General features: G+C 42.1%; 1 protein-coding gene across 3 annotated transcripts; it reads left to right on the top strand.

The window, feature by feature from the left end:
* The first annotated feature begins 45394 nt into the window (after positions 1–45394).
* On the top strand, positions 45395–93185 carry EHF (ETS homologous factor). Of its 3 annotated transcripts, none has more exons than XM_035116463.2 (10): positions 45395–45599; positions 46293–46432; positions 72851–72950; positions 78027–78272; positions 79798–79857; positions 82336–82404; positions 82503–82571; positions 89960–90022; positions 91521–91716; positions 92463–93185. In XM_035116463.2, exons 3-10 carry the CDS (start codon positions 72854–72856, stop codon positions 92560–92562), a joined length of 900 nt encoding a protein of 299 aa, XP_034972354.1. In that variant the 5' UTR covers positions 45395–45599; positions 46293–46432; positions 72851–72853; the 3' UTR covers positions 92563–93185. The 3 variants fall into 3 exon arrangements, with proteins under 3 accessions (XP_034972354.1, XP_060130861.1, XP_034972363.1); XM_060274878.1 differs by lacking the exon at positions 45395–45599 and adding an exon at positions 45728–45744; XM_035116472.2 differs by lacking the exons at positions 45395–45599; positions 46293–46432 and adding an exon at positions 55104–57624.
* The last annotated feature ends 50994 nt before the right edge of the window (positions 93186–144179 follow it).

Here is a 144179-nt window from a genome sequence, read left to right as displayed (position 1 = left end):
GGGAAATGAGAATGTTAGCTGCTTTGAGACTCCTCCTCCTCCTCTTTGTCCTTAAATAGATTATTTGGCTTTACAACTGACACAGTTTGGTGTCTGCTTCAGGTGGACCATGATCATTGACCATGGCTGATGCAGACCTTGCTTCTGTCTCTGACACACAGAGTTTGGCTCTCAGACCTTGTTTCCCCAACTCACCGCAATGCCACTCCTTACTAGCCAGTGATTGAATCTTGATTATGCAACCACTCCCAGCAAAGAAAACTAAATCAGAAGCTGCCTAGACAGTGCTTTTTTCTGGGGGGTACGCAGGGGTACGCATACCCCTAAACATTTTGTGAATCTAAGTTTGGCCTCATTGAGGGGCAGTATTTCAATATGAGTAGGAAAATGAGAGTACCCCTAAACATTTTGTTTTTTAAAAAAAGAAAAAAGCACTTTGCCTAGGACTTAGCATATGATGGCATTTGTGTGCACCTCAGTTCACTGTGTGGAAAAATGTTGGTTAAAGAAAAACAGCATTCCCTCCCATTTCTACCCATTTCCAGACAGGATATCCAAGTCTGTCCAGTTTTCAAAGGTCTCCAGATCAATGGTAAGGGCAGGTCAAGCAGAAAACAAAATCTCTTTAAAAATCTGTCTTTAAACATTCAAGACATGCACCATGAATTAATAACTAATTGTTGGAGGCTGAGCTGTTCCCACCAGGTTTAATCTGTTCAGTTAATTCAAACTCAGCCGATGAGAATCAGCTGCAATGCTTTTCTAGACTGGTAGGTCAGGTGCTGGTGAGGAAATTTGGATGGCTGTACCTCTAGGATGAATGTGCAAACGTGAAGGTTTAATGAAAGTGATGAAGGACATTGTTCTTGAGCTCCATTGACAAACTTTTCCAAGGCAGAACATAGCACAAGAAGGGAGGGAAACTGTTACCCAAAAGTGGTACACAGTAAACAACCCTGATATGCTTGAATTTCTGTTAAATGTTTATTTACAACTGAAGAAACATTCCTAGCAGTTGATAACAAAGTTGTTTTTTTTTGTTCTCTGGGTGTGCCATCACACAGACTTCTGAGAAAAAACCACTCAACCTTTATATCTACTCCACTGAAATTTTACAAAGGGAATGAACTTACTGAAGTTGCTTACTGAAATGTGAGAAAGCTTATTCTATGATTGCTAGCTATTCTATTGGAATAACAGATGCAGCAAGATTGATGTCCCCCCCCTTTTTTTTTTAAAAAAAAACCCTCCAAGTTACACAGCAAGTGAAAAATTAAAAAAAGTTTTTTTTGTTACAGCAGAGATTTCCATTGCAGGGATGATAGTTAATATCAGCAAATATTCTCATTTGTAAGAAGCTGCACTTCTGGAATCTTGGCCTACTACAGGGCGAGTCTTTTAAAAGAGGCCCCGTGGAACATGTGTACTCTGTATCCATGGGGGTCTCTTTTAAAGGACCCACCCTGTACAAGCCCCTATGCTACTACTTCTAGAGTATTGTTTTGAGACTGTGGGAAGCAGCCTGAAAAACTGTAACCAGAACTTCAGTGTTCATAGATCAGGTGTCATGTACTCAACCTTGCCTTTTAATTGAAGGTCAATGTGATTGTCAGGTGAGAAACTCTAGAATGGAAGTATGAACAAAATGAGTGAGAAATGGTGCCAGGATTTGAAGGGATTAAAGGATTCGGTGAAAGATGAGAGTGAAAATGAGTTGGAGCTTCTATTTCTTAATCTCTAAATTTCAAAGGTGGGGAAGGGGGAGAGGAAAAGTAGCCTGTTCTATACTATGCAGCTGGGTACCTGGGTTCATCTTTTACAAACAGAGAAAAGGAAAGAGAAGGTACCCTAGGTTTCTGGACTTCGATTAATCTGCTTTCCCCACAACACCTTGTGAATTTTGATGAGCTGCAGTTTGCAATTCACAAAGCTACAATCCCAGCACTCTTCACAAACTGCAGCTCCCAGGATTATTTGTGAGGAGCTGCAAACACACATTTCTCCCAGGATTCTTTGCGGGGAGTTTAACACACATTTTGTGTGTTAACTCATAGCTGTCAAGTTTTCCCTTTTCTCGTGAGGAAGCCTATTCAGCATGACGGAATTTCCCTTAAAAAGAGGGAGAACTTGACAGCTTATGGTTAAATGTGCTTTCGATATATGGTGTGGATGCAACCTTGGCTGACTGTGCAGTGGAAAACTTTGATGCACTGTTTAAAGATGGATCCATTCCTTGATCCTAACCAGGATTCCAGAATTGTAAGGGAGTCCTTTCCAGGTTTTACATTGGACTAGCTGGGGAAAGGCTACTTTAGGACAAAGCACTAGGAGGCGGTGTGGCTGCATTCAAGTCTAGGACTACGGTAGAGTTTTGTTTTTTAAACCACATTCTCTTTTGCTTTTGAAACTTTTGAGTTTTTCTATGTGTTGTTTCTGACAGCCCCACTACACTACGACACAGCAGGGCTTTTTTTTCATCCAGAGCTCACCAGAGCTCCGTTCTGTCATGTGGGCGCCATTGCCATTATAAGAGCACAAGGGAGAAGTTCACAATGAGCTCCAGTGCCTCTTTTTCTAGAAAAATAGCACTGGTTATCAAGAAGAAATCCCCCCCTTCCCAAATTCAATAGCTGCTGGGTGCATTGTTTGAAGCATTGTTCTAGCTTCCCTTGATTTTACTCACCCTGAGTGTTTGAGAAATGGAAGATTGTGATGTAACTCAGACTCCACCAAGACTTTGCATGGAATCTAGTCCCCCACTTCAAAGCAGCACATCCATAAATGTGACAGTCTGGATAAATGAAGCACTGTTTACAATGCAGTTTAACAAGCACAAACTGGTAATTTCTCACTTCAGGTGCAGAAATAATGGACCAACTGGTTGAGACAAATAAAAAGTAGTATTAAAGCCAACACTTAGTATTCCTCTGTTCTTTTATAGCTTTTGGCTATTTTATTCCTACTTTCGGAAGGTTTGTTCCTAAAAATTAGTTTAAATAAATTGCCTGAGGGGCATACCTTGACTTATATTCTCATCTCCTCTAGAAACCTCCTGTTGCCAGCTGAACCTTAATATTGATTCAGACTTCACACACGAGTGCATTTCCCAAGTCTCTGTAAGGGTCTTACATGGCTTCCATGAGAAAATGTGGAGCCTTTTGCCTATAATCTTGTTTTCTTTAATCAAAAGCTCAATAAGAGACTTAATAAGAGACCTAAAAGACTTGACTTTAGCCCATTTAATTCCAGAATGCTTTAGATACACCACATAATACTAAAACAGAATCAATACACAACAGTGGTACCTCTACTTACGAATAACTCTACTTACGAATTTTTCTACTTACAAATGGAGCTCCGACCGCCATCTTGGATGCGGTTTAGATAGGATTTTTTCTACTCACGAATTTTTAGATAGGGTTGCTTCGACTTACGAATTTTTTTCTCCCAATGCATTCCTATGGGATTCGACTTACAATTTTTTTTGACTTACAAATGTGTGTTCGGAACGCATTAAATTCGTAAATAGAGGTACCACTGTATATAGCTTTCTGGCAAGGCTCTTAATGCAGGCTCTTTTAGTTTACTGTGCCTGAATACAGCAGAAACTCCACATGCAATCTGAGGTTGCAAAGTCCCTTGAGAGGACTAATTACAAATGAATGAAAAGAAAAGGCCACCAAGCCATTCATTGCCTCCCTTTTTCTATCTCTGTGATCAAGGACTCAAAGAATATTTTTCTTAATAGACAGGAAGCATTTAGAAGCAGTCTTTTAAAAAGTCACATGCTTTTTAACAATCCGTAAGCTTGCAGTCAATTGTATATTTTTCTCCATCGCAAGGTTAATTTGTTCCTTGAGTAAAGAGTGTAATGATTCCTTGAGAGGGATATTCTTCATTCAAGGAGCACAATGCGACCCATTCACATGCATTCATTTCTTCAGCAAATACTGAGAATCCACTAATGCCAGAAAGAGATGTGATGCAATTCCTTCTTAAGAATCTCCTAAAGCCGCAATGATGTAAAAAAACTCTTTGTTAAGAACAATATTCGCTTGGCACTTCGCTGATCTTTCCTTCCTATTACCATATTTTTTGGGAGGGGGGAGGAGTACCAGCTCTCACTCCCCCCCCCCTTGCAACACCAGATAAAAGATGAAAAACAGCGGCCAACACAGTTGCTGCTGTGTTGCCACCAGATAACCACCTAGAAATATATTCGGTGATGGTGGGATGCCCACTGGCTTTTTAAGAAAGCACAGTGACACATGTATCCAGATGTCATCTGAACAACCAAGCTGAAAGATGACAAGACTTATGTGGCCACATACAGTGTATTTCCTTTTCATTGCTTGCTCAGTGACTCTGTAGTCACATTTTATGGGGGGATCTGCATGTGAATGTAGTCAAACAACCTTGGCAATTTAACCAATTGGTGTGTGTGTGTGGGGAAATATTTGTGATTGCGAGGTGACTGTGGAATCCAATGGTTTCCACATGGATTACACGGTCTAGCGAAACTAAGGGCCGATTCACACAATGGCCTGCCATGTAGAAGAAGCATACCTGCCAAGTCTCCCGCTGAAAAATAAGGTATCAGCAGCGGCGCAGCACCGGAAGTCGCTTCTATGCAACTTCCGGGCATGTGTAGAAGCGACTTCCGGTGCCGCTCCGCCCCTGCCTGGGCACCGAAAATCGGGCAGAGTGGCACCAGAAGTCGCTTCTAAGCATGTCTGGAAGTTGCGTAGAAGTGACTTCTGGTGCCGCACTACCCTGGGCATTGGAAATCGGGCGGCGCCAGCACCCAAAATGGAGCCTCCCTGGCAGGTAGGAAATCCAGGGGATTTCTGGGATTTTTTCAATTTGGGAGACCAGCGGGAAATGGATTAAAATCTGAGGGTTTCCCGTGAAAAACGGGAGACTTGGCAGCTATGAGAAGAAGTGCTAGAAAACGGAGCATTGCAATGAGACTCTTAACTATCCCATTCACATGTGCATAGAACGTGTTCCTTCCCAAGCAACCTGCCATAAAAGGCACAGATGGATTATCTTGGCAAGGCTATAGGCATTCTCTTTTACATGGCATGCTCACGGTGGGGTGAAAAGTGAGCATGAACTCATGACTTGCTCCTATGCCCTAGCCCAGGGGTAGTCAACCTTTTCATCCCTACCGCCCACTTGATGGTAAAATTTCCTTACCACCCACCAGTGCTCGATGGAAGGAGGATTCAGCTTGCACCATAGAAGCTCCTACCACCCACCTAGAATCCTGAAACACCCACTAGTGGGCGGTAGGGACCAGGTTGACAACCTCTGCCCTAGCCTATGTACAATCTACCGTATATGTTGGATTGGTATGTTGTCTGGTCTTCACATGGAACCAATTTGGATTTATAAGAAAGAAAAGGAAGAAGAAAGCAGCCATCCCGCTCTCATTTTAAGCATCTCCATGGCTGTCACAATTCTCATGTGACCACAATGGTGGACAAAGGGAACACAAACTATTTTCATAAAGTCTAGCTTTCTAATAATAACTTGTCTGATCATGAAAATTTTGTGAGAGGTGGATGCTGACAGACTACCAAAAATGCACAGGAATGAAAGATTAAGAGCTGTTTTTAACACTGTTCCATAAGTCTCGAGAAAGCTGAACGTCTCTCTTGCATTATTTATCCTTTACTGCTCTGTGTTTCGTAGATATTAATATTCTAAAACCTATGCCCTTAGTTCATTTCTAAATCCTTGTCAAAAGTTGACAGGCATTAACATGCACATTCTGTTCCAGAGGCCAAGCCAGACAGCTATCAGTTGTCAAGGTTTAAGAACTCTTCTACTTATATTTATGGTTCTTTTTCATGTCTGAGAGGGTGTGGCACTCTCTTAATTTCAGTTGAAGTTCCCAGGACTGTTTTGCTCTTTTTTGGGTGGGACAGGACAGAAACAGAGGAAGCGGGCTGCCTTTGATTTGCACATTTGTAAAACATTTGCAAAATAAGATGTTCAATGCTTCTGTTTTCCTTTCCGCAAAGGAGGCAGTCCGCTGTAGGAAAAACGACGACGTCTTGTTGCACCTCAAAGATGAAGAAATACACGGTGACATGAACTTTTCATGGGCCAGAGCCAAGGATGCAGTCGCGCTGTGTCATGCACGTCCAGACATCAAAACCTCTGTGGAAAGATACAGTATGATGCTGGCAGCAGGAGTAGAAAAGGAAGGAGATTGGATACACATTTTGCTTAACCATTAGTGCATAAGAATATAGTATCTATGTCACCCTGTAATGTTGTGAATGAACTTACTGTAGGGCTTCAAACAAAATTTTGCAGTGTGAGGTGGTTCTGCTCAGAGTGCCTTTTTTAGGAAACAGCTGCATACACACCATCAATTTAAAGCAGTGATGGGCAACCTTTTGAGCTTGGTGTGTCAGAATTTGCCAAAAAACTGAGCATAACTCAGGTGGTGTGTCACTTCGAGAGAAAAAACCATAATTTCGCAATATTTATAGTTTAAATAACAAAAATGTATAATTGTAATATATAACTGTATTTAATAAACCAAAAACTAATTATTTAACCAAACCAAACCAAAAACCCCTTATTCATCAGAAAGTGCCCAGAGTTGTTGAGCTTTTTGAGGGGAGCTGCTGACCAAAGTTTTGGATTTTTGTGTGTGTGTGTGTGTGTGCAAAAGTTGCTTTGCTTTTTTGGGGGGGGGAGAGAACAGAAATAAATGACAAATAATACCTTCGCTGGAACTAACACGCAGCACCGACATAGTCTGCCAAAGCACCAAAAAACCCAGCACAGAACGGGTTAAAAAATGGACGCTGTTACAATTCGAATGGGTTAAAATCCGAACGTGAATGGGCCGATGGGGCGCGTGCCAGCAGTGAGGGCTCTGCGTGTCACGTCTGACACGCGTGTCATAGGTTCGCCATCACTGATTTAAAGCATGTTCCTTCCCCAAAGAATCCTGGGAAAGATAGCTCTGTGAGGAGTAAGCTACAGTTCCCAGGCTTCTCTAAAGGACTGGGGAATGTGCTTTATCTGTAGGGCATGCTTGCAGCCTCAGTCCCCCCCCCATTTTTCTGCTGTTGCCCTCCCTGCCCTCCAAAAATCAACTAGCATTCTGTGGCTACTGAGAATGCTGAGTCCTCATGGGGCTGTTTTGTCCTCTATTTTTATGTTGTCATCATCTCTCAGTTTTTTGTTTGTATGTTTATTTTCTTCTTCTGCATATCTTGCTGTTTTCCCTTAAGCAGAGGCTGAAAGACCATCTATCCACAGATGCTACAGTGGTGGAGTTCCTGCAGCAGGCAACACCTGTTATAACCTTTAAACGTTTTCTGAAAACTTTACTACACCACCAAGCTTATGCAGGGAATTAAGAAAAATATATCTCTGATTTTAATTTTTTACGTAGTTGTTGTAAGTGGCTTTTATATTTGTTTTGATGAATAGCACTATACAAACATGTCTTTGTAAATAAAAATAATAATTTTGCAGGGTCGTTGGATTAGATTTCATTTTATTTCGATTCTGTTTTCCAGGTCAAAAGATGTACCAAAGCAGCATCCGATACTAACATTAATACAACTACTAAAAAGGAAAGAGTAGAACAGAATGCAGCATTTAAAAATAAAAAGCAAATAAAACCAGGGGAGAGTTATCCATCAAATGCAGATAAAATAAAAATGTCTCTGCAGTCTGTCTAAAAGGGGAAGTCAGAGAGTCTATTTAATAATTCCTAGAATTACTACCTAACTGTGGTACTACCACTAAGAAGGCTCTATCCCTGGCTCACTTTCCCCCAACTTCTCATTTGCCTGCCAATTTCATGGTGGTCATTCTCCTTCTGCCCCACCCTAATGCCCCAGGAATAAAACTGCATTATGGGCTCTGGGTACCGAAAGTGGGGAAACTGAGGGAGGAATTCCACAGTGTGCTTTTCTGTTTGGTTTCATCAGTGCATGTGTATTTCAGCTTGCCATATGGAACTATTTTCTCTCTTCCAACCCCTGTATGCTGTTCTGGGGTTTCTCCCAACCCCATGAGCTACTTTTGGTGGGCATGCAGTGTGAGGAGAGGAGGGGAAGCCCCACTGTGCAAATACAGCACTTCTGTTGATGGGCCCTATTCACTGAATGCTCCTCACAGCTTGTTTTTAACCACTGTCAGATCCATCTGGAAACACTGTTATTACAGAGAACTAGTGTACAGTATCCCAGTTTCTGTATGACAAGTTCCATATGACTGCATGGATTTTTTCCTTTGCAGTTTCATCTGTTTTGCTCTGCAAACTCCATGCACTGTGCATAATATTATGCAAGATTTGAAATTACCTTTGCTACTGATTAGAGCCGGAACCCTTGACACACTTGCTTCACAAATAGCCTATGAAGCACTAAGCGAGTATCTGCTTATTGCACAAGAGGATGCCTGGCTTGAGTTGAGGGCTTCATTTCTTCTTTACGCTGATCTTTCAAGCTGTTGCTTTGTTTCCTTCAAAGAACAAGAGGAAAGTTGCGAATGCTAATGAATGGTTGATTGAGTGTGACAGTGTAAAACAGGCATGTCCAAAGTCCAAAGTTTCGGGGGCGTAATCCGGCCCGCTGGCTGGTTTAATCCGGCCCCTGTGGCAGTTTATTTCCTGGGGTGAAAATGCTATATATATAAAAACCCTCAACAACTTCAATCCTAAAAGAAGTTCAACAAATCTAACCCTAAAAAAAAAGCTCCAAAACGTTGGGGTAAAATAATAAAAAAACTCAACAACTTCAATTCTAAAAAAAGGTCAACAACTTTGGTTGGCCCTCTGGTCAGCCCCCAAGGCCCTTCACTTCATCAAATCTGGCCCTCTTTGAAAAAAGTTTGGACGCTACTGGTGTAAAACTAAGGGAGCTGGATGGGTTAGAAGCGAAACATCTACTTCAGGTTGTGTTTCTTACAAGATGTAGCAATTAAAGTGTGTGTGTGTGTTTTTTTTAAAACATTCATGGAGTTTATCAAGATAGTACTCCTTTGAATACCAGGACTGGATAACAGCAAATGTTACATCTGAGACACAGTTTCATTCAGCAAGCTTGAAACCAGGACTGTTTTTTAAAAAAATACGTGTTAGTTTTTCTTACACTACCAGAGGAAACACACTGTGTTCACTGCGTGACATGAAACCAGGAGCATATGTTGCCTCTGATTGGTGGAAGTGGCTTCGCCGTAGCTCAGGATGAGCTCAATCCAGGAGCCAATTGGTAGCTTGAGATGGCTCCTGGGGGAAGGGCTTAGGCACAGAGTCTATGTGTGGGCTATAAATGGGAGCTTGGACTGTGACTTTGACATTCCCATCACCAACTTCACTGCCCACCTTCCCTTGGTTTCAGGTTTCTTGCCAGGGATGATTGTTGGGCAATGGTTGACAGAGCCAGGAAGGAATTTTATTAAGGCTTAGAACCATTAGATTTTCCCCATTCCCACTGACTTGCATAATATTGTTTCTGTACGGGAGAGCATTCATAACTGGCACTCTTAACCATAATCCAATATGACCATATCATTTTCCTGCATATGTAGACTAGGCCTAAACTTTTGGTATCCCTGCAAAAAAAGGAGATGACAGGGCCAAGCTGTCCATAAACTGCAAATACTGAAATAGAGGGGAAGAAACCATTACAAAATGGTGGGTGGGGAAAGGGTTAACCATCATCTCACTGCTATGTGCTCTCAGTTGTCCCTCTCCCCATTTTTCCCCTTTTCATTTTTAAAAATATATATATTTATAAAGTAAGTGTGCAAAATGTGAAATAGTATAAAATAAAGCAAATGGTATTTGTTGCACTTTACCCAACAATACGGGTGGCTCTGTGGTTTAAGAGAGCCACTGATCAGAAGCTTGGCGGTTCAAATCCCCGTGACAGGGTGAGCTCTTGTTGCTTGGTCCCAGCTCCTGCCAACCTAGCAGTTTGAAAGCATGTTAAAGTGCAAGTAGATAAATAGGTACCGCTCCAGTGGGAAGGTAAGTGGCGTTTCTGTGCGCTGCTCTGGTTCGCCAGAAGCGGCTTAGTCATGCTGACCAAATGACCTGGAAGCTGTACGCCGGCTCCCTCGGCCAATAATGCGAGATGAGCGCCGTAACCCCAGAGTCGGTCACGACTGGACCTAATGGTCAGGGGTCCCTTTACCTTTACCTTACCCAACAATACACTAAGGCTGTGCATTATCCTGCATGTGGTTAATCCAGTACAAAACAAATAAGCTTCATTTCTGCATTAAAAGGTTGTTTTGTTGCCTGCCCTCTCTCCAAAATTATTTTTTTCAAATTTAAAAAAGAAGACTGTTTCAAGGGGCTGCTTCCAGTTCTACAATTCTATGATTCATACATTGATCCAAGGTAGGGTTGCCATATTTTGAAGAGCAAAACAAGGGACACATTTTCTCACTTCTACTTTTAACTATGACTGTAAGACGACTTTCATTTTAAATACCCATGAAAAGGAGAATGTGTCCTGGAAAAAGAGGTCATATGGCAACCCTAGCAATTGCACAATTAAGAGCTAAAGCTGTTGTTGGGATAAAGCAGTTGTCTACTACTAGTTGCCCAGCAGATGGTGCTATTTCCTGATCCTATGGATTTCTTTATTTCTGAGACAGTGCGTGCTCTGATATCTGTTTCCATGAATGATGGGCGATCATAAGGAGTGGGCTGGGACAAGCCAAGTAGTCGTCTATGCTCTCTGTGATATTTACACAATGAAGCTGTTGCAACTATTAAAACAAACCACACAACACTGTGTACTTTTCACACAGCCGAAACTAACCCCAAGTTGGCTCGGTGGAATGCTTCTGAGGCTGGTTTGGTGCCATCTGCATTGAGTAACCGTATGACAAGACACTGATCAGGAATGTGAGGTAAAGTGATCATTTCAGAGTTTTATTGTGAGAGCTCAGTGGTTCAAAAGTACACAGCTGTTTCTCAATCCGGGTGGGCCTTGCCATTAGCCAGAGTGAGGAAGGCTCCTCAGGTGGAAGACACTAGGTTGTAGAGGGGGAGCAAGAGAGCCTCGCCACAGACACCACAGCCCCCCAGTCTCTGTCCTCTTGTCCTGTTGGAGGACAGTTGCATTTGCCACCCAGCCTGCCCTGTGCTCCCTAAGCTAAGATAAAGGTTGTTGTTGTTGTTGTTGTCTAGTCGTTTAGTCGTGTCCGACTCTTCGTGACCCCATGGACCATAGCACGCCAGGCACTCCTGTCTTGCACTGCCTCCCGCAGTTTGGTCAAACTCATGTTTGTAGCTTCGAGAACACTGTCCAACCATCTCGTCCTCTGTCGTCCCCTTCTCCTAGTGCCCTCCATCTTTCCCAACATCAGGGTCTTTTCCAGGGAGTCTTCTCTTCTCATGAGGTGGCCAAAGTATTGGATCCTCAGCTTCAGGATCTGTCCTTCCAGTGACCACTCAGGGCTGAATTCCTTCAGAATGCATAGGTTTGATCTTCTTGCAGTCCATGGGACTCTCAAGAGTCTCTTCCAGCACCATAATTCAAAAGCATCAATGCTTTGGCGACCAGCCTTCTTTATGGTCCAGCTCTCACTTCCATACATCACTACTGGGAAAACCATAGCTTTAACTATACGGACCTTTGTCGGCAAGGTGATGTCTCTGCTTTTTAGGATGCTGTATATGTTTGTCATTGCTTTTCTCCCAAGAAGCAGGCGTCTTTTAATTTCGTGACTGCTGTCACCATCTGCAGTGATCAAGGAGCCCAAGAAAGTAAAATCTCTCACTGCCTCCATTTCTTCCCCTTCTATTTGCCAGGAGGTGATGGGACCAGTGGCCATGTTCTTGGGTTTTTTTTTTTGATGTAGGTAAAGGTTAAGTCCAGTCAAAGGTGACTATGGGGTGCGGGGTCATCTCGCTTCAGGCTGAGGGAGCCGCTGTTTGTCCACAGAGAGCTTTCTGGGTCTTGTGGCCAGCATGACTAAACCACTTTTGGCACAACGGTGCACTGTGACAGAAACCAGAGCACGCGGAAATGCCATTTACCTTCCCACCACAGTGGTATCTATTTATCTACTTGCACTGGCGTGCTTTCCAACTGCTAGGTTGGCAGAAACTGGACAGAGCAACGGGTGCTCACTCCGTCGAGGGGATTCGAACTGCCGACCTTCTGGTTGGCAAGCCCATGAGGCTCAGTGGTTTAGACCACAGTGTCACCGGCATCCTAAGCTAAGCCTGCTTCCCTCAGGGATGGTGAACGAAGTTGTCCCATGACCAGGGGTTAAGTAAGATTAAACTCTCAGTCCAGCCAGCTCCTGCATGTGAAAATGGCAGTAGGTAGCCACCGTTTGCCTCAGGTAACAAATTGTCTTTTTATAATTTTATTTAAAATTTCCATTTATACAATTATTCAACCAAAATTTTAACATTTCCGACTTCAACTCCCTTCCCCCTCTTTCTGCAGTTCTTTACATTTATTTTCTTCCTTTCCTGTATACTCCAAATTGTCTTAACTTATTCTTTTATTCATCTACTCTCATATATCTCTCATACATATTTTTGAAACTGCAGGTTTTTACAATAATCTTGCCAATGTCTTGATCTGTTTACAGTTTATTTGTAAAAACTCAATAAACCATTTCGATTCCTTTCTTAAAAGTTTGTTATCTTGACTTCTTATTCTTCCGGTAAGTTTCGCCATTTCTGCCTACTCCATTAGTTTCTGTAACCATTATTCTCTCATCGGGACCTCTTCTTCCTTCCATCTTTGGGCAAATAACATTCTTGCAGCTGTGGTCACATACATAAATAAATTTCTATACTGTTTAGGTAGTTCTGATCCCATAATTCCCAAGAAGAAAGCTTCTGGTTTTTTAAAAATATATTTTATATTAAACTTCTTTTTCAATTCATTATATATCATTTCCCAGTAAGCTTTAACCTTATTGCAAGACCACCACATATGGAAAATGGTACCTTCTTTTTCTTTACATTTCCAACACTTATTTGATTTTGGTTTCTACATTTTTGTCAACCTGTTAGTTGTTAGGTACCATCTATATATCATTTTCATATAATTTTCTCTTAAACCATAACATGCTGTAACTTTTATATCTGTATCTGTATTCCATGATCGTTCCCATGCTTCCATTTCCATGTTATGACCAATATCTATGGCCCAAAGTGTTGTTTTTATATTTATATTTATAAATTATTTATATTTATATATAAGTTTTTATAATTATCCCATATTCCATACAAATTTCTCCTAATTAAGATTTTCCTAATTAAGATATTGCAAACACAATATTCAGTGATGATAAACCAGGAAATAGAGTGGAATATTAAATATTTAAAACAGAAGCAATTTGAACAGGCCAACAAGCCAGGGAAACTATTAGCTTGGCAAATAAACAAGAAAAAAAACCTGTATTAATAAAATATAGAAGGAAGAGTTGTGGGAAAACTGAAAGAAATTGGAGACCGATTTGTTAGGTTTATACAGAACTATATTGAGCCCAATGGAGTGATTTAGAAGAAATTGAAAAATATTTAGAAGACAGTTTGGTCAAGACTTGCATGAATAATTTCTGCAAAATATGGAATAATGTTACGGAGTGGTTTGTGTGATTGCACAAACAGCTTCGGTGTTAAAGTTGCAAGTGCAATGAGTCAATTAAAAAACAAGCCTGATTCAACCAGTTGTTTGTTTTTGGTGTTACAAGAAACTACTCCATTTGCTGTGTCACAAGTTCACTGTAGAGTCTCTCTCCACCTGAAATTCTAGGCAAATGATTCAGGGAGCGGGGGAACTGATTGCTACAGCATTTTAAAGCACCTTAAATTTCTGCAGGGGGTATTGCCTCCTTCTGACAGCTGAGCCACACATGGTATTCTCTCCAACGAGACCCAGACTGGCCACTCCTGTTTGATCAATCTCCTCGGCACTTTAAACTGCTGTCATTGATGCTTTGTTATAGTCTCTAGATAGGGAAGTTGGAGAATTCAGTCAGAAACAGAGAAATGCCACAATTCGTGTGTATGCCTGAGGTCAGGAATGGAACTTTCAAGTAAATATGAGTAGTATTTGCTATCTTTTCTTTTTATTCCACAGACAAATAATCATAATAATTGCATTGTTGTTTTTGACATTTTCCTTCCATTGAAAGGCACTGAATGTTAGCCATCTTGCTATCTTCTGTAGATGAAACTAACACGGGTTTCAGAAGAAGCTGAACTGTAGCAGAGCGGAAACAACAGTGGTTGCAATGAATAGAGGACAGGGTGGAAACTGCTGCTTCCTTACATCCCTATCTGTAGACAAACCATTCAGGACAATTTACACAGTGAGGCAGTACCAGGCACCCCCAAACTCGGCCCTCCAGATGTTTTGGGACTACAATTCCCATCATCCCTGACCACTGGTCCTGTTAGCTAGGGATGGTAGGAGTTATAGTCCCAAAACATCTGGAGGGCCGAGTTTGGGGATGCCTAGGCCAGCGTTTCTCAACCGCTGTTCCGCGGCACACTAGTGTGCCACGAGACGCTGGCTGGTGTGCTGCGACGTGCGGCGACGAGAAGGGCGATTTGCATTGTCACGTGCCTGGCGGCCGCCAATAATCAACACTTACCCGCCGGAAAGCAATATTTCTCCTCCTCTTTCCCAAAGCTCAGTGCAAACGAGCCTGGCGGCCACTAATACACATCATTGACACGCCGGAAAGCAATATTTGGCAAGTGTTTCTTACAGTCATAATTAAAATATAGGGAGGCACAGAGTTAATTTTTTAAACTTTTTTAATGGTGGTGTGCCTCGTGATTTTTTTCACGGAACAAGTGTGCCGTGGCCCAAAAAAGGTTGAGAAACATTGGCCTAGGCAGTACATACACTACTGCTTGCCTCATGTCTGTAGTTTTCAAGTGGCCTTTGCGTGCCAGTAGTTCAAAGACTTAGTAAGGAAATATAACATACTTATCTTCTATTGTGTGGGAAGTGTCACCAATCAATAGACTATTGTATACATTGGTGCTGGTCAAGTGCCAAACATTGTTTACATTTTTTCCATGCTAAGCATAAATACGGCATATGCCAGAACTTTCAGGAAAACCTCTTGAATTTTTTTTCCTTTCCTTACTATGTGAGGTGCAGAGCACAGGAGAGGTTTTCTAGGATTTGGATCACCTAAAAGACTTCCTCTCTTCTCTCTACACCTCACTGCAGTGAGGAAAGGAAACTAGACAACTCAAAGTAGGACGTGCTGACTAGACTTGCAAGGTCTGAGTAAGACAGAATAAATATTCCCCTGTGACACCAATTCTACACATAGCTGCCAAGTCTCCCGTATTCCCTGGGAAACCCCCGTTTTTCCAGCTGTTCCCAGCCGAAAAAACGGATTTTTTTGTTTCCCCCCGGTTTATTCTGGCGCGGTGGCCATTTTGGAACTGGGCGGAGCATGCTCAGAAGCGACTTTTGATGCTGCTCTGCCCAGTTCCAAAATGGTTGCAGCGCGACTTCTGGTGTGGTGGCCATTTTGGAACTGGGCACAGCAGCATCAAAAGTCACTTCTGAGCATGCTCCGCCCAGTTCCAAAATGGTGGCAGCGCTACTTCCGGTCTGCTACTTCCGGTCTGGTCCCATATTTCTCGGGCTGGAACTTGGCAGGTATGATTCTACAGTGATGGGGAGTAAGACTCCATGGCAAAGCAAGTTATCACATACAAATCTCTGCAGTCTTGCTGCGGCCAGAGTGGAAAAGAATAGAGGTTGCTTCCCCCTGCTTTGTAATTTGCCCCTCCTTCCCCCCCTCCCATTGAACTCAAGGAATTAACGTCTCTGTGGATGGCAGAGTTTCAGGGTTTGTTTCGCAGCATATTCAAAGATAGGGCCACTCAGGATCCAAGTCTTCCCACCCTGAATTGAAAAGGCATTCTGCAGAAAAAGCATGAATTTAAGAAATTATAACTTTGATCCAATGAACCCTTTAGTTGAGGAAGAAGCATTACTGCACCCACATAGTCATGAAGGGGGGGGGGATAGCTTAATCCTGCCAGTTGTCTTGCCATCCCATATGGCATCTCCATTTATGGTTGGGAGTGACTCTTGTCTGCCAGTCAGTATAAGCCATATTGAGCTAGATGAATCAAGATGACTCAGCATATGGCAGCATTCTAGATTCATTCCAGAGGGACCTCTGATCTTTAGGAGAGTTTATTTTTAAGGAGGTAAGAGAGGCTGCAGTGGAAAGGAGGTAGGAAAGCCTTGTTGCACCTTCATAGCATCTATTGCTGTTCTTTGCATCCAAGCCAATATGATTAATTGAAGGCAGGATCTTGGAAGACCTATGTATTTTGATAAATGAGATTAGACTTGGAAATCTGGAAATAAGCTCCATATAATGAAACAGAAGAAGGCAATTGTTTGAAAACAAAAGAATACTTCTACCCAATATTTTATACGATAGTTACAGCAGGGACATGTTATGCAAAACACTGGATAATATCTGCCTACTTAGTTGCTGCATAGGAAAATAAGATGCAGATCTTGTCAAAATGGTTGTGTGAAAGGCAGGAGAAAACTCAGCTACAACATCGTTTGAAATTGCATTACTTCTGTTTCTAGCAAAATAAGGTGCAAGAATCTACATGGGTTTAATTTGTTGTAACAAGAAAAACAATAAATGTATTGTAAAGTACTCATTCATATATATAAAATTTATGGGTATAAGTCTTTCTGTCCTTTTTTTTAAAGGCAGGATCTGCTTTGCATTTGGTATGTGTTAAAACTTGCAATGGCTGTATGACTCTATGCTATCATGCACTGTATCACTATATCTGGCTGGAAGCATATCTTGCCCTGAGTTGCACATAGATAAAAATCTATTCCCTTTCTAGGGTTTGGCTTTTATTGGTAAGTTCAAACAACTGCCAAGAACAGAACAGACATAAGAATGAACAACATACCTCCCAGAAACCTAACTCAGAGCTGCATTTTGTGAGTGAAAGGTCTTGAAGGAAAAGTTTTGCTCGAGTAGTTTATGCTGAAAGAGGGTCTGCACTCCCAGAATGAATGGAACATTTATGGAATTTATTTGTTAGGTTCTTGTGGGAAAAGCTCATATGGGTTATTTCTAATCAGTGTTCTAGTCTTAATTCCACAAGGGTTGAAAAGTCCAATGCCAGCACTTCAGGGTTTACTTGCTGGGTCTTTTCAATATCTATTCATGAGTACATAAGAGGAGCATAGTGGAAGGAAAAAGACTGCTGGGAGCAGCAAAAACCCTGATCCTTCATCAGATACCCCAAAAGCAGTTGTTTCAGATCCCTGCAGCTAAAAAAACAACCTGAGTTCCATGCCTCTGATGATGTCTGTTCATCACCACAAACAGACACAACCACTAGGAGTGCTTTATGGCTGGAGACTTTCAATTCCTCCTTGTTTTCCTCTTCTGCTTTAAGCCACATGTTGAATTGCAAAGCCACTTCCGCGCTTGCGTCGGAGGTGGGGTTGTGGGCTGCCCGACTGTACCATCGCGTAGGGGCTGAGAGTTCAGCCCCTGCGCGATGGTGCGCTCCCGCTTGCGTCACACCCCGCCCGGCCAATGAGGCTGGGCGGGGCGGGGCCAGGCTGTTTAAAGGCCCCCGCAGGCGGGAAAAGCACCCTCTTCCTTCCTTGTTCGCCGGAGCGAACAATTCTCTAAGTCCTTTGGCATTTTGTTGTTGCTCTCTACCTTGTTGGAGTCCTTTTTCTCGGGCAGTGTGTTTGCAGGCTTTTGCGATCGTCGTCGGGGAGAGCTTACTTTCTTCGCCGGGGCAGTTTGCAGCTGTGGTGGGGACCCGCCAGTCAGCTGCTAGCGCCAGTCAGCTGCGCGACCAGCATTGCATCCAGGTTTTGTTTTCCCTCCGGTGCCCCCGGGAAGTACCACGACTGCGAGGATCGCCCGCCTGCTGTTGGCCCGCCGGTCAGCTGTTTCTCCGCGCGACGGTGCGCGGCGCCTACTCTTGTATTCCGGGTGCAGGCGGCTGCCTCCCCACAGCGCCTAGTCTTCCTGCCGCTCCAGGCAGATAGGCAGAGTCGGTTCCCGTTCCCTGTCGGCGGTGATTCCTGCAGGCTCGAGGCGGCTGCCTCACTGCAACAGATTTGCAACTCGAAACTCTCTGGTCTGGTGAGTTTGCTGCTTCGGTGGCAGCGTGCACGTTAATTTGGTCCTGTTGATTAGCTTGCCCACACCCCACCCCCACGTATTGTGGGGCACAGGGTCCGGGTCGGTTCTCTGGTAGCGATTTCCCTGCGTGAGTGGTAGCTCCTTATTGTGTGCGTGCAGGCTTAGCGGTGTGTGTGTTATAGCGGTGAGGGCGCTGGGGTTCCAGCAGCGCCATCTTGGTTGTGGGCGAGGAAGCCGCCATTTTGGAAATCCTTAAGCCTCACGTGGCCGGCGCCATTTTGAGTGTTGCAGTTGTTATTAGCGGGAGGCTGTGTTCCAGCGCCATTTTGAGGTTACGGTAGCCATTTTGAGTGTGGCTTGTTGCAAGCGACAGCCTCGCAGCCGACGCCATTTTGAGTGGGGAAGTTTGGTGGAAACAGCAAGTTGCAGTGGCCATCCAAGCCATAAAATAGGCCGGAATTTCGCGCAGTAGGAACAGTATTAGCGCGACTTTGAACCATACTAAAGATAAATAAATAATTAATACAGAAGGGAGTTAGAAGCGGAACTCTTGAGAAGCCTCAGGAGGTTCCTTTACCCGGCAGTCTTCTCGTGGGCGGTTTCTGTTACCCGATAGTATATAGTTGGCAGCGATTTATTTTATTTACATTGGCACAATTCCCTTGTGGAATAACGGAATAATTGATTAATTTGCTCTGTCTGAATTTCATAGCCTTGCCTAGGTATATTATTAGCTACAGTGGATGCATCGAATTAATTGTTGTCTGCCTACCCGTCCCAGGTTTTAATGTTCATAGGGTGAATTAATTACCTAACATAATTTTTTCTTATCTGCTGTGGCTAATTGTCTGCTTTATTCCCTGTACTGGTGTGCGCTCACATAATTAATTGCGCAGCTTTTACTGAATTAATTGCGTTAGTCAGATTACTTAGCAGCATTTGGATTGGAATATTATATTAAATACATATAATTTTAAATACACAATAATTAAAAAATAACGATATATATATATATATATATATAGATAGATAGATAGATAGATATATCAATACACGCACGCATACACACACACTCATAAACATATATACTTATTTATAAACAAATAATAATAATAATAATAACAACAATAATATAAAAAAAAAAAAAAAAATAAATAAAAAAAAAATAAATAAATAAAACACATACACACGCACACGCATACACGCACACGGACACACACGCACATTTAGGACAGAACAGGAAATTAGGCTCAGCACCTTCTGAGAATGGCTCCTAAACGTGCGCAGGGTAAGGCCCCTTCCAAGAGTCCTGCGGCCCAGGACAAGACTGAGGCCTTGGTACGTGTGGTCTCCACGCTGCAAAAAACTCAGCTGGACGTGTGCAAGCAGCTGGCGGCCATTGCAAAAACGCTTGCGCCCACGGCTGCCGCCACTCAGGAGGATCCCCGCGTGTTGCAGGAAGAGCCAGGTGTGTCTCAGGATTTCATCTTTGACACCGGTTTAACTGAAAGCGATTCTCCATGTACTTCTGCTTCTCTATTTTCCACCTCTAGTTCCGACCAGGGTAGCAATGTGTGCCAAGCCCCGCGGACACGAAGGCAGAAGGCGCGCGCTAATGCCTCCAACTCCCAAGGGCAGGGGGAGGGGTCTCATTCTGCAGGTTCGTCCACTCAGTCGTCGGCAGGTCACCGGGCGGACCAGCTTGGGCAAGCCCTGGTGCAGCAGGGGACCGGGGATTCCGATACGTCTGGGGACGAAGGTACTTCCAGACCTGGAGGAGGTACCGAGAACGAGCCAAGGACCGAGGGAGAGCGTCAAGGAGGAAAAGCCAAGAAGAAGACCAACAAGCGCAAGAGGAGCAAGGACGACTCGGACGATTCAGGTACGACCTCCGAATCGGATGGCGACATCCCGATGGAGGATTATTGGGGGATTGCGGAAGACCAGTCGGGCCTTCCTCTTTGGATACATAGGCGGAGATCGAGCGCCCATCGTAAGGGTTTTAAAGGGACTTTAGAATGGAGGGATGGCGCCTTAGTGCCAGATTCAAAATATGCCACCAACTCTGACACCGACATTTTCTTGGGTTCGCATTTGTCGAATAAAAAGAGGGAGAAGATTTTGAATGGGGATTTTGTTGACATTTTCACCCTTTTGCCTTTGTCGCAGACATTGGGAAAGGGCGAAAAGTTTAAGAACTACGGTAGGCGCAGATATAAGACCCCCCGCGCCGACCGTACGTTCGAAAACTGGCTAGATGGCATCCACATCTGGGCGGCGGTCATCTCAGCTGCATACCCCAAGAGGGCCTTGCACTTGTGGGCCTATGTAGCTGACGTTAGGTTGGCAAATAAGATGGCTGGGGAGGCGGCGGCTTTAAACTACGATGAAGATTTTCGTAGGAATGCGTCTCAGAATCCAAAGACCAGATGGGATCAGCGCAACCAGCATTTTTGGAGTAACCACGTGGTCCCATACGTGGAAAGGAAGCAGACGGATCCCCCTAAGTCTGGCAGGTTTGAACCCAGGAGGGACCCGCGCCGCAGGGTCTGCTGGGAATATAACAAGGGCATCTGTCAGCGGCCTAATTGTAAATATACGCACGAATGCGAAAAATGTCTAGGTCAGCACCCTGGAGTGTCATGTTTCAAAGGGAGGCAGTCCTTTCGAGGCGGGCGAGGCAACTCACACCAGGGCCCCAGACACGCAAGTGGCGCCCCCCAGGGAACAGGCAGTAATCGGTTCTAATACATCTCTCTCCCTGGCCTTCTCCCCTATAAAGCTCGGCCCCCTGAAACTCCTTTTAGATCACTATCCCAATAAAAAAGCGGCTAACTACCTCTGGGAAGGGTTCTCCTCCGGTTTTAGAATCCCAGTAAAAAGCCCACCCCTTTCGAGCAACCCCCCCAATCAGAAATCTGTTAGGGAAAGACCCGACATAGCGATTAGGAAAATTAACAAGGAGATTACTGCGGGTCGCGTGGCGGGTCCTTTTGCAGTGCCACCCATATCCGAACTCCACATTTCCCCTTTGGGAATAGTCCCTAAGAAAGCGCCGGGCGAATTCAGGCTCATTCATAATCTCTCTCATCCGAAGGGCAGATCTGTAAATGATGGCATACCTCAGGAGCTGTGCACGGTGAAATATGCCTCCTTCGACCAGGCAGTGAAGCTTGTAAGGCAATTTGGCAAGGGTGCCTTGTTGGCAAAGTGTGACATTGAATCAGCATTTCGCCTCTTGCCTGTCCACCCGCAGGACTTCAGATGGCTGGGCTTTCGGTTCGACGGGGCATATTTCATCGACAAAGCCATGCCTATGGGTTGTTCCGTGGCATGCTCTGCATTTGAGGCCTTCAGCACGTTCCTGGATTGGGCCTTGCGCTTTAAAACTGGCCTGTCTGGAGTCTCGCATTATTTGGATGACTTTCTCTTCGTGGCTAGGGCAAATAGTTCGGAGTGTGCAGGCCTTATGCAAGCATTTTCGGCCCTCGCTCACGAGCTGGGGGTGCCGTTGGCAGCAGATAAAACTGAAGGGCCCGTCTCCCGTTTAACTTATTTAGGCATTGAATTAGACACTGTAGAGCAAACGTCTCGTCTGCCTGCGGACAAAATTGAGGGCCTTAAGGAGACTATTAGGCAGCTCATCCCCTGTAAAAAACTTACCCTTAGACAGATCCAATCTCTCCTGGGCCACCTGAATTTCGCGTGCAAGGTAATATCACCGGGCCGCCCCTTCTGCCTGCGATTAGCCAGACTTACGGTAGGCTTAACAAAACCCTTCCACAGGAAGCGACTCCCTCGAGGCGTTAAGGCTGACTTGGAGTCCTGGCTTACATTTCTTGATAATTATAACGGGGTTTCCCTATGGCAGGACAGCTTGGCTCTGCATTCCGATTTTCAGGTACAGTCGGACGCGGCTGGTTCTCTGGGTTTCGGAGTCTATTTCAGAGGTAAATGGTGTGCGCAGCATTGGCCGGCCAGCTGGCAGGGCACAGATATTACACGCGATTTGACATTCTTAGAGTTTTTCCCTATAGTTGTAGCAGTGCACCTATGGTCCGCGGAATTCAGGGATCGGCGAGTCTGCTTCAGAACCGACAACCAAGCGGTGGTCAGCGTCCTCGCTCGCCAATCATCAAAATCTCCAAGGGTGTCATCTCTTTTACGCCATTTTGTCCTGCTAAGCTTGAAATTCAACATGCATTTCACAGCCAAATTTGTGCCTGGGCTTAATAATAATATCGCAGATGCTTTGTCTCGCTTCCAGATGGACCGCTTCCGCTCGTTGGCGCCAGAGGCACGCCTGTGGCCAGAGCCGTTCCCGGAACACCTATGGAACCTTGGGAGCGCGAAATTCTGAAGGGAGTATTTGCGTCGGTTGCCCCCTCTACCCTTAACTCGTATAAGCGGGCTTGGTCAGATTTCACTAAGTTTAGGCAGAAAGGAACCACGGGTCCTACTCCTGGTCCGCCTTCCCAAGAAGAGGTTATGCAATACATGGTGCATTTGAGGAATCTGGGGCGAGCTGCTAAGACCCTTCAAATTCACACAGCAGCCATAACATTCTTCTCTAAATCACTTTATTGCATAGACCCGTGCGATAACTTCCACTTACGCAGGGCTATGGTGGGCTGGCGTCGGCTCCAGCCTCCAGCCAGTGACAATAGGCGGCCTATCACTTTTGACATGTTGGTTCAGATACACAAGCAATTGAGAATCCTCTGCTGGTCGAAATTCGAGGCGCGCTTATTTTCAGCTGCGTTTTCGATCGCCTACTTTGGGGCGCTCAGGGTAGGGGAGGTGGTCTGCGAGGACCAATCGGATGGTGTCACACGGGGTATTTTAATAGGGGATGTGTCACTGTCTGACACCCAGGTTCTGGTAAACATCCGACGTTCAAAGACCGACCAGAAGGGAAAGGGTGCCGTTGTACGCCTCCCTGCGACAGGGGCCGCGGGTCCGTGTCCAGTAAAAGATACCAGGAGGTTCCTTCACCTGCGTCCGGCGGGCCCAGGTCCCTTCCTTATTCACCCGGACAAGGCCAGGCTTACCCGCCAGCAGTTCACCAGGGTCATGCGCAAAGCCATCGCCTCATGCGGGTATAACCCTTCCGAATTCTCGCCCCACTCCTTCAGGATTGGTGCGGCTACTTCGGCCATGCACCTGGGCCTTTCTTCCGAGCGGATTCAGGACCTGGGAAGGTGGAAATCAAACGCATACAAAAGGTACATTCGTACGTAGCAGACAGCTGATCCCAGGTTGTCACTCTTTGTTTTCCAGGTGGCCAGATAGTGCGCGTTTGGATAGCCGGGCACAGCGTGGTTCACTGGGCCCGCGAAAGGGCGATTGAGGTGGGCCTGGGGCACGGGCTGGGCCTCCCAGCATCCGTGAGAGTGTCTTGGATTGCAAAGAGAGGCATGAAGTGGAATGAGCTGCTGCCGACCCTCGAAAGCCGGGCTGCTTCACTCGGCTACCCTGACCTGCTTGTGCTGCAGCTAGGGGAAAACGACCTTGCCTACCGTAACGCAGTGGACTTGAAGTTGCAAATATTCCGTGATTTTGATACCCTATTGGATTCCTGCCCGGGGATGACGCTGCTTTGGTCATCCCTGCTAGAGAGGCGCATTTGGCGCGATGGACGTTGCCCGATCGCCATGAACAGAACTAGGCGGCGCTTGAATTCTTTTGTGATCCGCAGAGTGTTAGCCTTGAATGGCCGAGTGGTCGCGCACCCAAGCCTAAAACAGAGCGAAGCAGCCCTGTATCGTCATGACGGTGTGCATCTGTCGCCCATGGGGAATGATATCTGGCTCGGAAACATAATTACGGGAATCCATGATTGGCTACATGTTAGTGTACATAACTAGGCGAATAAGAGATTAGGACCACAGCCCCCCTTAATACCATTATAATATTAAATAATTAAATAAAGTTTATGTTATACCCACGAATTGGCAAGAGGATACTACATGTGAGCGGATTGGCGGCGAGCCAGGGTGGGCTCGAGTGGCGGTTAGGCGTTGGAAATTTGCATAACAATCAGTGGAGGAGGGGCCAGTACGTCATCAGCTGCCCTAGCTTGGAGAGGTAATTCCGTTAAAGGATTCCGGGGGCGAGGCTTGGTCCTGAGCCTGGAGTTGCCTGGGCCGTAAGGCACGCCCCATCGGTGGCCACAGGAGGAGCTCTAGTAGATCTACGTCGCGGGGCTCCTTTCTGGTGGTTAACTTCTCACAGACTTCAACACACGGGTTGGAGTCGGATATAGTCTGTTAGGTTCCAACGCCTAAGCCAATTCCGCTCTACATGCATATTCAATAAAGTTGTGGCCTTAACCACCCAATTAATTAAATTTTAAACCTGGTGTCATGAGTCTTTATTCCGGGGAAGGAGGGCATATAGCCACACAAAGCCACTTCCGCGCTTGCGTCGGAGGTGGGGTTGTGGGCTGCCCGACTGTACCATCGCGTAGGGGCTGAGAGTTCAGCCCCTGCGCGATGGTGCGCTCCCGCTTGCGTCACACCCCGCCCGGCCAATGAGGCTGGGCGGGGCGGGGCCAGGCTGTTTAAAGGCCCCCGCAGGCGGGAAAAGCACCCTCTTCCTTCCTTGTTCGCCGGAGCGAACAATTCACCCGCCCACCCACCCCTTAATAAGAGGCAAGGGGACGCTGCTATGGACGTCAGTTGGTTGCCCTGGCTGGCCAGGGGGCTGGGTAGGATTTTTCCCATACTGGGTTAGCCATGATGGGTTTTTCGCCTACCTCGTAGCATGTCGTCACAACTTAGGTTAGGCGGTTAGGCGTTGGAAATTTGCATAACAATCAGTGGAGGAGGGGCCAGTACGTCATCAGCTGCCCTAGCTTGGAGAGGTAATTCCGTTAAAGGATTCCGGGGGCGAGGCTTGGTCCTGAGCCTGGAGTTGCCTGGGCCGTAAGGCACGCCCCATCGGTGGCCACAGGAGGAGCTCTAGTAGATCTACGTCGCGGGGCTCCTTTCTGGTGGTTAACTTCTCACAGACTTCAACACACGGGTTGGAGTCGGATATAGTCTGTTAGGTTCCAACGCCTAAGCCAATTCCGCTCTACATGCATATTCAATAAAGTTGTGGCCTTAACCACCCAATTAATTAAATTTTAAACCTGGTGTCATGAGTCTTTATTCCGGGGAAGGAGGGCATATAGCCACACAAGTATAAAATACCCACCACTTTTGCACTTTGATCCCATTAAGCTCCACCCCCTCTTCAATATCCTAACCTATTTAGGACACTGATCTAGATGGCCCTTTGATGGATGTCACATTTCAAAGAGGAAAGATTCCCAGCCTTTAGGACCACCCAGCTCATTTTGGTATGCCTCTTGCCACCCATAAAGGCTGTTGCAGAGCAACAGGACAAACCTCATTAATGCTCATCCAGACCACCAAACTCCTATCAATACAAAATCTAGTTCATTGCTCACTTGCCACCCTGCAAACAGCCCCACTATTAGCCCCTTCTGCAGCTCTCCCTTCTTAGTGGACCATCCTCTCATCTCTCTGCCTTTTCTACTGCTTTTTATCTCTGATGCCCATCTTTTCCTCAGATCTGTTTCCCAATACTGCCTATCCTACTTTGCTCTGCTTCCTAAACCTTTTTCTTATGAAGCTTATCAGCACAGCCGGCCTGAATGATATCTCTGCCTCTTAATGTTCTCAGTCATGATGACTGAGATCATTAAGGGCTTGTTGTTGTTTAGCCGTTTAGTCATGTCCAACTCTTCGTGACCCCATGGACCAGAGCACGCCAGACACTCCCGTCTTCCACTGCCTCCCGCAGTTTGGTCAGACTCATGTTCGTAGCTTCGAGAACACTGTCCAACCATCTCGTCCTCTGTCGTCCCCTTCTCCTTGGGCCTCAATCTTTCCCAACATCAGGGTCTTTTCCAGGGAGTCTTTTCTTCTCATGAGGTGGCCAAAGTATTGGAGCCTCAGCTTCATGATCTGTCCTTCCAGTGAGCACTCAGGGCTGATTTCCTTCAGAATGGATAGGTTTGATCTTCGTGCAGTCCATGGGACTCTCAAGAGTCTCCTCCAACACCATAATTCAAAAGCATCAATTCTTCAGCGACCAGCCTTCTTTATGGTCCAGCTCTCACTCCATACATCACTACTGGGGAAACCATAGCTTTAACTATATGGACCTTTGTCAGCAAGGTGATGTCTCTGCTTTTTAAGATGCTGTCTAGGTTTGTCATTGTTTTTCTCCCAAGAAGCAGGTGTCTATTAATTTCATGACTGCTGTCACCATCTGCAGTGATCATGGAACCCAAGAAAGTAAAATCTCTCACTGCCTCCATTTCTTCCCCTTCTATTTGCCAGGAGGCAATGGGAGCAGTGGCCATGATCTTAGTTTTTTTGATGTTGAGCTACAGACCATATTTTGCGCTCTCCTCTTTCCCCCTCATTAAGAGGTTCTTTAATTCCTCTTCACTTTCTGCCATCAAGGTTATGTCATCTGAGGTTGTTGATATTTCTTCCGGCAATCTTAATTCCGGCTTGGGATTCATCCAGTCCAGCCTTTTGCATGATGAATTCTGCATATAAGTTAAATAAGCAGGGAGACAATATACAGCCTTGTCATACTCCTTTCCCAATTTTGCCAAAAATAAACAGAGAAGCCTTCTCTCTCTCATGCAACACTATAACTTGGGGCCTATGAAGCTGATTTGGGGAGAGATTTGAGACAGATAATAGAAAAGGCTTTTTCCACACAATACAGGGCTGATGGGCCTTTGTTCATTTTTTTTTTGGGAGGGTTACACAAATTCATTCCAATTGACAAGCCAATTGGCGCCTCTGTGAACTGCTTAGACACTGAGGCTCAAACAACAGGTTGTGGATATTTGATCATGCATTACCTTCACCCTCCATAATTACCTGCTTCTTTTTATTCTCAAAGGTTTGTCTACTTCACATACCATTCGGTCACAGTTATAAAAATTAAAATGATTTATGAAATCGAAATGTTCCACCCTGTTTTCACCATTGCCACATTTCATTTGGACCAAAACCAGGTGAGATGACAATTGTGTGGTTGCATTTCCATCTTTTAAAACCTTTTCTCAGCAGGGAAGCCCAATCAGGACCGGGACTATGGTGTGTGAGAAGAGGAAAGTGTTGAACATTGTTTACAACTGTAAATTACTTGCAGACATTTTATTTACTAAGAGATAAATACAGTAAATGCAATAAACAGCAACAATTTCCCTGCTTGCTGTTTTCCCAGCAAAAAGCCACCTTGAAATAATTTGGTCCTGATTGGGGGGGGGACCTTATAGTTCAGTTCCCATGTATGCTTCTATTCTGGAGTTGAACTTGCTGCAAATAAACAATAGAGTGTAGTTTGCTCCTCCTCCTCCTCCTCACTCATTACAGGTATGGTATGAAATACTTAGATAGTGTATTGATTCTGTTTTAGTATTATGTGGTGTATCTAAAGCATTCTGGAATTAAATGCGCAAAAGTCAAGTCTTTTAGGTCTCTTATTAAGTCTCTTATTGAGCTTTTGATTAAAGAAAACAAGATTATAGGAAAAAGGCTCCACATTTTCTCATGGAAGCCATGTAAGACCCTTACAGAGACTTGGGAAATGCAACGAGTGTTCACCTGCAGACATTATTTCAACAGCAACAACCCATATCTTATGAATCGGCACATAGTTAAAAGCTTAGTTCTGCTGGTCCAACAAGGCTTCCATTTCCTCTCCTCCCTCTGGGTGTCCCTCAAATATTCTCTTGAGGGTCCGCCAAACATTTGGAACAGATTTTGAGGGTGCACAGGGGGCATGAGGGTACAAGAGAGGAAGTTCCAACAGAAGTGTGTTCTATCAGCAGATACCACACAATGTCTGTTAATCTATCCAGAAAGCCCAGAGCTATGATGTAAGGCACAAGCCACCCTTGAAGCTAGAAACCAGCACTCCAATCTCTGAACCTCTGAGGCAGCTGACCAGAAGGTGATGCTGCAGCTTCTCGCTGCTGTTGGGCCAATGAGGCATCTGGCTAACTAGAGGTACTGTAATCTTCACTACTCAGGCTCATCTGTGTTCACAGACTGTCAGTTGACCCAGGAAGCGATTGTGTTCAGCCTTGTGCTAGAAAACACAGGTGTTTTTCTTATTCTTCCCACAGTGCAGTGTGCAAGTTGGGAACCAAACTCAAGTAGCTATGGGAAGCCCACAAGCAGGAGACGAGTACAATAACACCCTCTTGCTCTTTTCCACCAGCAATTTGTTTTCAAACTCAACTTATCTTGTCTCTGGTCCCTACAGACTGTTCACCTGGCTTGTTTTCTGACACACTTTTTAAAAAAACTATATCTCTGATTTACAGCATTAGGAATGTCTGTTTTTTCCGTTCTACCATCCTAATGCCACCTAGGTTCGGACTGTACTACCTTCTGATCCTTCTATTCAAATGTCAGACCTATTAAAATTTATTAGGGTAGTTTTGAGAGGTGTTTTTGAAAGATTCAAAGCCACTCATCTGAGGCTGAAGCTAGATTATGATGATGGTGGTGAGCCCAGTATACCTGAAGGAGCGTCTCCTCCCCCATCGTTCAGCCCAGACACTGAGGTCCAGCTCTGAGGGCCTTCTGGTGGTTCACTCCCTGCAAGAAGTGAAGCTACAGGGAAGCAGGCAGAGGTCCTTCTCGGTAGTGGTGCCCGCCCTGTGGAACACCCTCCCACCAGATGTCAAGGAAATAAACAACTATCTGTCTTTTAGAAGTCATCTGAAGGCAGCCCTGTTTAGGGAAGTTTTTAATATTTGATGTTTTGTTGCTTTTTTATATATTCTGCAGGGAGTTACCCAGAGTGGCTGGGGAAACCCAGCCAGATGGGCACTGTGTAAAGTATTACTACTACTGCTGCTGCTGCTACTAAAGGTAAAGGTAAAGGTAAAGGTAAAGGGACCCCTGACCATTAGGTCCAGTCGTGACCGACTCTGGGGTTGCGCGCTCATCTCGCATTATTGGCTGAGGGAGCGTATAGCTTCCAGGTCATGTGGCCAGCATGACAAAGCCACTTCTGGCGAACCAGAGCAGCACACGGAAACGCCGTTTACCTTCCCGCTGTAGCGGTTCCTATTTATCTACTTGCATTTTGATGTGCTTTCGAACGGCTAGGTTGGCAGGAGCTGGGACCGAGCAACGGGAGCTCACCCCGTCACAGGGATTTGAACTGCTGACCCTCTGATCAGCAAGCCCTAGGCTCAGTGGTTTAACCCACAGCGCTACCTGGGTCCTATACTGCTACTACTACTACTACTACTACTACTACTACTACTACACTAATCTAGGACCTGGGAGACCAGAGTTTAGATTCCCACTCAGTGTGGGAGAAAATTCCCTCTGTGGGTTCAGTACAGAGGTTTACACCAAATTCCCAATTAGTCATCCTTCATTCAGTAATGCGTTGCAGGACAGAGTCCAAAAGAGTCTGCAAGAGCATTTCTATTAGCACACACCCTAGATAGGAAATATATGTCATCTGAGCTGTTTATTATCCAGCCAACTAGTTTCAGCCAGCCCAGCACCTCACCATCTCTCATCCAACCACAGTCCTTGAGAGCGCTGATTCAACCCCAATTTTTTGGTGTACGTGCAGAGCCTTATTTGTATCCTTGTATGAATTAATTTAAAAATAATATTTACATACCACCTAATATACAAAATACACAAGCAGTTTACCTAAAACAAAGCAATATCATAAAAAAGAAAGATCTATACAACATTATAACAAAAATACCAAAAAAGAAAGGAGGCTCTGTCAATAAAACTTCCAATTAACTTCCAATTAACCCCCTCCCACATATATTAAGTAAAATAGAAACATCGTCACCCAACCCCAACCCCACCCATCTCTCCCCATCTACCTCTTTTACCCTTTCTTCCCAATGTCTCAACAAATGAAACTGATTCGTAAAAATGTTACGAGAGACATTGCATATATCTTTGTAAATCAAGAAAATCTTTAATAAAAAAATCAGAAAAAAATAAAACTTCTAATTAAATATAAAACAGAGTAACCTTTCTCTCTGTGTGTAAAGTCCAGGAATTTTCAGTGTATGAGGTGATGTTATCCCATTGCTTTATCCCTGGAAGCAGCAACTGGTGATGTGGGGAAACTTGCAGAGTGAAGTCAAATATCTCTTGATGTCACAAGGGAGAAAAGAGAATAAGATGGGGGTGCTAAGTTCAGTGAGAGTTCGATTTACACTTCACCTTCCATGGATAGAAAAGCTGTTTCCAAAGGATTTTGATCCAACAGAGGGATCCTGTTGGTAGAAGAGAAGGCAACTTTTGCGGGCCTAGTCCTCCTCCTGCTGCTTCCTATGGTGCCAAGGAGAATTCCCAAGTCCCACTGTGTGGGAGCTGATGCTGGAAGCTGCAGTGGGAGGAATTGGCAACAGTTTCCTCCCCTGCTTCACTGGCAGGACCAAAATATGGATCCAACCCAACCCAAACACTGCATCTGCTGTCCAACCTGTGTCACAGGGAAGATTCCCCCCCCCTCTTCATTAACCCAAACTGAAGTCCCAGGACTGAAGACAGTGTGCAGTTTTTCAGAGTTGAAGATGCTTATGTTCAAATCACATTGTTGCTTTTGCAACAGTCAGCTTTTCTGTTTGCAGGACCTGCAGGATTTTGTAGTACTTCAAAAACCTGCCAAACCTGTTTGGCCAGAGATGATGGGAAAAGGAGGGAAGTAAGGAGTATCTACACCACTAGCAATGTTGTCTCTATTACATCATCTTCGGTTCTATTAAAAAGCTGTTGTCTGTGGCTCTGCATCCCATACCAGGGAACAGATCCAGTGGCTCATACTGCCAGGGCTGCCGCGGCAATCTTGGATTTTCCATTACACAATCGTATGATATGATCTCTGAATACAAGGCACCCGGAATGTGGGAACTTGATGTAATCATGTAATTAATTAATGATGCTTGTATGTCCTGTGCTTCTGAACTCCTCGCACTTTGATTTCCTTATCTCTCGGCCCTTTACTTTGAAAGTGAGAGATTTATAAATAATAAAGCCAGGACTGGCTTTAAATCATGCAGTTTATATTGCTCCTTTGCTGTGGAAACCGTAATGTGAGCACAACAGCAGCATCACAGCAATGTTGTTGTCATCTAACACTGAACAGCCTAGTTTGCTAGCAGAAATACCATTAGATGCAATCAATGACGCTCAGATCGTTTAATTATGTTTCTAACTTCAATATATTCTTTTGCTATTAAATTAAGACAACAATGCTATCATGTCACTGACTTTATATAGAGTATGCAGGATAACTGATTATACAGAAGGAAGTTTTTTCATGTGTGGGCAGAAGTGTGTGCAGAATGTATTTTCCATAACACTGAAAATCTACAATTGTCTTGGATTTGGGGTAAGAGCTACCAATCTAGACCCATTGTGTTTTCTCAATACTCCTGGTATTTGCATGGACAGGCGGAGTTCCCCCAATCCCCCCGGCGACCCGCTGAGTGGAATAAAGGCGCATAACAACGTGCTATGGGGATTCAAATTGGCCACAACTTTATTAAGATTCAGATGTAGGGAGACCTTGGCTCAGGCATTGGGTGTTATCCTTCCCAGTCCCCAGCCGGGGTTCTGGGAAGCTTCAGGGTTATCTACCTGTATGTAGGTTGGGGCTGGCTCTGGAGAACATATGTTCAAGCAGAGAGAGCCCGCCCCCTGTTCGCCGCCACTGGAAGGGGGAAGTGATGTTGCCAACTGGCATGGTCAAGGCTTCCCCCAATACCCTGCTCTTGTTACCGCAAAGGGGGTGGGGTCTCCGCCTCATGCCCCTTCCTCTAGGAAAATCACCAAAGAATTCCGCCCAAAGCCTAACACCGCCAAAGTTGTGACGTATTGCTACGGGAAAGGCGAAACCTGCCAATGCAGGAAAATTCATTTCCGACCCTTCAACAGTGGCCTTGACATAGCAGCGCCTGTGAACCTGTAGAGAAAATGGTTAACCTGCAAAAGAACATGAATGAAGGGTGTGGAGGGAGGGAGAAGCTCTGGAACTGACTGGTGCTTGGAGGTAAGATTCAAATTCTCTTTGTGTGTGCCGGACAGTCCCTCCCCTTACCTGGCCATCCCCTGGCAAGACCTCCCCAGGCAGGATTGGACGCTGGGCTTGGGTAGGTGGAGACCCCTGGCATCGTACCTGGGAAGGCAATGCCAGCTCCAAACTGCCAGTGAGTCACCTCTGGGACCAGGGGGCTGCGCGCGTCCACGCAAAAGTCGCCCCCCATTGATGTGCAGAGCGCTCATTCTTGTTTAGGAGTGAAGGACTGGAGACACGCACATTTTCAAAGTATTTGTTAACAAACAAAAAACTGTACTATCTTGTTTTGTTGCCTTTACAGAACTCTCATCTGCACACATGTCTTATGACGTTTATAGAGCAGATTTAGGCCAATGCCTAAAATGGAGAGAGATGGCTGAGAATTGTTTTTAAAGATTCGACTTTCATTCTTCACAAAGAAATGAAATTTTGGAACTGGTAACTAATCAGCTACTGATTGAGATGGTTTACTACTTTTGACCAGAGGTCAAAGAAGCATGATAGCAACTGTCTGAAAATGGTGTCATCATTGTTTAAGAATGCACATGCATCCCAGTAGTTTGAGCACTAGCAAAAAAAAAAATTAAAAAAAATTGGTCAGAAGGAAGGAACTAATTTGGAGGCCCATCATTACTTAAAAGGAAGTTGGAAAGCAACTATCACAGTCATTAACTGGATAATACTTTTCTCACTATTTGACCTATATTTTGGTCCCATTGCAAGACTATAACATGTTTTCCTGCTGGTTTTAGGGCTTAACATTTTAGAATTGGAAGGTTCCCAATGAGAAAAACCACCCTCTGGCTGAAAAAAAAGTTCTTCAGTAATGCTTTAGACTTTCCAGAAACTTGTTAACAAAACTATTAGGAACACTCGTTGTAAATTGTGTGTGAGGCTCACAGATTGCACTGGTGTTTCAGTAAAACACACACATACTAAGTATTAAATGTGACTGTCTTGTTAGTCACAGAGACAAGCCAATTATGTATTTGCCATGGGAAAACAGGGCTGGTGCTGAGATTAAAGTCAAATTGTGAGTGCTTATCACACAGAGAGGACAAAACCACAAGCAGAACTGTAGATTTATCGTACAGCATCTCAGAGTTTCCTGTGCACCTTATGCAGTATCAGGAACGAAATCTATCCAAGCAGGGAGTAACAAGAGCATCATTGCCTTGAAGCTAGAGGTTGGGTATCGCTCTTATAGGTCTTTGATCTTCTGATTCATTGCTATACAAATTAAAAGCCTTTGGCTTCCAGCCCATGTCCAACTGTATTTGTCAGGCCACAAATGGCTCCCTATTTGAGCAGATGCTCTTTCATTTTCAAAATTCCTCTTGGCTCACCACGGCCAACATTTATTATGCTTGCTCACTTGCGATTACTTATCTCAGTGGTTCTCCTTCAAGGACACGGCTGTTGATAAAGCTGTCACCTAAAACAATGCAGATTGTCTTGCCATCAAGGAGACAATTCACCTTTTCCTCGGCAACATCTGTCCTATAAAATATTACGACTTGGTTTCTTTAAAAAATACGCTGCAATATTAACCCTGCTTACCTGGGAGTAAGCCCCACTGAATTCAATAAGTAGAAATAATTAGGAACAGGTTGTTACTCGCCATAGAGGACACTTCAAAGTATCACAGATCTGTTATTCCCCAGATAGTTAAATGCCATTGATTCTTCCAAGATGGGAGTGTACAAGTTGTGACCCCCTGAGCTGAGTCTGCTTCACCTACTACATGACAACCCATTTGGGCTTAATAAAACATGTTTTTGATGCCTGACTTACACTAGGGAGGGGAAGGAACCCAATGCACAGGCTGGAGGGGGGAAGTTATAAATTATGCCAGGGGTTCCCAAACTGTGGTTCATGGGTCACTAGTGGTCCAGGAGCTTAATTCAGGTGATCCGTGGCATCTTTACATTATATTCATATTGTTTTTTTATTGCTTCTTAATGCATTTTATTGGGACGTGGGTGGCGCTGTGGTCTAAAAACCACAGAGCCTAGGGCTTGCCAATCAGAAGGTCGGCGGTTTGAATCCCCGCAACGGGGTGAGCTCCCATTGTTCGGTCCCAGATCCTGCCAACCTAGCAGTTCAAAAGCATGTCAAAGTGGCGGGAAGGTAAAAGGCGTTTCCTCTGGTTTGCCAGAAGCGGCTTAGTCATGCTGGCGAGATGACCCGGAAGCTGTCTGCAGACAAACGCTGGCTCCCTCAGCATATAGAGCGAGATGAGCGCTGCATCCCCAGAGTCGTCTGCGACTGGACCTAATGGTCAGAGATACCTTTACCTTTAATGCATTTTATTGTACAGTATTAGAATTTGAATTCTGTGGAATGCAAATTGTAATACAATAAAATAGAATATAAAAACTAACCAAATACACAATTACAAATAACACAGCATCTAGCACATCACTTTATGATTGCTATGACAGGTAGAAAATCCATTAAGTGGTATGCCAAGACCATCAGGAATATGCAAGTGGTTGGTTGGAGGAAACATCTGGAAACCAGTGAACTATGCAAGTGTAGTAGTCTAGGTCATGGGATACTGGGCACTCAAAGTTCACATAACTAGTTAGCCTGCTAGAATGTTGGTGGTTGCCAGAATTAATGATAGATGGCCTCTGCAAGCTAGGGATATTTATTCATTTTTCTCTGAAAATGCATGTGCTGCTGTTCTTTAAAAAAGCAAGCTTTAAGAAATAATGCACATAAAATATGACAATAACAGTAAAAGCATAAGGCAGGGGACAATTAAAATGGAATAGTTATGCAGCACCAACCACAGAACTGAGAAATACTTTTAAATCTGTCAAACATTTCAAGAAGAGCAGGCTTTCCTTAAAAAAAAGAAGCAAACCCTGTCCTCGACTTAACCCAACTCTCTGCTGAAGATGTTTTCCTGCTGATCTTTATCTGGAATCTAAAGCTGCTCCCATTAAGAGGAATCTTTCTGAAGGAACATATATTTAAAGTGACTGACAGCAATGATCTCAAATATCTTTAATACTATGAGGAAGAGAGGTGGAACAACAACAATTGGAAACACACCAAGTTCTGAGGGAGCAGATGTTTGCAGGTATGTTATGAAGTGCTTGATCCCATTTGGATTTTCAGTTTGATATAAGGAGATGGAGGCATTGTATCATCTTGCCCTGTTGCTCATTATTTGTTTATTATTGATGGATAGCCATCTTGATGGAACCCTAAGGTGGTTTGCATAATAAATAAAATGGTTTGGCATAAACATGCACTGCTTTAATTTAATGGTTCCTCTACTTCATGTGTTCTTGAATTCATGTAATGCCGCCCCCTGTGGACAATACGAAAGCTTTTGTGCATTTCCTGAGAAAATTAGACAAGAAAACACTAGTATAGGTTTTCACTATGCAATCACACTTTCTATAAAGTGGTGTCATCATTGCAGGACTTTGGGACAGAAGTCCAGGCCTTCACCCAGCAGGATGGGGCCCCACATGCAGCAGGGTAAGCTTATCATATTTTAAAGCAAGTGAACTCTAGCTAGTGAGGATCCCCCATGAGACCATGAAGCCCCAATTTTCTGGAGGGAGGGAGGGAGGGAGGGAGGGAGAGAGAGAGAGAGAGAGAGAGAGATGCACTGAGCTTCCATTCCCAGTAGATGGACCAGTCTTCCATGTAGCAGAATCCCAAACTCTGATCTAGGAGCAAGTTTGTGCTCAGAGTTGAGCCATTCATCCTAATGCCTTAGATTCTTTCTAGAGTTGGAATGCTTAGATATAGCATCACTTGCTAAATGAGTCAACTGAGTAGTACTCATTGACCCTTTTCTTATTCACTGAATAACAAGGTGGAGCGATTTAGCTTTATCCTAGGCCAGGCGTCCCCAAACTCCGGCCCTCCAGATGTTTTGGCCTACAACTCCCATGATCCCTAGCTAACAGGACCAGTAGTCAGGGATGATGGGAATTGTAGTCCAAAACATCCGGAGGGCCAAAGTTTGGGGATGCCTGTTTTAGTATGAATGATAGGTAGAGCCAGACAAATTTTCCTCTTCCTAGCTACATACAATATGTCTGAAAGCTTTTTGCTCCCAAGTGTTTGCTTGACATTCATAATGTTTGCTTGGAATCAATCAATCAATCAGGGATGATGGGAATTGAAGTTTGGGGATGCCTGTCCTAGGCTATTATAATCTCCTAACTGGACTGGTGAATATGAATGACTCATAAATAAACCACCGAAATCATAAAATGACCACAGATAAAAAAATCTAATTTAAATAACAAAACCACAGCATATTGGGATGGATGGGAGTAGTGGTTTTTTATCTGACGAACCTGTGGTTGCTCTCAGTTTCTGCTGGGGATCATGTTTATGCAGCATCATGAAAAATATAGGCTTTAGAACGGAAACAAAACATAAATGAGATAAAATGACGATACAATGTTTTCTTGGAGAAGGAGAGTATGTAGGTTTGTGAGCCTAAATTTGCCCCATCAAAGCTTAATCCCCAGCCTGTTAGGAGAGGCAACCCCCACTCCAAAAAAATAAAAAATCATTCTACAGGTTCCTAGATGCTAGGGCAAGATCTAGATAAAATCCTGTTCATGTTTACTCAGGTTCAATTGGGTTTACCCTCTAACAGTGGATTTAGAGAGTGCAGCCTTTAAGTAATCAGACATATCCAACATATACTATGGCTAGCCCTGGACAAACAACTGACATATAAGGAAAAAGTAATGAGACAGCTTTAGCTAAGCTGAGTGTAGACCATCATAACAGTTTAAACATCTCTAAGGGGTTACTATAAAGAAGAATAAAACCACCATTTACCAGGGCGCTTGAGGAAGGAAATAAGGATTACTGTACATACATAGCACCACATGTTCAAACTTATTCCTATAGTCAGACATTTCTTGAATAACAAGGCATTATTCTTAACTGTTCAGTGTAATCCTGAGCAGCTGGCAAAATTAGAAATCTCTTGAGTTGCAGGTGCGAGACTAGCCGGGTTATCACCAACAACTGAATTCAAGTTGCCACAGAGCAGATTAAAGTCAGAGATCAGCCTCCGAAAAAAGATGGCTAATAGAAAAAATTGCCCAAGGAAGTTGTGGACTTCATGGATATCCTTAAGGATAATGTAAAGTCCTGCTGTCTTGACCACTTTAACACATTGCGGCTGTGGGAAATCTGGAAGTCAACCTGGACACTTTTTGCTGCAGTCACCTGCCCTGAATGTAGGTAATTCTACCATTGCAAGGATTATGTGAGCCAGCTCTATGATTAAGTTGTTGTTGTTATTTTTCAAATGAAGGCTAAGACTGCCGCTTTAAAAACAAAATGGGGCGAAAGCCTACAGCTCTGTAAACCTTTAGAAATATTTTGTGTCATTTACAGTAAATAATTTGGGCACTAAATTAGATGGTGGTTTAAAATGTTCGATGCAAATATAGCAAGGTTGATATGCTTGGTTTATGGGTTACATCAAAATCCTATACCTACTTACCTGGAAATAAGCCCCATAAAACTCAGTGGAACTTACTTCTGAATGGACATTGTTAGTTTCATTCTTATTTATTATATTTCTTAGTAAAGGTAAAGGGAAAAGGGGCCCCTGACCATCAGGTTCAGTTGTGTCCGACACTGGGGTTGCGGCGCTCATTTCGCTCTATAGGCTGAGGGAGCCAGTGTTTGTCTGCAGACAGCTTCTGGATCATGTGGCCAGCATGACAAAGCTGCTTCTGGTGAACCAGAGCAGCGCATGGAAACGCCGTTTACCTTCCCGCCGGAGCGGTCCCTATTTATCTACTTGCACTTTGATGTGCTTTCGAACTGCTAGGTGGGCAGGAGCTGGGACCGAGCAACGGGAGCTCACCCCATTGCAGGGGTTCGAACTGCCGACCTTCTGATCAGCAAGCCCTAGACTCTGTGGTTTAACCCACAGTGCCACCTGGGTCCCCCTAATATTTCTTAGTAGCTTTATACAAAAAAGCAACGTAATAATATAAAATGCAACCCAATAAAATAAGCTAAAACCTGCCACCATCATTTTATTTCAATCCTGCCCTGTTTTGTTTTCATCGTAAACCCTGTATCTTTCATGAGGCTGCATAAACATAATCCCTTATGCCAATAAAGGTATAAAAAAGCAAAAGGTGAATCTATATACGATCTGAAGAGAAACCAGAGTATATATTTCTGTGTAAAAGGGTAGAGAATATTGGATAAAAAAAGGTAATGTGAAATATAAAGGGTTAATGGTTAAAAAGAAGTTATAATTCGGAAGGAAGAAAGGGCGGTAAGAATTGGAAACTGCAATAATTAATGAATTTTAGAGAACTCAAGAAGGGGGTACGAGGAAGTCCGAAATGTTTAGAATTGAAGTTGAGAAGTATGATAATATTTTCTGTTTATTTTTATTTTATTTTATTTTTTCTTTACTTATCTTTTTGCTATTGAGATGGGATGAATTTTGGGGAATAAGATTTGTTGAAATTGTTTTGTATTTTTCTTTTTTTGTATCTTTTCCATGCTTTTTCTCCCCCCCCCCTCTGTTTATAAAATCCAATAAAAATTATTTTTTAAAAAAGCAAACGAAAAACACCATAATCCACAGCAGAAAGAGGGGACAGCCACAATTTTTTCAGAAAGAGTTGGACACCTGGTTGCTTCAGGTAAATTTAATCTTCAACATCCCTGCAACTTTTTGAGGTACAGTACTTTTATCCACATCAGTGTATTTGAGCCACAAAAGATCATATGCAGTAGTTAAAAAATATACAGAAGTCCAGAGACTGGATTCAAGTATCTGGTCCAACTAGCAGAAGCTCATGCAAGGACTTCCGCTAATGCAATGGGGATTTCTCCCCTTTCATCTTCCCATGTACCTCCCAGCACCCAATTGGCTCTGAAGGGGTTGGGAGAACCATAAAACAAATGTGGAGAGGAGAGACGGGTTGTTCTGTAAAGCAAGTGGAGGTGCTTCTCATAGCTGCCAAGTTTTCCCTTTTCTCGCGAGGAAGCCTATTCAGCATAAGGGAAAATCCCTTAAAAAAGGGATAACTTGGCAACTATGGTGCTTCTGCTGATGAAACATTTGTAACAACTCCTCAGGTCACCTAATTTTCCTGTCAGACAGCCATAGTTAAGTAACTGGTTCATTTATTATTAACTGAATTTATATAGCCGTCCCATAACACGAATTCTCTGGGTGGTTCAAAATAAATACAACAGTTGAAAAGCTATCACAATAAAAGCTGTTACAAACAAAAGGCACTTAAAAAAAAGATGAACATATTTTAAAATGGGCGGAACGATCCTAAACTCTGGATTCACTGACTGAAAGGGATTAGGACTGGAGAGAGGCATATCTCTGCCTGATGACAGGAACTCCACTGGTAGAAAGGCTGTATCTGGCACAGAGCACCCCTCTAAGCCCACAGAAAACTCTTGGGGCAAATATGGTCTGCTGTTGGAGTTCCCACTGGCTCCAGCTAGTGCTAGACACAAAAGGAGGTGTTGTAAGGACAGGTCAAAGGCAGGGATCCAGCGGCCTTGGATCCAGTGGAGAGTCCCTGGGATTGGACCCCCAATCCGCACCATCCTGGAGTTGGTGGGGGGAAATGCACTGGGACAAAAGTAAGGTAAGTCCCCAACCCCCTCAGCTACTGCAGAAGGCAGGATGACTTGGGAAGTGGGAACCAATCCGCTTGACACCCTGTAAATACCCCTTAGGATCCCACTGTAAGAGGATCAGGCCATATGGCATAAGGTAGTTAAAAGGTCTGGGTGGACCAAATGGCCTTCATCTGAAAATATTTTATTTATTAACTGAATTTATATAGACTATTGTTTAGAGATGTTTTGCAAACATAGTTGGGGGGGACGGACTATGATCTAAGGATTTTAATTCAGGATATAATAGTCAAGGTGATGTGATAATTTGTGGGTCAGCAACAAGATCCTTAGGGTTTAGGCACCTGGCGGAGTGCCGAAATTTCACCAATTTCCATTTCTAATGGGGATAATGAAACTATGGATAAAAACGGCGTTGGAAAGGTTTTTAAATGTGCATCCAGGAATGGGTGAATGTGCATGTATGTCGGAATTAGATGTAGACTCATTAAGAAGATGCAACTTTCTCTGGCCTGTATGTTCTTGGCATCCAGGAATATATGTTTGTTTGCGTTATCTCTGTGTGGTTGTAGAGACCGCACTGTTTCCTGAAATTCAAATGCAGCGAGCAAAGGGTGCACTCTCTAAACTCAGCTGCAAACGAGTAGTTTTGAAAGTGCTCCTGATTCATCGGAATTTTAAAGCCGTTAATCATAAACCTGATATTTGCATATTAATACCACTGTACTTTGTGTTGATATTAGAGATAGGATGAACTGGTTCCAAAGTATTTGCCTGTGGTAGCTGTAGACAAAGGTGTATTCACAAGCATGGAGAGGGCTGAACAATTCAGAGTCCAAAGGTACTGAGCGAAAAATGAAAGTGAGCGATATGTCTGCAATAAATACAAAGAAGGAGGTTATTGATTTGCAGGTGCTTGACTCGTCTGCATTTTAATTTTTTTTAACACATCCATTTGTATGTAAAGGTTAAAAAAAAACCCAACCCAAACCTCTTTTTACATTGTATGCAGCCGCACCGAAAATTGGCGATCTTAAGCAGACAGAAGGCAGGATGAAATTGTTTGTAGTCGGTGTCACTTTTGCCTGCAGACATCCATCACAAGTCAGGATCTTCTCTGTGGTGGTCTCTGGAATGGTCTCGTCCTAGAAGTAAGCCATGCACCAACCGTGATGCAGTTCCAGAGCATGCTGAAAACTTTTCCTTTTCTTTTTACCATGGCTTTTGCAAGCTACTGATTTTAAGGATATTTAAAATTCCTGCTTTTTTAACCCCCCCCCCATGTTTAGAGTTTTTGATTGTATTTGTATCATATTTTGTGCAATTGTCATACACCACCTTGAGATGTCCGCACAACAATCAGTGTTGTATATAAATATTTACACCAATAAAGTTGTGGCCCAAATTTGCCCAATAACCGTTCACCTAATATCTGTGTCCTTGTGTCTTAATGATCAACGAGAGGGTGGCTTCGGTGTCTCGACACGCAAATAAATATTTACACAAATAAATGTTTCTTTTCCTTTAATTCTATTCCCTTTCCACAAAATTTTGCAAATTCAAATACCTGCTGTGGCAGCGCTAGTGCAACTGCCCAGCCCCAACCTTGCTACCACCCAGTGCTGCCAGTGTCTGGAAGGTACCCCCTTACTGGGGTACCCTGAGATATCATACCTGATCAAGGGAGTGATGCACCATCACTCACCGCCCCGCCCCCCAATCTGGGAGTAAACAAAGCATTCAACCCAATACCTTATCTACCACACAAGCTGCCGCTACCTCACTAGCTCACCTCACTGGCTACCTACAGCTGCAACCAATTTCACAGACCCCAGTATACATCTAGCAACCAAGCCTCCTTGCCAGCAGATGATAAATGCACACCATCTGGTTGATATCAGGCCAAATATAATGCCAAATGTAATGCCTGCATGCTGCATGACCCTACCACCCAGATGTGCCACTGCATACCCCATTGCCTTGTCCACTTTCCATAGGACATGACTGATTCACACTGGCTCCCTTGCACCATACCAGTGCTGCTGCTACAGGAGCCCCCCCCCCCAACAAAATTATGGTTAAACACAGGTGCATTGCCTGCAAGGAGTCAAAGTCAGAAGCCGCTGCCAGGATAAGATCAGTGCAAGCACAGACTCCTCATACTGATGCTGAATGTCTGGTCACTGTGTCCGTGTGGCTGGCATGTATCTCTATCCAGGGGCATGGCTTGCAGGCGCAACCCCACTTTTCTTCACACTATTTATGAACGTCCTGGGGAGTTTTCTGTGAACAACCCCGCTGTTTGTGCCCTAATGCTGACCAATTTGGGAGGGGAACTGCAATAAATGGGACAACAGCATCTATGTGCTCGTTATGTACAAAATAAGTGAGCCATATTAAGTTAGAATCTCGTGGCATATTTCTCCTTCACCATTTGTGCCCCCTCCAATATTAAGTACAGGAAGAAGAGCGTAAACCGTTCCTCTCCATGTTCATATTTTTCTTCTTTCCATGATCATCAGTCTGTCAAAGGTAGCTGGATGCCGATATAGTGCCTGTGCAAGTTGTTTGTACTTACGGTAAGTGATCATATTTACTGGCACAGGTGAGTCACAATATTGTAACTATATGGCATGGTGTATGCATATGAAGAAATCTTGTGTATTTTTGACCTACTTCGGGAAGCAGAGCTGGTTTGAATTACATACCATCATGTGGTGAAACTCACAGGTGGAATCTATTGGCGCTGAGGTCAACGCTGGTCTTTCCTGCAGCAGTCACAACACTTACCTGAGCAACCCAGTAGAGGCTCAAAAGTAGAATCAGCCTACCTATGGGATACATCTGGCTTATTTGTTCTAACAGTTAGAACTGCACCTTGACCTCATGACAGCAGTCAAACATCTCTGCTGCTGTTGCTATTTCCAATTGCTCCAACTGTCCTTAATCTACCCACTGCACCTAGTCAATTTCCTTGCCTGCAATTCAGAATCAGGTAGGTAGCCGTGTTGGTCTGATGCAGTAGGGGAAAAAAACAAAAAACTTTCTAGTAGCACCTTAGAGACCAACTAAGTTTGTTCTGGGTATAAGCTTTTGTGTGCATGCATGAAATCTGAAGAAGTATCTGAAGAAGTGCGCATGCGCACAAAAACTTATACCCAGAACAAACTTAGTTGGTCTTTAAGGTGCTACTGGACAATTTTTTTAAAATTCATCTTGCCTGCAATGTTGCAACCAGAGAAGATCTGCTCCTCCATGGATCCTTCATAGCCACCTAGTTGGGATTGGAGGAATGGTCACTAAGGGAAAAGGAAGACAACAATACAGACCTGGACCCATGTCAAGAGCTACAGCTAGTCTTGCTTTAAAAAACACTAATGTTTAACAACAGTGATTTATGGCATTGTGTCACAAATTACAACCCTTTGTGAGAATTGGTGTATCTCAGTATAAGAAACAGAGCAGCAGTCCCGGATCAGATATTGCATCCACCTTGAATGGATATTGATCCACCTGGATCAGATATTGCATCCACTCCCAAGGTTGCCTTAAGCAAGTGAGTGCCTCTCAACCTCCTATAATCAGGACTGGTTTTGTTTGGCATAGTTTCCCCCTCTACAGCATGAACTCCTCCCCTTCCCTCAACAGCAATAGCTGGCAGGTGTGCGTGTGCAGCATGACAGTTTTCTTCCACCGTTGTAGCTGAAGTGATGGTAGCAGTAGAAGCAAAAATGCCACTCTAGCTGTCAAGGTATGATGGTAGCAGTGCTGGCTGGGGGAAATGGTGGCTGATCATCCCTGAGAGGAGTGTCAGGCCCAGATAACTGTAGCCACCATTTTGGGTTGACAACAGGGTCAGTGGTGGGCCCTCAGCAGTTGTTTGATAGGGCTGAGATCTGATGTAGAGTCTGCTGACAGGTATTGGTAAAGATACCATAAATGACAACATAATCTGCTCATGCCATATATGCTAGTGTTGTATTCTTGATGTGCAGGGCTGGAATTTTGGTCTGGCCAGGCACATGATCCCTTTGTTGGCTAGGCTGAGACAGCAACTTATCCGAGGTCACCCAGTGAGCTTTATGGCTGGTCAGTAGGGATGGGGAAGACATTTTATTGACGTTGCTTTCAAAGGTAAACTTAGAAATTCATATTTTCTGGAAAAATATGCTAACCAAAACACGTCGGGCCTTTGAAATTGCATTCTGTGGATTTTGCGGTGCAGTTCTCTGTTCAAGTAATCCAATCCAAGTAGTGTGCATAAAAGTGAATATAACAGTGAAAATTAATTTCATTAGGGAAAACTGATTTGCAAAGGTGCTCATGTTAGGGGAAATTGCTTGCAAATATGTGTATGCTGATGAATTTTCATAAGGACTTGAATTTTTTAAAAAATATCCAGGTTAATGTGGAAATATGGAGAACTGAACTTACAAATGGAAAAATTGGTAACTGAGAGTAACAAAAATTGACAGATTTGCCCATCCCTACTTGTCAGAGATGTGAACCCAAGACTTCCTTGCCAAAGTCCAACATCCTAACACTGTACCACCCTTTGTCAAATCACTGTTCTTTGACCAGCAGCTGATTAAAATAAAACAAATGTCATGCTTATTTTGGGAGTGTATAGCTGTACAGCGCTTTGCATTTTTGGACATATCTTGGGGATATGGGTATGGACTCTGGGTATGTGGCTATAGAGGCTGCACTGATTAGCTTCTGCACTTTAAATTTTACGGCAACACCACTGAGAAAACCAAACCAAAACATGCTCTTTGCGGATGTTGCATAGCAGCCTTGAACCACGACCAGCTGCACTCTTTTGCATGCAGTACTTGGAGCTCTATGTACGCTACTCCCGCCATGTTTTAGCTGAGACCACAAAGGCATGGAGAATAGATAACAAATCAATAACATTCCAGGGATTTTAAGTTCTGAAAGCAAATGTGAATTACATTCGTGAATAGAATTGAGGAGTCCAGATTTGTAGACTAGATCTCCCAACCAATGGAGTCCAGTATCCAGCCTCATGGGTAGATTATTGGTCAACAATGGAAAAGTTGTGTTTGGTGTCTCTGCAACAACTGAGCTACTCCTTCTAATAGGGAAGCTCTTAACTCTTTTTAACCTGTGATGAGGCTATTCATTTACACAGACCTGGCAACAGAATTTGGCATCTCTCTCTGCAGGCATGTGCAAAGGTGCAAAATTGTGCTACACCAGCCCTCTCCTTTTGACTAAATGCAAAACTAAGCCCCCCTCCAATACCCACCGTGGCTGTTCTCTCTTATTAGTTTATATTCAACCACCAGCCATTTTTCTGAATGTGTCAATGCCATCTATCTCTGGTACTCTGTTCCTTATCCTAGTCAGGTTAAAGAGGTGCAGGAATTAAGCTACAGTTTGCTCACACGTGGTTTCCGTCACCTGGAGCCAGTTGGCACGGCATTCTTCTGTACGAAGTCAAAAGCGCAGCTACTGCTCAATCCATTTGAAGGGTACCAATTGTGTGGAGCTTCTCATGGACCCAGTGCTACATGGCCAGGGCTTGGCAAAGCAATGTACAAACTGTCTCTCTTCTGAGCAGATAGCAGAGGCTGGGTAGAATCTGAAAAGCACCATGGACACCGGCACAAGTCTTACACTCTGGCTGCCCCTTTGTGCATTGATTGCCACATCCACAGTCACTCCTTGTGCAGGTATGCAGTTTTCAGTTTGTGCCAAGTTTTTTTTGTTTTTGTTCTGTTTTCTACTGTGCCTTTGTGGTGTGCGCACACAGAAATAATATGGGGGAAGGAAAGGCACAGAGACAAACTCTCTAATATATGACATAGTTCAATGAGGGTAAGTGAACACCAGGGAGGAGAAAGATAATCCTTCGGTGCTGGAACATTTGCTTGAGCTTGTAGTTAATGCAAATCTATTCCATACTCTTCGTTTTCTGGTTCTTTCCCCCACCCACCCCCAAGCCGGTTTCAGCTGTCAGAAATGATGGCCACGTTTCTGGAGTTTGCTTTTCCTTTTCTTTCTTCAAGTTATATTAACTGCCTGAAATAACTTGTCCTTAGCAAAAAATAAAATAAAATAAATGGGATCGTCTTAAACACACACACACACACACACACACACACACACACACGAAACCAATGCCTCATCCATTAACGGGGCTCTTTCTCTTTTGTTCTTGGGACAGAAGTGTAACCTGGTTAGACTTGTTTTGTTTGTGCGGGAAGGTGTGAGTTGGCTGGCTGTATGCAAATGTTTGCAATCCCTGTGGGGTTTTTTAAAGTTTTGTTTTAGACGATCCAATCAGAATAACAGGAAGTGACCTAAGGAATTCCACAATTGGCCAGCTAAACATTCTAAAATATGTTTTTAAATTAATATCACAGGCATCTGTCTTCACTGCTGCGAGGTTTTTTGAAGTGATAGCCTGCCACCTATGTGTACCTAACATCTGGCATAACACCTGATCAGTCTTTTCGCGGCTGCAGCTAAAGGATTTCCCCAACAGAACCAGCAGCTAAATGAGGTAAGGGCTTTGAACTCAGCGTGCTGCTCAGCTCATTTTAAACAAATAACTCTGCCACTAGGGATAAAATCTAGAGGTGCACAAGTATGAACTAATCTCTGGCATAACGATGATGTTCCAACCTTGCCTCGAAAATGCAACTAAAATGCTTTGATCAAAGGGTGTTGAAAAGCTCTCATTAAGAGATTTTGGCTACGTACGGGCAGCTCAAATCCCATTAAAATAAATGGGTTTAAAATATCCTAATTCTGTGCAGGATTCATTGGCTCAACCGGCAATACACTGGGCATTTTGTTTTTGTTTAAAGTTGTTCTACTAGTGCTGCTGCTATGACTACTACTAATATCTCCTACCTTTAGTTACAGTGATTATTGTGCTATTAGTCCTAATTTAGTAAGGTAAAGTAGGCTAATGTTCAGAGGGATAAAATGCAAACAATTCGATATGTTTTCAAGTCTATGTTAATTTAGTACCGGGCACCCCAATTGTGGGCATGCCAGCTTCTGTATACTGAGTTGCTCCTAATTTCTCAAGTGCTTCAAATTATATTTGTGGGTTAGCATTGAAGTATGGACTTTGTAATCAGGCCTGCTGAATATAATATTGTTGCTGATCGTCTGCAGATATATTGATTGCCTGTCTGGTGAAGGAGACGTTGCAATGTTCTCACAAAACCACTGGTCTGCTTCAGTTGGGCTTCTGGGTCCAACTTATCAATTGTTTCCTATCACCCAATTGTCATTATAACCTGGGCTACTAATAATTTCGTATCATGAAATTGTCTCAAGGGTTGATACTCCTGTGCTGTGTTGATCAACAACAAATTTACACAAGGTTTCACTATGATCTTGGTCAGTTACTATTCACTTCTTAAGACAAATTCCACTTCTTCAGTGGCAGGTCACCATGTTGAATCCATGCTCTTATAGGTTAACATTCTTTGTGTTTCTGAATATAAGAATAGCATATAAACAAAGTTATGACCTTCAGAATTTTAATCTGACTGTATTGGTGTGTTCCTTTCCTTTGGCTTTCATTGACATTTAGTTTGAATAACCATGAAACAACAACGGTAGGGCTATTTAAAAAATATTTTCTACTTGCAGTTCTATAATGGCAAACTGCGCAAATTGAAGTACATAGTATGTATGCTGAATAGGCACTTTAATTTGTTCAATAACTCCTCAGTCATATACGTGCAGTTTTTTAAAATGCTTGATTAATCTAGAATATACTGTTTGGTGCACCAAAGAGAAAACCTGAGTACATAAAATTCAGATATAACTAACTGGTCAATGTTTTAACCTAACCCCTTCTTTTTATTAACCACAGTTGCATTCTTATCAATGGGGCTGGTGGTTAAGAAGTGTTTTATGTCAAGTGGTAGAATGAAAGGCATGCAGGCTTCTTGTTATAGAAAATAAATGCAAAAGAGTAAAATAGCTTCAGCTGCCATATGCATTTCATTTGAATAACACAAAAACACAATGTGTGCAGATACAAAGTGGAAAACAAAACTGAAGTAGTTAGTCAACCTTTTTTATCCAGCAGAAGATGTTCTATTTCCCATTCTCTTTTTGTTCTTCTTTTGACCAGCAGCAAATGCAAATTCGGTTGTGATTGTGTGAACATTTTCTAGAAGTAAGTCTTATTTAATATAGTGAAGTTAATTACTGAGTTAATTAGTAGGACAGTGGAGTAAACATAAATAAGGTTGTAATCCTAAACATACTTACAAAGGCTTCACACCGAACACAGTTTTACTTCCAAATAAACATGCATGGAATTGCACCGTAAGGCACTGTTTACATGCTAAACCACAGGCTTCTTTCTTTCTTTCTTTCTTTCTTTCTTTCTTTCTTTCTTTCTTTCTTTTCACATCCTTCTTCCAATCTCAGGGTAGCATAACTGGTTCCTCCATTTTATTTTCATTTGGATAAACGGTCATTTTTTTTAAAAAAAGGAAAAAAGTGTTTTCACTGAAAATGGTCAATTCCAGAATTTCAACATAATTGCACAAAACCAACAACCTTCTCTATGAGACAGTTGACACATTTGTTAAGTAGTATTGCACAGACACACAGTTACTCCCCGCAAAGTCTTAAATTGATCACAAAGGAAGACTGACGGAGTACTGTGAAGAAAAAGCAAAGAAAGGGATTGCAAGGAAATAGGAGATCACATTATGTATGAGAAGTTGCTGTGACATATGGTCCATTAATCCTGGAAAACACAGTTCCCCAATATGCCCAATGATCATGCACTATCAGAGAAAACAAGCATAACATACCCTCCAACAGTCCTCAGAAAATAGGGACATTCTACTACAAAATATAATCATCAGAACACTGTGGACATTTCTAATAGTATTTGTTTAAAAGTCAGATTCTGAACAACTAGAGGTGGGAATCTAAGGAGACATCTATGAAATCTAACTTGTCTCTACCAAGGAAAAACACATTTCAATCAGCTGATTGTTATGGTATCCACCCCACTCACTCCCGGCAACCAGAATTGCTGGAGAAAGGGGCTTATGGGGTGGTAAAGGCCCACATGATTTGCCCTGCCTGCATAATTGCAATTTTCACTCAAGCACTGCGAATTCACACCATGGAGAAGCCGTTCGCAAGCCACTGGGGTGTGTTTGTGTGTGCAGAGGTTGTCAAGTGTGGGTATGCACAGAGGTCTTCTTGGCAACTGCTCCCCAGCTTTGGAATTTCCTTTTTCCTCAGAACAAAGGCCACAAATTAGCAAGCTTTTAGTCACCTCTGATATGTTTGGCACTATGTTATTGCAATTCTCCTCCCAGTATGTTTCCGAGCACAATTCAAAGTGTTGGTGCTGACCGTTAAAGCCCTAAACAGCCTCGGTCCAATATACCTGAAGGAGCGTCTCCTCCCCCATCATTCTGCCCGGACACCGAGGGCCTTCTGGCGGTTCCCTCGCTACGAGAAGCCAAGTTACAGGGAACCAGGCAGAGGGCCTTCTCGGTAGTGGCACCCACCCTGTGGAATGCCCTCCCACCAGAGGTCAAAGAGAACAACAATTACCAGACCTTTAGAAGGCATCTCAAGGCAGCCCTGTTTAGGGAAGCTTTTAATGTTTGATGGATTTCTGTATTTTAATATTTTGTTGGAAGCCGCCCAGAGTGGCTGGGGGAACCCGGCCAGATGGGCGGGGTATAAATAATAAATATTATTATTATTTCCCAAGTATTGCAGGTAGGGAGACTAAGTTATGTTGAGATAGTGACACTTGATACCACTTGGTCATCTTCATAGCTGAGCAAGAACGTGAATTTGGCTTTTCCATATCCAGATGCAACACTAGGCCTTGTGAACTCAACTTGTCTGTTTCTGAGGAGAGGGTGAATTAAAAGGGCTTTAGGCTGCAACATATAAAGTAAATCCAAGTGATCTCAGGGGGATTTTTTGGTATGCACTCTTAGGATTGCTCTTGCGTACAGCCATGATCTTAAGAAGACCTTTGGAAACAAATGTGACATAATTGTACAAAGCTGCATTAAAACCTAATGCTGCATGGGTAGAGGCCATTGAGGACCAAACTGCCTAAGCCCGGAACCATGGGGCATTTTAAAGGATCGATTTTCATGAAGGAAAGGAGGTGAATTCAAAAGGGCACTTTTATGTCTTGCAAAGAGGCACTTTTAACATACTTTTTTTAAAAAAAAACACACCACATTTTTCAATAAAGAAATGTTGCAATGCATGCATTATAATTCCAAATGATCAGAACTGTTTTTCTAGAAAAAGAGGTGCTGGAACTCACCCCTTGTTCTCTTATAATGGCAATGGCATCCAACTGAGAGGTGCTAGAACTGAGTTCCAGCTGGGAAAAAAGCCCTGCAAATGATGATATTGCAGGGAAATTAGCACTACTTTAAAATGTGTACAATTCTGAAATAATTTTTATCACAAAAAATAATACTGGCATAAATCTTGAATGGACTTATATACTTGTAAATTAAATATAGCTTATTTTCTGATCTATTTAGCAGCAGAAATGCATCCCACTCTTTCTGGGGGACATATCTCTGCTTGCTTCTGCTTGTTTTCTCTCCTGTATTCAGCTGACTACTCTGTTGACCTCTGCAAACGTGTGTGTGTACGCGCGCACACACATACACACACTGGTAGACAGGGGACAGTATTTGTAAAGTAGTGATAGCAATGAATTTGAAACATAACTATTTTAAGACCTCTCCCATGGTCTTAACTTGTATATTATATTGTATATTGTATATACAATATTGTATATTGTATATTATAAGCTGTCCCATGACTATTGTTGGAGATGTGGTGCAGATTATTTGTACAGGATATAGAGGATATAGAAAAAAAATCAAGGTTATTGGAGGCAAAGTTTGGGCTACATTACTGGATATGAAATACTGAGAAAACCAATAAATATTATTTTGAATTGTTTTGAAGGATATGTGGATGATGTGTGAATGGCCACCAACCTCCTGACTGTGAAGGGGTGGTGAAACTATCTGCTCCTCAACATTATAAAGTTTTGTAGTTGTTAAGAATATGCGGTACAGCAATAACACAGCATGTCTGAGCAAAAGATAATGTGATTGAGAACAGATTGGTTGAGAAATGAGCATTTTTCATCTCTTTTTGGTGGTGATGTTAAACCATATTCTTTGCTTTCCTTGGTTTGAAGGTGAATTGTATTAATTAATTGGGGAAAAAACTTTTTTAAAAGAAAGAAGAAAGAAAGAAAGAAAGAAAGAAAGAAAGAAAGAAAGAAAGAAAGAAAGAGAACGTCATCATGAACTAAGGAACTCTTTGAGATGTGTTGTGCTTAAGATACCATATCGGGAAGGAACACTACATTTAGTCTTTCAAGCAATAACGCCTAGAGTTTCAATAAAGAAATATTGTCATTTGATATAAAGTCCCTGAAGTACTGAAGAGCAACTGTGTCAAGGAAAACTCTTGGAAAGCTGGATTTCATTTTTTTAAAAAAAAGACTTTTAACTTATATTGTAGAAAAGTATTTCAAGAAATGGTTAAAAGTTAAAAGTTGCCAGCTAAAAAATTAGCTAGGACATATTTCAAAAAGCAATGTTTAAACTAGGGAATTAATTGGGTAATTTCCATGAGTGCTTTCATTTGTGATGTGATCTCTGATGGACATACAAAAACATGTCTAGGAGAGTTTCCCTATTAATTCCAATTGACTGGTCAGCTCCATGTGAAATTTTCTTTGCAAGCATTTAGCTGCCTTCTCTAAATGAACAAGGAAAGCCACACAGGTCCCTAGATCAAGGCACACATAAATAAAGGTTATTGTAAGATTAATTGTATTTCTAGTTCTCAGAAAGCATATATAACTCCAAGTAGTTGTGTTATTTGGTCAGCCTTTAAAGGCACAAAGTAAACACTATTAAGCAAATTAGATACATAGAAGTTGACATCATACAGTAAATGTCAACAGTGATAATAACAGCTTCATTGCTGAAGATAATACTTTTAAAAGTATAGCTCATTCCCTGCATATATGGATATAACCTAATTTAGACCTCTGTTGTACGGAATTCAATCATGTCTGGATATATTTGCTTGATTGCATGAATATTTCAAAAAAAATGTCAGTTGCACCCTCATTTTAGCTTGTGAAATCCCAAATACCCCATTCCAAATTAAGTGCCACACATTTCATTCCCTATGCAAATCTGTCTTGTTTGACTGCAACTATGAAATGGGCTCAGTCAGCACCCTCAAAGCATTAGTACAAATACTCCTTTGTGTCTGGGTGGGGTTAGAATTTTCCCTCTTTGATATCCTGCAGGCAAGAGGGTGGCATCTGAAGGACCACAATAATGTCCTCAAGGGGAAGAGTGTCATCTGTTAATGTTTCAGCCACAGGAAACGTATAATTGCAAGGTGCCTTCAAAGATGGGCGAAGGAAAAATAATGTGACGGCCTCTTCTAGACTGGATAGTTGTGAGCTGATGTGTCTTCTAGGTCGTGCTGTGTGAGTAGAAAAAATGCAGTCCTATGCAAAGTTGGTAACCTATTGATTTCAATGAACTCAAGTACAGACTAGGGCCCACCCAAGGCATTTTGGCACCCCAAGTGGACTCCAAAATGGCACCCCCTTTCCTGCCAGTGAAGAAGGAGGGGGTTAAGGAATATCTACAACAGGAGCAAGTGGGGAAGAAAGATTGACAACTGGATCTGCTGCCCTGGTGGATCTCTTGCTTTTGCCTCATGGGTGGGCTGGTCCTGAATAAAAACCTGCATGAAATCTGCTCATCTGTGGACTCTGTCTCCTGAAGCATTTGCTTCAACTTCAGTATCAAGAAGCTGGATATTTTATATATTGTGGGTAATGCTGCACTGAAATGAACAGCTCAACTCAAGTGCTCCAATTTAAAAGCCATAGTACACAACTATCTGAACCTGGTTAAGAAAACAATTTACCCAGAGCTCCTGTTAGTAAATTAATTTATATAGGGGATGGGTCACAACTCAGTATAGTAGTATAGCTCATGCAAAAAGTCTTAGATTCTGTCTAGTAGAGCTGGAAAAGACTCCTGTCTGAATCTCAAAGAGATTCTGCTGGTTGGTGTAGACAATATTAAGCTAGATTGACCAACTTAGTCTGACTTGGACCCTGTTCATGGAAGACAATCTTACTTGGCTATGAGTGATCGCTAAAGAAGAAGAAGAAAATAAATGATGTTCCTAGCTTCTTGTTATCTAACTTTATCATGTCGCTACAGTCCTATGCAGATAGATACATATTTTCCAGAACTTCTGATTGCCCAAATGTTTTGGAATAAGACACAAATGATTTGGATGTAGTCCTGCAAGGTAAAGGTAAAGGGACCCCTGACCATTAGGTCCAGTCGTGACCGACTCTGGGGTTGCGCGCTCATCTCGCATTATTGGCCGAGGGAGCCGGCGTATAGCTTCCAGGTCATGTGGCCAGCATGACAAAGCCGCTTCTGGCAAACCAGAGCAACACATGGAAACGCCGTTTACCTTCCCGATGTAGCGGTTCCTATTTATCTACTTGCATTTTGACGTGCTTTTGAACTGCTAGGTTGGCAGGAGCTGGGACCAAGCAACGGGAGCTCACCCCGTCACAGGGATTCGAACCACTGACCTTCTGATCAGCAAGCCCTAGGCTCAGTGGTTTAACCACAGCGCCACCTGGGTCCGTAGTCCTGCAAAGACATAGTTAAATAAAAATGAACAGCTATCAACAGAATCTAGGTAAAGGTGATGTAACTTGGACAAATATAATTCAGATTTCTTTAGTATTATAATAAATTACTACTGTATTGTTGTGACATTCTTTCATAATTAAACACCAAACTATATGTAGAATGCAGCATGCTTAGGTTACAGGTGCAGTAAACAGGAAGTGTAGTTGAAAACATGGCTTATCAACCAATGGAGTAATTAACTATCCTGTTTTATATAAAAAGAGCCATTTTCCATTGGATGCAACTACTGGATTCCCAATTTATAATAAATATGCATTTATTTCCTCATTTGGAACAGACGGCGAGTGATAATGATCTACTTTAATGTGATGGCAGGATTGCAATTCTAAATTCAAAGATCAAGAAGCTTTCAAAGTCTATCAACTATGTGTTTATAAAACTATCAGATATAGTCTCAAAAGGGATTATAAGGGATAAGAAGAAAATGGTGTGTGGTTTCTTCCAAGCTTCTTGGAGGAAAAGGGACGAAGGAGTGAAACGAGTGATACCGACTTCACATATACACAGTTATGGTGATGGCTGCTGCTGAAACACCTCAGATCTGCTCTTTGGGGTAAGATCTAGCAAGGCTTCTCTGTTCTTTTTTCTTCTGGAGTGTTGGAGGACTCTCTGCAGCTGGCCGTGAAGCCATGCAGGGTAGCCAGAAATCCCTTTGCATATATTGATTTCCATTGTGCAAGCAGGTGGACATCATTGGATGTCATCCATGGAGTCTCCAGCTTAAGCACTACATGGAGCTGTCTAGAGCTTCACTTGAAACTTTGTCTTGACTTTTCTGCATACTGCTGAGGCCATTGGTCAAAACAAATGCCTCATTCTGAAATCCTGAGCAAAGTGGCAGTGGGTGATGCTCCATATAGCATTGTTGTTGTTGTTGTTGTTGTTAGTCACCCATCTGACTAGCTTGCCCTAGCCACTATGGGTGGCTTCCAACAAATTAAAATAGAAAGAAGTTAGTAAGAATCCTAATGAAAATATTCAACTTTTGTCACTTGAGCAAGGTTCTAGCTAGTACTTTATCTGTATTGTAGCAATAAAAAAGATTAGAGCAAAGGAGTTTTATTAGCAAAAATCAATGTTAACATCATGATTCCTGAATCATGGAGCCAGAAGGCACTCTCAGATTCTATTATAGCTGCAGCACATGGAAATTCAAAAGAACATGGAACAGGAAAGATCACTCTCCAGAGGCTTTCTTCCTACAGACCAGCACGAATACTAGCAACTAACATTTTGGTCCTATTCTGAATAGGAAAATAAAAAAAATCCTTCAGTAGCACCTTAAAGACCAACTAAGTTTTTATTTTGGTATGAGCTTTCGTGTGCATGCACACTTCTTCAGATACCTGAAGAACATCTGAAGAAGTGTGCATGCACATGAAAGCTCATACCAAAATAAAAACTTAGTTGGTCTTTAAGGTGCTACTGAAGGAATTTTCTTATTTTACTTCGACCCAGACCAACACAGCTACCTACCAGTGAATAGGAAAAGATTGAATAAAATGCAAACCTTTTATTCCCTGAGAAGTGGGGCAGTAGAAGGTATCTGAGTCACAATGACTTGGGGAAATAAAGGAGAAAGGCCACAATATTTGCTGGTAACTGAATTAACCTGGTTTCTCAGCAGGAAGAGAACAAATCTTTTTACAACAGTCCTACATGCTCAGGTTCCTAGTTTTGTGTCCTTTGTTTTCTTATGTTCTTAGCCAAAGATACAGCCAGGAAAGATTACTATGATGATTCTTAAAGTGATTCATTTATATGTAAAACCTGCCTTTTTGTTGTTAGATGCAACCCTGAATTTGCATGAGTCCTAAATCAGCTTTGATATAAAACTGAGTTTGGGTGAGTGACTAATTTATAATACAGTATAATTGCTCTCTTATGCCATCTAAAGACCGTGTAAAAAATCAGCCAAGATGTTGTGGTTAGAAAATCCTATGTACCCAACATAATTGTCTCTTTTTTTTATAATGGGTTTGACCAAAACATGCAATTATTATTACACAACTGCATATAAAATGATTCAGAATTCTGTTGGTTCAAATTTGTGGTGCAACTTCAGAAAACTTTGAGAAATACAAGCATCTGACTGTATGGAGATAGGAAACATTAGCACAACCTCTGTGGCATTTGAATGCAAAGTTCAGATGTTTGAACCTTTCTTCACAGGAACGAACCTTTGTAATATTTATAATATTTAGTATTATTTGGTATAGCTATAGTGAAAACATCCCTCAAAGTATTTATGAAGGGGCAGGGTCTTTCTAAGTGTGGCAATAGTGTTCTGAAGTGCCCTCCCACAATAAACTAGGCTGACAGTTTTTCACTTAATTTGAAACACATTCTTTGGGTGAATTGTAAATATATTTTGGCTTTTGCTGCAAGCATATACAGTATTCTACTGACACATACACACTCTCTATTATTTTATATGTATCTATGTATCTTTTATTGCTTGTAAGTCAGCTTGAGGGCCAGCTTGACCCAATTCAAATTGATGAGGCATAATTTCTGAGATAATCGAATAAATAATTTGAGTATTTAAAAGTAAGTATAGTAGTTGGAGGATGAAATTGCACTGTGGATTTTAGAGTTGTCTGGTGTTGTCTGATGACATCCTCAGCATTCTGTTAGCAATCCCTAGTTTTCAGAGATAGGTTTCCTAAAATTCTGTACACCAGGTGAAGCCTGTAAAAAATAGATACACCAGTTTATTAGATTGTGTAGTGGGGAATGCAGGGGGCTTTGAGTCCAGTGGCCTCATCCAGCCCCCCTTTGCATATAAGGAATCTTGATGCAATGGTTCTTGATGGAACTTTGTTTTATGCAAAACCACTTCTGTTCATCAGTAACGTGACACAGCATAGTAACATGGAAAACTCTGTTTAGCTATGAGGCCCTCTGGGTGGCCTCAGACAAATCACTAAGGCTAGAATCCAGTACGTACATATTCAGTGGGGCTTAAGCAATCCAATCACTGTCTTACTACTTAATTTATCTTACAGGGTTACTGTTAAATACTTCTCTGAACTCTATTTGGGAAGCATAAAATATAAATATAACAAATATATATACTGTATCCCAGTAGTTGGGAGACATTGTTACATTGACCATTCATTGGAATGCAAAAATTCAGCACCAGTCTTAAGTAATTTCCTTCCAACAGTATGACCATCTTTTATTTATTTTTTGGCTGGATTTTGTTATAATTTACTTTCCCTCTTGGCCAAGAGAATCTTGCCAATAGTGCAAAGATGTGGCTCATGCCTTTGGGGCATTTAACACACGCAGAATGAATGCACCTCAGAAATGGGTTTATGGCCAGCAGCTCAAACCCCACGTCTACAGAAGCATATGCTAGAGACAGAGCTTGCCTAGAAGAATTTGTTCTATGTACTGAAAAGCTCCAGTCTCATGTGCATAGAGTACATTTTGGCAATCAGGCACCTGCTGAAGCCCAGACGGCAGCCCAGACAGAAGCGCTGCTATCTTCACTTCCACTTTGTACACGCGGTTGGTTATCTCCGACATAAACACACTTACAGTAAGAATCTGGGATATGATGTCTAGATCAGCTGCTGGCGTTTCCTGGCCTTTTTTTCTTTTTTGCTGCGTTGCCAGCCTGGGATTTGAATGTACTGTACGTAGAGTTGCCAGTAGCATTAGTACTTTAATATTTGGACAGGCAGGTGTTGGTGCTCATAGGGAGGGGGAAAGAATGACTCCATGCTTGCCATCTGGCGGTGGCTGTTTCCTCCTGGCTTGCCCCACCCTTTGGCCCTAGGAGCGTTCCTGAGAAGGCTGGTGTTTTTCTCTGGCCTGTTGTGTCTAGGTATAAATATTCTTTTTGTTGTCGGAGTTGGCGGGGCCTGCTTTGGATCTGCTTGGGACGTGAAGCTCCCTGTTGTCACTTGACCTGTTGGTAAGCTTTAGGCTCACTTTTTGTTGCATTTTAAATGAACTGCTAATTATTGAGTTGTTTTGTGTTATGCTGCAGTGATAACACAACTTCTGCCGTGCGTTATAATCATGTGCAATTATTGTAGACTGCTTATTTCCAGTAAATCGTTTTCTCCAGTAAATCACTTTGAGCACAAATGTGTTTGTGGAAAATGCAGGTATGTAGCGATGACTAATTGGCTGTAGACTTTGCCCTGGAAGCCAATTGTCCTGGCTGTGGTTACGTAATGTTAAAAGAAAACACGGTGTAGAATTTAACATAGAACCAAAGAGATCATTCTATCATTCTATGGAACAAACTCTCCTCTATCCCCCAAGGCACTTTTCTAGGGGAGTTCTCCCAACCCTCCAAAATGGACTTGGAGGGGAACACAGGGGCAGAAGACAGGGAGGGGCAGCATTGCAGTAGCAAGAGTTCTTGTGCTGGCTTCCACTAACAGCTGAATCCAGTCCACTCTCTATTTTCTTTTTTATTCATATGTTCTCAGGAGCCTTCTCAGCCTAACAGACTAAATCCAGAGCTCCCCAGCAGGCCATTTTTTACAGGTGGATGGCACCTCCCACCTGACAGATGCTGGGTGGGCATGGCTTGTGGAAAATGCCCCCCCCCCACTGCTGTTATAGGTGTGTGTGAAAAATTGCGCTTGAAGGGGCTCTTTGACAGTCTGTTGTCTCATCATCTTGAGCTTGTTCTGATTCTAGCTTCCTGACCACATGATTACAAACAGAGATGAGTAAATGTCGGATTTACCTTCCTATTTGGGGATGCATTTGGTTGTGTGTGTGTGTTTGTGCGGGCGCGCGTGCAGTTTTTTGAGTACCTGTATAATTAATTTAGCATTTTTTCAATGCAGTCTGCTCCTCTAAATTGTTTATTCTATTTTTAAAAAATATTTATTGGTTTTCAGACATTTTAACACAAAAAGAAAAACAAAAAAGCAAAAATAAAACATAGTCAAAAAAAGCAAAAACATATCTATTCATTACATTAACATTAACATTGCGGACTTCCTCGATTCCCCCCACATTGGGTCCATTTATTAAATCTAAATTAAGCAATTTTCTTTTATCATCTTAAATCATTCTGGCACAATTTTTCCATTATTTCCCAACCAATTATAATATACTAAAAAAAACCAAAAAAATCCCCCAAATACCCTCAACCTACCGTATAATTCATTAATTAATCCAAATCTAACTTTATTTTCCATCCATCTCTTATTCTTCCTTTAGCCTCACATTTATACCCCAAAAATTTCCATATATTCAAATGTTATTTCTTCTATCATACCTTTAACCACATTTGTCTAATTCTACCCCCCTTCCCCTGGACTCCGGATCTCCCAGATGTATCAACCAGCTCCATAAAATGTTCCAGTTTCTGACTATCCTAATAAGTCAGAAAATAGCCCATTGTTACTCCTCACCCTATTCCCATTCTATTGCCACTAAATGGTTTATTCTAACTTCAGACTTGTTCATCAGACTTGGCCCCTTCCCACCAACAACTCTCTGTTGAACGACTGGGAATATTGACTGAAATATCAATAGCAAGGGATGCTTATATATGGAATAAACAAACTGAAGCCATGTCACCCTGGCATCTGTGTCAATGGGAGGAAAAGACCTGCAGATAGACAGTTAGCAGCCTATCTGTGCTTCTTCTCGTGTTCCTGTGACTTTTTAAAATCTGTGGTATATAATTGTCTGAAAATCTATGCTCTTTGGGGTTTCATTTGGCAAGTTAGTTACATATCCTTTACCACGCTAAAATGGGTCTCACCATTCTCCTCTTCCCTGAGGGATTAATTCAGCCTAACCTACCTCACAGGGTTATTGTGAAGATAAAATGGGGTGGAGAGGAAATGTGCACACGACCTTGAATTCCTTGAAGGGAATGTGGGGTATAAATGCAGAAATAAATGCAAAAATAATACTAATAACAAATGCAAAGACGACTAGAGCAGTTTTGTCTTTGCATTTATTATTAGTATTATTTTTGCAATACCCACAATTTTGGGTAAGGCATAAGTGATAGTTCCAACCGTTGATCTCAACATGAAACAATTTTAGTTCCATGTTTTACATTGCTTTCTTTACCAGTACTTGCTGTTAGCTACATAAAGATCCATAGAAAAACCTTTTGATGACTGGCTGGCTGGACTGTTTTCTTTTCCTTAGCCATGATTTGCATATACCTATTGTGCCATGATCCTGAATTACAGAGAGCTTGAGAAGCCATTTGTTCAACAATGACTTCCCCTTTCATCACTTCCTTTGAATGCATTTGCTCATGGTATTGTCATTCAAGGGTGGTAGAGCAAAGGAAATGGGGTGAATGAGGGGAAAGCTTGCTCACACTTCCTTCACAATTTGCACACTTGCTTATAGCTGGGCATTTGAAAAAGACAAAGTCACATCTCATCTTGGGAGACTGCTCCTCCTCCAATTGGACTCTGCATGTTGGGAGCAATGGGATATTCACACATGACAGTAGAAAGTCATATACTTAGGAAAAGTGCTGTCATCAAACCAGCTCAGGTTGCCGAGGCCTTTTTTTGCTTTTGTTTTTCAAATAGCCCAGCAAATCAAAGCATAGTGTGAGCTGTTATCAGGGCTAAGCAGCAGGTGCAATAATATAGTATAATAAATAACCATGCTGCCAAAAGGTAGGGTTAATACCCTTTGGAAGGCACTGAGGAGATAACAGAGAGCCATGCCAACAACTGAATTAACGTCTCTGTTTACGGTGAATTTTACCTTGACAACCTGTTTCCAGTCTTTTTGACATATAAATGCTCCATTGTATTGAATCTAGCCTAATTCAAAGCAAGCACTGTGGGAGCTGTTTTCTGCAGCAGCGTTGGAGGAGAAGCATTGGGAGGGGGAGGGGAGAGGCTTCTTCCTTGGGCTGCTGAGCATATATACCTTTTCCTTTTGCTGTTGTTGTGACCACCACTGGTTTGACACATGTGCAGTTGGAGCCAGAGGAACTTCCTTTGTGTGCCTGCTCCATGAGAGGTCAGGAGGGTGGCAACACAAGAACGGACCTTTTCTGCAGTGGCTCCCCGTTTGTGAAATGCTCTCCCCAGGGAGATTTCCCTCGGGACAGGCGAAAACATTTCCTTATAACCAGGTCTTTGGCTTCAGCTGATTACCTTTCTATGCCCTTTCAATGTGTTTTGGGGAGGGTGTATTATTGTTTTTGGGACACGGGTGGCACTGTGTTCTAAACCACTGAGCCTCTTGGGCTTGCCAATCAGAAGTTCGGTGGTTCGAATCCCTGTGATGGGGTGAGCTCCTGTTGCTCAGTCCCAGCTCCTGCCAACCTAGCAGTTTGAAAGCATGCCAGAAAGTGCAAGTAGATAAATAGGTACCGCTCCGGCAGGAAGGTAAGCAGTGTTTCCATGCGTTGCTCTGGTTTCAGTGTTCAGTTGCACCAGAAGTGGCTTAGTCATGCTGGCCACATGTCCCGGAAAAACTGTCTGCGGACAAATGCCGGCTCCCTCGGCCTGTAAACCAAGATGAGCGCCGCAATCCCAGATTCGTCTGCGGCTGGACTTAACTGTCAGGGGTCCTTTACCTTTACCTTTATTGTTGGTTTTTTATTGTTTTTATTATGTATTTTGTATTCTCCCTTTGTATTTTTATGTTGTGAAGCACCCTGTAATCTTTGGATGAAGGGCAGTATACAAATTTAATAGGTAAAGGGTAAAGGGGCCCCTGACCATCAGGTCCAGTCGTGTCCGACTCTGGGGCTGCGGCGCTCATCTCGCTCTATAGGCCGAGGGAGCCAGCGTTTGTCCACAGACAGCTTCTGGGTCATGTGGCCAGCATGACAAAGCTGCTTCTGGTGAACCAGAGCAGCGCATGGAAACGCCGTTTACCTTCCCGCCGAGCAGTCCCTATTTATCTACTTGCACTTTTGACGTGCTTTCGAACTGCTAGGTTGGCAGGAGCTGGGACCGAGCAATGGGAGGTCATCCCGTTGCAGAGATTCGAACCGCCGACCTTCTGATCAGCAAGCCCTAGACTCTGTGGTTTACCCCACAGCGCCACCTGGGTCCCTACAAATTTAATAAGTAACAACAAAACTTTATTCACACTTTAATCCCGTTGAAATCAGTGGGACAAGCTGGCCATAACATAACTTAAGTCCCATTGATTTCAGTAGAACTCAGGCTTGGCCAATGTCTCTTGGGTCACCCAATCTATCATTCTAAGGTTTTGTTTCTTCAGGGTGGCATTCTGCTTACCACTCAGACAGGTGCATGTGCAAAAGGGCTGACCACAGTCATTTTTAACAGCACATTTCTTGGAAGGTGCTGGTTTGATTTCTACTTATATGGGATTTGGAGATGGATTGAGAAAGATAGCGAAGGCTGACGCCTTCATGTGTGCACTGACTTGACACTGCCCTAAACTGCACATGTCAAGCTGCCCTCGATTTCTTTTTATATGTTGTGTTGGAACCGCAGCAGCGAAATCTTATATTGCTTTCTTGATCTTAAATAATATTTATAGAAGATGAGCAAACATCTAGCCAGCACACTCTTTAAGTCAACACCGCTCTAGAATAAGGCATTGCATCGCAGTCTGCTTCTGGAATGCCAGACTCTTTGCTTTAAAAGGAGCATGCTGCATTTGCAAGCACAAGAACATAGCAAGATCCCTGCTGCATTAAACTGGACTTCTGTGCCCCAAAGTAGGGAACGAGTGCACCAGCACTCTCCCACGGTCGCTTCCCTGCCTCTGATCCTGCAGGTGATATATAGCCATCACAATTAGTACACTTCGGGTCGTATCCGGTATAGAGGAGGGGAAGAAACTGGATTCAGTTCCCATCTAAATGCGAACTTGCCAAATTTGCACTTTGTGAAACAATATGCAAACTGAAACGCAATCCTTCGAACTTTGCCATTGTCCCCCTTTTTCACTGCAATTCAAGAGATGCACACTGTATGCAAGTTTAAAGTGTGCATATAAATGTATATGTCAGTGAAAATAAAATTCAAAAATTGCATTAAAATTGTGTATGTTGGGAGAAATTTGCACTGAAACACTGATTACTTTTTTCCAAAAAATATTGCAAACCGATGTGTTGAAAACCGAAATTAAGACTGGGAAACTGAAAAAAACCAAAATGGACATCTTCACCCATCCCATAGCTCGTGGTGAATTTGTGCTTGTGGAAATGTTTAAGGCAAGGCACCCTATATTTGCCAAATATTCCATGCTGTTCCAGAGGGTTCTCCAACTCACAGGAGAAGCTCTTAAGGGCAGGACACACAGAAGCTGCCACTGGATAGGAGAGATCAATCAAAATCAGGTGCCTTTCTTTGCTCAGGAAAGCCACTATTAAATGCAACCTGTTCTCAATCTTATCCTCCTTGATTTTGTCTAATCTCCTTTTAAAGTCAACCGAGCCATTACCACAATTTGTGGCAGCAAATTTCATAATTCAACTAAGCATTGCATGAATTAATTCCTTTTGTCTGTCCTTAAGTTTTCCTCATTAAGTTTTGTTGGCTAACACGGGGTGCTAATAATATGAGAGAAGAAGTGTGCATAATTTTACGCACCTTTATCATGTCCCCTCTTGCAGCCTCCCCCCTCCCCATGAGCCAAAAAGCCTCAAATGCTGTAACCTTTCCTCCAGCCCTTGATCATTTGGGTTGCCCTTTTAAGCTATTAAGCTAGACAGTGCTCTCCTTCATCATGAGAATGCTTTCCAGAATATATAAAACTAGCATGAACATTCGTAACAAAGACAAAGAAGATATTCATTCTACCCAAATGCCAATATGTATAAATATTTACATGACTAGCAGCTGCTATTTAACCGCAATCAAACCGTCTACTCCCACTACTGGGATTTTTTCCCCAATGTGAGAGGGAAATTTGGACCAAAACTGTGACAAAGGATGAAAGCACTCCCACCAATGGTTTTTCAGAACGCACCCCCCTTTTTTTTTTACTTTTAGAAATCATTCATGCAATTGCACAGTGTCTAGTTTGGCCCTAAGATTTTTATGAGTATTGTTAGCTGGTGTTACCCTGCTCATTTGAGTAGATCACTTGCACAAGCAAGCATATGTGTTTTTGAGCTGGCACTTATAACAGCTAAGTGCTAAGCACATCTAAACTGAAGATAGCTGTGGACAGCTTCAGACTTACCCTACCACAGAATAAGCCCAATGGGAACACATGGGGAAACAATAGATTCTTTTGACGTTTTCCTACACCCCAAGAATTTTAATCAAAATGAACAACTGTGTACAATCCAGAACATGTGCAATCCAGTGTACTGAGCATGATGTCATCCAGATGTTGTTGGATGACAGGTCCCATCACCCCTGACCATTGGTCATGTTGGAACACTTACAGGAAATAGTAGCATTCTATATATTTTTAGACTAATCTACCCAGTCTAGAGGGATGTTTGCTCACCTGTGTTATGAGGTAGAGACAGCTTTGGGGTAGATTCATAGAAATGTAAGACTGATAGGAAGAGAAGCTTGCTTATTCAGGAAATAGCTACCTACAGCATCATTATCAATGAAGGTATTTACTTAGCAGGCCAAACTTAACGCAATTCATGATCAATCTCTCATCCATACATGCGCCATCCTTTTTAAAGGTAATCTAAGCTACTGGAAGACATGGACGTGGGTGGCGCTGTGGGTTAAACCACAGAGCCTAGGGCTTGCTGATCAGAAGATCGGCAGTTCAAATCCCCACAACGGGATGAGCTCCTGTTGCTCGGTCCCAGCTCCTGCCAACCTAGCAGTTCAAAAGCACGTCAAAGTGCAAGTAGATAAATAGGTATCACTACAGCGGGAAGGTAAACGGCGTTTCCGTGCACTGCTCTGGTTCGCCAGAAGTGGCTTTGTCATGCTGGCCACATGACCTGGAAGCTATACGCCGGCTCCCTTGGCAAATAATGCGAGATGAGCGCCGCAACCCCAGAGTTGGTCACGACTGGACCTAATGGTCAGGGGTCCCTTTACCTTTACCTAAGCTACTGGAAGACAGGAGTGCCTGGCATGCTTTGGTCCATGGGGTCACGAGTCGGACACGACTAAACGACTAAACAACAACAACAACAAAAGCTACTGGCCACCAGCTACTAGCCACTGGAATGAATGCCAGCCTTACCTGTGCTTTACCTGAAGAAATGCTTCTGATTGTTTGTCTCTTTTCTTATAAACTAAGGTGGCAGGTTAGGGTTACCCTGATTTTTTGCGGATTCCCTCTTTCCTCTACACCACTACACCATATCCCATGCCATTATGGAGGGTACACTAGCCATCAAGAATGGCTTTTGGGAAGGCATGGGTGACTGGAGTGGGGAGAGAGAGGTGGGAAGTCTGCTGACTGAAATCAGGATCCACGTCATTGGATTTTATATCCATTCCATTTAACTTTAAGGGCTTTTAAAAGGTTCTCGCAATAATAACAGCAGGTTAGTTACTGCTGCCATCAAAGATGCTAATCTTTTCATATGGAACAAAGTGTTATATTTTAGAACAGTGATGTGGATTGATAGGGACCTGCTCCTATTCTGTACCCCTTCTCTGGATTGCTACTGAAACTCATTCTCAGAGCATTCTGTGCTTCAAGCTCCCTCTTTTGTCCTACTGTTCTATAGTCAGCATTCATTTATTTCTCCACGCGTTCCTTCTCTGACCATCGCTAACCCTATCTGCTTTTTATTAATTCACTAGTGTCATTCAGCCCGTTTAATAAACGGGCGCTAGAACATTTGGCCTCTTTCTGTGGCGGCGGCACGTGGGGGGGTGGCTGGCCCCTCCCACAGCCGCCGCTTCGTCGGGGCGCTCCGCTGAGCCCAGCTGGCCAGCGGGCGCCCAGGAGAAGGCCACGATTCTTCTGAGGACTGTGAGGGAAACGGTAGGCAGAGGGGTGGGGAGAGTGTGTGTGTGTGTGTGTACGTCAAGTCTCTGCGTCCAATCCCTGTGTCCGTGGGGCACATGCGCAGTAGCGCGGACACAGGGACCGGACGCAGAGACACTTGCACTTTATTATATAGGATAACCTTCCTATCTCTTGCCAACCACAATCCATCTTCCATTTCTTCACCATGGGCAATAGAGCTGGCTGCCAATGACTTGTGCCCTCCTTGCAATGAGGTTGTTGTTGTTTTTTGTAGTTGTGTCTTGTGCTGTCACCACAATGCTTCACAGATGGGAGAAGAGAGGCTGCATGGGAAGGCAAAGTGCACACAGAGCTCCTACCTGCCACAATGGTCTTGTGCATCATTGCTTGCCCAAATGTGCCAAGAGTTGGTGGGTGGGGTTGCAGGACTCTGTGGTGCCCTATGACTAAGCCACATGCAGGTGCTGTGCCTCAGGGGAAGGATCATGTCCTTTGTGTTTTATATCTTGGTCCCATGTGAGTACGGGAGCGATCTAGTTACATTTTGTTCCGGAAGCAATTGTTGATGAATAAATATTCTAATATGATTATATTTATTAAGGCTGGATTACTTATGAAGTTTGGAGTGTATTTACTTTCTTTATTGTAATCCCGGCAGCATGTGGCTGAATCATACCTGCCAAGTTGCTGTCGGAGAAATAAGGGACCGGGCCGAAAGTAGCAGACTGGAAGTAGCGCTGCCGCCATTTTGGAACTGGGTGGAGCATGCTCAGAAGTGACTTTTGATGCTGCTTTGCCCAGTTCCAAAATGGCCACCGTGCCAGAAGTCGCACTGCAGCCATTTTGGAACTGGGCAGAGCAGCATCAAAAGTCGCTTCTGAGCATGCTCCACCCAGTTCCAAAATGGCCACCGTGCCAGAATAAACCGGGAAAAAACAAAAAAAAATCCGTTTTTTCAGCTAGGAACAGCTGGAAAAATGGGGGTTTCCCGGGGAATACGGGAGACTTGGCAGCTATGGGCTGAATAGGCTGGATTTGTCTGTTTTGAATAATGATGGGCCAGCAGAAAGTAACCTCTGTGGACTCTCTAGTTTGATGGAAAAAGTCACTCAATTTATTTCTCTGGAAAAGTGGGAAATTAGAGTTGAGTAAGCCGAGTTGAGTGGCATTCAGTGAACCCCAATAATGGTAGTTGTAAGCCTAACACAATCGTCATATTGCAGAACACATACAGTACTTTTCCCAAGCACAATTTATCATTTTATTTACTTGCTCAATTTTTTATGACATTAAGGCACCACCACTCCAATAGCATAAGAAAACATCTTCCTCAAGATCTCGCTCCTGGTAGCCAGTTCAAATCTCACAGGCATATATGTGAAATAAAGAGTTTTTGCTCCAACATGCATCGCTTTACGCTTGTTTGCATTATTAACAAGAGAAAAAAGTGCAAGTCCAAATACTCATCCTTGGGGGACTTCAGTTTCTACATCTCCCCATCAGGAGAACTTTCCATTATTGATCCACAAAAGGATCTCTTTTCTTAGTCCATGATTGTTAAGCTTACTCTGGAGTATCTGGTGAGGTACCTTATTAGAAGTTTTTTGAAAGTGCGCTATTTAAACTGATCACCTCTATCAATATGCTTGTTGACACTCTCAGAGAACTCAAATAGGCAGAAGACATGTTGGCTCTGCTTCAGCAAGGCTTGTCCTTCTATGTGCTTCATTATTTTATCTTTAGCAATAATTGCCAAATGTTCTAGGGCAGTCATTTAGAGAATCTAGAAATTTTACCTCTTTGTCATGACCAGTCGATGTGAGGATAATTGAGGTTACCCAACATTGCAACATTCCCTCTTTTGGATACTTCATTCTTCAGTCTAATAAAAAACAATCTTGTAATTGCCTCAAACTCCAGTTGGATAAAATGCATACAACCTGTAATCTCCCCCAAAAGCCTTGCCAATCCATCCTCAGCTCTCAGCAAAATATTAAAATTTAGGATCTGAATTCAGTGAGCTTCCTCATTAGCAATTGTTCATTTATGATGAAAAACATACATAAATAATTAAAATTACAGATCACCTTATGATGCATATATGTTGCTCAGTCAACATAATGCCACATATATGCATATCTTAATTAAGAAATGCATATTAAATCCTACAAAAACAAATGAGAGTTCACAAGCCATTCCAGATTTTCAGGCTGTGACGTAAAATAAAATGCTACCAAGGCGTCAAAAATATATATATATTTGCATAATTTTAACATACAGTTTATTAAAGGGAAACATTACAGACCACTTATTCCTTAGCATTTTCTAAAACTAATAGACTCAAGGCTGGGTTCATCTAAGAAGAGCTGAGCGCCGGGGCCAGGGCAGGCTATCATGAATGCTCCGGGAGCAAAGCTGAGGGAAGGCCGGCACCCTAGGGAAGCCCTGCATACAAGCCTGCCTACCATTGGCCAATCTGAAGGCAGGCTTGGATCCAATTCCTGGTCAGTGAGGTGAATGTTCAGCTGGCTGGGCAGCTCCAACGGCCAGAGGCCAGGCCAGACTATGGTGGGGGTGCCAGGCCTGCAATGCTGCCAAACCGTATAAGGCTAAGACATTTTTATTCACACAGGCCCTTATTAATTCAACTAACCCAACGTGCTTGTGGAAGCCAGTGCAAGAACTCCCACTAGTGCAACAGGGCTTCCCCTGTCCCCAACACACAAATTTGCTCTGGGAGTTTGGGAGAACCCCAGGACAGCATGGAGGAAGGAGAGGGGAGATTGCTCTGTCTGGCAAACAGAAACGCTTGTGGTGATGGAACATTGAATTTCTCCCTCTGCTGTATCTTCATCTGCCGGGGTTATTTTGGTAGCGTGATCTGTTGTTCAACATTGGACAAGAGGGAGATTAAAAATTACTACTGGGCATACCCAAGTCCCTAAAAGATATTCTGACCACCGTTTTCAAAGTGTGGCGTGTAAACCAGTAAATGGCTAAAATTCCTGCACAAGGGTGATATAATCTTGGTCCACACCTTTCAAAGTTGGAACATAAAGTAGAGCATTGGTAGCCCACAAACTTCTCTATTCTAAAACCAGGAATTGGTGGTGCAAGGACCCAAATCCGAACAGTTTGGCCATCACAGCTAAACTGCTATTGTTGAACGAGACAACCTTGTATACTCCCTGGACTGTGATAGTATTGTTCCCTACATAACATTCCCAATGTTTGGGTATTATACATGTCCTGATGTGGCAAGACAATCCAAATTGCCACCAATCAAAACAGGAGTAATTGATTTCAAATGTACCATCCATCATCATCATTGCCATCATTTGTTAACAGGGTAAATGAAACATATATAAACAATGAAAACCAGAAAATGGGAAACAACCTATAATACTAAGGGTGGAACTCAGCATGGCTGTAGCTGGACTGTTCTGTCAGTGCCAAACAGAATGAATTCCCCTCTCTCCCCCTGCATGCTGTTCTGGTGGTTGTCCTGTGGGAGTCACAGATAGCACACAGGGTGGAAGGAGAGGAGGAAAACCCCGTTGCACTAGTAGGAGTTTTTGCACTGATTTGCACTAGTGCATCGGGTTAGTTGAATCCAGCCCAAACTATCTAAAATGCTCCTCCAATAACATAATAATCACCCACTCTAATAAAAGATGAGAACCATCATCCTCATTACCTGAGTAAAGAAAAGGTCTTAGCCTTATGCCTAGAATGATGGTGGCCGTGCCAGGTGTGTTTCCTTGGGGAGAACATTCAGCAGATCGACATTTCTGGGTACCGGTAAGTGTAAATAGTCTTAAGCCTATGAATTCTGAAATTTCTGTTGGACGTGTGTGTGTCTGTGTGTTTCCTGAGAAATATATTCATATTTCTTATGGATTACTTATTCATTTCAATGCATTTCTAAACTGCTTCATAATCTTAAAATCTCTAAGTGTGTACACTATGTGAAATGCCCATGAAAAACAAAGATACTGCCTACAATCAGTAAACCAGTATAAAAACATAAATGCAAATAAGGCAGATTAAGGAAATTAATAGACAGAAATCAGGGTCCAATCTTATGAGGTCAGGGAAAGCCTGGACAAAAAGATAAGTCTTTACAAGACATCTAAAGCAACTGATTTTTGCTGCTTCGTGTATGGCAGAGGGAAGGCTATCCCCCAGAACAAGGGCAACAGCAGAAAATGCCTGTTTTCAGGTCCCCACCCTATAATATTCTGTAGGGTGCGGGACCACAAATACAGCTTCACCAGATGATCTAAGTGATTTCACAGGTCTGTACAGAGGAAAGTGCTCTTTCGGGTAACCTGGTTCTGAGTTGTTGATGTCTTCATATGTTAAAAATAAGGTATCGAATGTTGCCTGGTAATTGATTATTCATAGGAATATAGGATAGCACAATGCTAAGGGACATTGTTGTAGTCTAAGGCGCTGACTGAAATACTATGGCTACTGGAAATGCTTCAGAGGACTCTAAAAAGTAGAAAATTTCATGACAGGTCTTCATGGGATGTGGGCATCCATCTATCTCAGGACACAGTGAAGGAGTGTGCTTTGGGGGGGGGGGTGAGGTTAATCTGTTAGAGAGTTAAAGTGCCTGCTGTGCTGTAGAGACCAATTCGGGAGAGACATGTTTGGTTGCAGCTGGGTCAGATGAAGGCGTCCAGTTGTGCTGCTGCAGCTGGACCATAGCGTTTCTTTCTCTGCGCTCCACCCAGCAGCCATTCCTCCTCTGGTAACTCCTATGAACGCACAACCTGTATGTCTCCAGGCACTGTGGTCGCCTGCAAGGGATTCCTACACAGAGTGCCTGGTGCCTGAAGGCAGCTCCTTATAGAGCACACATCCTTGGGGATCCTGCCATTTTCCATTCAGAAATGACCAAGCCAGCTAGAAGCTGCCGAGACAGGAGTGCGAATGTGCTGGGAATGTGTCCTTGGGGGGAGCACATCTTTGTTTGAGACTCTGTCCTGCCATGCAATGCCCAAAATCTTCCTGATGCATGTGAATATATTAGTGATCAACAATTCTTATGCAACTTCTTGCTGGGCTTTGCCTTCTGTGTCTTTAGCTATTTCCAAGAACTTTCAAATGAAATGCAGCTAGCTGCCCCACCTGGCAGGATCAGAAGGGCTGTTGAGCCAGGGCTTGGACTGGAGCGCTAGTTACAATATACTGTCGTCCCATTGCTCTTCATGACTAACATTGGTTAGCTGTGAAACAAGTTAGTTGGTTATATTTCTAGTCCCGTTTTCAGGCAACTATTATTTCCCAGAAGTTCACATTAATAAAATAATAATGATAATGAGAGACAGGCCCTGGCTTCAGGCTTATGAGTTAAAAGCCAAGAAAGTAGGGAGGGAAAGATATAAAGAAGGAAGGTCACTGTGACAATGTCAAAACAATGTTGTGGGTTTCAAACTGGAATTTTCCTTTCAGTTTGGCCCTGGTCTGGTTTTGGAAGTAGTAAAACACAGCCTAGGGAGGGGGCCTTACAGAGGGTTGGGACTACCATCATATCTGCATCCTGGCCGTGCACCAGGGCAGAAGGCGGGGGACACAAATTGCTACACCAGATTCCTACACCAACCTGAAACTGGTGCAGTGTTTGGGACTGGATCAGGACCAGTATTGTCACGTGACAACAGCATGGCTGGTTCAGGATCCAATGGACCCTGAGTTTATACAGCCTGTCAACAGTGGCACACCCACCCACAGGTTTGGGCAGAAGGAGAAGCTGTATGCCAGGTTGGTGGCTGGTAGGTCATGAGTGGCGGCCACCAGGGCTCCAAATTCCCCTCCCCCTGTCCAACGCAAAAGGTGTTTGTTAGTAAAACTCCACAATACTCTTGACCAGTTGTTGTACAAATTTTAAGAAAGAGACCAGTAATTATATAAAGCATTGAAAGCTTGTTTAAAACCACCTCTAGATTCCCTGAAGGAAACTTGGGAAACAGATGCTGGTTTAATAGTTCATATGAATCAATGTTGAAAGCCTTATGATCTATTTCAATGTCATTTTGAAATACTGTATTGTTAGACTGATCCAGTGAATGATTGCATTTAGTATTCCCATGAGACTGGCAGAAGAATTTGGCAGTGGATAGTAAATGTTGGTTGGTGCTGTGTGGCTCCCTGTGCTTTTCTAATTCGTATGTTATGGAGCTGTTGTTAAGCCTGGAAGTTTTTCATAGATTATAGTATAATTCACAGGGTTGTATCCATGTATGCAAAGAATCTTTGAAGTATTTCCTAGAGTCTGGGATTAAGAAGATGCACACATATTATTATTAAATCAGGCTTTTCCGTTTTTAAAAAGTCTTGTAATACTTGACATCAAATGTCTCTCTAAATATACATTACATTTCTGTTTTGTGTGTGTTAGCAGTCTGAGAACAAATAGTGTTTATTAAGCATAGCAAGGTAAAACATTTTGATAACATTTAGAACACTTTCTTACGTTGTCTTTCTGCTTATCTTTGGTCCAACTTTCTGTCTAGTTGGCTATTTGTTAATCAAGGTTAATCTTTACCAATGAGTAGAAGCCTGTATTTTATGTTGATACAATATAAATGTTGTTTATTCCAGATGTCTGCATATATGACTGAAAATAAATTTTAAAACACATTTATAAAAGAGTGCACAGCTGTTCAGAACTTACTGTATTTTATGGCCCTTGGTTCCAATGTTTTAATGTTTAATGTTATCAAGAAATTATTGCACAAATTTAGGGAGCAATCCAAATTTAGGGAGCATGTGCTTATTTGAGGGAAAATATGGTTTTAGTATATAAACCTTTTAAACTCAGGTTTTGGGGAGTCAAATAGCACTAAGGACATTTTAGTACTCAAAGAAAGATTGGGGGAGAAAATTCAGCTTTCTTTCTTTCTTTCTTTCTTTCTTTCTTTCTTTCTTTCTTTCTTTCTTTCTTTCTTTCTTTCTTTCTTTCTTTCTCCCCCTTAATGTCTTTCAAATGGGAGTAGGTAAAGGTCGGTTGCTGTCTTGTTTTTTCATTTAATTCTGCTTCCTTCTTTATTACAGTTTATTCTTTTATGGATGGGTGGCTGTAGAAACTTGATTCATGCATATGAAAATTAGGCACAGCAATGTTTTGCCAGTAGGAAGTTTTATTTCAGCTAGAAAGGGGTTGTGGCAACTTGTTCCTAACCTGGGCTGTGGCATTTACCATTGTTTGCTTTTGATGGGATATTATTGGTATTTGTGCAGCAAGACGTTTGGGCTAAGTCAGCTGTTTGGTTCATTTGCAGACCATGATTTTAGAAGGAACTGGCAGAATGAGTCTTAATTCAGTCACAAGTCTTCTCCACGAGCAGCCGTCCTGGACAGATGGATACCCCACATGTCATGGTAGGAAGAATTCACCCTTGGTGATCTTTGAATCGACATGGGAGTTGTAAACCTTTATTTTGCCCTTATTCCGCTTGGGGATAAACTATCCAGTCTACTTTACTGCAATATTATTGTTTGCATTACAATTTTACTGTATTCCTTAATTTAAAAAAACTAGAAAATTCCACCCTACCAAAATGGAATGCAGTGTAACCAATGCAATTTATATTTCATGGTAATTTATTATACCCTGTTTATTCCTGCTATTTATTTGGAAGATGATGGTGATTATACGCTATATATCACAGCATTTGTGGGGAGGGGGAATTTCTAAGTGGCTTAGAAGTTAAAAACCAGAAAACAGTAAGTAAATGATAAAAATCCATTATAAACAACGGAGTAAATGAACAGAATTAATAATATAATATAATATAATAATATAATAATACAATACAATATAATATAATAATATAAATTTCCTGCAAAGGAGTGTGCCATCAACAGCAGCCATGATGCATACGGCTCCCCAATAAACACCACATTCTAATCTAGCCATGACATCAGGAGAGATAATTTCTACAACTTGAAATTCTCCATTCCAATTCTGACTGTTTTAGTTAACATTGAGGGGTGGTTGTTGGCACTGAAACTCAGGATGGCCAGAAGTTATTTGGAGTGAGATAAACCTCTTCATTTGGCACTTGACTGAAATATACACTAGACTTGCTTTCAAATAGGTCACGTATGTAGGACACGCTCATTAAAGCCTTTCTGTCATTAAATGCTAAGCAATTAGACTAAAAGCCCCTAATTTCTGTATGTAGAAATATATTCAGGTGTTTATTGGAAACAGCAGTTACCATTGCGTCTGCTGTTGATGGTATACACTTTTTAAGGAAGTTTATTTCTGTGAGATATACCCTAATTCCTGTATATAGAAATATATTCAGGCTGTGAATCCATGTAGATCTATTTTTAAAAACGTTTTCCTTAACTCTAAATAATCCATTTATTTATTGCATTATTTCTCAACCTTTTTCTCCAAGGAACTCAAGGTAACATACATGGTTCTCACTCTTTTTATTTAATCCCCACAACAACCCTGAGAGGTAGATTGGGATAAGAGGCAGTGACTGGCCCCAGGTCACACCCAGTGAATTTCATGGCAAAGTGGGCATTTGAACCATGGCCAACAGCACCTAGTCTGACACTCTAACCACTAGCTCACAACACTACCCTAAGTCCTGGTCACATAATGTAACTATTAGTCAGTTTTCTTCTGACGATTCACCATACAATTATATTTCTCATTATTATTATTATTATTATTATTATTATTATTAAAAATATCTCTAAAAGAAAAAAATTCCTTCCAGCAGCACCTTAAAGACCAACTTAGTTTTTACTTTGGTATGAGCTTTCGTGTGCATGCACACTTCTTCAGATAACTTCAGGTATCTGAAGAAGTGTTGCATGCACACGAAAGCTCATTCCAAAATAAAAACTTAGTTGGTCTTTAAGGTGGTGCTGGAAGGAATTTTTTTATTTTGTTTTGACTGCGTCAGACCAACACAGCTACCTACCTGTAACTATCTCTAAAATAATTCCTGGTTATTTTATTTTAAAATTCTCATAACAAACTCTTATTGCAAACTTTCCTTTTATCAGCAATGTTTCCTCTTGAAATTGATGCTTCACAGTTGTCCTAGTTTTTGAGTTGTCTTACAAATAAGCATACAGAATTTATCAGAAAGGATATCAGATTCTGAAACTTCTTAAGATTCACTTGTAGTTTTGAATACAAAGACACCTAGCTTCCCAAGTCAGATCTTCCTCCAAATATCACATGAAGTGTAGAAAAAAAGAGTAATTTGCTTGTCCAATTTTTTTACCAATTTGTATATGCACATGGGTGTTGCCAGATGGGTCAAACGGGATACATTTTGCCTACCTAGAAATATACTTTGCCCCTCTTCTGTCCTCCCACCCTGATCCCATGCTACTACCTATGCCTACCTATTATTTAGATTTAGAGAAGCTAGACTACTCCTTCTATAAAATGTGGTATGGGATAAAGCCCTTGCAAATGTGATTCTCCAGACACAATGTAAATAAGTTAAGAGAGAATACAAACCGTATATACAGAATATACATATATTCTGAGTGTATATGTCTCCATGCTCCTTTGTTGCTCCATGCTCCATGCTCCATGCTCCTTTGTTGAGTTCCTTTCAATTTTTGTTGAGTTCATTTCAATTTTTCCAACAACTGGGAACATATTGACTATCTTATTTTATTGCATAATAAAGAACTGAGGCTACCATCACAGTTTTTAAATAATTCAATCCTCTGGTAGTCTGTCCACTATTGCCGGCTTTAAATGATGACTTGCTGGGAGAGAGACTGCTTGCCTACATTTCAGAAATACAGACTAACTCCAAATTCACAGTGGGATGTTTAATATTTATTCTTTCAAGCCCTGTGTGCTTGCATGCCCAGATACATGTGCATACACAGATATGCTGTTGCACAGTATTGTTTACTTTTCATGTTGTTGGGTTTTTTTAAAAAAAAAATAACCAAAAATAACCAATATTTTAGATATTGGGGAGGGAAAACATTTCTGCAAATGTCAGGCCAGATCTAAAACATGCATAATACTGATTGGCTAGCCCAAAGATCTTGCCAAGAAATGACCCTTTGGAGCAGTCTTGCACTTCAGAAAAGTTCCTCTTTTTATTAATAAAAGCTGACAAATGAATGGATAAATCACATATATATTTTTAATGACATTATTGTAAATCTCCTTAAGATAGATGTAAAAACTGATTCAATCTATCAATAACAATAGCTATCAAAATGTGAACAATACACCAGAAGTATGCAGAGGGAGGGACAAGGATCATGCTGGCTCTGTGTTAACTTGCTGGTGTGCATGTCTGCCATTTCGGCTGTAAAGTCAAGAGGAAGTCAGTCAGTATGCCTTGATCGCTAATATGCTATCTGAGATCTCTGGCTTCACCGATAGAATGCTTGTATTTAGAGCAAGAGCAACAGGAACAACAAAAGTGTTTCCAAATTTCCAAAGCCTTTCATGTACCCTTGAGCTGATATCTAGACTAGCTTTTCTGTTCCTATGTGAGCTGCATTGGAACTGAAAGCAGAGGAGAAAATTGGGTTAGAGAGACTTGGAGAGTAGAGACTCTGTAATATCGAGCCATTGGGGACACGGGTGGCACTGTGGGTTAAACCACAGAGGTTAGGTCTTGACAATCGGACCCAGCTCCTGCCAACCTAGCAGTTCGAAAGCACGTCAAAGTGCAAGTAGATAAACAGGTACCGCTCCAGCAGGAAGGTAAACGGCGTTTCCGTGTGCTGCTCTGGTTCGCCAGAAGTGGCTTTGCCATGCTGGCCACATGACCTGGAAGCTGTACACCGGCTCCCTCGGCCAATAATGCGAGATGAGTGCCGCAACCCCAGAGTTGGTCACGACTGGACCTAATGGTCAGGGGTTCCTTTCCCTTTAATATCGAGCCATATATGAATTTAGGATTCTATATTGCTGGGGTATTGCCTTCTCAGGGTGAGGGTGGAGGGTATAGTGTTTTGCAGTTTCTTTCCTGTCATCCCTCAAGGATAGAGCATAAATAGTGATGCATGAGATGGCTTCTCCATCTCATGGCCTTTAGCCTGCAGGGTGGTTCAAGGGTCTGTATTGCTGCCCATTAATATCTACATGAAACCACTGGGTGGAGTTGCCTGGAGATACAGGGTGTGGTGTCATCAGTACACTGACAACACCCTACTCTTATCTCTCCTTCCCATCTAATCCTAGGAAGGCAGTAAAAGTTGTGAATGGGTGTCTGAGGTCTATGATGAACTGGATGACAGTAGAAAAACAAACAAACCCTAATCCAGAGAAGATGGATGCACTGTTGACTGGAAATATGGCTGGGCCTGGAATAGGTGCATAGTCTATTGTGAATGGTGTTCGACCCACCCTGAAACTCAGATTTGCAATAGGATGTCCTCTTGGATTTAGTGCTGCTCTGAGAGGGTGACAGCAGCCAAGAATGCTTTTTATCAGTTTAGGCTGATAATGCCAACTGCATACTTTCCTGGATACAAACAGCCTCGTCACAGTAATTCTTGCCTAATTGCTTTAGTGACATCCAGATTACTTTACTGGAATGTGGTCTACATGAGACTGCCTTTGAGAAGTCTTAGAGTCTAAAACTGCTTTGGAACAACAAGATCTTGCCTGGGGCAGTCCTTGGTAGACATGGAGTACCAATTGTGATTCAACAATGGCTTCCAGTTGGTTTCTGGGCCCAATTCAATGTTAGTTTTGACCTTGAAAGCCCTAAATGGTTTTGGTCCATGATACCTCAAGACTGGGGGCTTTCTTGCAAGTGTATTCTGCAAATTCTGTGTAGGTGCAAACAGTATTGAAAGTGGGATTGCATATAACTGCCCCAATACCACCATGAGCACAGTTTTTTTTAAAAAAAATACATCTGGCGGGGCTTCAAGGTTATCAACACCTGAAGTTTTCTCTCTCTCTCTCAGATGCCTTGTTCTCTCACCCTCTGTCATACAATGGGCAGTTGCCTAGGACAGGGCCTTTTCATCAGTGGCACTAAGATTATGGAGCTGCCTTCCTAGGACTCACTTCACCGTGATTTATAGTAACTAGATAGAAGCCATTCAGAGGGCCTTTGGGGAGTTCTGCTTTTATTGTATTTTTACCACCCAAAAGTACTTTTGGGGGTGCTTTTTTGGCTTTTGTTGCTACTTAATCATTTATAGTATTCTTTCTTCTGCTGTTTAATTATTTGCTGCTTAATGTTTGCAAACTAATTTTACTCAGAGCAGACCCATTGATATGAATGGAGCTAAGTAAGGCATGCCTTTTAATTTCAATGGGAGAAATGCATCTCAGCTTGCCAGATAAAATAGTGTCCCTTCTCCTCCCCTTGTGTGTGGGTGGGGGAGGCAGGAAATCTGCATATAAAATAATACTAATTCCATTTTACCTACATTATTTGTTGACAATCAGTGATCAGGCAAATGACCTGAGTTTTTTTCTTGCAGCATCCGGCAGTTTCTTTGGAACTCAGTGGCATGAGATACACCCTCAATACTGGACAAAGTATCAGGTCTGGGAATGGCTTCAGCACCTTTTGGACACCAACCAGCTCGATGCCACCTGCATTCCTTTCCAGGAGTTTGATATTGGTGGGGAACATCTGTGCAACATGAGTTTGCAAGATTTCACCCGAGCAGCTGGCACAGCTGGGCAGCTTCTTTACAGCAGCCTTCATCACCTGAAGTGGAATGGTAAATAAAGCACACTAAAGTATAAGGGATTCAAGACCAGATATATACAATTCTGTGAATTACTAGTTCCTGCATTGCACATCATTGTTCCCTGCAGAATTTGCTTCCAGGTCTGCTAAAGGAGCAGCTGTGTTTCTTGTGGCTGGATTATGATGGGGCTCTGGGTGTGAAAGACCGCTACCATGCAGATGTCAGGGCTTTTCACACACAACACGCTTCTCCACCTTCCCTCCATTCAGACAAGAGGCATAAGTAGAGTTCAAGAGCACAGTCCAGCCAGGCAAAACCACTCAAAGAAAACGAGGAACAGAGACAGTGAGGGGTGTGTCCTGTGTGTTTTGGGAGGGTGTGTGGCCTGGAAAGAGGCCCAGGGACCAGATAGAGAGGATTGGAGGGCCACATTTGACTTCTGGGACTGAGGCCATGGCAGAGGCGCTAGCTTCTCCAGAGGATCAGGCCACACAATGTGATGCTGCGCAACATTATCTAAATATTGAGGGGGCCCAACTCTGTAAATTAGGGGAGCCAAAAGTGCCTCAGTCCCTAGGAGTCGGCACCTTTATGCCCTACCATTTCCATTGCTTTCTACCTTTATGTGTTTCATTGACATCCCTCCTTAAAACTTATATGTGAACTTTAAATTCAGTGTTATGAGGATAACACTAGCTTACCACTCAGTTTCTGTACTGAGATCTAGTATGCTGATGATCTGCAGGTTAAAATATGCCCTTCATATTCCTTGAAACACCTTGGGATCATATCTGCATAACTGGAGCATGAATTGAGCCAGGCAAATTCATCCTATTCCAGGTTCTACAAACCTCCAGCATCTTTTTTATATGGTAATCAGGACAATATCAGGTCTTTAAAATAGCTGAATATCAAGACAAAGTTTGTACCAAGGCCTTCACATAGCAAACTGAGGAGTGCTGAGTATGAAATCTATGCCCCAGAGACCATGCTGGCGGTCTCAGAATGGCCCTTTTAACTGTACCAAGTAAATAGGGAGGTGCATGCCTGGAAATGTGCAAAGCCAAAGAAGAGAATGGGCAGGGAAAACACTGAATGTTTCAGGTAAATATAAACCTATAACTTTGCAAAGTTTTTATATAGGCTCCCAGCCCTTGTGAATCTGAGACTTACCCATCTGTGAAAATGTATTTTCGTGAATTCAAAGTGCTGCATTAGGAAATGCTTTGCTGAATTGCTGAGGGTTGTTTCCCGCACAAAACCCTCACACCCACAGGTGTGTTTGATACATGTGTTTGCTTGTGATTTTGATATGTGCATTCCAAGGAGCTTGGGGGGGGGGGAGAGAGAGAGAGAATCCTGTGGGAAGACACTCTCATGCAGAAGTTATAAAGCAAGTGACCGCTTTTCTTTCTCGCTCTGCTATAAACCAGTCACTAGTAGAGCTGCCTGATAGCATTGGTTCTTCTTGTCGAAACAGACCAATTGGTTTGGTGGTGTGTCTTTAAAATCCTGCCCTTATGTATATTGAGCTGCCCTTTGCATTCTCTTGCAGGCCAGTGTGGAAGTGAAATGTACCCTTCACACAATGTCATTGTTAAGACAGAACAAACAGGTGGGTGATGCCAGCAATATTGATGTCCCAATAAACTGCAAACAACTCCAAATAGATATGAATTAAGATGATGTGAAGAAATAAAGACAGGCACCTTTGTCTGGAAAAGGACAGGGAAGCACATTTTGATGTTACAATAATAATAATAATAATAATAATAATAATAATAATAATAATAATAAATAATGTGCTCTAAATATCAGGGAAATGATGTGGGTCAACATTAAGCATTTTAAAAGTTTCATTGATCGCAATAGATGAGAGTCGAGCATGTTCTCGTATTTCTTGTTGAAGTCAATGGGACCTCTTGTGGAGGGACCACATAAAGAAGGGCCTCAGATTATGATCACAGAGTCCAAGTCGGTTCATATGGCGAGAAGCATTTCTTGAGGTATTGTGGTCTTGAGCCATTGAAGGTTTTATAGGTCAATCCCAGCCATTTGAATTGGGCCTTGAAACTGATTGGCAGCCAGTAAAGTCAGGCTATAGTACAATGCTACTGACATAGTATATGTTCTTATCCAACTTAGCTTTTTTCCAGATATCCCTTTCTTTGGTAGAGATGCCATGGCAGTGCTGGAAGTGTAAGGGAACATTTTGGGCTTCACCTTTAGAACTGAAGGAATTTGATACTAGTATTGGCAATCTAGGCATGGCAAGTTCACCCGTCAAAGTCCAAGGTGAGGGAGGATACCACCCTCCACCAGACCTGAGGGCTATGGGCTAGGTTAGGGAATGCTGGAGACGTTGAATGGCTGACACAGCTCTGTCCTTCGGTGCACCTTGTGGCTTTCTCCTTACTGATAGATTTGTCATTGACTTCAGTTGGATGTAGACTGCTTGCCATATGTGGCATTCCTTGAGTTCAGCTGTATGTGATTACCAGTGGTGGCTGATGCCAATTGGGACTTAGTCCACACACACACCCCCAAAAAAAACCCCAATTTCAATTAAACTAAAGTGAAGAAATAAAAAAGAAACAAAAAGTACAAAAAAAACCCTGTAATTCCGTACATAATTGTCCAGCACAAAGGCATATGAGATGAAATTATCATTCTAATACAGATACATTTCTTTATAACTGACTATATTTTTTAATACATTCCATTCCCAGTGTCATTTTATTTGTTCATACACAATCTATGGCTATGAGCAATCTTCTTGCATGTTGCAAGAGTTGCCATATCTTCTATCCATTGATTAAAGGGGACTGGTTGAGTGGAATGCAAGCAGACCGATAGTTGGTGAAGACAAGACGAATGACCGACAGAGCCAAGTCATTCAAGTCTTGTCACCATCCTTTCTAGTCTTGTCCCCTGACAGGCGGTGCCATTCCTTGGACTAGCTCCATTCACTCTAATGGACAAACCTCCGCTGATGATGACTCTTTTTATTTAATTTTCTGCAAAGGAAACAAACCAAAGTAGAATGCTACTGGAGATATTCTTATACCGTGTAGAACTGCAAAAATAAAAATTCTTCCAAGCCCCTCTTGGGCGAGGCTTGTTTTTAGAGAAAACAATGGGTAGATCAGGTGTCTAAACAACAAGAGGGTGTGGGCTATTTGAAGGACAGAGGTTTGGGATGCCCAAACACGTAGCTGGTAAGCAGAAGATCAGCTAAATTCCTGTGTCATAATTCTTAACCTAGCCAAGAACAATGACTTAGTAAGTGATTCATTTTCAGCTGTAATCACATTCATTGCTTTAAAAGACAAACCGATCCCCAAAATCACCTTGTATTTTGAAATACAAACAGAAACAAACTTAACAGCTCCAAATAAGTAACATGTGTTTGTACAGATTGATGATACTTTTGTAACAATAGCCACACTAGTTTGTTTGTTACCTGTGTGCTATGGCTCAAAAGGAAATTTTGGAAGGTTTTCGAAACCTTTGTGTTTTTCTCTGTTGCAACAATACATTTTGCTTCTTGCAGTTCATTGTAAGGGTGCCAGGTCAAGATTTCAGAACTTCAGGGCAACTTCAGGCTCAGTTTCAGATGCAGAACATGTGCAGAATTCTGCAGCTACAATCTCTCTTTGGGCTATATAAAATGCACTGGGAATGAATTTAAGCAAGAAAGGTTTGGGCAGGGCCATTCCTACCCTCTTGCCAATGCAGCTGTTGTCACATTGGTGCAAAAAGAGAGAAAAGAATGCATCCTCATGGGACCAGATCTGGCTGAAGGAACAGCGACTTGGACCTGCATGTAAGCGTTATGTTGATTTGCCAAGGAGAGCTAAAGTTCCTCATCTGCAAAGGGTACCCAGCAAGAAAGATCAAGACACATGGAGGGCAGAATACCTCACTCTGAACATCTAGACCACTCAGTTTGCCCCACTATTTTTTTAAAACCAGTGAGACATTCAAATGTGTATGTTTGTCTGGATTTGTGCTGTGTGCTCTGAATATGGAGCATTTAAAAAGTTACTTTACCAACATTGACTCTTGTTTCTTTTTTGTTTGCTTGTTTAAGATCCGTCTTTAATGGCATCATGGAAAGAAGAGAACTATTTCTATGATAGTGGATATGGTGGCACAGTAGGTAACTAACCCAACAACCTATAAAGCATTTTCAAATGGTTCTGGGATACTCTTTAACAAGACATTACATCATGTCACTCTTTCTTTTTGAATCCTTAGAATTAGTGGACAGCAAAGCGTATTGTCGAGCACAGATTGCAATCAACACTGCTAGTCACCAGCCTACTGGTAAGCATATTTAACATCTTAAGATTTAGTTCAGATGCTTCAAAACCTGGGCAGAGTTGGATGGCCACCTCATGATATCTGATTTCTTGAAAACTGGAATGAATATAAACATTGCATTTCATGTGCATGGTTCATTGCCAGTTTTGTGCATGGTTCAGTACAGTATGTGTATAGACTTCAGAACAACATGGACTGGTCTGTGATCCAAGAATTAGAACGAGAGTGGCTGTCTCTGCCTTAATTCTTCTTCGTTACTACAGTACACTTTGAGTTTGTCAGAAATAGAAGACTATGAACTGAATCACACCTGCACATTCATCACAAGTGATTTATTTATTTACTGTTCCATCTGCCTCCTTCTTCCTGCAAGGAGTTTGAGGTGGCATACATGGTTTTACCCTTTTCCATGTTATCCTCAGCCAACCTTGTGAGGTAGGTTAGGCAGAGATATTGGTGACTGGCCAAGGTCAACTAGTGGATGACTTAGGATTTGAACTTGTCTTGCCCTTGTCAAAGCCCAGCACTTAACCACTACGGCACAGGGTGCCCATGCTGTGGAATTTGCAGTGCTTAATGGCTTCTTTTCTTGCAGCTGTACAGGAGCTCTGCCAGCAGAAAAAGATGGCCGTCCTATTTTTAAATAGGCTATTAACAATGACAGAAAAATGCATTTGAGTGTTTAATGTCGTTTGATCTACAGCAGCTGTGCAACCTGATTTATCTCGGTGCACACACTTCAAACAAGTGAGCTCAGCAATTGATGACTCTTTCCCTTTTGCTGTCCACCCATTCTCATTAAAAATGGCTGATAGCTCTTCAAATCTTTCCTGACAGTGATGAGGTTCAGTCAAGCTCCCTGTTGTGGTGTGTTTGTCCACTTATTTGTTAAGCCTAGAGAGGTAGGATGCCAAGCCAAGGGCACAGCGCTGTAAAAACCAAAGTTGCATATTCTGGGGAAAAAAACATGATGTGGCTTTCCCCCTGAATCATATGCAAATACTGTGAGTTTTTCACACTCCCAGGTTTTGCAAGACATCTTTCTTGAAACACCATCATTTAAAACAAACAAACAAACAAAAACTGTCAAGGGCTAGCCTTCAAAAATGCCCCATGCTTGAAATATCTCTCTCAATGTAAAAATGGTTATCTCCCGCTTGGACTACATCAATGCGCTCTACGTAGGGCTACCTTTGAAACTACAACTAATTCAGAATGCAGCAGCTAGACTGGTGACTGGGAGTGGCCACTGGAACCATATAACACCAGTCCTAAAGGATCTTCATTGGCTCCCAGTGCGTTTCCAAGCACAATTCAAAGTGTTGGTGCTGACCTTTAAAGTCTTAAATGGCCTTGGCCCAGTATACCTGAAGGAGTGTCTCCTCCCCCATCGTTCAGCCTGGACACTGAGGTCCTTCTCTGAGAGTCTTCTTCTGGTTCCCTCACTGTGAGAAGCGAGGTTACAGGGAACCGGGCAGAGTGTACTCCCCGTGGAACACCCTCCCTTCAGATGTCAAATAAATGAACAACTATCTGACTTTCAAAAGACATCTGAAGGCACAAGCGGAAAATATAAAAATAAGATAAATCAAAGAGAGGGACACCCGCAATATGTCTAGAAATAGGGTCAGTGCCAAGTAATCAGGGTATATGCTAGCAGTCCCGCCCACAAGCTGGTCATACACAGAGGCAGCCAATGACCTCTCAGTGATGGAGACACACCCCAACACACAACCCACACCCTCTCCCACACCAAGCAAGATGAAGCCACAACAACACCAGCCCACGAGGCCCAGTTGCACAACCAGTCCTCAGGCAGGGATGATAATATCTTTATTCTCCTATCAGCTACTCTTTTAGGAGCATAACACATGCTCAAGAGATGGAAGATGTGATGCAATGAAGTGCCCAATTGTGTCCTGGGAAACTCACATACCCCTCCCTGTGACAAGAGTTTCAGACCCACCCAGAAAGGAAAAGAGCCTTTTGCCAATTGGCCAAGGGGGAGGACCAGCAATAAGGGGAGTCACAAACATACGCTAACATCAGTACAGTGGTACCTCAGTTTACAAACACAATTGGTTTCGGAAGTCTGTACTTAACCTGAAGCGTACTTAACCTGAAGCGAATTTTTCCATTGAAAGTAATGGAAAGTGGATTAATCCGTTCCAGATGGGTCCGCGGAGTACTTAAACTGAAAGTACTCAAACCGAAGCGTACGTAAACCGAGGTATGACTGTACCTTCCAGTGTCTCGCTCTATAGGCTGGGAAGCAGGTGAGGAGAGTTTGAGGCCCATCAGAGGATGGGGAAATATGCCCCAATAACTGTTTGCATACCTGGGAAAACAAAGCGGTTGTGTTAGGAGTGAAGGATGGAGGGAACTTCTGATACTTCAACCCACACTGCAGACACCACTAAGCAGCAATCGGCAGCAATCAGACAAATCACAGAGCATTTGTTTTCCCTGCACCTGATTTCAACAGTCAATCCTAAGCGCCAGGAGCACAGAGGTTGCAAGAAGACTCTTAGGTAGGAAGAACACCTACTGTTTCCCATTCTTGAGTTCTTTGGCTCAAACCCAGAGTGCACTCTCGTAAAAGGCACATTGAGCCAACAAACTGCGGAGCAAATAGCCTGGTTCCTCCATGTTCCAAGCAACCCCTTGTATGAGTTATGATCTCCCCATGCTGGCGCGTAGCAAGGGAGGGGCGAAGGGGGCGATCCGCCCCTAGCTCCACTCTGGCGGGGGCAGCGCCCCTGGCCTGCCCCTCGCCTCCTCCGCCTGAGCAGAAAGAAGCAGAGCGTGCTACAAAGCAGATTGCCAGGCATGCGAGCCAAGCAGAGCAGCAGTGCCAACCCAAACGGACTACGCATGTGCGGACATGCGCAGTCCGTCCTGGCTCGTCCTGGTACGCGCGTCGTGCATCATGATGTCACGAAGCATGCGTCAGGACACATGCACGCTGTGGAGCGAGGTCCCGCCCCCAGGGGATGCTGCTCTGAGCAGCCAAGCGGCACTGTTCGTCACTGTCCCCATGGCAGTGTGCTATCATTAGGTATTGACTATTTTTGAATCCCTGCCCTTTTCAACTGAAGTCAATGGGAGGGTAATTTCCTGCCCCAGATCTGGAGCTAGTATAAAATTGTGCTGCAAAGGGATCCATGGGCATGGATTGAAGAGGTATAGGATCTGGATTTAACTGCATTACGGGCATCTCTTCAACCACAGAGCAGCTCTGCCAACCAGGATATTCTGCAGGAAGGAATCACAGGCATTCCACTGGTGCAGAGGTTTTCAATCTTTTTGGGTCTACAGCTCCCTTGACCAACTACATTCTTGGGGCTCTGGAGCCCAGTTATGTCACCCCTTGCCTACAGAGCCAACAGCCCCTCACCACTTTTTGAACAACCTCCCATGTGGAGTGTTCCCTCAGCCTCCTCTCCTTGGGATCCTCCGGGCTGCTACTGGTCTCTGAGCTGCCCACCCTGCCCCCAAAGAGGGCCTCACACACCCCCTGGCCAGCCCCAGAGGCATCATTCACCTGGGGAGCTTGTAGGCAGGGCTGTTGCAACAAACAGCTGTGCAAGTCTTTGGGAAGGAGAGACAGGAGAGGGCATCAGAGGAGGGAGGGAAGGAAAGAGGGTCAGAGGCCAGTGTTGCATGGCACCCTGACCATCATTCAAGGCACCCCAGGGTGCCATGGCACACTGGTTGTAAACCACTGCACTGGTGTATCTGTCATGGTGGCAACATTACTGGCATTCTGCTGGCACAGCAGGGCTTCTATCAGATCCAAAAACCCATTCAGCAAACAGAACTCCAGTATAGGATTGTGCCCTAATTTCACAAGAATAAAATAACTAGATATTCAAGAGCAGTGAGGATTTCTTTTCCCCAGGAGAGGAAATTTAAATTCCTCGGAGTCTCATTCTCAGGGCAAAATTCCCAATGGATTTCAGTTTTATGGCTTCCATAAAGGCAGGACTGTCAAGCCTTAATTAGATTTTGGGACTTTCTCACAAGCTCAGCAAATCGTACAAAAGGATGGTGTTCTCTGAACTTGACAATGCAGAAGGAAGCACAAATGTAATTAGCTGGTTTTCAGCTGTGGGTACAGATTTCCAGCAGAATCTAATGGAAGGCCATTTTCCTGGAGTGCTTATCAGTGTTGCAACAAAAAAACTGTTCCGACAAGTTTGTGCAGAAAGGCTGGCAGTTACTGTAAGTCATCTGCACATGCAAATAGCTAATTTCCATTGGTGACTGTTTATACATGTGTGTAGGTGGAAGAACACGTGTGGGCTTTAAGCTTCTCTGGCGCTGATCTCCTGCAAGGCAGACACAACACAGGTTCCTTGGCACTCGGTGATGTGCCACTGATAAATGGAGATTAGCACTCATTTCTGTGTTAATTCCTTCTGGGGAAAAATCTATTTGCAGCTCCATTAACCCAGGGGTAAAATGCTGAAATTTGGGGTGCTGTACTTGCATACAGTTCCTGCTGTCTTTTTTGGGGAAGGATGGGGAAACAGAAATGAACATGTTTGTAAAAGATGAGGGAGGAGCAATGCTGTCCAATGTCCACTAGTATGAACGAAATTTAGTTTAGCATGCCAGCATATCAGTCAAGAAGCCACAGTTCCATAATGCAACAGGTACCACAGTGTGAAAGGCACATTAAAAAAACAGAAGTGCTGACATTATAATTAGGAAAACTAACACAGTGTTTTCCATCCACCCCTGGTATTTCACCACTATCCACACTTTGCATTAGATCAGTCACCAGAAAATAACGAAGGAGGAAGTCTTCAATATACTTTATGGAGAATAATGGGCTTACAGAAGATACGGCAAAGGGTGTGGCAGGCCTAGCACTAGTGTGTCATTTAATTTCAGCTTTGTCTGAGGAAAGTTTTCCTCCCTCCCTCGCAATATTAGAACTTGGGGTTATCCCTCAATCAAGGTGACTGGCAGTAGGTTCAAGTGTGAGAAACAAAAGTATTGCTTCACCTAGTGTGTCCTCCACTTCTGGAGTTCACTGATGTGGTGATAACCATAAACTTAGAAAGGGACACACACACACACACACACACACACACACACACACACACACACTACTGAGGCTTGTTTGTTTTGTATGAAGGTCTGGAGAGGTTTACAGGATTCCACGGGTCAGGAACCAATAACGCTAGGCCTGGGAGTGGAAGACTTTGCATGAGCATGCCTGGCACCAGCAGTCAGTCAAGCATTTAGTCAAGGAACCCAGTGATCAATAGGTGGCCTGACCTGGTTGTGGCCTGACCTTCAGTGGCCTGACCTGGCTGTGCCATCTTATTGCCCTTATTGCTTGCCCCCCAGGGTATCTGTTTTTGCCTTGGGTAGGTAGCGCTATTGCTTTTGAACAGGAGCCAACCTTGGTTCTTATCTGTGGTAGCTGCCTGCCACTTTAATTTACCTCAGATGCACTGACCCTACCTTTAGATCCAGGGCCAATGTGTTTTGAGTCAATTAAAATGGTAGGCGGCTACTATGGACAGGAGCCAAATGAACCTACCCTATTCTTTTGATTGTATTAGTTTCAAACTGATTTTAATATTGTATTTATAAAATGTATGTAACCTGCTCTGGGGCATTGTGGTGAAGAGTAGGTAAGAAATCAAATTAACCTGCACCATTACGCTAAAATGCTGTCTGGAGACCCAGCAAGGAAAGCAGTAATTGCTGCTGCAGAAAAAAGTCAAGTTGCATAGTGTGTGTGTGTGTTGCCAAGCAGGGGAGGAGGCATCCATGGTGAGGACCCTCTGAAATATGCTGCTGTCCTAGAGTATGAGTCTACCTGTCCCCCTACCCACTTTAGCCCTTGTGTATCCAGGCTGAACAACTGAGGAGGTGAATATCCAACAAAGGAAGCCAATTATTATTATATATTTAAATTTAGAAGAGAACTGAAGGCAGCCCTGTTTAGGGAAGTTTTTAATGTTTGATGCTGTACTGTTTTTAATATTCGGTTGGAAGCCACCCAGAGTGGCTGGGGAAACCCAGCCAGATGGGCGGGGTATAAATAATAAATTATTATTATTATTATTATTATTATTATTATTATTATTATTAACATTGTCCGTATGTTTTTCCCTCGCTGTCTTGGCGCTAATCATTATCATTTCTGCACCCTTCCATCTCTGCTAATTCAGCTTTCAAAAGGCAAAGGGTTCAAATAAAGGGACTAAGAAGAGGGAGAGGAAGATTGTGCCTCTTTAATGAATTACTAGTTATTTTAATCTTCACCCAGTATGCTCCTTTCTGGAGTTCAAGCAAAGCACCTGGCTCCTGTTCCGAATGCTCCAGCTACTTCTTCACTTGACTACTAAAATACACTATCCATTGAACTGTTACAAAATGCAGTTTGGAAACCTCAAAATGCAGCCGTTCTGCTTTTAGCTGGAACCAAATAGCAAGCTCACATAGATCTTGTGTGACCTTTATTAGCTGCCAATTTGTTCCTGGGCTCAATCCAAGTTGTTGCTTTTGACCTTTAAAGCCCAAAATGGTCTGAGCCTGGGATAATCTGGGAGTTTCTCTCTCCATATATTAGTTAGGGAATCATATGTTAGATGGGGAACTGCGGCACTTTACATATTATTGAATTCCAGCTCTCGCCAGCCACTGTTAGCTGAGCCCGTGGCCAAGGATGATAAGAGCTGTAGTCCAGCAATATCTTCTGGAAGGCCACAGCTTCTGCATCCCTGACTTGGATCATCTGGATAATTTTTTTCCTTGTTGCGGCACCAATATGCGTTTTAATTTGCCCCCCTCCTCCCAGTGCGTAAAACATAACCAGTGACAAGGGCCACAGACTGGGGATTGTAACTGAAAGAAATGTAATAGTTTATTGATACACTATTGTGTTTATTGATAGGGAAAGGAATATTAAATAAATAATATTATGAACTTAAATAATTGTATAACAAACAAAAAAGGAAAAATAAATCAAGGCAGGACAATGTAATAGACAACACAAGGCAATGAAAATAAGCAATAATAAAGACAGATGATGGCTTGGGTTGTGAAAATTCCTATTGGTGATATTCATGGATGCATTTAAGCACTTTGGGAAAACATTTTTGTTCTTTGAGCCCTTTGTGATTTTGGAAAGTGAGGGTTTTATTAGGTTTCTGCTGCTTTATTTTCAAACAGATTTGAAGGTTTGGCACTGAATGAAAATGTACTTTTATGTCATGTTTCTTCATCTTGCAAGCTACTTTGAGAACAGGATATAAACAATCAATTTTTGTGTAGATAAGGCTTATCATGTGATTGTTTCTAGAACAGGGTCATGAATGTGTGTTCCAGAACAGGTGGAATAACTGACCCCCCCTTTTCTGTTACAGAAGATGCTTCAGGGCTGAAAAAAACACAAGACCACCTTCCAAAATCTCACAGCAAGAAACACAGTAAGTTAGCTACTACAGAACTATTGCCCTGTAAGGTGGGGCTGAGCAAATATTTCCTGACATAACAGATAGTGAAGAGAAGCAGAGCCAACAGAAAAGGAATTGGACACAAAATGCCCACTGTAAACTTCATTAGAATTTAAATGTCTGAGAAAAAAACTGAAGGTCCTACTCTATTACACCCTTTTAAGCATTATGTCCTAGGGATAAATGACACCATGATAGCCTTGGCTATGAACATCCCCTTCACCTTCACTGTCATGTGAAAGTAAGGAATGTACTTTAAGACATTTGTTTGAATGTTGTAGCTTGCCAGCTATGCAGCTTTAACCTTCTCCCACTGTATCTGGAGATGAGTTAGGAACCATGCAGAGGGCCTTCTTGGTAGTGGGAACCACCCTGTGGAACACCCTCCCACCAGATGTCAAAGAGAAGAACAACTACCAGACTTTTAGAAGACATCTGAAGGCAGCCCATTAAAAGGGACGCTTTTAATGTTTAACAGACCATTGTACAGTATTTTAATATTTTGTTGGGGAAACCCAGCCAGATGGGCAGGGTATAAATAATAAATTATTATTATTATTATTATTACTGGTGGTGGTTAGACAAGTACAATGCTCAAAAAAGCACACAACGGCCCTTTTAAACTGTTCCTATATTCCCATGAGGATGCCCATTCAGAGTCTGATACTAATTTGGGAGTTCTTCCCAGAATGTCCCATTTGAACTGGGATCAGTTGCATATTTTCCCTTCGTTCAAAGCAGACAAGAGTATGGGAAATGACATCGAACGTAACCAATTTGTAGAAAAGACTCTACGATCTGAGAGACAATATATGTACTTTTGTAACCCAGGAAAATCTTTCATAAAAATTATTTAAAAACAAAAATGAGTTAGGTATTTGTTTGTCCTCAATGAGAACCTCACTACTACAAATAAAGGAGACGGGCTCGTTAGCCAAGATGTCATTCTTTCAGAGAAATGTAAACCTTGTAGTGGTAGGCATGGATTGAATCTTTCATTGATTAAACATTTGCCATTGGTGGGGATGGAGGAGATAAACTGCATTTCAAACTGTCCTCAGCTAAACAGTTAGTGGGGGATGTTTCAGGGAAATGTGGCTGGAATGAGAAGGATCAAGCACTCTCTTTCCTCTTGTCAATTATCCACTGCAAATTGCTTCCCTCTAAGTATACTTTCAAAGGCAGAAGGAAGAGCCTTTGAGCTTCTTTATACACAGGTGCAGTGTAGCATGTCTTTTGCCTGACACCAAATGATGCTTCCAGTGGTCAAAAATTTTTCTAACTCTCCTAGATCGATATGCTTGACTAAGGACAATGTACCGTCTAATTTTTCACCTATTCAGAGAACTATTGGTTATTTTTATACACAGCATAAGGATGTCCTCCTATCAGGAATTGGGGGGAAAGGATTATGCCCATGTAGTAGTTCTTGCTGTGGATAACTTTTCATTGTAACACCATTTTATTTTAGCTCCTCGAGGGACTCACTTGTGGGAATTTATTCGAGACATTCTCCTGCATCCAGAGAAGAATCCAGGCTTGATAAAATGGGAGGACCGGTCTGAAGGCATCTTCAGATTCTTAAAATCTGAGGCAGTAGCTCAGCTGTGGGGAAAGAAGAAAAACAATAGCAGCATGACTTATGAGAAACTCAGCCGTGCCATGAGGTAGGTTAACAAGAAGGGAGAAAGTCTGGGCACAGAGCAACTATGCTTAGTTTGGAATTCTACGGTGCGATCAATGTATTTGATATAGAGCAGGAGGGTTGAGCACGTAGCCCTCCTAGATTTTGTCCAAGTCCCATTGGCCCAGCAAGACCAAGGGTCCTGGATTTTGATAGTTATAAGCCAACATTTAGAGGGCACTGCTTCCTCATCCTGGATAGAGGAGTTCCAATGAAATATAAGTAACCACACCGACTGATAATTGAAAAACTGTGATGCATGATATTGCAAAATGTTGCATGTAGCCTTTTAGGAATACTTAAATCTCCGTGAGTTAATTGGTTTTCATTGATTTAAAGTATGCCTAATTTTATACTCATTTCATATTGAGCTATGTTACTTTGAGCCTTTTGTTCAGTAAACTGATGAGTCAATACTTGTTGGGGCAGTGAGATTACACTTGCCTGTCCCTGCTCTGACCTTCACCAGAAAGTAGGTGGTGGGTCGGCCACAGTAGCTTGTGGATGGAGTTTGGGGTTTGCAGACCCTGTTGCACTCCTGATCACATCATGCAGTGGGTTCTGAATCCCCTCTGAATCGGCCTTCAAATAAGCTCACCTATTTTCTGTTTGGGGAAAAGGAATAACTTAATTTGCCAAACCCAATTTTAATTTGAGTTCAGGGGGGAATTCACCCACCATTCATTATACAGTTCTGATATATCCAACTTCATTGCTCCTTTTTAACAGATACTATTACAAAAGAGAAATTCTTGAACGTGTAGACGGTCGGAGACTAGTATATAAATTTGGAAAGAATGCCCGTGGCTGGAGAGAAAATGAGAACTAAGGATCCACTTTAAAAACAACTGTACAAATTTTCACCAACAGGAACTTGTCATGGATGTAAATATTTCAGAGACTATTTTCTTCTATTTATGTAAAAAAAAAAATTGAGGGAGGATGGGCAGAAATCTACTTCTAATGGGAAGAAGGAACACTATGGTTTATTGATGTTGAAATTATTTTATTTGACATATGTCCTTCTATCGGGAAAGATGTACACAGTTTTCTGTGACCTATGATATAATGCTGTATAATGGTTGTGTTTGGGGATGTGTTTTCCTTTCTTGTGAAGACTTTAAAAATGTATTCCAAGAGAAATGTGATTTATAACAATACTGTGAGAGAAGTATGTACTGAGATGAACTCACAGGGCATTACTTTTTACTTCAGAGCCTGAAAATTGCTTTCTGCTTTTAAAAGAAATTAGGATGCATCTATATATTGCCCTTCCCCAACCTGGAACCTTCCAGATATTGTGGCAAATGGTCAGTAACAAGGGGAGTTGTAGTCCAAAACATCTGGAAGGTGTGAGGTTGGGAAAGGTATCACAGTGTAAGGGTTGTATGAGAATATCTGGCCACTCAAATCTTGTGCCTGTTTTAGAGGTAGATGAGTAAAACTGTGGAATATGATGACTGTGGGATATTATTTCTGATGTCAATGTGCCCTTCCCCTGTCTTGGTCTCCGTTCTTGATCCTCAGTTTACGAGATGGATTCATGTTCCTGGATGAAAGACTATTTGTTCAAATAACAGTCCTGGAACATAAGAATCCATGATCTCAGTAAAAGGGTATTCTTTTGTTCTGTGAACCGCCCAGAGACCTCCAGGTATAGGGTGGTATATAAATTCAATTATCATTAATAATAATAATTTTGTATTTTTTTAATGGTGGAATTTGATTACCAGTTTTGTGGATGCTTGGCTAGCTTATGGGAAAAAAAATTCTCATGGTGGCAGCCTTCCCCAACTTGGTACAAGTTGTTGAACTGCAACTCCCATCACTCCTGACAATTGACTATGCTGGCAGGGGCTGATGGGAGTTGGAGTCCAACAATACCTGGACAGCACCACATTGAAGAAGTGGTTGGCTGTTAACTCGAGACACGTTTGAGTATTTTAGGCAATCACTGTGCCAAAATCTCTGTGAAAAAGTCAACTTTTTGGTCTTGTATAATCTTCATACAGAGAAGGGCTGTAGCTCTGTTGGGGGAGCACATTCTTTGCATGCAAACAATCTTAGGTTCCGTTCCCAGAATCTTCCAGTAGGACTAAGATGCTCCTGTCTGAAACCTTGGTGGTGCCAGTCATTGTAGACAATACTGAGCCAATGGTCTGACTCCGTATATAGTACCTTCTTATGTTTCGACTTAATATGGGTTTAATTCCTGCTCAGGTGTAAGAGTAAGAGCAGGATAGAGTAAGAACAGGACATAAATGTAACCATATACAATATATATATATCTCAAAATCTAACAATGGTCTGATACGGGGAGGGGGAGATTTGGAGCCTGCCAAATGTTTTTGAACTCTGACAGTCACGGCTAGCATGGCTAATTGCCAGAGATTGTGGAACTTGTGGTATGGCAGAATCTGGAAGGGGCAAGATTATCTACTCCTGGCCCAATGCAAACTGTTCATCAAGCACTCAAAAGTCCTGTTTCTAGCTGCTATGTATACATGTTGGCCTAGTTCTCACTCAGGTGAGATCTGGGCTGCACCACATTCCATAGTTGAACTCTCCTCCATACAAAGGCCACTCCTTCCATCTGACATCTCAAGGAGAAAACTGACATCTCAAGGAAAAGCCGATGGTAGAACCTTACATAGGGTTGCCAGATTCAAAGAGCGGACAGGACTTCTGTGCCTTTAATTGCCCTGCTCTCTTTTGAGTCTGGAAACCTTAAAGAGAAACCAGCAGACCCTTTGCTTGGAAATTAAACAAAGGGCCTGCTGGTTTCTCTTTAAGGTTTCCAGACTCAAAAGAGAGCAGGGCAATTAAAGGCACAGAAGTCCTGTCCTCTATTGAGTCTGGCAACCCTAACCTTACATCTAATTTCTTTTTGTAATGATTTCTTTGTTTTTCTTTTTTTTATGGAAGACCATTCCATCACATGAGCACTTACAGGCACTGTGAAATGATATGGTCTAGATACAGATTTACCCTATCAGGGGAAATTAGGTGATGGTTGCAAGTGCTAAACTTAAAAATGGTTGCTTTGGGCTCATTTATATTTGCCCACGTGATTTAAATCCAAACTGGAGTCTTAATTTTAAAGTTTCCTTTTAAAGTTATTAGATGGCAGGTGATAGCTCGTTTTCTAGGTATATAATGGAAGAATAAAGCAACAGAGCACAGCACAAAACTGTCAAGGCTACTGGGGGACATGGTCAGTTTTTTGCAGAAGCAATCAAGTCTTCTACAGCCTTAAAGGTCAATGAGTTGATTATGGCGTAAGCTTTTATGCCTCCCTCTTTGGTCTTTGCAGAAAAACACATATAGGCATGTCAGGGAGACAACACCTTTTCCTGCTCAGTTATTGCCAAAGCTGTCACCATCAGTTATAGTTATGTGACATTTTTTACTTTACATAAGGTGGGTGGAGGCAGGTTCATCTTATTTACAAATGAAATCATAGAGCTCCAGCCGTCAAAGCAAGCCTTTTCTTCTTGTGTCTTTTTCTTGACTTAACATTTGTTCTGTCTCTGAATCAGATTCCACCACCCCAGCTTGCTTCCTATTGCCATTGTTGACTTCATGGATCCCCGCATCTAACCAATTATCTGATCCTGCATAAATGTTAGGCAATGGGTTGGATTTGTCACTGTTGGGAATTACCAGTAGGGAGTGTTTCTGAGCCAAAAGGTTATACACATTTATAGCCAATCTATAGTTCTCATGAATGAAACACACTGAATGGATAATTTTGTACTTCTAATTTATCAGTGCTTGGGAATAAAAGAATAGTGCTTCACAATGGCCCAGATCACACATAAAGCTAAGCAAACTATGGCAAAGCGTTTGCCCTGCTTCCCGGAGCTAAGCCATGGTTTAACTTGGCATTACGTCTGGATCTGAGCTCATAGTTTGTTTTCCCCAACAAATCATGAATGCGGGGTCGAGAACAAACCTTGGCAACATTCATGGCTTATTTGAGGCTTGACAAACCATGAGCCTGGGATCAGACATAACACCAAATCCAAGCCATGCCTTAGCTTTCGGATAGCATAGCAACAGGAGGACTTGAAGAGGAGAAAGGGATCTGTACTCCCACTCATTTATAACTAGCCATGGCATGGATTAGCATTACATGCCAACTGTATGTGTCTTCTTCTGTTAATATGAGAAGGTAATTAAAAGAACTTCTGTACTACATACAAAATGGCTGACAGTTGTGTTAGTATTTAATTATTGTGTTGGCTCAAACTCAAGTCGTCAGCTGGTTAAATTAGCTGTAGTCCTTTCTGGTTTCTTATTTTGCCCCACACCTTTCTTGCTTTGGAATTCTTGGAAGTAATCCACATTGACTAATGCTGCTATTTCACTGTCACATAGATCTTGCGGTAACTACTTATAATTATGCCATCATGTAAAAATACTTCTTTGATGACAATTTTACAGGAGCTAGACTGTTCCCAGCAGCTCCTCAGTTTGCAGAGATATTGTAATTAGGTGTGAACCTTTAGGACATAAGACTACATATTTACGTCGGTAAGAGTTATTCTCTCTTCCCAGCAATCCCTTGGAACGAAAATTCTATGAGAGGGAGGGCCTAGTGATTTATCTCAGCACCCCCTTCCTGTACTACGCAACAGGGGTGGAGAAGCTGTGGCCTTCCAGATGTTGTTGGACTACAACTCCTATCATCCCTGATGATGTCCATGGTGCATAGGGCTGATGGAAATTGAAGTCCAGCTGCACCTGGAAAACATAGGTTCTCTATCCAGGCTATACAGGATTCTTTGGTAGAAACTAGCATAAAACTAACATAATCAGGGGTACCTTTCCTTTACCTTTTTAGAGAAGACTTTAATGAGCAGGAACTGCAGGAATAGTCTCTTTCTGAGTTCATAAACAACCTTCATAAGTTACAGGTAGGTAGCCGTGTTGGCCTGTCGTAGTCGAAACAAAATAAAAAAATTCCTTCCAGTAGCACCTTAGAGACCAACTAAGTTTGTTATTGATGAAAGCTCATACCGATAACAAACTTAGTTGGTCTCTAAGGTGCTACTGGAAGGAATTTTTAAAATTTTGTTTCAACCTTCATTAGATTATTTCTCAATTCTATAATATCAATCCAAAATACTGAATAATAGTATCAGATATTTCCCGCTATTGTTCAGGACTTCATTTGATTTCAGGACTCTATAGATTTGGAAAAAGAAGTAACATAAGATTTACTCTGCTATAAACAGAGACAATAGATTTATTAACTGCCACAGATCTTGCCAAGCACATGCAGTCCCAGCCAAAAATGAACTTTTTACCATCTCTAACCATCAGGATGTTTATATGAATGTTTATATCATAAAGGCATTTCTGAGATTGCTCTTCTAATATGTTGGCAAGCAATGGATTGGTGATTTAAAAACAAAACAAAAACAAAAGGTATATATATTACTCTGGTAAGATTTGTATATATTTTTTATTTTAGCATATTTTTCATATGCATAAAGTTCTATATAGGATAAAGGTGTTTCTATATTTATATTGGTTGCAAGCAAATCACATGGTCAAAGAATTTGTTGTGCGATCTGTCTGTGTTGTTTACTACCTAAACAATCTTTCTTAGAACATATTTCTTGTGTACAGTGCAGTCTGATTCTGTGCATATTTTTTCACAAATAAGTTTCACCTTGTTCAGTGGTCCTCAGTACATGCGCATAGGATCAAAGCCACAGTGAGCTTTTAAAAAGATACTTCTTGGGAGCTGCTGAATGTCAAGTTAAATGTTGGGGCATTTATATGCTTAGCACTCCAGCTTTCATGTTGCAGAATAATCTCAGTTTGTTGCTCCATCTTTTGCTGTCTAAATGTTTTCCAACAGCACAATATGTTGTTGTTGTTGTTGTTGTTGTTGTTGTTGTTTGTTGTTGTTGTTGTTGTTTTGCTTCAAATGTCAGATTAAATACTGTCACAGAAGTGCCATAAAATGCTTAACACTGATTTCTGTTTATGAATGCTAATTAAAACAATGCTTTTCCTTGCTTCCTGTGGGTTTTTTTAAAATAAATAATTTGAATTCCCCTCATGGCAGTTGCTTGAGAAAGAAATAATATAGTCTGGATAAGGCAAGATGTGAAGTAGGAAGTTAGAGCCATGGAAGTTTGAGGAATCTCTGTTTAGAGGGCTTCAGTTGGAATCTAACAGAGCAGAATTAATGAAGATGGGCATTTATTCATAAGTGGATCCAATGTTAGCATTTTGGAAGAGGAAATAAATTATCTTTTACTGTCACATATTCCTGACAGAAATGATTCCTATGTTTCAGTTAAGAAGTCTCTTTTATATTATGATTCATACTGATTTCTGTTCACAATCTCTCTGGGCACAGTTCAGAAAACAACATAAGCCAGGCATCCCCAAACTGCGGCCCTCCAGATGTTTTGGCCTACAACTCCCATGATCCCTAGCTAACAGGACCAGTGGTCAGGGATGATGGCAATTGTAGTCCAAAACATCTGGAGGGCCGAAGTTTGGGGATGCCTGACATAAGCCTTCACTGGTAAACATTGGTCCAGCAAAATTAATAACCACATTTCTATTGACATCAGTAGAGACAATGACATTCTCCCAGCTCTCAGTTCATCATATCTATTTCACATCATGTTCTCATCAGCATAACTAAATCTCATCTGTTTTAATTAGCAACACCTCTTTAATATCAGAGTCCTCTAGCATAACATATGCAATTATTAAGACTGGTAAGATCTCATCAGACCATCCTGCACTAGATGATTCACCTGCTATACTTGTCAGATTACTTTAATAGCTTTGCAATGAATATGTAAAATATTATGAAGCTTCCACGTTGAAATTACCTTCAGGCTAGAAAGTATCTAGGACTTATTTGTCTCATGCCCAGACAGACCTCTCAACAACAAGGCAAATTCTGCAAGACAAATGTATTTGTGATGATGATAGATAGATAGATAGATAGATAGATAGATAGATAGATAGATAAACAGACAGACCCATAGAACCTCCCTTATAATTTGTAAATATGAGCTAAGGAGAAATTGATTAACTACCTCCAGCTTCTTGATTTGAATAGGGAACAGCCATTCAGAAAAAATAGGCAAACATTTATGAGGATTTTGGTCAAAGCTGTTTGGGCTGCTGTGAACTATCCTAGCTTTCTAATGATCTATCTGACATCCAAAGCTTGCATAGTTTTTCAGAGTGGCATGTGCAGAGCTAATTGTTGAGATGGGAGGGCAAACAAGGAAGAACCAGGAGAGACCCTTCTGCAATTCCCACCCCATCTGAACTGCTTGCATTGGGGCAATTTTGACTACAGTCCCATGCAAGACACGAGAGAGCACAGAACTTCATTCTCAGCAAATATGCATTGCATCCCATGCTGTCCTAGAATCCCCAACACTGCTGACGCAGCCATCTCTGCTTCTTCCATATGGCTGTGCTGGCTGGGGCTTATGAAAGTTGTAGTCCAGAGCATCTGAGGGCAACAGGCTGGAGGAGGCTGGCTGAATGCTACAAATGTATTTCAAGTAAGAAACATCACTGCAAACTAGTTCTTCAGAAAGATACAGCAACACCACAGAAAACACTGCAATGCAACAGGTTAGCCACAGCATAATCTAAATCTCCCCCATTGAAGCTAAGGTTCGGGGAAATGGCAGGTATGGAAGTAACTGTGCTTCTGATCATACAGTTTAGCTCAATGTGCAGGAATAGTGACAATAATAATAATAATAATAATAATAATAATAATAATAAGTTATTATTTATACCCGGCCCATCTGGCCGGGTTCCCCCAGCCACTCTGGGCGGCTTCCAACAAAACATTAAAATACAGAAATCCAAAAAGAATACTACTATATTCCCTGTCTTTCACAGCAAGAGCAGGGAAACATCCTTGCAGTGCAAGGAGAAGAATGCATATTGTTGGTGAAGCAGCAGCAATTGTGTGATCACTCTCTTATGAGCTGTAACAGAGCAGACTGTGGATTGGCCTGTAATAGGTATCGAGTATTAAGACTTAATAGAGCTGTTGGTTTCATAATTATAAGGTATAAGGTTCATTATATGGTAGCGAAAGCCACTCAAGCTGCAACTTCCAAAGTCAAAGAGCAATTACAGCTATGCTGAGTTTTCAGATAGACATGATAGAGGCAAGTGCATTTTAACTAATATGGGTAGATGTGTTGTAATAGATTTTCACCTGTTAACTTCATCCTCTGTTGTTGTGTTGTTGTTGTTTTTAAATGGCATTGTGCTCATCCTGAATGGCACATCACCACATCAATCACTCAAAGAGCTTGGATGCCAATGAAAAGAAACCACAAGGAAAATGGATAATTGCAACGCTTGCAACATCTTGGCTATAGTAGTTCAAAACAACGACTCTGCTGGCATTCATCCTGTAGCTTAGGGATGAACTAAGGTAGATGGAAAACACTGGATTTCTGTAATAGCTCTTAACCACTTTGGCAATTAAAGTTAGAAGGATTTTCCCATAGCAGAGGCAATAAGTGACTTCAAGCTTCATAAACGCTATACTAAATTCATGAAAGCAGTTAGCATGAAAAAGGACTGCTTTTTCTGCTCTGTTGGTGTTGCCAAATCCACAGCCAATAGAGATAAAATGGGGCATCATAGCATCTAGAAACTGTATCATCATGAAGAGTCAGGCAGCAGACCCCAGCCTTACTGTAGTGAAGTTCTGCTGTGCTAGCCATTCTCCAAAATTAATGTGAAAAGAAATTATATTTGAAAACGATGGTGATGAAAAAACATAACACAGTAACAAACAGTAAGCTCCTACTACACATGCACACAGAATTTACAAGATATCTTTATTGATTTTTTTCCATAACAAGAAAAAAAAGAAAAGAAAAAAGACAACAACCAAGACACTGCAAACACCTACCAAACCTAAAAAAGAGAAGAAGAAAAAACATTAACAAAACATAAATATGAACATACAAGAGCCACATTTCTAAACCTTTCATCTTTTCTCACATTGTAGGTTGACTTCCTCAGAGCCCCCCTTCCTGCGTTTCGTCTTATATCATCTGTGGCAACTTCATAATCATATTTCATTATGTTTTTCCTTACAACCTTAAACATACTTATACACTTATAATCATGCACTCTAATTCTATACTATCCTTATCGGTTATTCTTAACAGATTTAATATTCTAGATAGATTTTTCTATCCATATTTAAAACAAAATAAGAAATACATATCCAATCATACTTCTTCATTGTAAAAAATCCTTTTCCTACTTTAACACAAAACTAAGCTAAAGAAGTTTCTTCCCTACTACCTCACGTCTCTTCTAAGAACTCCTATAACTTTTAACATCAAACTTCTTCTATTATCCCCTCCTCTGGTCATAAGGCCCCTATTTCAGTTCAGCAAGTCCATATAAACAGTCCTATTTCGACCCGGGTTATCCTATAACATATACATTTGCATATTTTTTTACCCCACCCCCTTCCTACTACCTCCACTTCTTTAACCTTCCCCTGCTGCCCTATATCTTTCATCAGTCCTCTAATTCTGGGTGCCCTTTTTCTCTTTTCTATGTCCTTTTTCATTCCCTGGTCCGATGTCAATTGTTGGTATTTCATCTGTAGAAAGGAAACATTTCTCAATATTTCTTGTTGATTTTTTTCCCTTCTTGTTCTTTCTGAACAGTTGGGCTCTCACTCCAGCTGTTCTTCTTATTTTCTTCTGTCTGGACTGCAAGGCTCTCACCTTCATCCAGTCCTCCCTCTTTTTCTTCTTCCTTTTCGGTCAGTTCTTCCCTATCATCGGTGCCATTAATAATTTTTACTCATTTTTTCAACCTTCTGATTTTATTGAACGCTTTTAAGTTCCGTTAGCCATGTCAACACCATCTGCTGGAAAGCGGACATATTTTGACTGTCTGCTTTCCCTTTCCAAGGACAGACAGGGTGTGAAAAACAGGAAATGGTATCCACAACAACTCCGGAATCGAAAGTCAAAAATTGTAATCCATTTTATATCAAAATTGCATTTTTACTTCAATTTCTCCCCCAAGATCCAGTTTGACACTGGACACATTTTGAGGCATCAATTTTAACAAATAGAATTTATTCCAACAATTCTTCCCAAGGAAACTACTTTGGACAAGGGATGTGGAAGAAAATCAATTCACTTTGCATTTATAGGTGAACTACTGTAATCTGGGCTTTCCAAAACAGCCCAAGAACCAAAATACAGCCATCCTTCAAAATTTACACATATCTGAATTTTGCAAGGCAGTTTGCCAGTCAAGGAACTCAAGGTGATCGACATGGTTCTCTCCCCTAATCACTTAAGCTCCACAACAATCCTGTTTGGTAGGTTAAACTGAGAGGCAATGACTGGACCAAGGACAGCCAGCAAGTTTCATGACCAAGCGGGGATTTTAATCCTGGTCTCCCAGGTCCTAATCCAACACTAACCACCACACCACTCTGGCCATTGTCAGATGCTCTCGTTGTGATTCCAGTTCTCTCAGCTCCCCCATATGATGTCCTCCTCCTTTCTTTCCTGATGTTTGTCTACAAATTAATACCTTGTAAAGATAACTAGCTTTATTAAAACAAAACAGAATGGCACCCAGCGGAATTCTAAGATGCCAATTTAAATGCTAAATGCAGAGTGTCTCAAAAAGATAGCCTTTTCTGCTGAAGAAGCATTTGTTTTTGAATTTTCAATTATGCTGTGGGAAGAGGGAAAGTAGTGTAGTTCAGCACTGCTCACAAGCACCAGAGCAAGGTGTTATGAAAGCTAATCAAAAGCCTCGCCTTGTGTGTTTTCACGCCTTCCCACACGCCTTCATGGGACGCTGCTTGTACATTTTAGAGTAACAGTTGTAGGACATGCTCTTATACCATGAAATATATTTTGCTAACTTGATGCCTTCCAGATGTTTTGAGTACATCATCCCCAGCCAGTTTGGAGGCACATCTGGAGGGCACAAGGTTGGCAAAGGCTATCATAGAACATGGAATAAGCTGCCTCATGACATGCCAGGCTATTGTTCATTTAGCCCAGTACTGTCTACCTGCACTGGCAGAGGATCTCCAGCAACTCAGGCAGAGCAGTCTTTCCCACTTGCCGGTTCCTGGTCCTTTTAACAGGAGACATGAGGGATTGGACTTGGGACCTTATGCCTAGAAAGCATGAGCTCTACCACTGATCTATGGGTCCCCTCTGGGGAAAAGGATAGAGGGTGATCGGTGGAACCCATAACACCTCCTTTTGTCCTCAATGTATATAGACATATTTGATTCAACAATCATTTCCCAAATGTCTCTCATTTTGTAGAATCTTGTTTCCTTCAAAGTCAATCCCTGTTCAATGGCAGTAAACAAAAAAGTGGGATGTGGGTATGTATACATTTTTGTGATAAACTTCCCAACCCTTGGAAGTCTCAAAATTCAGTTTTTACACACACACACACACACCTCAAGTCATGCTGATGAGAGCAGCAGGCAGTACAAAGCAGCTAAAACACCGTTTTATAAATCTGCCCACTGAAATAACCTAGAGGCCACTCAATCAGAATTATGAGTTAGTCCCTCAGAATCATAAGACTCATTTGAAGTGGTGATCAGAATTAAATTGAATTAATGTAACAGATGGGATGTGGGTGGTGCTGTGGGTTAAACCACAGAGCCTATGGCTTGCCGATCAGAAGGTCGGCAGTTCGAATCCCCACGACGGGGTGAACTCCTGTTGCTCGGTCCCAGCTCCTGCCAACCTAGCAGTTCGAAAGCACATCAAAGTGCAAGTAGATAAATAGGTACCACTCCGGCGGGAAGGTAAACGGTGTTTCCGTGTGCTGCTCTGGTTGCCAGAAGTGGCTTGGAAGCTGTATGCCTGCTCCCTCAGCCAATAAAGCGAGATGAGCGCCGCAACCCCAGAGTCAGTCACAACTGGACCTAATGGTCAGGGGTCCCTTTACCTTTAATGTAACAGATCCAATAAACAAACATCTGCATTGTGTATGAAATATTTATAATTTATCCTGTGTTTTTACTTGCTTTACGGTAAAGTACATACTGGTTCTTTTGTTTATCTCATAATATTATTTATATTTGATTTCTGTTCAGGTAGAATGATGCTGAACTTCACTGAAAGCAGAAACCATAAACAAAAGATTAGATGGTTTAAGGTTAATGAGCTCAGAAGCCATTTACCTCTAGGTCATTTGTTTTAGTCTGGAACAGCTTGATAATGAAAAATTTTGTGTTGCAACTTATATGGCCTCAACTCTTATTTGTTCATTGCAATGACGGGGGGGGGGGGGGAGCATCAATCTTACCCATAGAAAATAAATAGCATATTGAGTTCTACCTAAGTTCTACCTAGATTTACTGCTAATTTGAAGGATCCTGATTAAATAAAAAGGCAAGTTCATAGTATTCTGCTAGGAATAGTAAACATTTTCAGAGGTCGCTCACAAACAGGTCAACCTCTAAACCGAATCCTTTTTCAGTTTCTGTTTCCGATCATTGTTTTAAGTTACTGTTAATTGCAGTGAATACTAAAGCACTAATACATTTAGGCTGCAGGAGCTTTATATGGGAGTAAGCCCCGTTGAATTCAGCCGGACTTACTTCTAAGTAGACATGATTAGAATTGCACTGTAAGCTAAAGAGATAAATAAATCAGCTTACTTCACTTCCCAAATGCCATGCGGTTCTATTCCCTTCTTGGTTCATCATTCCTTGATTTATAGTTTCTGCATGCTAAAATGTGAATTGGGTGTGTCATGCTGATATATATTTGATTTCTTAAAACTGAACTGAATAATATCCTTCTGATAGTAAATTAGCAGTGCAATCCTATGAGTGCTTTTAGAATTGCTGCTGAATCTTCAAGAAAACTGTTGGGATAGAGTTCAAAGGCCTAGTTCACCAAGCAGATAATGACGGGATTATAGCCTTTTATCTGATGAGTTTCATTTTGTTGCAATGGTGGAATTTAAATCTAAAAGCCACCTTATACAATAGGAGTGGCTACCCTGTGGTCCCTGCAGATGTTGTTGGACCAACTCCCACCAGTCTCAGCCAGCATGGTCAATAGCTAGGGATGATGGGAGTTGTAGTCCAACAACTCCTTCAGAGCCACTGGTTCCCCACCCCTTTTATACAGGCTAATCTCAAGGTGCTTAATTCATAATTCCCCCCTTCCAAAAAAAAGAACACCCAACTGACACACAGTAAATTTCTCAGGATATAACCTACGCAGAATAAATTTTGAAGCTGTATTTGTAAAAAATAAAAAAGTCTTTAGAACAACCTTGTTGAAAGAATGAGAAAGAGTAAGGGGGAAGAGCAGGGAAACCCTTTCTTGAAACAGAGCTGAAGTTGCAGTTTATGTGCTAATAGGATTAGTTTTTGCTCTGCCAGAGATTTCAACTGAACTGTCAATTGGTGCAAAAATTCACTGGGAAAAAAGAAATTGGAACCACTCCTGCCCAACGCCCACCTCAAGTTCTCTTTTTCATCTCACAGGAGTATTGTGCTGAAATTGACAACGAAAGGCTCTCAATTATTCTTAGGTTTTATCGTAAGCTTTCCAATGAACTACGAGGGTGGAGTTAATCACCTCAGCCATTGCAAAGCATTTTGAACTCTAGAGGGGGGGGGGGAGAAGTTATAGGAAACAAAGGGGAACCCGGGGAGAGGAATAAACATCTTCTTTGATCATTATGGGATGGTTTACTTTGATATTTTGTTATACAGTGTTAAATTACAAGTGTACTTATATTATGGGAGTATTGAAAGTACCAGAACCAAGAGTATGTTTTCCCCTAATTTTTCCCCTATACCTGTATGTGGCACAGACTTTTTAAACCACAGGTCCCTGATCCCTGACATAATGCAAAATTAACTTTCTCCCATAGTGGTGATCAGCATTTCTGACTAGTGGACCAAGAATTTAGCTGAGAGGAAAAGTACAATTGCTAGGTGTATTTATTGGGAAAGGAAGACATATTGTACCCTATATTTCTGTTCTGTATTGTCTTTATCAGGTTGAAATCTGAAGGGTCTGATATGTGCATTGTTATGCTGCTTGGTTTTGATAAAATGTAGTATTGTAGTTTGTGTTCTTTAGCTACGTCAAACCTTGCTTCACAGCTAATACATGGCATTGGTCCATACCACAAGTTGTGCAACTTTTTCCAGCAAAAATATTGCTGCTTTTTGAGGATTAAGATCATTATTTCAATATGAACTTTGTGAAAAAGAGAAGGGCAGAGGTAAAAGGAGTTTCTCTCTCACACACTGGGGATTCAGAGTCGCAATGAGCACAATAATACAGAAGAAAAAATCCTCCATACCTCCAAAACTTTTTCTTTCTCTTTCTTCGTTGTTTAACCTTTTCTCCTTCATTCTTCCCTTCCCTTCTATACTGGATGCAAAATTGTAAAGAAAAAGTAAAGAGAAGCAAAATTATTATCCAATGCAGCTATTTTCAGTCTACTTTAAAACAACATCATTTTAAAACCTTGAGGTTTTGGCAGTTCAGATGAACTCAAACCTCTACAATTAGAAATATTAAATGACTGAAAGCAGTGGAATATTTTCTAGCTGTTGATAAAAAAAGAAAGAATCAAGTTTCTTGGCATCCCTGTATAGAGTCAGTTTCACCAGATTTCTTGTCCTGGCAACAATAATGTGTAAATCTGGCCTACTGCACATCCCAAAACTGATTTGGTCATATCCAGCCTATTAGTAACTGCTGGGACAGGCATAGTCCTAGAAACAACATGCCATCTGTATTGCAGAATCTGCAATAGGATGTTGAGCCTGTGTGAAAGTCCTGCCAAGTAAAACAATAACAATCCATTTTGAACTTGTGTGGATGGAACAGCATGAGAGATCAATGGGTCCACCAGCCAGTGGCTTAGCATAGGGTTCCCACAACCACTGAACAGTGTATTGCGTTTGTGAATCAAATAAATGCACTTAGTTAGATCTAACATGCCTACTGAGAGGGATATTCAGAGCTACTCTTTTATCATGTAAGCATATTGGTTAAGACTGCATGGCTTTAATATTCAGATGACTGCAGTAGCTACTGGGGGCCAGTATGGAGTTGTCTTTTGCCCTTACTGCTGAAATTATCAGTTAATTTTGCTATCCCACCCATGTCTACCTGAAAGCTAGGTCCATTGCAATCAGTGGGACTAGCTGCTGAGTAAATATGCATAGGCACAGGCTGTAAATCTTTATTCACAAAAAAGATTTTACTTTTGAACCATTGTTTATTCTGTAAAAGTTTGTTTGCTTCAGAATGAAACAAAACCCCGGGCATATTGACTTAATCTGAAAGTTGCAAAGTTTGCATTTGGTGTTTGGGTTTATACAATTCCTGACTCAACTGATCATTATTTGTACAAAGTGTGGCCGATGTTTATGTTACAGAGACTTTGTAAAATAAAATATATATTAAAAAAATCCACATGAAAATTAGCAACTACCAACTAAGAGATGAAAGGTGTTTTTTTTTTGGGGGGGGGGTGAACCACAGAACTGAAGTACACCTTCATTCTTTCCCACATTGTGGTGAGTGAGTGCAAAATAAAGAGGTGACAGTCACTACCAATTACAAGCTCAAAAGCAGAATTTTCATCTCATCTCACACAGCACAGCCCTTCTCAGGGAAGGCAGTTCACATCTTCAGATAAGACGAGTGATATGCATGCATGTGTGAACCAGTCTTGAGTAACTCTAGTTCTGAAAGGTAATTTGACATCCTAGCAGTCGTTCCTAGGATATCCTCAGGCAGATTGGGTTTATTCCATTTTCCCATCATAAAACTCAATGGGACAAAAGGGGCTATTGTCAAAGCGCTGGTTTGGGAACATCTGACAAGCCCAACAACGTGTTTATTTTAGCAGTATTAATAGGGTTGGCTCTCATAGCAAAAATAAAAGAAGTTATCACTCTGCCATGGAAAAAAAATGACAGAGAAATTGTTCGCTTGGCAACAAACTAGTCCCTCCGCATGAGCTGAGGGCTTGAGTCTTCCCTGCTCCATATGGCAAACCATGGGACACCCTTTCTGTACAGTTAAACTTGCAAATATGTATTTGCTTTCCATCTCTGAACTCTGGTCTATGGTTTTTATGATGTTCATTATAGCTCACACTGGTAATACACCTGAATTATTTTGGCCTACTGTTATTCAATTCCCTGGTCAATTTCTTTCCTTGATGTTTCTATCCAGATATTATAAGTGTAAAAATGGCAGAAGTTCAGGAAGATCACCCCCTTCCCCAAACACCTTTAATAATAATAGTAATAATAATAATAATAATAATGCTCCATTCATTCAATATGTGAAGGTATCTAAACAAACAATAAATACCTTCACATATTGAATGGATGGATGGATGAAGTATAATTATTAATTATTTCTTGCCTAACTTTCATCATAACGATCCTCAGGAGTCAAAGGTCAGGGCAAAGATGTCCATCTTCAGCATATGATGAAAGTGTGCCTCTGTGGTGAGAAAATTCCACAGCTCAGGGCCTGTCAAAGAGAGAGAGACTTTTAAGTTCTGTGATCTTCAGATTGCAGTAGTTTCCCTTTCAATTTCTATACTGATATCTAAAAATAAAAATAAAAATCTGATGATCCAGATTTTAAAACATATCCTATGGACCCCAAGGTGGTACTACTCACTTATCTCGAGAGTTTCACAGCTTAATGAATAAAGATTTAATCATGCATCTGCTAATTGCTGCAAAGCTAGCAATCGACAGACACTGGACATCCCTCAGCACAGATCTTTTTCGAAGCCTGGCTCTCAGAGATCTGGGACGTTATACCCATGGGCAAATTGACTGTCTTAAGATGTGTACTGGAAAAAGGAGTACCACCATGTGTACTGGAAAAAGGAGTACCACCATCTATGAAACTTGGTTTGATTTTATTCAATATGCGCAATCTATTCAACACAGTTTCGCCCACACATGGAACACGGTGGAATGACAATTTCAATTAATTACTTTATTGATGCTTGTGAAAACACAGAACCGGAAAGAAGCTACCTCTTACTTAGAAGCAAATCTGGAGATTTGTTGTCATTATGTAATTCTGTTTATGTTTTAAATCAATAAAATGTGTTTTTAAAAACTCGAAACAAAACCTATCCTTCATATTCCTTTGAAACAAGCCAGCAGCTGCAGTTCAAGCTACAGTGCAACATTAGTTCAGACAAATTCATTCTACTCCAAGTTCTACGAAGCTCTGTGCCTGCACTTGTATTCACTCAGCCCGTTCCCTTCAGTCGCTATTCAAAGTAATGTGAGTTCTGGCAGAGTCTACTTTGCTATGCTTTTCATCATGTACCTCGTGTGCACCAGCACTGGGTGTTGTCTCCAAAACAAATAACAGTGCTTCTTTTCTTTTCCTGGCATATTTGAGAAGATCTTTGTTTCCCTTTTAATCCTTTGAGCTAGAATTAACTCATCCTGCATATTTGCAAAGTTTTCCCAGCAAAACGTAATTTGCTCGTCATTCTTGTTTGGTTGTTATTCTGCTGCTGCACAAGAGGTTATTAAAATCAGTTTTTAGCACCAGGTGCAAACATCTGAGCAGGTCTTCTTGGTGAGATCGTTTGTTAAAATGCATGTCATTCAATTGTACTAATAGTGAAAGGTTAATTCATAGAATCATAGAATTTTAGAGTTGGGGTGGACTTTGAGGGTTATTTGTCCAACCTCCTGCGTTGCAGGAATCTCAGCTAAAGCATCCATGACAGATGGCCATCCAACCTCTGCTTAAAGACCTCCAATGAATGAGAGTCCACTGCCTCCTGAGAGACTTCGTTCCACTGTTGAACAGCTCTTACTGTCAGAAAGTTCTTCCTGATGTTTATTTGAACTCTCCTTGTAACATGAATCCACAGGTTTGGGTCCTAGCCTCCAGATAAGGAAAATTCATTTTCTTTTCTTATTAATTAAAAATACAAAATAACGAAAACCAGTATGCAATAAACAGAAAAGTTATCCATCCCTTCCAATATAGAGTCTTCAACAATCACACTTCATCACAAACATTCTATGTGGAAAATACTCCAGCTATTTGTACATCCATTTAAATTCCTATACATTAGCCCCAGAAATTAGCTATTGTTATGCCTGCAAAAAGCCAATGGTCCCAATTTAGGTGGATACTAAACACATGAGCAAGCATGTTTACATGTATGTATCCTAAAGGACATCATGAGCCCCCAAAAGTACTGTGTGTGTACAATTTCCCAGATCAACCCAAATGTCAAAGCCCTTTTCAAAAAGCTGAAATCTCACCAATCAGCTGCTCAAGAAAGGGAGGTGCATGTGGGCTTCCCAGAGGCCTCTGGTTGGTCACTGTGGCATGCAGAACCAGACAGGCCTTTTGTTCAACCCAGCAGGCACTTCTTAAGCTCCATGTGCCATTTGTTGGACTGGCTCCAATATAATTTAGCCTACCTTCCATGTATCAGCTTCTGCATTCTTAACATTGTCTAAGTTTTGGGTTACAGACTCCGCTAACCTGGAAGTAGTACCTAGGGTTGAGAACTTTACCTCAGGATGAGAACAGAAATTGCGCGCTGGTGGCGCGGCTGCAGTGGGAGGCCCCATTAGCTAAAGTGGTACCTCAGGTTAAGAACTGTTTCAGGTTAAGAACAGACCTTCAGAACAAATTAAGTTCTCATATATATAGAAGACCCTTGGTACCAAGGCGACAGAAATTAGTTTTGCATGGAAAAATACTTTCCTGTGGAACTGTGGGCTGCTCTGCATGTAACAATTTCCTCTAAAGGTATTAAGGTTCATGTAGGATAACATATGTGGATTGTAATGTATCAAGTGTGCTGTGAGTGATTTTCTTGCTACAATATTTGCTGCGGTTAAACCCATGCACCATACATATCAATGCACAGAGGCAGACACATCTCAAAGTAAGAATAGTGGGGGCAAATTCGATGTGCTTATTAAAAATACTATAATGAAGGAAGTGGTTGTTAGTGGTGGTGGGTTAGAGTCACAAATGCTAGCATAATTACCTGCTAACAGACAAAACATGAAAAAGGGATTGAAAAAGCAGAACTTGGGTTTTCAGTTTGACAAAATACATCTTTCCTTGATGAACAGCTATGTCTGGAAATCCCTTTGTGGTTAGTAGCCACAAAATCAGATTATGTTTCAAGTTGCAACTCACTTTCCATCTGTATTTCAAGCTTGATCTTGGATAAGTCACTGTGTCAGGGAATGATTCTATGCTATATCATCCAACCAAGAAAATAAAGCCAGCAAACTTTCATTGACAGAGTAATCAATTAATGCTTTACATCCTATACATGTTTATTCAGAAGGAGACTTCTCTGGGAGTAAGCCCTAGAAATTTTTTTAGAAGACAAATACGAGATTGTGCTGTTAGTTGGCTATTTGGTGGAAGCCAATTTTAATTAATAAAGAGAAGTTTTCTTTGGTGGTGGATTTGATTGTCAAGGTGGCGCTGTGGTTAAACCACTGAGCCTAGGGCTTGCTGATCAGAAGGTCGGCGGTTCGAATCCCTGTGACGGGGTGAGCTCCCGTTGCTTGGTCCCAGCTCCTGCCAACCTAGCAGTTCGAAAGCACGTCAAAATGCAAGTAGATAAATAGGAACCGCTACAGCGGAAAGGTAAACGGCGTTTCCATGTGCTGCTCTGGTTTGCCAGAAGCGGCTTTGTCATGCTGGCCACATGACCTGGAAGCTATACGCCGGCTCCCTCGGCCAATAATGCGAGATGAGCGTGCAACCCCAGAGTCGGTCACGACTGGACCTAATGGTCAGGGGTCCATTTACCTTTACCTTTTGATTGTCAAGACAAGAGGACACTTGAGATTATTTATTTTCTGGTGTGTAATTTTAATCCTTTTACTGTATATCAGCAGCTGTCCATGGAGGCGCAGGTCAATTCTGTGTCCAGGGCATTTGGTATGCAGGCTGAGACTCTACCTGCCCACAGACTGTCTCACCAGAGTGGTGCATGCTCTAGTTATCTCCCGCTTAGACTACTGCAATGCACTCTATATGGGGCTACCTTTGAAGGTGACCCAGAATCTGCAACTAATCCAGAATGAGGCAGCTAGACTGGTGACTGGGAGCGGCCACCGAGACCACATAACACCAGTCTTGAAAGACCTACATTGGCTCCCAGTATGTTTCTGAGCACAATTCAAAGTGTTGGTGCTGACCTTTAAAGCCCTAAACAGCCTTGGTCCAGTATACAGTACCTGAAGGAGCGTCTCCACCCCTATCATTCAACCCAAACACTGAGGTCCAGCTCCAAGGGCCTTCTGGCGGTTCCCTCACTGCGAGAAGCCAAGTTACAGGGAACCAGGCAGAGGGCCTTCTTGGTAGTGGCACCTGCCCTGTGGAACGCCCTCCCACCAGATGTCAAAGAGAACAACAACTACCAGACTTTTAGAAGACATCTGAAGGCAGCCCTGTTTAGGGAAGCTTTTAATGTTTGATGGACTACTGTATTTTAATATATTAATATATTGTTGGAAGCCACTAGATTATTATTATTATCATCAAATACAATTGCTGAAAAAATGTAAGCTATCTCAGCTTTCTGTATTACTATTGAAATTTCAATAATATACTCATGAACTGAACAGATGAATTGTTTAATCAATTTATAATACTTAAATTAACATGCTTATTACCAAAACCTCAATATAACTGCATTTTTTATTTAAAAAATCTTAGTATCATTGATTGCCATAAGAAAAGGGCAAGCAGAGCCATTTTTACAAACTTGGAGAGCAACAGTAGCTTCACTTTGCTCTGTGGCCCATTTAGCACAATGGTTCACCCAGCTCTGAGGGATGCTGAGACTTTGAGGACTTCAGATTCCTAGCGTGACTCATTTTGATGCAACTGCTCGTGCAAAGGGTGCTCTTGCTTTTTTCCTGGTCATGTTTATTGTAATATGTCACTCACCAATATTGCCGTCACCAAGAAGCAACGTCTCTCTGTTCTGTAACAACAAACAACAACATACTGATAACTCAACACGCCCTGTCTGCATGCCCAAATTCTGACTTGCAAGCAAGATTTGGTGGTTTGTTGCCACATATCATTGGGATGAGTTGGTGTGTGTGTTTGTGCCTTCAACAAAATGTTGCAATGGTGTGGTCCTGTTCAGAATTCTCCCACTCCCCTAATCCTAATCACTTTTGTTTTTATTCTTTGCCCTCAGTCAGCATTTCATGACAAGGGAGAATGCTCAGTCCCCACTGTCCATTTCCCCTAAATATCAATTGTAGTTCAGATAAACTTAGGCAATGAGCACATGGTGGTGGTTGCAGTTTGGGTCAGGAAGATGTATGGTTGATTCTTTGGCCCCTACCATTTTTCATATGAAAACCACCACCATACTTGTTTTAGAATGGAAAAATTACATATACTGTAAGCAACCACAGCAATTATATGATGGGCATTGCAGCTCTTCTAATTATCAGTCCCTAAAGGATTCTGTGTGAGTTTGTACTCACACAAGGAAACTCTTAAAACTTTTTTAAACTGTTTAATTGCCATGCTTATTAATTTTTTGTTTTAGTTTATGTAGTTTAGTTAAGGACATTTTGGTGCCCTAGTGGAATTGTTCTTGTATATTCTAATTATGTATTGTAAACTGCTTAGAAGCCATTTTGGCATGACAACGACATATACATTGATATCATTAATAAATAGTTACCAAAGAGAGCCAGTGTAATGTAGTGGTTAGGATGCTGGGCTAGGACCCGTGCGACCAGGGTCTAAATCTCCACTCGATATGAAGCTTGCTGGGCGAACTTGGACAAGTCATAGTCTCTCAGCCTAACCTGTAATAAATCTATAATAAATGTGCTGGCCACATGACCCGGAAGCTGTCTGTGGACAAACGCCAGCTCCCTCGGCCTATAGAGCGAGATGAGCGCCGCAACCCCAGTGTCGTCCGCGACTGGACCTAACAGTCAGGGGTACCTTTACCTTTACCTTTAAATGTGTAATAAATGTAATAAATGCAATAAATAAATAAATACTTGAGAGCCCCTCTAGTCCATGTAGCACTAAGCCAGGCAGATCAATGTTCTGACTCTGTATAAGGCTGTTTACTATTGGTATCTGAGATGAGCTGGCGAGGCAATGGAGTATGCAAGACAGGTTCACAACTGAATGGAATGGGGTTAGCAGGGACATAGGACAAGTGGGAAGAGCTAGGTGAGAAAGCAAGCAAAAGGGATGTCTATTCAGGCACTCCATGATGCTGTGTGATCAAGATTGGTGAGGATGCAGAGGGTAACAACTGCCAAAAGACACAGCCCAAAATAAGCACTGTGGGTGATGGAGAAATAAATTAAAGTTTAGGGCTTTCAGGCACATTATCATTTCTGTCTCTAACTCAGGATCATACCAAACGGGTGGAGGATTTCCATATAACTGTCAATTAACATCTGTCAGGCAATTATATCTCCCTTCCCAATCTTTTGCTTGTTTGTCAGGATGTCTGACCTATTTAGTTCAAGGAGCAGCTATTGCAACAAAATGAGATAGATAGGAGAACAGCTTGACCGACAGACTGATGGAAATATATATACTGTATATACGGCCACAGTTTCAGTTATCAAAAACAGAAAGACCATGCAGCCATGGTTCTTGTTATTACAGAATCAGAAATGAAGTTTAGAAACAGTCCTTATAAACGGAAGTCCTTTAAAAATGCTGGTCCAGGAGACCTTCGGGAAACCAGAATTAATGGCTCCAAATGAGACAGATCAGAAGAAGGTGAAAATCAGAAGGAGTTTGATTTTAACTATTAAGAAGTGTCAAATTCTCAGAAGATTTGTTGAGAAAGTGTGCAAAAGAAGCAACCTCCCTAGGTTTAAAATGCAGTTTGTGAAATCTGTTATGTGATTACTCTGTTATAACACCTTCAGCTGTGTTCCATAATGTCAGAGATGGGTGGGAAATAATGACTGCTTTTGAAGCATTTGACTGCAAAATCACACAATTAACATTGCATGGAGGGGAATAACAGCACTCTGCCCCCTGGCTCCAACTGATGTGCCACATCCCTTCTGTCCATGCAGTGGGGGGCAGTGGGGTCTGTTCCTGGTCACTTGGAGCCCCTACACACAAGCAGCTGCTCCAACATTGCATTTTCTCTACAGACAACCATGTGCAACATAAGGTTGTTGCAGGAAGAAGCCCCAACAGTGGGGGTGAGGCACAACCCTGCTCTACTGCCAACCTGGATATGTCCTACCTACAAGTAACACATGAATAGGGGTTATGAATTCACAACTTGTATGTGCATCACAACTGCCCAGTCAGACTTTGGGGGAGTCACTTTTGGTGGCTCGAATGGACAGCTCGTATCAACTGGGCGCTATGAGTTCCATTTTGTGGGCCCAATTTTATGCAACTCCCAGTTTAGGCCAGATAAGCCCCCTTCCTACTGAATTTCTAGCACCTACTGGAGACACTCCCCCCATCCTCCCTCTGCAGCAGACAACATCAAATTATAAAACCATACAATAATATATTAAATGTATATGGCTGCCCATTAATAAATATTCCCAGGGCACTTCACAAATCAAAACAAAATTAAGAATACAGGACACAGTAATTAAAATTATATAATAATCTAGCTCATCATGAAGCTGCAGCTCTGTGTTCACAGAAGTCCACAGCCCAAATCATAAGCGCCAACTCCCTGAGTTCCTGGGTGCCCCAGCACCCATGAAATTCCCCATGAAGGGGCCGCCCGCCCACAAATATTGCTGCCAGGGCCAAGCACGACGCTGCATGTTCCTGGTTAGTCACAGGAGTGCCTGAGAGTACTTATTCTTTCAACACAATGGGATTCCCCCATTTGCTGGGACACAAGGAACTGAAAAACTAGGTATTGATACATAATATTTCCAGTTGCTGGTTTATAATTACAAAAGAAGCAAACAGGAGAATGTTTTGTAGACATTTTTAACTTTCAGCTGATATCGAATACAGCTGCTTGAATGCTGGTGGGGGCCAACTGATTGGACCATATGACACCTATAGTGTACCAGTTGTACTGATAAACTAATCAATTCTTGGCCAAAGAAAGCTTGATAGCTTTCATGTCTGGATTTTTGAAATATGGCAACCCTATTTAAAAGCCTGCATGTGGGAGATTGGCCTCAGAGGCTGATATTGGGCCCACCACTGAGATCTGAGATCTATTAGGTTATGGAAATCACAAGTGGGTAGAGTGCTGTTGTACTCAGCTCAGGGCTGGCCCTAAGGCAAGGCTGGGTGGCGCAATGCACCAGGGCGCTGGGCCGCCAGGGGCGCGCCGCGCTGCGCCCGCCAGACAGCCGTGCTGGGAAACGGGCTTGGGGGGGGGGCGCCAGAGGGATCTTCACACCATGGCGCCAGGGCACCAGATATGCTTAAGACGGCCCTTACTCAGCTCCTGCTTCTGGCTTCCTGTGGGCATCTTGTTGGTCACTCTGAGAACAGGCATATGTTCTGGACTGTCATTTTGTTTCTTTTTGCCAGGATTGAGCCATCCCAGATACAATTAGACAGGTGGCTGGCCTTGAGACTTCCATCAAGGGCTAGAGTTAAATAAGAGGCTCCCAGCACATACTGTTTTAGACAGATGCATACATAGCTGGCTCAGGAAAAAGGATAGGAAAAGCAACAGAAGAAGTATGACTGACTACTAAGAGATTCAAGTAAACTGGGTACAGATGAAGGAAGTGAATCACATCACACTTACTCCTTGATATCACAATGGTCTTCTGAGTATTTGCAGGTTCTAAAAGGCACAGGGCACCTTTATGTCCCTCCCTCCAATTCAAGGATGGCAATGGAAACAGTGAGTTGGGGTTCAGGCTAGCAGTGCTTGTCTCCACAGTCCATCATATATGTTATGCTAACGCAATAGGACTTCTGTTGTCTTTCAGATATGAATTCCTTTTTCTTTGTTTGCCATTTCCCTGGTTTTAAATTGCTTCTAGGTGCTGCGTTTTACCTTGTCAAGTTGCTTTGAGACTTTTTTATTGTGTCAAGTGAGTGACTAATAAATGTAGAAGTAAATGTGAATATTACTAACAATATCAACAGCTATTAACAATGATGACTGTGGAGAAACTTCAGCTGCATCAGTGATGCCTTCATGCCTTTCTTGTGATGTTGGAAGCATCTGGTTAAACATTGCAAGAATCAGGATGCTGAATGTTTATTCTTATGTAGGAAGCATGTTTATACCCATGCAGGGTTACTAACCAAAACCACCTCCTTGAAAGCCAAATGTCCAAAACTTTCATAAACAAGGGCTCTGCTAATTGGGCAAAAAGATACAATATTTTCCTTTAAATTGAAATATAAATGTTCATACTGTTTGGTTGTTAGATCCTAAATAATTTGAGAAATAAATACCTTACAGAGCTCATGTAGTTTGGCAACATTCAATAGGAGTGTAAGTTAACACATACAAGTGTAATGAGATATAAAACAGTGTTTTCTGGATTATACCAGCTATATCTGCTAATCCCTAGCCTAATGCTAAATCCAAAATAATATCCCATTCAGCACAATCAGATGCATCTTGACTTATTTAATTAGACGTTACTCAACCACTTAGACTTACAGTGTGTGAGATTGAAGTCTTATTGTATCATTTGAAATGGTTAGCTTCAAAAAATCAGATATTTTTGTACAATTGTTTTTATTTAAATAGAAAGGTAAAGGGACCCCTGACCGTTAAGTCCAGTCACGGACGAGTCTGGGGTTGTGACACTCATCTCGCAGAAAAGCAGCCTTTAATTCAATCTGGGTCTTAAATTATTATGATTCAGTTACAGTATGTGATTAAAAGTGGCATGTGATTAAATGTAACCCTACAGGTAGTGTAGTAAGAGTGTGAAATTGGGGGAAGAGACAGAATGTTGGTCTTTCTATCAACATATGGGGGAGATTTCCAATCACAGACTCCCTGATTTGCATTTCCTTCACATCTGATGGGAGGGTGTTCCACGGGGGGGGGGGGGGCACCACTACCGAGAAGGCCCTCTGCCTGGGGAGTTGCACTGGATGTGGAGGATTCCAGTGTGTTTACATGTGTGCTCCCTAGCCTAGATCTTTACATGTGTGTCCCTACCCTAGATCTTGCAATTCATTCACCTGAACCAGAGTTTGTTGCTCCCTGCTGAATACTGGACTTACCACCAATTTGCTTGCACTGGGTGCAGAGCCTGCAACTATTATGTAGAATGGAAGGCAAGAAGCGCAGGGGGTGCCAAATTTAGGCGCTGCACAGGGTGCCATTGAAATTTGAGACCCCAAGGGTTTCTGGGAAATCATTTTCTAGTTAGTGTTCTGACATACATTTTGCAATTTATAAGGGACTGCCTTGCTATCATTTCATGTAGTGTAGTGCACTTTGGCCCTCAGCTGCTATATACTAGTATTCTAAGTAGTTCCTAATACTTGTTTGCCAGCTGCTTCCAGGATTGTGCATACATGCATGATGAACCTTTTGTTTAATGAGTCCTAACAATTAAGCAATTAGAAATTAATGAGCTCTGATACTAAGAGTTATGCTTTAGAAAGGTACTGTTTAGCCACAACTCAAAGGTCAGTTCCGAGTCATAATTAAGGTCAGACTGACTTCCTGCTGTTTATGTAGCATTGTATGACTAGCCTTTCGCGCAGTAGCTAGTTAAAAGCAAGGCTGGTTTAGTATTGCATTGGCAGCGTCTTATTACTACCGGTATATATGTGAGCACTTGTTCACTTGTGGGCAAAAATTAAAGTATCATTAAACTGTACAGTGCTGTATTAATCAGAAGCCCTGTTTAGCCCCATAGGATCTGGTCCCAAGTAATCACTTGCTGTACAGGATCGCTTCCCTAATGACATTCTTTATGCACACATGGTGTTTAACTCATAGAAAAAGCTAACATAGCTTCATTGATATAGAGACTGTATAATGGGTTGTTCCATGTTGGCAGGTAGATAAACTTGAAGGTAGACAAGAGTACGTCAGAGGCAGAACTAGCTGCTCTGGCACCCGGAGTGGCACACATTCCTGCAGGGGTGGGGCTAGCCGCCTGCGGGGCCGAGCATCCCAGGGGGATGTTGCCCATGGCAAGCGTCCCAGGGGGGTGGGGGCGATGTCACTCCCTCAGGAATGACACCTGGGGTGGGCCGTACCTACCGCACCCCCCTTCTCCACCAGTGGGGTAAGTCCCTCCCCCCCCAGGATTGAGCCCTGCCACAACGCACACCAGCTGATGTCACCCAGTAATGCTGATTGACAGGTGGGCATAGTTTGCAGGGCAAATTGGGGCCACCTGGCGGATGAAAATGGCTCCCATACCAGAGGTTCCCACATAACCTAGTTTCTAGGACTTTTTCAGTCCCGCCTGTCAATCCTGGGATCCTGGGAAGGACTATCTGGATTCAAAGCCTCTTCTCTCCTCCTCCTCCTCCTCCTCCTCCTCCTCCTCCTCCTCCTCCTCCTCCTCCTCCTCTCTAATGGCCAAACCCTTTCATCAGGCTAGCATTCCATTTCAAATGAAACCAGTTCTTTTCTTTCTGTTAGAGACCAAGCTGAAAAAGCCGTGGTGGCGGCTGTAATGCTGATTAGTTGCAGACAATGCACATGTCACCTGTCACAGACCTTAATCAAATCAAATCAAAATTGCAAAGAAGCAATGCATTTTTAACAAAGCTAAAATCAGTGGCCCATTCATATTTTAAAATGTACCTTCAAACAACAACTGAGCCAATTAAATCAGATTGCAGAAAGATTTCCCCCTTTGCACATATTGAGGGGTGCAATTATGTAAATTTATTCTCAACGTTCAGTTATATTTCCTGGATCACAACCTCTGTGAGGCAAGTAGAATTTCAATATAGAAGATACTATTTCATCATATGTCCGCAGACAGGCGATGAAAAGTGTTATCCTGTCATATGTGCAGATTAAACAGTCCTTTGGTATCACAATCAGTTTTTAAAAAGATTCTGTAGCAATTTAAGCTGGTTCTCTATCCTGATTCTTAGGTATTGTAATTTGATCATTCATAAATGGAATATTTACACACAGGAAAAATAGGGAACATGTGTTGACCTCCCCCAGCTGTATAAAACTACATGATCATTGCTGAATTTCTCTAATCGATTCTATTCCTTCCCCCACCCCTCTAATTCAATTTTTCATTATGTCAGCAAGTGGATCTACACTGATTTGATTCCCCAGTCTCTTTCAGCAACACAACTGAATCCTTGGGTAGCTGAAGCTGAACATCATTCAGCTAGAGAAAAGGTTCATCTGTACAAATGGGCAATGAAATCTGCTACTGGGAAATCTGTTGACTCACAGTGGAAACAGCATGACAATATAATTTCCTGGATTGCTGCAGGTTTCTAGCCAGTGGAGACTGGTGCATGTAAGTCAGAGAGAAAAATTGCCAATTTATGACTCATGTGACAGTTTTTGTGAGGTTTTTCATTTTTAACATGGGGGAGCATTCAGTCATATAACATCTGACTCAATACTATTGATGTATTCCCTGGTGGTCTGCATTGGTTAAACCAGGCATCCCCAAACTTCAGCCCTCCAGATGTTTTGGACTACAATTTCCATAATCCCCGACCACTGGTCCTCTTAGCTAGGGATCATGGGAGTTGTAGGCCAAAACATCTGGAGGGCCATGGTTTGGGGATGCCTGGGTTAAACCATGTCTTTCACCAACCATGTCAATCATGTCCTATAATGGAATGTTAACTCGAACAACGTGCCTAAGCCATGTGCGTATAACATCAGTCTTCTTTCATTTATCCTTTTTTTTAAAAAAGCCAATCTGTGACATATTATGTCAACCTGGGGCATGGTCAGATATGAAAGCGTGATTCAGCCACCATTCTGCCGCATCCCCTTTCCTCAGCTTTACTAACCGCTTTGACAAAACCCTAAAAGAAAACATTGTATGGGGTGATGAGAACAGTGTGTCTCTTAGGAGCTGTGTGCAACTTGTCAACTGGTTGTACCAGTTTTGAGCCGAGGACATTCTGTTAGGAGCATAACAAGAGACAGGCAATGCTCCACCATCTCGTCATAATAAATGACACTTTGAGTTAATTATTACTTTGCAATTCTTTATTTAAACTTTGTACCAAAATTCATTTGCAATATAGCCTTTCATGCACAACATGAAAGGCATTATTGTGTGCGCTCTGGGTGTGGCAGGATCCCAGGTCAAGTACGGAATAATTTTGTTTACATGCTTGAGTGGTGCAGTGCATAGTGTACACGTTGCACAGATAGCCACTTGATTTATAAGACTAATTATTTACATTGGGTTGTTTGCACAAAGAAACTTTTAATATACCTGGATTCCCTAGGCCAACTCTGTTCTCAAGGGATTGTTCTGCCCTGTGCTTAAGTAATTGCAGTTAAGATACCAGATAGGGCCTTCTGGTCAGAAAGCTGTGGTCAGAACATTTGCGCTGGTATCTCTGCTAAACTGGAGTAATACTCTCCACATTCAGAAGGTTCCAGGTTGAGTCTTAAGCATCCAAATGCACCTCCAACAAAAGGGGTGAGTCTTAAGACAAATCCAGTCTAAAATTACCTGAATGTACCACTGGTAGTCAGATGTCTTTAGGAAGCCTAGGCCCAACCATAATCTGTTATTTTTCCTCAGCGTGGAATATGGAAGTTTGGTTTAGTTATCCTGGCTAATAGCTGTAGACATATTTTCATGAATTTTTTTCCATGGCCTTCTAAAGCTATCTAAACCAGTACATAAAGTGGCAGTGAATTCATAAGAGTCTTTTCATTATGGTTTACATTTACATTATTGTTTACAACTGGAACAAAAATGCCTCAAAGCTACCTATCACTCATTGTAAAACAAGATACATACAAGAAAACAAAATGTTTCTTAAGGAGTCCATTCGACAACAAGAATTAATTTATGAATTATACACTTCTATGAGTAATGTATTTTCATTTGTCTGTCCTAAATCTTCTGCCAATCAAAATAATTGAGAACCCTCCCTCCTGGTTTTAGTATTATGAAGGTACTTTTCTGGCAGGGTTGTGAGCAAAGTGCCCTCTAGCGGCCCCCATCCTTTGTCAGTGGGCCCTGATGAACTCCAAGAGTTGCCAGATTGTTAGGTGTAGCTGTCATTGTAATTTGCCCTCAGTGCCTCAGATGTAGCACCATTCCATTCAAAAGCAGCGGTAGCCAACATGGTTCCCCTGGATACTGTCAAATTCCAAGCCCCATCAACCCCAGCCAAAATCGCCACTGGCCAGGACTTGTAGTTGAACTTTGAAGTTGAACAATATCTGGCTGCTCCTGGTCTAGGGCATTGTGGGAAATTGAAATGGCAGATAGAATAGGACTGTTTTTTTCCCCCATTTTGTTTCGTTTGCATGCCTCCAAGGCAGTCCCAGCCAAGATGCTGGGCTCTGGCTGCAACCCAGTAATGTCAAGTACTGAAGCTGGTCCTATCAATCTATCATTGATTGATCTATTGATCTATCTATATCTCCATCTGTCTATCTATTTCTATTCTAATGTGTATATTTGGAAATGTATACACATTCTTATGCATTTGTTCACCACTTAAAATATCATAACCAAATTTTGCATAAGTTTCCTGAAATACAGGAGCAGATTTTCATCTATGTTTAGATAAAATTGGACACCACTGCGAATCAAGATGATGGACTGCACCTTTGAAAGCTGCATTGATTTCAAACAAATTTTGGGTGAAAGGTTCTGAGATCAAGGAGAAGGTTTTCATCTGTGTTTGGATACAAATGGACACTATTTCGAATCAAGATGGCAGACTGAACCTTTCAAAACCTCACTGATTTTGTTGGTTTCTTAGAATTCCCAAGCTACACTGAGTAGTAGGCTACTAGTAATTTTATAAATCTCTGTCAGTACTCTCTCCCTGCCCCCATTCCCAAAAAACATTAATGTCAGGCATGTTTTAGACACCTTCTGAAAATGACAAACGTAATTTAATTACATATAGGTAAAGGTAAAGGGACCCCTGACCATTAGGTCCAGTCATGACCGACTCTGGGGTTGCGCGCTCATCTCGCATTATTGGCCGAGGGAGCCAGCGTATAGCTTCCAGGTCATGTGGCCAGCATGTATGCGTGTTTTTAAATTCTGTTGCTTCTACCTGTAGTTCTTATTAATTAAGCAGTTCCTAGATTTTGTTAAACAAATAAAAAATGAAACAGCTGCTTAAATATATGATTGCCAGCCTGCCAAAGGTAACAGGGTTCATTAATTGGTTGCTTTCATGTTAATGTACAAACCGTGAATGGTTTTCTGGAATGTTCATTGTTTTTTAAAATGTATTATCTTCAAAGTAGACTCACCCCTTATTTTGAAAATAGCAACAAACTCAGTGTCAGCACAGAAGAGCCAGTGAGCAGCCTCTCCATCATAATTCTCTCATTCAGCTGCAACCTGCTGAGTTGATCAGGATCAGTGGTGAAAAACAAGAACCGAGTAAGTACCAAGAAGGTACAAAGGTTTACTCTGACCCTGCATAGTGGTCCTCATACACTATTTTTTTATCCTACTGATTGTACAGGAAATTACTTCTAAATGCCTCAGGCAGGCCTATTTAATATCTGTTTTGGCAGCTTGCAAAAAAAATGGGCACCAACTCATTTGAACTGGTATCTTTGAAATGGAAAATACTACGGGAAGAAAGGGGTAAAAAGAAGGTATTATAGATAGCCTTCCCAAAGAACTGTTATAGAGGGAAACGTTTTGTGGTTTTGCCTATATCTCTCATAGCTTCCTTTAGAATCCATTTCTTATATAATTATATAATTATTTGAACACACTTCTATTACCTTTATCGGACCAATGTAATACTGTAGAAAGAAATGTGTGCATTGACAGGCGCTGTGGGTTATCTCCCAGACCTAAAATGCTCGATCCATATACAATTATGTAGGGAATATTATATTTTCTGTTAAATTTGTCAAGTACACCGAAAAAAGTATGTGAAACCTCTAAGCTATTCAGTGGCTCTTCTGTGCATGCAAATTACCACTAGCTGCTGCAGTCAGAAGTCATGAAGAAATACAGTCATACCTCATGTTATGTCCGCTGCGGGTTACATCTTTTCAAGTTACGGACGCACCAAACCCGGAAGTCCTGGAACGGGTTACTTCCAGGTTTGGCGCGCGTGCAGGTGCAGAATCACTAAATCGCCCTTTGTGCATGCGCGCCGAATTGCGTCACGCGCATGTGCAGACGCGGCACTTCAGGATGCGGCCTTTTCATGTTGCAAACGGGCCTCCGGAACAGATCCCGTTCGCAACCAGAAGTACCACTGTACTGTAAAAAGGACCTTATAATCTTAAAGTGGAGTAGATGTATGTACTTTCTGTAATCCAAGAAAACCTTGTTAAAAACTCTTTTTTTGAAAGAAAAAAAAGAAGAAATACATGTGAATATGGCCATAGTCTTCTCAGGAAATACATTTTCTTACTTCTTTTTCATAATAGTACAGTGGTACCTCGGTTTTTGAATCACAGTGGTACCTCGAGTTACAAACGCCTCAGATTACAAACACTTCAGGATACAACTCCACTAACCTGTAAGAGTTGAGAACTTTGCCCCAGATGAGAACGGAAATCGTGTGCTGGCAGTGCAGTGGCAGCAAGAGGCCCCATTAGCGAAAGCACACCTCTAGTTAAGAACAGTTTCAGGTTAAGAACGGACCTCCGGAATGAACTAAGTTCGTAACTAGAGGTACCACTGTAATCCATTCCGGAAGACCGTTCAACTTCCAAGACATTCAAAAACCGAGGCGCAAAGGGCTGGCTGCAAGTTCAATTGAGAAAACTGAAAAACATACAGCGGAAGCCGTTCACCTTCCGAGGTGCATTCAAAAACCGAAACATTTGGCTTCCGAGACGCTTGAAAACTGAGGTACTACTGTACCCAGCACAAGAATGAATGCATCAGACAGTCATGTCCCATTGAAAGTCCTTTTCTCTCCCTCCTTTATCGAAGCTGCCCACCTCTTTTGCCCAGCTCGTCCATAGGTTGTCTTGTAAGTCTAAGATTCTAAAGGACCCCATTCATACCAGCAAGTGACCCTTATTTTCTCCGTATCTTATGTAGTTGTATACTTGACCAAACCCACACAACTCATGGACCACTAAGACAGACACAGTGCTTTAGACATGTCTTGTGGCCTATCAGGTTTCTCGTTGCTTTTGTAATCTTAGCAAGCAACGAAAACAGGACGGTCACTGAACCCCTGATGAATCACCAAACACTGCTAATAAACTCCAATTCAGTGCAGACCTGCTTTAGGCAACTTCTTCATAGCAAACTTTGAACATTCTTGTTCCTTTCACTATATCAGACCCTCCAAGTGTCCCTATTTTCCAGGGACATCCCTAATTTAGAGAAGCCATCCTGGTTTCTGTGTTGGGTTTTCTTAATACTGATGTGGTCAATGGTGCTACTCAGAGATGTGTGTTTGTAATTATAACCTGCATGGCAGCACATCTGTGAGCTCTTGACAATTCAACACACCTGTGGCATCTCAACAATTTAACTAATTAGCGGGGGGGGGGGGGGGGTTACCTGCTGCACTGAATGCAGCGATGTGATAGGGTAATTGATTATTTTGAAAACTGTATTTAAGTTGACCAAATGCTTTGTATGGTACCGGCTGGTGTAGAGTGGTGAGTTGCAGCTGTTTGGTTATTATTTAAAAATAAAGATAAGCAAAGTATTGTGGGCAAGTTTTATTCCATCGCCCCAGTTGCTGAAGAAAGTCCAACATTCTGATTTGATTCCAGAATGTCCCACTTTTCATTAGGATGTCCCTATTTTCACTGGAGAAATGTTGGAGGGTATGGAGTTATCCAACCCTCGAGCTGTCTGAAGGCAATCCTGTATAGGGAAGGCTTTTAAAAAATATTTAATGTTTTATTATGTTTTTTATATATGTTGGAAGCTGCCCATAGTGACTGGGGCAACCCAGTAAGACCTTAGGGTATAAATAGTAAAATTATCATTATGGAATGGGACATCCCTATTTTCATCAGAGAAATGGAGGGTATGCTATATTTTCCCCTCTTTGAAGCACGGTCAGAAACTGCACATAATCAGTGCTGACTTTTTTATTTAGATAGGTTGCTTCTGTAATGTAACTTTCAAAGTGTTGGATAGGACACTTCTGTTTATTTGCTTAAATTGCTCTGATGTGTTTATCTGAATGTCTGTCTAAAATTCCCATGCAGCACAATGCTGTACTCCTTTCCTTAGAAGCAAGCCACACTATATCCAATGAGACTGAGCCCTAGATAAGCATGCCATCCAATTACAGCCCTACACTTCTCAGGAATGCTGCTTATTAGCTTGCGATCCCTTTGCTTCTACTTGTGCATGATGACAAGTCATGTTTGGGTGCATCATATATCCTCGCCTAACACTTTCGATTTTTCACTGCACATATAAATTGGGCACCAGTTTATGAGTCCATTCCATCAAATGCATTTTCAATGGTAAAAGCATTTGGGGCATAGCCTAAGGAGTTCTGTATGAATGGAGCCTTGCTGGAGGCTGTGATCTGTTGTTCATCATCAGCTACGTATTCAGGGTGTTAACCAGTGTAGTATTATGCAGGATAGAACCAATGAAATACCAAAATCAGTTTAAAACCACAACATCACATTTACAGCTACTGTTGAATAGATTAAAGGGAATACAATAAAACAACTGTCTGCTTTCCAAACATCTTCTTTTAAAGGTTGTTGGGTTGTTGTTTTCCTGCTAGCTTCTGGAAGGTTGTGCAAGAACAGGTGTGGGTGCCTCCTTTAGAAGGGATTTTTGGAGCATTAGCATAGCAACAGAACAAACCTTTCTCCTGGTGACAAGCAAGGATATTTCAGAGGACAGAGAGGAGGAGCTTTGAATATTATCTCAATGACTTTGGTAATCTTCCGTAATATGGCACCCTGTGCAAGTCCAATGGATCTTTTCATTTATGAATCTTCAGTTTTGTGTGCCTTCATCTTTGTATCCTGGGTGGGGAAGGCGGCCACACTGCCCTAAAGCTGGAACTGATCTCAGTACCTGGGCAGGTTTGGGAGAAGAAGGTAGTCCTTTAGATAACCTGGTCCAGAGTCCAGAATGATTTGGGGGTTTGAAGATAAGCACAACCAATTTGAATTGTGCCTGGAAGCAAATGGGAAGTTAATGCAGCTGCTATAGTAAGGAATCCCCGTGTTCCCTATATGTGGACTGTTAATATTCTGGCTGCGGCAGCCTTTGTATCAATGGTAGCTTCTGAGTATTCTTCAAAGGCAGTTCTATATAGAGCATGTGGCAGTGATCCAGGTATGATGTAACTAAGGAATGCATCACCATGTCCAGATCCGCATTCTCTGGGAATGGGTGTAGTTGGAGAACCACTCTAAGCTGGGCAAAGAAACTGCTGGCCACAACGGCTGTCTGGGCATCTAGGATCAAGGCCGGGTCCAGGAAACAAGTCTCTCTTAGGTACAGGAGAGATGTGATGTTAATTGCATGAATGCAAACTAACGTGCACATTTTCAAAAAATGTAAACAGCAGCTGAAGGGGGTGGAAGTTAGTATTTGTCTGGGAGCACGGGAGATAAGGAGGGAGAAGTTTAACTCTTTACCCTTTACCATAGTCCCAATGAAAACTTTTTTCAAATAATATTTATTAATTTTCAAACATTTTAACACAAAAACAAAAGCAAAAAAAGCAAAAATAAAACATAATCAAAAAAAAAGAAAAAAGAAAAGAAAGAAAAAACATATCAATTCATTACATTAACTTGACATTGTGGACTTCCTCAATTCCCCCCACACTGGGTCCATTTATTAAATCTAAATTAAGCAATTTTCCTTTATCATCTTAAATCATTCTGACACAATTTTTCCATTATTTCCCAACCGATTCTAATCTACTCAAAGAAAAAGAAAAAGACATTGACTATTCTCAACCTGTAAATCATTAATTAATTAATCCAAATCTAACTTTATTTTCCCATCCATCTCTAATTCTTCCTTTAGCCTCACAATTTATACCCCAAAAAATTTCCATACATTCAAATGTTATTTCTTCTATCATAATAACCTTTAACCACATTTATCTAATTCTACCCCCCTCCCCCTGGGCTCCGGATCTCCCAGATGTATCAACCAGCTCCATAAAACATTCCAGTTTTGGACCATCTTAATCAATCAGAAAATAACCCATTGTTGCCCTAGTCCCACTCTTTTGCCACCTGTCCACCACTCTCCCTTCTTTGTCCCCTGCTGCCCCCCCCCAAAATTTTCTAACTATAGCGCAGTACCATCCAGCTATATTTCCACTTTCTAGCCCTATCTCATTTTTTTCCAGTTAATCTCAGGCCCCAGCATGGATCCTGCCCTCCCTCTCTCACAGGGAGGACATTATTCCATGCTGGTTCTTCTTTGAGGACTCCTTGAATCAAACATGAGTCTTGTTCCCCCTCTCCTACTGGGGGAACAGTATTCCATAAATCTTCCTCTTCTTTTTAAAGTTAAGTTATACCGTGTTTCTCCTAAAATAAGACATGCCTATAAAATGTGCGCGTCTCTTTCTCTTCCCCTGTGCGCGTCTCTTTCTCTCCCCCTGTGCGCGTCTCTTTCTCTCCCCCTGTGCGCGTCTCTTTCTCTCCCCCTGTGCGCGTCTCTTTTTCTCCCCCTGTGCGCGTCTCTTTCTCTCCCCCTGTGCGCGCCTCTTTCTCTCCCCCTGTGTGCGCCTCTTTTTCTCCCCCTGTGCGCGTCTCTTTCTCTCCCCCTGTGCGCGCCTCTTTCTCTCCCCCTGTGTGCGCCTCTTTTTCTCCCCCTGTGCGCGTCTCTTTCTCTCCCCCTGTGCGCGTCTCTTTCTCTCCCCCTGTGCGCGTCTCTTTCTCTCCCCCTGTGCGCGCCTCTTTCTCTCCCCCTGTGCGCGCCTCTTTCTCTCCCCCTGTGCGCGCCTCTTTTTCTCCCCCTGCGCCTCTCTCTCTCTCTCTCACACACACACACACACACACAGCCCACCTCTCGCTTCCCCCCACCTTTTCCCCCTTCCATTCTACCCAGCCATGAGTTGCCTGTTGATTTCCTCTTGATGGCCGAGACAGAGAGCAAGGCAGGCAAACTGCAGCTATGGTAGGAAAGTGGCGAGCTCTCGCAGACACGCGAGTGGTTTTTTAAAAACTGACATCCCCTCCCGTCTCGTTTTGCCGAGAGACCCAGACAGCATTCCTAGGCTTCAAAGGTTATGCATATGAAAGAGGAGATTAAGGAGATAGATAAAGACAACTTCCTATTATCACCTTGCCTTTGTCCTGAAAGGTAGAAACCTTATTGTAGCCATGAGATCTGGGCATCAAAGGAAAGTACTTAACAGCTATTTGGTAAAGCCAATTGTGATCTCAGGCAGCATCTGGCTAATCAGTCCTGAGAGAGAGAAACGTGATTTCTGTTGTACAGCATCTGTAAAATTCATATAAAAAATCATTTCCCTGTTATGATCCAGCCCCCAAATAAGACATCCCTTGAAAATAAGCCATGGTGTGGGTTTTTTGAGGAAAAAATAAATATAAGACGTGTCTTATTTTAGGAGAAACACGGTATTGTCCAGGACTGATGGGTCTTCCTCCTCTTCTGCAAAGTCATTTACAATGCCCCTGGATGATTCTTGTTCATCTTGTTTCGGGTGTCTTATTTTGCGAATCTCTATATTGTTCTGCCGCAATTCATCTCTCACGTCCAAAATCAGTTCCAGGAGTTTTTGATAATCCACAAAGTCTAAAAAGCCAGATGATGTTGTGTCTACTGACATCCTGTTTGTCTCAAATTCCATGGGAGCTGCAGAGATTACAATGCAGGAAGTGGCGCTGTTCGTATTTCCAAACCTCAAAAACAAAGTTTACGTCCTATCTGGTTCTCAACTCTCATTTTTAATTCTTATTCATATTTTAAAAATATTGTGTCCATTTCTGAAAATAGCATTATCAAACTTCTTGTACACAGCCTTATATTTGCTCTCTCTTCAAAGTTAACAGTTCTCAGCCTCAAAGAGGTAAACAAATTCCTTCCTATTGTGATGTCATAATGGCGGCTGGCTGATCCCTCCAGGGACCCGACTCCAGTTCCAGGGGGGCTTCCCCCAGTCCAAATTTAAAAAATTACAGGGATTTTAATGTTGTCAATCCTTCTCCCCTTTACCCTGCCCTCAGGGGGAAGGTTTTAAGTCCAATCCTTGGAAGTTGTTAAAGTCCTGTCAAACTCTCTGGCTGCAGGCAAGTTAACTGCATTGCCGTTCTCTCAATGGGGGAGACCAACTTCCTGTTTGAATCTCCTCCCGTGGCCAATTCTTTTCAATTGATTTTTTTTTAAAAAAATCTTTCTATTACTCATGGTGTCCAATGTCTTCCAAATCATTTTTTTTAAAAAAATCCACTGTCCTCTGCTGCCGCTCGGAGCTTTGCTCTGTGAGAGTAGCAGTAGTCTCGAAAATTGCGCCCACGACTGCAACTCTGCTCTAACTCGGAGCTATCAAAGAGAGCTTGCCAGTGAGCCGAGGAGTCACCTTTGGGCGTAGCCGAGCTCTCATGCCCCCAGAAAACTCAAGCTGGGGTTCTTTGGGGGGGGCCGCAGTGCTCTCGCAGCTCTCCCTCTCCCTCACAGCGCCAGGAACCTCGGAGCTTGAGGATTCATCGCCGATCAGTGCTGGAGGTAGACCAGAAGTCCATAGTCCCAATGAAAACTGATCCTCTGAAGCTGCTATTTGCATCAGAACAGCTTCCCTCCCTGGTGGGTGGGTTAAACTTTCCTTCCCCACCAATTTCAGTTCTGATGCTGCTTAGGGCCCCAGAGGCTATTTATATTACTGTATTTCTTTTGTTAATTTCCTGTACTGCTTTACTTTTCTTTTAGGGTAGGGGGAGATCTCTAAGCAGTGTACAACCTATCTTAAAACAAATAAAGCTTGAAAATGAAAATGAAATACAAAAGTTAATAAAAATACATTTTTAAAATGCATGTATTTTTTTATATAAAAAGGTGTGTTAATTGCATTCACTAAAGCTGAGTCTACACAATCCATTTAAAACACACCCATCCCCCAAAAGGGAAAAAATAATCTTGGGAACTAGAGTTTGTTAAGGGTGCTAGGAACTGTAACTCTGTGAGGGATAAATCACAGTTCCTAGTATTCCCATGGACTGCAAGAAGATCAAACCTATCCATTCTGAAGGAAATCAGCCCTGAGTGCTCCCTGGAAGGACAGATTGTGAAGCTGAGGCTCCAATACTTTGGCCACCTCATGAGAAGAGAAGAATCCTTGGAAAAGACCCTGATGCTGGGAAAGATTGAGGGCACTAGGAGAAGGGGACGACAGAGGACGAGATGGTTGGACAGTGTTCTCGAAGCTACGAACATGAGTTTGACCAAACTGTGGGAGGCAGTGGAAGACAGGAGTGCCTGGCGTGCTATGGTCCATGGAGTCCCGAAGAGTCGGACACGACTAAACGACTGAACAACAACAAAGTATTCTTGTAGTGGATGGATATGCCTTAGGTGTGCTTTAAACGAATGGTGTGTATGCAGACTCAAAGTTACATCTAGTTTAGCTCTCACGGTGGCTCTGTGTTAACTTAGAGGAATTATTGATCATTTGCTCATTAGAAAAGCAGCAACTGAACTGCCTTGCTGTGCGATTCCTCTGCTAGCTAGCAGCTTTTTGGGGGTTTCCAGAAGAAAGGAAGCATTTGCTAATGGATAGCTCCTACACACTTGACGTGCTCCAAAGTCATGCGTAGATTCTTTGCTCCCCATTTGCCTTTTTGTGTGCCAGTAATTTATTTTCCATGCCAATTGTTCTCTTTTGCTGAGACAGCTAAGTGGAGCGTCTCTCTGTCTGCATGAATGTTTGCGATCCTCCTGAGATATACCGTGCCATATACAGCACTAGCATTATGTAACACAGTGAGGAGTGCAGCACACAGCACACCCACACTTTTAAAATACCACAAGGTGAATCTTAATTGCATATTTATTGAGAAATAATACAAAGTGTTGCTGTCTGGTCTTTGACCATAATAAAGATTGATTGACTGAACGAAAATTGTTTTTCAGCAGTCATATTCCACACATTCATGAGAATTTTTTGCAGCATTATTTTGTTGTGTCTCATAACCGTATGAAACATTGTTTTGACACATGTGCTTTTAAAAAAAGCGCACCTTGAAGACATTTATTTATTTAGAGGATTTCTTACGTGTCCTTTTCCGTAAAAAATTGGGGTTTGCCTGCACACACGTTCCAATGCTCTGACCCATTGGAGTGTTCAGGTAAATGCCTGAACACATCTTTGATGTTACACTCATCAAGTGATGAACATGATTTGCTTTTTTATTATTTATTGTTTTCATGCATGAGGATAGCAATAACAGTAAACAGAAACGAAAAGCTAAATGTCTGGAAATGAAATACAAAATCTATCTATAGCCACAAAACCATTATGGGGTTGATTCAAATAATATGGTATCTCTCACATATACTGTACATCTTATCTAGATCTTACATTGTGGTTCATATTGTCCATATCTGAATAAATCACCCAGCCACAACTTTTTCACCACTTCTGGTAGTGTCTCGTATTCTCCAGTGCCCATTGTATATTGAATAATGTCCCACCACACAACACTAAAATGCTGTGGCTGTGCTTTTAGTAGTAACATATGTGTGGAGAAAGTATTTTTTCTGATATTGCTATATACCATATGTTTCCTTACCAAGTCTTCAAAGACACATTATCTGGGTTTTTAGATGATAAACGTGTGTGTGTGTGTACAAATTAGTATTTAGAACATGCCTAATACAGTCACAACTTGGTTGGTGCATCCCAAAACGCTCCTTATAGCCATAAAGGCATAGTTAACTTACAGTCAAATCCAGCTGAATAAAATAGAGCTCATGACAAAAGCAAAATTTGTTCTGGCTTTCAGTGCGAGGAAAGAGAATCCCCCCCCCCCTAGAAACATTAATAAAATATATGATGAAATGAATACACCCTTTGCCATAACCAGTATTTTAGCACTGTGGCTTGCTGGTCATTGCCATGGAACTTACCATATAAATACTATGTAGCAGAAGAGCATCCTTATAGACATGTTTCTGCAGCAACTTTTGTTATTCCAGAAAGGGATTATAAATGCAAATTTTAGGGTGTGTGACTGGCATGAAAAAAATGAGGGATCTGCCAAAGTAAATGACTGAGGAATTCATCTATCAGCGTTCTCAGAAAAGGAGCCAGAAGTAGACCACTTCTAACTATAGTGAAAATGTGTAAATTTGGAAAGCTAAACATTTCTTAAATTACTTTTATATCTCCTTTTCGAGGATCCATTCACTGTTTTCACCAAACGCGCACTTGCAGAATACAGGCAGTTTATACACTCAGAAAACAGTACTCACATGTTTCCCGCCCCCATCACACATAAAGCTTTCCCTCTTGAGGTCCCAATCCTGAAGAATATGCTTCAGTTATAGCTGGATTGCCACGAAAGCTTCCCACATATTCAGCATATGCTTTGCAGCAAGATAGTCCATTTTTGTCATGGTGGTGAAAGCTTCACCAGCTGAATTTCCACATGTTGTGAAGCTATTGAAGAGACAGGAGCCATGAAGGGGTGCAGAGAGTGGGCAATGTTTTCTCTATTAGCTGTGCACCTCTTACCCTAGAATAAATTGTGTAGGCTTGATTGGAGTTGGCCTTAGGGACAGTGTTTAAAAGGTACTCCTTACTCCACAATTTCATCAGATCCAGGATTTCTGGGCCTGGCAGTTCTCGTCATGGTTTTGGAGGAAATCAGTGTTGAACTTAGTCTGGGGGATCTGGGTTAAAATTTATGTCCTTCGATTTACAGATTGGGTGAGTTTGGGCCAGTCACTATATTTCACAGTGCAGTTACCTCACAGTGCAGATAAAGGAGGGAGCCATGCAGATTATCTTGACCTCCACAGTACGAATTGTCTAACTCAGCTCAACTCAACAGAACTTTTTTCAGCAACACACAAACCTCCCATAGCTGTTTTAAATAAGCACCCTGTGTTTCGTTCCCCTGCAACTCACATGTGTGAAGTAAGATCAGTGAGAATGCTCATTTGATTGCAAATTTCTCTTTTCTGATTTGTGTTTCACTTGACAATGTATGAAAGACTCGAGATGAACGTCTGTGAAAATGCCCCATGCCTCTCTGCAAGCACTAGCCCTCTGTGTGCCAGTAGAAAGCATCTGCTTGCCATCCTGGGGCTCACACTGGACCCAGTGGAAACATCTTCCGCCATGATCAATGCTGAATAGCTGCTTCTTGGACCTTCTGTGTCTTCAGACACCAGGAACATAGCAAGCTACCTATAGCAAGCCAGACTGCTAGTTCATCTAGCAAAGTATTACCATCTTTGTTTGCAGTGGTTCTCCAGAATTTCAGTCTTTCACTCACCTACTACCCCAGGCATCCCCAAACTTCGGCCCTCCGGATGTTTTGGACTACAATTCCCATCATCCCTGACTACTGGTCCTGTTAGCTAGGGATCATGGGAGTTGTAGGCCAAAACAACTGGAGGGCCGCAGTTTGGGAATGCCTGTACTACCCCATCCTTTTAATTGAAGAAAAACAGTGTTTTTGTCCCTAATGGGCAGATTATGAAGTGGAAGTCATCATGACAGCCCTCCATAGCCATGCCTCCAAGGAGAGTACAAACATGCAGGCAGCTGTCTTAACTGATTATATCCATAAACTCAGTGGCCCTTACTTCTGACTTCTATAGGTTCAAGTTGCGAAACAAAATCAGCATTAGCGAAAGATCTAGAAAGCTGAAGCACAACCCCTTAGGCTTTAATTAGAAATGCAAACAATTTTGCAAAGACGTGTTATCATTTAAATTGCTCGCATGAAATAGGAGTCGGCTTGATTGTTGTCTTCATTCTCCGAATTTGTCGCAAACCAACTTGAAAGCCTCATTATCCCCTCATTCACACGTCGGGGCAGGGAGAATCCATCAGTCATTGTTCTTGTTCTTTAAAAAAAGTCCTGGAGATGTGCTCCCCTCACCTATACCATGGGAGAAGCCAAGGGTTTTTTTTACCATGACACCTTCCTCATGCAAAGCTTATAGACCAGATGTGGAGAATCTCTGGACCACCAGCTGTAGCTGAGTTATAGCACCATCGGCCCAAGCATGAGCAACAACTAGGGATGATGGGACATGTAGAGTAGCAACAACTGGAAGGCCAAAATTTCCCCATACCTGTTGTAGACAATCAAGAAGCTACATTTTTGTCCTCATCCACTGATGTTCATCAACAAAACCAAAAAGCTCAGCCCCGAGGTGGTTCTGGGAAGGAACCATCCTCTATATCTGCTCTCGCAGCAAAAGTGTTTCTCCTACAGGCTGGTCTCAGCTTTCATGGATAATTCTTAGTCATAAACTCTTATTTTTGCCAGTGATGTTTCTTGGTTTGAGAAGTTATATTGATTCAAAATGGTCACTGCCACTGCCAGTGCTTCAGATTTTTAATAGGAAGGGTTCACATGCATTTAAGTGAAGTCATTAATTACTAATGTATTTCTCCCCACCCCCCACCCCTTTGAGTCGCTCTTTATTATACTCCTACATTGGCACTCCTCTATTTACAGACAAACTGAGTAAAACACACCTAGCCATGTTGTGAAATTTTATTGTTTCATTTTTTGGCTAGAACCTTTGTAGGTGTAGACAGGCATTTTTATTTTTGTAGCATGAGAGGCATATCCAAAGTCATTGTAACCTGACGGCTGATCCACATAATAGCGCTTTGACCCAAGAAAATATTACAGCACAAATTATGGCATTTGAGATAAGTAACACCCCAAAAGGATTGGATTTTTTACTGAATGGCTTAAAATGCACCCATTGTGGAGGCAAATTTATAGTAATCCTTTGGTATTTCTTTGTGGATAGTGACTTATCTAGGAGGAGCATGACCCGGTTGCTGCAGCACAGTCTTACATTACTCAGGATTTTGAGGTACTGACTAATAAAAAGCTTTCACTCATATAAATTACATTTGGGGCTTGGCAACCAAACAATCCTCCAGGTTTTCCCTGGCTCTTCCCAGATCATGATTATGCAAATCTTTTACAGGAAACTAGTCATAGTTATGACAGTGTTCATGCAAATGGCCAGATTTCTCCCTCAGTATAAAATCCTTAAAAGTTCATTTCTCTGCCCAGCAACTAATTTTAATCAAGATAGAGGAAGAGGGTCTGTGGTTGTTTCAGAAACAGAAGTCTGCCCCCATTTTCTCAGAGTAAGTTCTTAGCTGTTGATGCCTCCCTTTTGCCTTAGCTGAATTTGACCCTCAGAGCTTTACATGCTGATCCCTAGGTTTCAGCTCCCTGTTCCATATTTCCATAATTCATTATTATGCAAATCTTTTACATGAATCTATAGTCAATCCTTGTGAATGTGTTCATGCACAAAGTACATGGTGCCCCACTACTGCATAAGGCGCTGGAGGTATGGAGCAACAATATACTTTCTAGCACAATTAATTTTTCTCATCCTCTTCTGGTCAAAGGAACCGAGGTTGAAATCCTATATGCTGGGGCTGGGAACTTTTTCAGCCTGTGGGTCACATCCCTCACTGGGAAAGTTTGGGGGTTTTGCCCTGTGATGGGTATGGCCAGAGGCAAAAGTGGGCAGATCAACAGAGGCGACAAATTTGGTGAAGCCCTGAGCCAATGAGGTAAGTAACTATACAACCTTTAGAAGACACAGGAAAGGTTTTTTATGTTAAGTGTTTTATTATATTTTTATACGTTTATGATGGAAGCTGCCCAGAGTGGCTGGGGCAACCCAGTCAGATGGGCAGGGTATAAATAATAAAATTGTTGTTGTTCTTCTCTGGTCTTTAAACGTAATAAAGATTTGTTGTTGTGCCTTCTTCCTTCTCCTTCCCTGCTATCACAGCATCACCCCCTCAGAGGATCCTGTGCTGGAAAACTGCTCATGTAAATATGAGGATCTCATGGACTATACTGACACAGTTGTGTGCATGCCATTCTTTGTTGATCTGCTGCCTATAAGAAAGTCAATTGAAAATGTTGATACTATAGACTAGTGCTTAAATACCCCCTAGTTTATGATTTGGTGTGATGACTTAATAAATTCAATGAACTTGGTGTGCATTCTTGTTTCTGGTGGCCACTTATACAGGACAAAACAAGCAGGGCCGTACCCAGGATCAAAACTAGGGAGGGGGGCAAGCCATGGTCGTGCAGGTTGTGACATTTCAGCACAGAAAAGGAGAATGAAACCAAAATTTTAAGAAAATTATATATAATTATAGCAGTGCTTTATTACGGTAGTTATTACAATTATTTGCTTGGAAAAAAATTATTCTAGTTACATGTCTTATACTAATATAATTTTTCTTGGGTTTGAAGAAAACTTGTTCAAAACTTTCATTTCAATCCAGTCCTGATTTTCCTTGAAGAATTTCCGATGGACGCTCATCAAACACAACCCAGGCAGTCTGTCCTCTCCCATTGTACTTCTGAGCCAGGTCTTTACCCTTTAAAATTTAATTTTCTACAGAAATTACTTAACTTACCTTTTTGGAACCAGTTTCTTATATCCATTTAGGCACCCTCGATGTCTTCTAAATGTAAATAAGAAGGTAAACTAATAGCGGGTGGCTCAGTTTAGTGACACGGAACTCACTAGACCCCTCTAGAAGATTCCCTCTTCTCTCTGCTAGAGCCGCTAGAGACCTCTCCCTCCCTTGAATCCCAATGGCTGGCTGACATAGATTCCTCTACCAGCTGCTAGGTGGCTCTAGATACTTCTCGGTTTTTACACCATTTCAGTGTGGTAAAAAACTGATTATTCACCATTGCCCTATCTAATTTTGTTTCATTTCATCACTTTATAACCATTTATTTATTTATTGCTTCTAGGGGGGGCAGCTGCCCCCCTGCCCCTCGCTGGGTACACCCATGAAAACAAGTAAATGTTTTCAAAACTGCAAAATGTGTGTGTGTGTGTGTGAGAGAGAGAGAGAGGGGGGGGGGAGGGAGGGAGAGGGAGAGGGGAGGGAGGGAGGGAGGGAGAGATCATTAATTTGAAAGGTGTCATTCTGAAGAAGGTAGGAAAGGAAGAGTTCGTTACATAAGAACTTGTACAAGACACTAACAGTTCACTTCTGTGCAAGTCTACTCAGAGGTGAGTCTCTTTAAATACAATGAGATGTGTACAGAAGGGCAACTAACCTGTGACCTATGGGCCATATCTTCCTCCTCCTAAGGTTTATGGCAGCTCTCCCGTAGATCCCCCCCCCCAAATATGGGCAGCATTTTAACTTAGTCACTGTGATGACATGATGCCAAATGATATTAGTGTCTCCCCCAAAAGTGTCAAACGGCTATTAAGAAAAAAGGATTCTAACTGAGTTTAAGAATGGATAATAAATGTTTAAAATGTTTTAAAATCTTAAAATGTTTTAAAATATATGAAATACATAAAGCTGATGAGAAGGCCTTTTGGAAAGTGATCTTGAGAAATGTCACCATGCCTGCTTTTACACTTTGGCCATTCCCACTTTGACATACAGCTCAGGGAGTCTAAAGCATGGATCAATGCCCAAAAAAGGTTTGCCAACCCCAATGTACAGGATTGCAACTTAATTCTGCTGTTCTTCAAATACTTGAGACTGTGTGGGGATGCTTTCCCCAAAACCACTGAGTGCATGGAGAATTAACTCTGTAAAACTGACGGAACTGGTGTTATTGGTATTCACATCATGCATTTCCCATGAACATTGAGGGGTGGGGATATTTGCCCAGAATCTTGACTATAGCTTGGAGAGTGTGGATCAATGATATATTTGTGCTGGCTTGTGATAACAGCTTGAGACAGTGAGCTAGTGAGGACTGCATCTTTGGGCAAAAGAGTAGCATCTTATTTCTTCTACGTGACTTCCTACACTTCCCCCCCCCCCTTCAAAGTAAGGGTTACATAACTAAGGCCTTTATGCAGACATTCCTCTTCAAATTGGATGTTAACCTGAGACAGCTCGTAAGCTATTCTTGGAGGCCTGTCTGAAGATGCAGGTTTTATTTGTTTGTTTAAAGACAGATTAACTGCCTTTCAGGTCACACTGCCCTCAGAAGGCAGCATACAAAATTATGTAGCAAAATTAACACAATATACCAGTAAAAGCATCAAATTTAAATCATATCAAATCTTGAAAATGAACTGTAGCTCATTTAGGGCATATTCATGTAATTTGAATGTGTCAAATTTTATTTTTCTAAAAATCATTGTTCCCAAGCTGAATTGTTGATCTCACAATTACACCGAATTTATAGTTGTCTTGCATCTTGTTAACATCTGTGAAAATAACATTAAAATGCATTGTATTAGGGGGAAATGGTTTGCAAAAAAATGTGCATATGAGTCACGATTGCAAACAAGATGTTAGAAGAAATTTGCACTAATAGGGTGGGTTTTCATGAGTAGAGTTGCCAGACTCAATAGTGCACAGGACTTCTGTGCCTTTAATTGCCCTGCTCTCTTTTGAGTCTGGAAACCTTAAAGAGAAACCAGCAGACCCTTTGTTTAATTTCCATGCGAAGGGTCTGTTGGTTTCTCTTTAAGGTTTCCAGACTCAAAAGAGAGCAGGGCAATTAAAAGCACAGAAGTCCTGTCCACTATTGAGTCTGGCAACCCTATTCATGAGATTTTTTTTTTTTAAAAAAAGCAAACTGATGTGGAAACTGAATTTAGGATTGGGAAAAAGAGGAGCTGAAGTTAAAAGATTATCCCATCCCTAGCTAGGAGGCTCCTTTTTTATGATGCTCTGGCAGTTCTCAGCCAAAGGGAAACACACTAAGATGCTTCTGCTACCAGCTGGAGGACCATGTACTACTAAGAGATTGCACTCCCTACCTCCCAGGAAGGAAACCACAGTTAGAAGAAAAACAGCATGGGCCCATCAGAAAAGGAATAGCTGCAGGAATCTTGGGATTGTAAGAATCTGCTTTAAAGTGAGTCAGGCCATTGATCAGTCTAGCTGATTATTGCCTATATCTCCAGAGGTTTTAGACATTCTTACCTGGAGATGCTGGGGATTGAATTTAGGGACCTTCTTCCCCTTCCCTGCCAGAAAGAACATTGGAATCTATATACCAGCTGGAACCGCAAAGCTGAAGTAAAGCAGTCTCTGGCTTCTGCTCCTGGCCAGAGGGCAAGGCTGTGTATGTGTCCTTAAAGGCAGTTAGTGATTTGCTAACAGTTAGTCCCATCTGTCCAGATCAGATGATGTTGTTGAGATTACGGTATGTCACTTCAAGAATTAGTATCTGTCTTTGATGCCTTGCCTTGCTTTGCCTTGCCTTGCCTTGCCTCTCCCCATTCATTTTTCTTTTTATTACGGTACATGTTTATTAGACTGAGTCTTCCAGCATTTTAGGATTTAAAAATTCTTCTAAATTTCTGTTCAGGGCTTAGAAAAAAATTAGGTGCATAGTAATTAATAATAGTAATTTCTGCATATTTACATAAGGCGTAACTACTGCTGTGAGATGGAGATCCAATCATATGGAAGCAGTTTCTCATGGGGAGCCAGGCCACAGTGGTAATGTATGAATTGGGCATTAGCCACACCTCGAGTGCTTATTTTGGCAGAATATGCAGGCATTCCAATGCGCTAGCTCAGCACCTTTCAGCAGTTCAGAAGATACATTTTCAAGGGCACTTTTAGACCGACATCCTAAATCAATGTGGGTAGCTGGGAATAAGATCCTTGAGTTATGTTTACTTTAATCATAAGCCTGCCTCTTCGCTTTATAAAGAATATGGTAGATTTATAATTAACAATGTACCACCCTGATTTTTTTAAAAGGCCACTAATTCAAGGGTTACACTACCCTTTGCGGTTACCATTCTTGTTGAGCAGGTTTCTGAAGATTATAAGCTTTACCATTGTGTTGCTCTAAATGCCCGAGACATCAGCTTCTAAGGAGGCATCAGAGCTGCGGAACAACAATGCAATTGGGGTTGGCGAAGTCTCTCAGTTTTTGAAGATTGTTTATTAAAAAGTGATGGTGAATGACAGACAGGCATTCTCATTATAGTCTTTCTGCAGAAGATTTGAGACTAGAGCGCATGAAATATTTTATCCAGTTTCTTTTTTAAAATAAAGTTAAATCATTTTCCATTTTACAGCAAATTCCAATACCCTATTTATCCAGTTTATTGGTTTTGATTTGAAGAAACCCCAAACAGCAAAAAAAAGGTTACACAATATATAGGATTGAAGATTAAGAATTTTATCAGCATTCACACATACACACACCCTTTACTACGGTTTGCAAGTTAATTTTTAACATAGTGGAACAGGGGTGGAGCTGTGTAGGATTCAAACTCCCATTGGCCCCAGCCCGCATGCCCAGTTATCAGGAATGAGGGGAGTTGGAGGGTAAGTGGTTCCCTATCTCTGCAATAAAATTACTACCTGTTGACCATTTCTTGTCAATGGAACATACAGTGGTACCTCGGTTTAAGAACAGTCCAGTTTAAGAACGATTCGGTTTACAAACTCCACAAAACCGGAAATAGTGTCCTGGTTTGAGAACTTTACCTCGGTCTAAGAACGGAATCCAAGCAGTGGAAGGGCATTGGCAGCGGGAGGCCTCATTAGGGAAAGTGTGCCTTGGTTTAAGAACGGTTTCGGTTTAAGAACGGACTTCCGGAACGGATTAAGTTCGTAAACCGAGGTACCACTGTACAGTCATATATATTTAAGACAAATCATTTTGTAATACTATGATCAGTTAAGGTGTACCTAGGTGGGATGTTTCTTAGAAAAAAAATTGTGACAAAATGCCCATTTTGTTTTTTAAGATGTGCTGGAAATGGGTAGAGCAGCTTTTAAATTCAACACCTGCAATTTATCATAAAACAAGGTATTAAGCCAGGCACCCCCAAACTGCGGCCCTCCAGATGTTTTGGCCTACAACTCCCATGATCCCTAGCTAACAGGACCAGTGATTGGGGAAGATGGGAATTGTAGTCCAAAACATCTGGAGGGCCGAAGTGTGGGGATGCCTGTATTAAGCTCTACCCAAGCATTCACAGATTATGCAGCCTGATCCACTCCCACTGTCAGAACTATTGATTAGTTTAACTTGGACTTGTTCAAAATATTTTAAAAAATTCATACTAGTTGGTAAGCCTGGTGGAATCCTACCTTGTGAGATGTTATAAAGGTAGTCTCAGCCCAGTATACCTGAAGGAGCATCTCCACCCCCATTGTCAGGCCTGGACCCTGAGGTCCATTTCCGAGGGCCTTCTGGCAGTTCCCTCCCTGCAAGAAGTGAGGTTACAGGAAACCAGACAGAGGGCCTTCTCGGTAGTGGCACCTGCCCTGTGGAACTCCCTCTTCAGATGTGAAGGAAATAAACAACTTTTAGAAGACATCTGAAGGGAGCCCTGTTTAGGGAAGTTTTTAATGTTTGATGTTGTTGGTTTTTTATTATTGATATTGGTGTTCTGTTGGGAGCCGTCCAGAGTGGCTGGCGTACAAATAATAAATTATTATTATAGCCTTTACAGCTGTATTAAATTGACCATATAGTTGCCTGTGATTGGCGTGCAATCCTTGAGAAGATGAGTGAAAGCAGGTACTTTTAATTATATGAGCAACTGATAAATACTGATGCTTTCGCATTGACTTTGCACCAGTCATTAATGCTAACTTCAGTTACCTTCAACCTGACACTTTCAATTCAGACTAGACAGGAAAGGAAAGGCATGTAGGTTTTGAGGACTTCAGCAAGGTGGTGTCTAGAACTGCTTTTTAAGTATACTCTGAGAACTCAAAAGTGGATCTACTCATAAATACACAAGTGAAGCAAGAATGAAAATGTAAGCTGGTTATAACTTTCACTTCTCTAGCACCCTGAAACAAAACTTGGAACACTGTTTATTAGGAGTAATAAGGCCTGTGGTGTGTCTAACCGGTTCTTCATATATTTGTGTCTATAGTGCTGAATGGATCTGAGTGCACAGGATAGGTCTGAAGTGTCTCTATGAGCCTTTTGTGACACCTAAAACCATGAAAGGCAGAGAGCCAACAACTAGCCTAATAGTTCAGCAACACTGACGTTGAAACAGTTGTCCAAACAGGGTGCAGCTAAGACAACCCTCTTGCAATATCTGACAGGCAAAGACAATGTCTTGAGTGTACAAAACCATCCTCTGGGGAAAAAGGCAGAAGGTACTGGGTTCAATCCCAGGCATTTCCATGTAGGACTGGGAGAAACTCTTGTAAGAAATCCTAGAAACCTGCTGCCAGTCACTGTAAGCAGTACTGAGCCACAAGAGGCAAATGATACCAAAGTATAATGTGAAACATCTGCTCCCTTGACGTTTCACCATACCTAGAAATTTTTCTAGAATCGCTTCAAGATCTTACTGACTGGTTGTCTGGGACCGTGCTGAGGAGGAATGGTGGGAACCACCCCGTCCCCCAATCCTGAATTTTCCCAGGAAAAGGAGGACAGTGTAGATTTGGAACAGTTATTTTGCAGAGGGGCATAGTTCAGAAGGCAGAAGCTGGGAAATACTGGATGGGGAACAATCATTGGACAGCATTTCTCCACTGCCCTTCCCAAGGTCGAGAACAGCTCAGAAAGTCTCAGAACAGAAAGCGCAGAGTGTACACATTCAGATTTCAAGATGTAGGAGTGACATAGATTAATAGGGAGGGATGGGGTGTGAGCCTTAATTGGGAGCACCGCCATTTCTGGGGAGACATTTTCTTTTGTCTCTCACTGTGATTACAAAAGAATCTAACTGGTAAGATGTTCCTTTCGTTTGATCTTCTTTACTGCCACGGGGGAGGAAGCTGATTCCCTGAATCCTGACACAGGTGGACCTTTAGCTGATGGAAGTGTGGAAATATTCTCTTCCTTGTATCTCCATCCTGCATGAAATCTTCAGGTGTTAACTGTATCATGGAAGCTATTTGATACCAATATGTGCTTAATTTAAAAGGGTGTAGTGCAGGCATAGGCGAACACGGCCCTCCAGATGTTTTGGGACTACAACTCCCATCATCCCTGACCACTGGTCCTGTTAGCTAGGGATGATGGGAGTTGTAGTCCCAAAACATCTGGAGGGCCAAGTTTGCCTATGACTCTTGTAGTGCCTTATTTACCACCTCAAGCCCAGTGTTTGATTCAGATTTAAGGGCAGCTCTGTAGAGACAAGGAAACCCC

This window comes from Zootoca vivipara, chromosome 1 (assembly GCF_963506605.1).
Source record: "Zootoca vivipara chromosome 1, rZooViv1.1, whole genome shotgun sequence".
Classification (NCBI taxonomy): domain Eukaryota; kingdom Metazoa; phylum Chordata; class Lepidosauria; order Squamata; family Lacertidae; genus Zootoca; species Zootoca vivipara.
The sequence above is the reverse complement of the archived record's forward strand: the minus strand, read 5'-3'. Positions and strand labels throughout refer to the sequence as shown.

What these genes read in the sequence shown, in the direction of transcription:
- EHF (XM_035116463.2), top strand. Translation starts at nt 72,854, where the DNA reads ATGATTTTAGAAGGAACTGGCAGAATGAGTCTTAATTCAGTCACAAGT. An exon ending in TGGATACCCCACATGTCATG is followed by an intron (nt 72,951 to 78,026) that starts GTAGGAAGAATT and finishes TTTTTCTTGCAG; the next exon opens with CATCCGGCAGTTTCTTTGGA. An exon ending in TGGATATGGTGGCACAGTAG is followed by an intron (nt 82,405 to 82,502) that starts GTAACTAACCCA and finishes TTGAATCCTTAG; the next exon opens with AATTAGTGGACAGCAAAGCG.